The sequence below is a fragment of the Juglans regia genome, chromosome 4 (genome assembly GCF_001411555.2).
Source record: "Juglans regia cultivar Chandler chromosome 4, Walnut 2.0, whole genome shotgun sequence".
NCBI classification, from domain to species: Eukaryota; Viridiplantae; Streptophyta; class Magnoliopsida; order Fagales; family Juglandaceae; genus Juglans; species Juglans regia.
In genome coordinates this window covers 29032380-29150863 of record NC_049904.1, presented here as the reverse complement: position 1 = coordinate 29150863, position 118484 = coordinate 29032380, and the positions used below count along the sequence as shown (strand labels likewise).

At 35.5% G+C, this 118484-nt stretch overlaps 9 protein-coding genes and 1 pseudogene across 13 annotated transcripts; 7 read left to right on the top strand and 3 right to left on the bottom strand.

Moving 5' to 3' along the window:
• The first annotated feature begins 579 nt into the window (after nt 1-579).
• Nucleotides 580-2591, top strand: LOC108980641 (CBL-interacting serine/threonine-protein kinase 20). The gene is made up of 2 exons (XM_018951637.2): nt 580-825; nt 933-2591. Exon 2 carries the CDS (start codon nt 946-948, stop codon nt 2302-2304), a length of 1359 nt encoding a protein of 452 aa, XP_018807182.1. The 5' UTR covers nt 580-825; nt 933-945; the 3' UTR covers nt 2305-2591.
• Nucleotides 2592-15064: 12473 nt separating this feature from the next.
• LOC108980644 (CBL-interacting serine/threonine-protein kinase 12-like) lies at nt 15065-18123 on the bottom strand. 3 transcript variants are annotated; one of them, XM_018951643.2, is made up of 2 exons: nt 16490-18107; nt 15065-15253 (listed from the first exon to the last, which is right to left on the bottom strand). In XM_018951643.2, exon 1 carries the CDS (start codon nt 17942-17944, stop codon nt 16517-16519), a length of 1428 nt encoding a protein of 475 aa, XP_018807188.1. In that variant the 5' UTR covers nt 17945-18107; the 3' UTR covers nt 15065-15253; nt 16490-16516. The 3 variants fall into 3 exon arrangements, with proteins under 3 accessions (XP_018807188.1, XP_018807186.1, XP_018807185.1); XM_018951641.2 differs by having other exon boundaries at nt 15223-15813; nt 16490-18123; XM_018951640.2 differs by having other exon boundaries at nt 15223-15817.
• A 15974-nt stretch (nt 18124-34097) lies between these two features.
• Nucleotides 34098-37015, top strand: LOC109013190 (calmodulin-binding receptor kinase CaMRLK-like). The gene is made up of 2 exons (XM_018995185.2): nt 34098-35626; nt 35908-37015. Exons 1-2 carry the CDS (start codon nt 34243-34245, stop codon nt 36546-36548), a joined length of 2025 nt encoding a protein of 674 aa, XP_018850730.1. The 5' UTR covers nt 34098-34242; the 3' UTR covers nt 36549-37015.
• A 13853-nt stretch (nt 37016-50868) lies between these two features.
• On the top strand, nt 50869-54954 carry LOC109013189 (nucleobase-ascorbate transporter 2-like). Of its 2 annotated transcripts, XM_018995184.2 has the most exons (14): nt 50875-50991; nt 51239-51349; nt 51467-51564; nt 51756-51932; nt 52372-52472; nt 52572-52647; nt 52752-52811; nt 53023-53207; nt 53352-53448; nt 53518-53663; nt 53744-53835; nt 53933-54010; nt 54104-54264; nt 54496-54954. In XM_018995184.2, exons 2-14 carry the CDS (start codon nt 51259-51261, stop codon nt 54706-54708), a joined length of 1575 nt encoding a protein of 524 aa, XP_018850729.1. In that variant the 5' UTR covers nt 50875-50991; nt 51239-51258; the 3' UTR covers nt 54709-54954. The 2 variants fall into 2 exon arrangements, with proteins under 2 accessions (XP_018850728.1, XP_018850729.1); XM_018995183.2 differs by having other exon boundaries at nt 50869-51349.
• Nucleotides 54955-57057: 2103 nt separating this feature from the next.
• Nucleotides 57058-63046, bottom strand: LOC109013192 (annotated as a pseudogene).
• Nucleotides 63047-71375: 8329 nt separating this feature from the next.
• On the top strand, nt 71376-77068 carry LOC109013188 (shaggy-related protein kinase eta). Its single transcript, XM_018995182.2, has 12 exons — nt 71376-71530; nt 72402-72491; nt 72689-72748; nt 72833-73105; nt 73176-73250; nt 73804-73860; nt 74831-74971; nt 75106-75156; nt 75234-75329; nt 75594-75677; nt 75926-76027; nt 76424-77068. The coding sequence occupies exons 1-12, from the start codon at nt 71516-71518 to the stop codon at nt 76517-76519; spliced, it is 1140 nt and encodes a 379-aa protein (XP_018850727.1). The 5' UTR covers nt 71376-71515; the 3' UTR covers nt 76520-77068.
• Nucleotides 77069-78011: 943 nt separating this feature from the next.
• Nucleotides 78012-83767, top strand: LOC109013187 (probable LRR receptor-like serine/threonine-protein kinase At5g45780). The gene is made up of 11 exons (XM_018995179.2): nt 78012-78319; nt 78458-78590; nt 79057-79128; nt 79884-80027; nt 80130-80201; nt 80285-80344; nt 81113-81186; nt 81272-81418; nt 81518-81856; nt 82381-82772; nt 83150-83767. Exons 1-11 carry the CDS (start codon nt 78205-78207, stop codon nt 83468-83470), a joined length of 1869 nt encoding a protein of 622 aa, XP_018850724.1. The 5' UTR covers nt 78012-78204; the 3' UTR covers nt 83471-83767.
• A 989-nt stretch (nt 83768-84756) lies between these two features.
• LOC109013186 lies at nt 84757-87937 on the top strand. The gene is made up of 2 exons (XM_018995178.2): nt 84757-86133; nt 87688-87937. Exons 1-2 carry the CDS (start codon nt 85421-85423, stop codon nt 87905-87907), a joined length of 933 nt encoding a protein of 310 aa, XP_018850723.1. The 5' UTR covers nt 84757-85420; the 3' UTR covers nt 87908-87937.
• A 2298-nt stretch (nt 87938-90235) lies between these two features.
• Nucleotides 90236-90928, bottom strand: LOC109013194. Its single transcript, XM_018995187.2, has one exon. The coding sequence runs from the start codon at nt 90926-90928 to the stop codon at nt 90236-90238; it is 693 nt and encodes a 230-aa protein (XP_018850732.2).
• A 24884-nt stretch (nt 90929-115812) lies between these two features.
• On the top strand, nt 115813-117362 carry LOC109013195 (probable WRKY transcription factor 65). Of its 2 annotated transcripts, none has more exons than XM_018995190.2 (3): nt 115813-116205; nt 116424-116570; nt 116740-117362. In XM_018995190.2, the coding sequence occupies exons 1-3, from the start codon at nt 116045-116047 to the stop codon at nt 117200-117202; spliced, it is 771 nt and encodes a 256-aa protein (XP_018850735.1). In that variant the 5' UTR covers nt 115813-116044; the 3' UTR covers nt 117203-117362. The 2 variants fall into 2 exon arrangements, with proteins under 2 accessions (XP_018850735.1, XP_018850734.1); XM_018995189.2 differs by having other exon boundaries at nt 116421-116570.
• The last annotated feature ends 1122 nt before the right edge of the window (nt 117363-118484 follow it).

Genomic DNA, 118484 nt, shown 5'->3' with positions numbered 1-118484 from the left:
CTTTGCATTTATGGTTAGCAAATATTCTGTGAGATCGACTTCCTTGTGCGCAAAAACTCCCAATTTCTAAACCATGGAGAGAAGGGAGGTGAGGAAATTGAAGAGTATATATTTATATATTTTTATGAGAAAATATTTAAGGTTCTGTTTGGATGCTGAGGTGATCTTAGATAATCTGAATTGATATGTGCATAGTAATATTTTATGGGTCTAATTTATAATATGTGTTTTAATATAAATAGGTTGATATATGTGTTTGAATGTATGAAATATGTTGATCAGATGTGTTTTAACTTTTTAAGGGAAGTTAAAAAAATAGTAAGTCTAATCAATGATTAATTTTTGATGGATTGAGATAATATTGACATCCAGACATGCCTAAATTTCAAAATTCATGACAAAATTAAAAAAAAAAAAAAAAAGACTGGTTGCTTAGAAAATTATATAGTAATATAATATATGTATGTATATATAGATAATAGTTAGTAAGTACGTCTATATTTGAGGGCTTAAATTACAACCACTACTTGGCACACCTCACATTTTACTATATTAATAGTCCATTTGCACAGGCTCTATTGGGGTCACAGTTCCGTTGCCCGTTGGCTGGAATCGCCTGTTTTGCTACAATAAATTTGTACACGGTGCTGCTTCTCTCCCTCACAACGGGTTATAATTCCTTAAAGGCTCCGACTTTGCGCGAGCTCTCAATTGCCTTTGTCCCTGGCCGTCCGTTTCTAGATCATGGGCTATGATCTTCCGGCGGCCTTGAGCCGCAGCAAAAAACTAGGGAGAAACATGGAAAGGGAATCCAAATAAGTCGTGGTGCGTACGCTTGTTTTTGAACTCATATCGTTTTTTATTTTTTGGTAGGTCTTCTTCTGGGTTTTGAACTCATATAACTATTTTTGTTTTTTTTCCTGTCGTGGAAGGTGGAAGAAGGCCATGCAGGAAGGTAAGATGGAGGAGAAGGGATTTACAATATTGATGCAAAAGTATGAGGTAGGGCGCATGCTTGGAAAAGGGACATTTGCCAAGGTTTACCATGCACGAAACCTGAGTTCCGGACAGAACGTAGCCATTAAGATCATTGACAAGGAGAAGATTTCAAGGGTCGGATTGATAGATCAAATCAAACGAGAAATCTCGGTTATGCGCCTGGTTAGGCACCCTAATGTTGTCCAGCTCTATGAAGTCATGGCAAGCAAAACCAAGATCTATTTCTCCATGGAGTACGTGAAAGGTGGAGAGCTTTTCGACATGGTTGCGAAAGGAAAGCTCAAGGAAGACATGGCACGCAAATATTTTCAGCAGCTGATTGGGGCAGTGGATTTCTGCCATAGCCGAGGTGTGTATCACCGAGACCTAAAGCCTGAGAATCTCCTTCTCGATGAGAATGGTGACCTCAAAGTTTCAGATTTTGGGTTGAGCGCATTGTGGGAGTCTCGGAAGCAAGATGGCCTCCTCCACACGACGTGCGGTACTCCTGCCTATGTGGCTCCAGAAGTCATTAGCAAGAAAGGTTATGATGGAGCTAAGGCTGATATGTGGTCTTGTGGAGTGATTCTCTTCGTTTTATTGGCGGGCTATCTTCCTTTCCAAGATTCAAACCTCTTGGAAATGTATAGGAAGATTAGCAGAGGAGATTTCAGGTGCCCCCAATGGTTCCCAACAGAGGTCCGAAAGCTTCTTTCAAGAATTATTGACCCCAATCCGAGCACAAGAATAGATGTCTCCAAGCTCAAGGAGAATGCTTGGTTCAAGAAGGGATTCAAAAAGATTGAAGCTCCTCCACCCCCTCCAGACTTTGAAAACATCTCGGTTAGTGACGTTCAGGCTGCATTTGAATCGTCCGGCTCTGAGGATGATTTAAAAAGGGATGTTAATGCAGCAACAAGCCCAATGAAACCAACTTGTTTCAATGCCTTTGATATCATCTCCCTTTCACCAGGATTCAATTTGTCCGGCTTGTTCGAGAAGGATATTAGTCAGAGAGAGCAAGCACTGTTCACTTCTACAAAATCAGCCTCACTGATTATGTCAAAGTTTGAAGAAATAGCAGAGATGGAGAGATTTAGGGTGATGAAGAAAGGCGGAAAGGTGAAATTACAGGGGAGAAAAGAAGGAAGAAAAGGGCAACTTGCCATAGACGCTGAGATTTTTGAAGTTACTCCATCGCTTCATGTTGTGGAGATGAAGAAAGCAGCTGGGGACACATTGGAGTATAGACAATTCTGTAACCAGGGCTTGAAGCCTTCTCTCAAAGATATTGTATGGACTTGGCAGGGAAGTGCGCAACAATAACAAGAACAGCAACAATCTCCAAAGGGGTTTTGTTTTTTGTTTTTTTGACCTCTTACTGTCTTACATAGGCCGGAGTGTTCCATTACTATCTTTTTCTATCAAAGCGTCTCTATCCTACTCGTGTTTATAAAAACCTTGTCCAATTCCCTACTTTTGTTAGTTTATTAATTTGTTGTAACGCTTTCCTTCATCATAATTTTAAGATTTGAAGTATGGATCATCCATGCATGGAGTTTGCCCAAATTATAAGAGTTATATATGATACTATGTCGCTTTATTTTATCCCTTTATTTTGATTGTACATGCATTTAATTTATTTTTAATTTTTTTATAGACTAATTAAGGAAGTCACTATTAGTGTACAAGTATTTTTTTTTTATATTTTTTAAAAATATTAAAAAAATTTAAATAAAAAATTTAAAAAAAATTAAAAAAGTGAATTTCTCCAAAGGGCACGCCCAGCAGTACTCGACGTACCCTAGCAGCACTCACTCTTATTATAAGTCTGTAATTTGTAATTAAAAAAAAAAATCAAAAACCGATCGATACAGCTTGGTGTCATCACAGTACGTGTAACAAATTGTTGAATTTTCTTTTCAAAAACCGATCCTCGATGCAAGCTTTGATCACACTGTTGATATTCTTGATCATTATGTGCTACCTTTTGAACTTCTGCATGTTTTTCGAGAGAGATGAAATCTGGCTGATGGATTTGCTAAATTAATTAGGATCGAGCTTCATGTCACAGAGCTCTTTGATCTTCTATTACTCGATTTCAACAGCATCAAATGAATAAAGCATGTAACATTCATTACACAGTAGTTGGTATATTAATATATATATTTTTCCAATTGGAAAAATCGACCTCTAAAAAAGTCAAACAAATAGCCAAAGATTTTATAACTTGTTTAAACTAATTATAAACAAAAAGCATAAAGGGAAACTACAATTGCTTTCGAAAAGATGGCATACCTAATCTATTCAAGTTGAAAAATCCCAATAGGTGTCGTACGTGGCAGTTGAGAGATGGAGGAATAAGAAGCATTGAGATCATTTGCTCCAAGATTCACCAATCCATGCATCAGCTAGGGCTGAGCACCGACCCTTTCGGAGTTGGAGGGCCCAACTTTCGACTCTGACTCCGACTTTGTCGGAGGTCAAATCCGACCCCCGACTCCAACTCCGAGACGTACATAATCCACTACGACTCTGACTTCGACTTGTTGGAGCGGATTCGGATTTTTTTATTTTTGTCTTTTTTAACTTCATATTGGACCCACTTTAAAAAAATAAAATAAAAATGGAAGGCTTTCAAATTTCAATTTTCTCAACATTATAATCTAAACTAATTAAATTTTTTATTATAACAAAAATACAACTAAATAAAACAAATAACATACTAATATACATTCAAAAATAAAACAAGTAACACTAATGTCTAATACTAGTAGATCACTATAGTTAATAGTACCCTATAGTAATATAACTATATTAGTATTAGTATTAGTTATTTAAATTTTAGTATAACTATATTAGTATAAGTTATAGTGATTTAGTATAGTTATAATACTATAAGTTATAACTATAGTCTATATTAATATTACTATTAGTTATAGTGATGAACATAATTATATATTAGTATTTGCTATAGTGATTTTAATTTAGTATAACTATATAATAGTATTAGTATAAATATTATACTAACTATATCACTGATTGTATTAGTACACTAATGTCTAATACTAGTATATCACTATAGTTAATAGTATCATATAGTAATATAGTATGAGTAATTAATACTATAGTGATTTATATAGTAATTTATATATAGGCTTAAAGTGGTTTACTAATTTATATATAGTAATTAATACTATTAGTAATTTATATGAATAATACTTTAGTTATTATACATTAGTATTATATGTTATTATAAATTTATAGATTAGTGTTTATTCATTAGTATTACAATATTACATGTTGATGTTATTATGCATCTTAGTGTTTGTAGTAGTATATTATAGTCATATACTAAACTATTATTAGTCAATTTAATCTATATATTATAGTATAAATATATTATTTAACTAGTATATTATTGAGTTTAACTAACTATATAAGATATAGTTGTATAAAATTTAAATAATTAATATATAGAAAAACACATCTTTTTATAAAATATGTATAAAATCGGAGGCGGAGGCGGAGGCGGAGGGTCGGAGTCGGATCAGAGCGAAGCCAGAGTCGGTTCATTAATGACTCCGAATCTGACTCTGACTCCACTTCCAAGGGGAAAAAACCTCTGACTCCGACTCCGACAAGTTGGAGCCGGAGCGGAGTCGGAGCGGAGCCGATGTGGAGTCGGATTCGGAGTCGGATTGTCGGATTTTTGCTCAGCCCTAGCATCAGCTATGCTACTTCCCTCCTCTATAAAGATGAATGGAAAAAAAGATTTGAGAGCAAAGCTGTAAAATATCATCCCACAGTAGTATTGTATAATACCTCCAAGGAGGTTGAGATTTGTACTTGTATATCCAGTTAACAACCATAATCTCATATGATTCCACAAGCAGGTCCTGAATATTGAGTTGGTAGCATAAGAGCAGCCCAAACTTCTCAGCATAAAAAGTCGTGCTCTCCCCCAAAAAACAACTAGCAAAATCCCAAACAGAAATGTTCCAGAGCTAGTTGATCTAATAGCCCCTCCCCATCCAGCTTCTTTCGAGGCACCTCCTGCTTATTCTTTGTTACTCCACACATTCGTTATTCTTTGTTTAACAGCCTTCCACACATATATATGATGTCACCTAAAAAATTATACCAAACTTACAATACACTCATTCACATGGGAAACAAAAGGAGATACGTCAATCATCTATGCTTCCAGTTTCTTAACACCGCTGTACGATAGAAATTCAGAGTTCCATCACCACCAGTCCGACGCTGATGGTTTTGGGCATGAAAAAGGAAAGGAAAAAAGTACGGACATGTTCTTCAGATCTATGCCATCCAAAATAAACAAAACACATCGAACAATAAAAAAAGAGAGATATATATATACACAATCGGGATCAATGCTTTTAATTTCGTACTGTACCAGCTGGTACGGTCGAGATTTTTTGTACGGTACAGGTATCATATGTGTTTCATACCAGCCGTACCGACCTGTATTTCGACCTTTATTTTATTTTATTTTTTATTTTTTCAAACTAGAAGCTTATTTTTTGACCCCTAATTTAGATTAGACTATTTATAATTTATATATATGTATTTATATATAATTTATTCGTATATAGACTATTATTTTGAAATATAATTTATATATATAATTTATTCATATATTGACTATCCCAAAACGGTACACGAAACGGTACTGGTACCGAAATATTTTGTTCCAGTGCTTTGACCGGTACACCATTCAAAACATTGATCGGGATTGCTCAAAAACATTTTGAGCTCCAAAAAGATATAAATGTAGAGTGAAATGAATAATAATCCGTATGCATGGATTGCTCGAGTTGGTTTTAGTCCTTTAACATATCAGAATGAAAACAAAAGGTAAACATTTTTGGATCCACTGAAAGAAGTTTTCTCGGGAACTAAACATATTCATACAGAGAGAGAGAGAGAGAGAGAGAGTACTAGATCAATAGAATCATTTTTAATCTCCTCGAGACTGATGCCCTTGTCGCCACCCATGTTGGAAAGCAGGCGAGACTATAACTGAGAGGGGGAGATTTAAGTGTTGAGAGGGACCTCGCCGACGAAGGTAGTGGATAAGAGGTGGCCGTTGGGCTGGGATGGGCTGCGAGGCTGCGACACACAAGGGGGATCGAGGGGCGACTTTTTTGTCAAAAAATAGATTTGAGAGGATCAGATATGTGTGTGACTCTTGGAATTTTTTCCTGGGTGCGGTCTCATTGTACTTCTAATGGAACACCTATGTGGCATTAGGTTATTGGAGGGCTACTTTTGGGAAAGATAAACTCAACCAGTTATACGGTTCTTCCTATAATAAAATTAGAGTTACTATCTCTCTTTCCTAACAAACAAAAAACAAAACAAAACATATAAGAGTTAATCTTCTGGCAAGTCTATCTATAATTCACCAAATAGAAGTCCTCCAATGAGTGAGTGCGAAGTAAGCTTTCCAACTTAGCTCCCATGTGACCGCACATAATGATATCATGCACATCCTCTCCAACCCCTCTCGCACGGAAATAACACAGACCAAAGATTGAAAGAGCAACTAACCAGTTGTACAACACCATTTCTATTAGGATCTTCACCATCGAAGATTACATCAATAGTGGCTGCCTTTGAGATCATATATATATATAAATATATATACACACTAATTTATATGATTTCGTGAGAGAGAAATCTTGCATGATTTGCTAGTTTCATGGAAGTTTTTTTTTTCATGTAACTTCTTACCACATCCGTGAAACATTGAAGAAGTTGTGGGAGATCCACAAAACAACAACAGTCTCTCTAGAGGCTTCAATGGATCTCGAGGCTTCCATGAACAAAGCAACAGAATGACGTAGATGGTGTTCGACGGCGAAATTATTGGAGGGCGACGAAGCTGGTGATGTGCGACAATGGGTGATGGCAACAAGATTTGATTTCTGTGATGACCGAGGTTGAATTTTGCAGGAATTTCTTTAGGTTAGTGCTACAATGACGAGGTTCAATTGGGGCTTAATGCGAGGTTGAGTTTTACAGAATGAGTTTTTATTCTATCCAGTGTGATGCGCCTCTTCTATTTTGTGTGGAATCACTAACATGGCAAAATTCTATTGCTGGCTGTTAAAGCCTCAATAACAGCCAAACCGGTGCAAAGCGGTTTTGAACATATAATACACATTACACACTTGAAACCATATGTTCTATGATCAACTAGTCTTACATCTGAGCGATATTAGAGAAAATTGTTAATTTTGGATTTTGTTTACAACTAAAATTCTGAAGTTTCTTAATATTGTATTGTTTGATCACATGGCACCCATGTCTCCCACGAAGTAGCCAAGCCGAACATATGAAGTCACCATATACATGCATAAGGCTGTACATTTAAACTGCCACCCCGAACCGACCTGAATTTTTGAAATTCCCGAACCGAATTACCCGACCTAGAATGAAATAATCGGAAACGGAAATTTTCCGTTCTACTACCGAAATACTACAGTTAGGGTTGGTTAATACCCGTAACCGAAAACTGGTCCAGTCCCCGCAAGATTCAGCAGAGAGTCTCAAATGAAGTTGTTTCGTTTCTTCGGCGCCAAGGCGTATCCTATTCTGAATCTGCACTCATCAGCCATTGGGGGCAATTCCCGTATAGAGAACACGAGAAAATTAGCAAATGTGAAAACGCAAACATAAAACAAAGCAATTCGAGGAGTCTTGCTAAGTTAGCAAATCGAAGCAGAGAACTTCAACGTCCTTTTCAAGGGTTCTTTAAAGAAAGATAGCTTTGGAGAGAATGACAATGGCAGAAAGAAATAGAGAAAACTTCTTTCACTCCTATCTCTCTCAGAGAAGGGTAATAGAGATATGGTTAGGAGGGAAGGGATTTGGTAAAGTAACCCGGTTAGTAGGAGACGTGGCACATTCTTGGTCAAATATTAGCATTATTTCTTAATCTTCATGCATCTTTAAATTGGTGGATGATTTTCTTTAACCCCCTCTAACATTTTTGTATAGGGTGGTAATATTAAAAAAAAAAAAAAAAACCTTAAAAGAAAATTTAATAATAATAAAAGGGTCGGGTCATGTTGGAATACCTGTTTTCCAAAAATATTTTTCAGTTGGGTATTCGGCTAATCGGCCATTTGGCCAAACGGAATACCCCTGAGTCGGGTTGGGTCGGAAGGGCTATTTTCGAGTCGGGTGAACATGCATACATATACATGTGTTAATTACTTGTGATATTAATTACCGCTTTCACTCCTATCTCATCTTTTTTTTTTTTGAAGTCAAAAGTATATTCCATTATTGTATATATCATAAAGTATTCAACCAATACAGTATTTCTCACTAAGAATAGTGTTTGTAATTTGTTCAAAGCCTTCTTCTATCCACACCCTCTCATTTGAAAAAGAAAAAGCTAGTTTTGCAAGTTTATGAGCTACATTGTTTGCTTCTTTATACATAAACTTAATACTCCAATCCACATTTGCATTAAGGATCCTTCTGGTGTCCTATATTAGCACCCCATAGTCTGCCATCACATCTTCAACACTAATCAAAACCTTCACTACAAGTTGTAAATCTAAACCTTCACTATAAGTTGTGAATCACCCTAAACCTTCACCACAAGCTGTGAATCACCCTCTAACTCCACCTTTACAAGTCCTAGCTCAAGACACAGCATAGCTACTCTCCTTAAAGCCAATGCCTCTGCTATCCACGCCTTTCCTTGGTTTTTTGCAGAAGAGCACAGACATGCCAAGATCTCCGCCCCTGTGCATCCCTAAAAATAACACCAATCCTCACTTTCTTTGTTTGAGATTCCACCGCAGCATCCCAGTTCACCTTTACCCCTCCCACAACTGGCTTTTCCCATTTTGCTTCTTCCCTGCTTGTACTTCTATTATTCAACCCTCTCTATTGATGTTGATTAGCTTCTTTGAATTCCTTCATTGCTTGTTTTGCAGATTTCAAAACTTTTATGGGTTCATCAAATTTATTCTAAAAAATCAGCAAGTTTCTTCTCAACCATATCTTCCTCATAATGTAGGCCATAAACTCCACTTCTTATATAGTCAGCCTCTAGTTCATTCTACCCCATAGCTCAACAAAATCCATCTCTGTGTTACACCACTTTTGCACAGGGCTCTCATTTTCTACCCAGACATGTGCTGCTGCAGGACATCCCCACAACACATGGATAGTTGTTTCAATCTCCCTTTCACAAACTGGGCATAACATTAGTCAAAAATTTGCTTCTTGAAAAGGCTGGTCTTGGTAGGAAGAAGGTCATGCCCAACTTTCCAAAGAAATAGCTTCACAACACCTTGTACATTCAAGTCCCAAATCTGTCTCCACAAAGAAACTAACTTATCCTTCCTTGATGGCTCTCCATTCACCCTTTTTATTCTCTATTTTTCCAGATAATAGGCAGTTTTAACAGAAAATCAACCATTGAAAACCCAGTTTTAGCCATTAAAGAAGATATCTCTTTACAAATTCTTCTTAGCAGCTTGAACACACTCATTGAGAATGTTGGAATGGCCTGCACCACAGCTTTCAACAAGACTTCCTCTCCTGCCTGTGATAAGAACAAATTCTTCCAATTATTCAGTTTTGCCCAGACCCTCTCCTTCACAGTTCTGAAAGTGTTATATTTTGATCTACCAACCATGGCTGGTAAACCAAGGTATTTTTCATAGTTCCCACACACAGGCACTCCAGCTACTTTCTAGATCTGTTGTCTTATAGTTTCAGCAATGTTTGAGATGAAAAAAATGGTGGTTTTCTACAAGTTTAACATCTATCCCGAGGCTTTGCCATATATCTCTAGCAAACCATGAATCCTTTGTCATTCAACCATTCTTGCCTTCCCAAATATCCCCAAAGTGCAGATGATTGACCCTTGTTCCACCCTTTGCTACTGCTACCCTCCTTATCTCCTTCCTTTTCTCAACCAAATTGATCAAGGAGCTGAGTCCTTCTACACACAAGATAAATAGCTAAGGGGAGATAGGGTTCCCTTGTTTAATCCCTCTTGTTGGCTTAATCACACTTCCAGGTTGCCCATTTACCAATACTGAGTATGTTACTGAAGTTATACACTGCATTATAAGCCTTATCCATTTGTCACCAAAATCCAATCTTCTCATCATATTCTCCAAGTAATTCCACTCATTTATGTCATATGCTTTAGCCATGTCCAGCTTCAATGCCATGCTTCCCACCATTCCATTTTGTCTTGTCTTCATCGTATGCAAAGTCTCATAGGCTATCATCATGTTATCAGTTATTAGCCGTCCAAGAATGAAAGCACTTTGGTTGCTGGAAATAAGTTATGGGAGCAGTTTCTTCAGTCTATTTGCTAAAACCTTTGAGACCAGCTTATACATAACATTGCATAAGCTAATGGGTCTGAACTCACTAGCTACAGATGGATTCTTCACCTTTGGGATGAGAGCAATGTAAGTATGATTAATGTTGTTTTCCAATCCCCCATGGCCATTCAGGAAGCTTAGTAAAGCTCTATTAACCTCCTCTCCCACTATATGTCAGTAGGCTTAGTAGAAACAAGCCCTATACCCATCAGGGCCAAGGGATTTCAACGGTGCCATTTGCTTCAAAGCTTCCTCGACTTCTAATTTTGTGAACTCTTTTGTAGCTCTTCATTCATATTCTTGTAACTCTCGGCTCTATGTCTCCCAAGCACTCTTTTATCACTTCCATTGTAGGGCTTAAAGAACAAAATAAGTTTTGAAAGTAGCTGTGAAAGACCTTCTTTATCTCTTCTTGCTCAGCCACCACCCTTCCCTGGGTATCTTTAATTTCCTTCACCCAATCCTTTCTTCTTCTCTGGCTAGCACATGAGTGAAAAAACTTAATGTTTCTATCGCCCATTTGGTACCAATTCCTCTTAGCTCTTTGTTTCCACATCATATCTTCATGCTCCAATAGTAATCTTAGCTCTCTTAGTAAGGTTTTAACTATCTCAGCATTATGAGTGCCTCCATTCTCTTGTTCATCTCTTTATCTTGTTGTTTTCTCCCTTACTTGTTGCTTTGCATTTTGACCATTCTGATAGCTCCAATTCAGCAGCTCTCTTTTTCATCTCCTCAGTTTCTTTTGCACCTGTCCAAACAGGTTCTAATATGCTACCCTTCTAGCCCATACATCTTCTACAACAGCTCCACCTTCTTCGTCCATCACCCAATTTGCTTCAAACCTAAACACCCTTCTTCCTTTTCTTCTCATTAATCTATTCCTCTCCATAGTCAGTAAAAGTGCTTGTGATCCGACTGTCTCACAGTTAACACCTCTACGACTCGATCTTTGAATAGTTCTAAACAATTGCAATTGGCCACTACCCTATCCAGCCTGAAAGTATGGTCTTCATGTCTGTTGCTCCAGGTAAATCTACACCCCTTCCATCCCAAGTCAAATACACTGTTATCTTCCAATGCCTGTCTAAAGTCCCTCATCAGAGTTTCAGATTTGGGTCAACCACCAACCTTTTTCCCTCGCCATATCACATCATTAAAGTCACCTATTACACACTAGGACATCTGCTTTGATGGCTTTATCATTGATAACAATTTACATGCCTCAGGATGGCCATAAAACCCAATTAATAGACACCACTCCTCCTTACCAGCACTTATATGATGTTGAGAGTAGTTAAGAATCCCAACCTCCACTTCTCTTCTCCATGATAACACCAATCCCCCCTTTCTACCCACATGTTCTACTATAAAGCACCCTTCCCAATCCATCCTTCTTTAATTCCTTCAAACTTATTGGTAACCATCTTCGTTTCTACCAAAAAAAAAAAAACATTGTGTTTCTTATCATTCACCATTAGGTGAAGATCTTGAACTATCTAGGAGTTCCCAAGCCCCCGGTAGTTCCAGCTTAATATTTTCATAATGCTTGGCGAGGCTGACTAGCAGCCTCTGCCATTTTCAGAAAACTTGTCACTTCCATCTCATCTTCATTTTTCTTTCCTTTTTTACCCATCCCCTTAACCATATCATCAAAATCACTAGTGGCTAAATTACGTTTGCTACTAGAATTTGTTTTGACAATGCTACTATTACTTGCAGCTTTAGCTCTTCTCTTCCATCTTCTCTTGTTATCATCTTTTTCGCATTTTTTCAAACACTTCAGCAGCACCCTTAACAATTTCAACTCCCGTATCCTCATCCTCCATCTGACCACCCTTAGATCTTGTTGTTTCACAGACTACCCATCCCTCCTCCTTCTTCTCACCACCCACTTGGACTGAGCTATCATTTGGTGTTGAGTCATCTCCCTTCTCCATGTCCTCCTTCTCATCCCCTAAACTTCCTCTCCTATATTTGCCTTACTAATGTCACTATGTTTTTCTACATTTCTCCTTTGTGGAGTATGAGTGGCACGAAGCCATGACCCAAACTGTGGCCATCCATTCCCACGTACAACATTTCCTTCTATTCCCTTACACCCCTCCTCTCCATGATTAGTCAATCTACACTTGAAACACAGTTTAAGTAATTTTTCATATTTCAATGGAATCCATATTCTGTTTCCAATTAAGTTTGTCGGTCTTCCTCTAGCCACCATCGTCTTCAAATCTATCTCAATTTTCACTATAAAAAATTTACCCCATCCAATCTCATTCTCACTCACGTCCACTTCTCTAACCACCCCAATAGATGCTCTATCCAAAATCCAGTATCATGTGTCATATATGCTAGAGGAAGGTTATACAGCTGCACCCATAACTCCTCTCTGTCGAATTTCATCAACTGAGGGGATGTGAAGCCATCGAAAGGTTAGAGAACTAGAATGTGGTTGTAAAACAACCATGGCTTACCTTCCAATACTCTATCCTTATCCCTCTGGTTCTCGAACGTGATTACGAATAGATTCAAACTGATCTCATGGAATACAAGGGACCCACCCATATGCTAGATCTTCGTCATTGTTGCTTGAATTACTTCCCTACTAATTTTCCTTTCAGTTATCAACTTCCCTACCATACTTCGTTCCCCCTCTTCCAGAACCTTCCCCATTTGCTCTGTATTCAAATCGATGGCAGCATTCTCTTCCTTTGAAAGCCTTAGTTGATCTCATCTCTCCCTTAACTCCTCGTCACTACCACCCTAGGTCTACTACCAAACTGAGGAGAATTTATGATCTTCCTTACTCGCCGAGCAATCTGAGACTCTCACTCCACCTTTGCTTCTCCTTCAGATAAGACTAGAGGAGAATTTTCGCCTAAATCATGGTTATTATTAAAATGAAGTAATATGTCCGAAACGAGAAGGTACTGTACTCCTTTCTCATCTTGTGTTGTCCTTCTCTATTTCTTCGGTCTCGTACCCGAAAGTAGCCTGAAGAGTGTAGAAGGAAAACAATTTTTGGGGTACAGAAAGTCGAAAGATTGACGTTTTAGTTGAAAAAATGCGCATTGATTGATGGCCCACCAAAACATTCAAAAAACACGAGACAACGCCAATGACTCGAGATGAGTTGAATGGTTTGGATTCAGAGATGAGTTGAGATGGTTTATGAATAGTAGAATAAAAGTTGAATTATTTATTATATTTTGTGTGGAAATTTAGGAAAGTTATTTTTAAATTTGAAAATTTTAAATTGTTTATTATATTTTATGTAGAAATTTGATAAAGTTGTAATGATGAGATGAGATGAGATGAGTTGAGGTGGATTAAGATGAGTTACTAATACAAACAAGACCTCCGTGATTTGGATTCAGAGATGAGTTGAGATGGGTTGAAATAGTTTGTGAATAATAGAATAAAAGTTGAATTAATTATTATATTTTGTGTGAAAATTTAAAAAACTTGTTTTGATATTTGAAAAAGTTAAATTATTTATTATAATTTGTGTAAAAATTTAAAAAAATTATAATGATGAAATGAAATAAATTGAGGTGAATTAAGATAGTTACGAATACAAACAAAACTATTATTGTTGTTTGGGCAAAAGGCCAAAAGGTAGCAATAGAATAACATCGGTAAAGCCAACTAAACACGACTTTTAAGTTTTGACACCTGCTATATATATCATGAATACCCCCCACCTTTTCTTTCTAGATTGTTCTTGTTTTTTCTTAGCTGATTCTGGATTTTATGTACGTTTGGCATCTGGGATTTTAAAGTTAATATTTTGTCACGGAAATGGAAACTTCTCCAATCATCTGCACGTATAGGCTACGCACGATTGCAAAGAACCATTGTTTACATCACCATTTTTGTTCTGCAATCGGCTTCCAGGATGTGTGATTCCTCTTTTGATGGAATCCTACATTTGAATTAGGCTGTCGTCCCCTGTACAATGTGAAAGCAGAGTCTCAAGTAAATTTTGTCAAAACAATGACTCAAATCTTGGCCAGACTGCAACACCACCCACGTAATAAGTCCATCCGCTAGGCCTGATCAACTTTCAGATGAAAATTATTTGTGCAGCTCAGAGGGAATGGTAAATATCTAGTCTTGTCGCGAATCCATATTGTTTGGCAAGTGATGAGATGAGATACCTGATAATAATAAAATAATTTATGAATAATAATAAAATAATTTAATTTAAGGTATTCTATTAAGTTTTGGAAATGAGAGAAAAATTTGAAAAAAATATATTATAAAGTTAAAATATTTTTATAATATAATTTTTATTTTAAAATTTAAAAAAATTGTATTATGTTTGGGTTTTAAAAGTTTAAAAAAATATATAATAATTAAATAATGATAGTTTAAAAAATTAAAGATTTAAAATTAAAAAATATTTAGGTTTAAGTAATATTAAAAAAAAAATTACTAAAAAATTTTGAGACAAAATAACTCAATTCCAAACAAACCGGCCAAAGACTCAAAATTTTGGAAAAGTCAGAAAGTTGACAACAGGCATCACCTGTAAAAAGACAAGCGCGTTTGTGACATGCTCCAGTAGGCCAGAAGGTGAAGGTTTTCTCTATCAGCTAAATTATGTCATTCACTTCCTTCTAGCTCTAGCAGACTAACGAGACTTCTACACCAAGAACAGGGGAACATTTTATTTGACGGACAAAACCATAAAAAGCTTTTCTTTGGGGAGAGATTAATTTCTTAGAGTCTTGTCTTATATAATGCTAGATTTTTCAAGGACTTTTGCAAATTTTTTAGGCATGGGGGTCTACCCCTGTCAACGATCCTTGATATTTCCACGCCCCTGTTTCTTGATCCAACATCTCAATGACTCAAAATCGAAAATACATCCCTTCAATCTGCATTCAAAGATCCACCATAATTGCATATAAATATCCATCATTCTCCTTTTCTACGCAGGAAAATATACATAACACAAAGTTGAAAAAAACCTAGATCTCTCATTTCCTTGACTCTAGCGACCCCATCGAAAAAAGTACAAACATAGAGGTCTGTGTCTTTATGTTACCTCATTGAACAAAAGCAATGTAACCTGAGAGAGCCAGCCAGACTCAGACCAAGACGGTAAGATATGCAAACATTTTTCCGACAACAATGTGCTATTATCAGATTCAAAGGGTTTCTGGCTCTGCATGCATTTGATTGAGCAATGTGCAATATTTAGAAATATCACCAAATTTAGGTGATATTTCCTCTTTCATTTGCTCAGAAGTGTCCATCCTGATCACCACCATATCACCATATTAAAGTGATATTCCTTCTTTCATTCCTTCAGAAGGAAACCCGAAGTAACCCCATTAGATGGCATCGCAATTAATCTTGCACAACTAAAGAAATCAGAGGAATCGATCACAACTTGGTTGCATAACTCCCCAACTATAGGAAGGTGGAAAGTAATCTTCCTACCAAGAAAATCAAGCATGAGGTAATATCAGCATTGACAACAAAAAACAAAGCTTTTTCCTATACAAAGCAGCTCTAAATCAGAATGCTTGTGTGTAAATTGCCCAACATACTCAAAGTTTCCAATCTAAATTCAGTGCTTAAAAAAATAACTTCAACAACTTCATCCAATGGATTTTATATGTAAAATCAAACCCCAGTGCTCAGAAGATCTCCATGATTCGTCAAAATTCAACTCTCAACAAGCCCTTCTCCAAGTTAACCCGATACAGTTTCCTAATCAATCGAGAAAAACCTCACATAATGACTTTGTGACCTTCCTCTTGATTAAATATGAATAAATGCAATTTTCATTAAAGTTGTTCTTCAATTTTGGAAAATTGATTAAATGCATCAAGTCCAGGAAATTACTGCTGAAATCCATAGTTCCTGTAGTTTCTACATTGAAAAAAAAGGGAAGGATGAACAATGAAGTAGAAAATCTGGACTCCATTCTTTATAATCTAACGTGGGAATCTTGATACAAGTAGAGGACTTAAATTATAGGAGATTCTAAAGCTCCACCTAAGTAAGACAACAGAATAACAAAAGAGAATAACAAGAGAAAACAATATATAGATATATGTAAATATCATACATGAACAAAAGGAAAAAGGAGAGAAAAAGCATACCCTTCTCCCTCACTTCTCTCTATTCCTCTATTCAGTATCCGAAGGGAAATATGAAGGTAGTGGAAGTGAAGTCGATGAAAGGGAAGAGGCAGCTTCCTCTAGCATCAAATTCTGCAAACCGGGTTTCAATTCCCTATTATAGAACTCCTCGTATTCTCCTTTATCTCCTCCTTTCTTCCTCACCTCCACTACAACCAACGACGGCGTCAACTCGAAAATCTCAGCGGCAATGGTTAATGGTCCCTTCACGCCCCCGGTCGACCCCTCCAAGCTCACCCCGCAATCCTTCTTCCTTACCGTGAAGCTCACCAGCGTCGCGATCTCTTCCAGTTTCGATATAATCTTCGATACCGGTGCGCCCGATACGAACCTGGCCTCCTCCCCTCCCTCCTCGAACAACCCAGACAGATCGAACCCGCGCGAGAACGATATGATATCGAACGCGTTCAAGCTCGCCGGTCTCGGCAATGTACCCACCCTCCTCCTCGTCTGGAACCCGGATTCCGAGTCCGATTCTGATTGGTCCGAGGCCGGCTTTTCGTCGTCCTCCTTTCCCTGCTTCTCCTCCTCATCCACGACATTACAAAGCTTGTCATCCTCGATATAGAATTTGATGTGTTTAAACCCTTTTTTGAACCACTTGTTCTCCATGATCTCCGGGATTGTAATCCGAGTCTCTGGGTTCGTATCCAGAAGACGGGTTAGGAGCCGAGTCAGCGACGGAGAGAACCATCTCGGGCATCGAAACTCGCCCTTGTAAATCTTCTTGTACATGGCCATAATGTTTTGGTCGTGAAAGGGCAAATAGCCGGCCATCAAAACGAAGAGCACAACCCCACAGGACCAGATATCCACCTTGGAGGCTTCGTAACCCTTTCCGCCCAAAACCTCGGGAGCAACATAGGCAGGCGTGCCACAAAACGTGTGGAACAGACCGTCCTGGCGAATCTGATCGGACACTGTGCTGAGACCGAAATCGGAGACCTTGAGATCGCCGTTATCGTCGAGCAAGAGGTTCTCGGGCTTGAGGTCGCGATGGAAGACGCCACGGGAGTGGCAGAAGGAGACGGCGGAGATCAATTGCTGGAAGTACTTGCGGGCGACGTCCTCCTTGAGACGACCCTTGGATACCTTGTTGAAGAGCTCGCCGCCGCGGACAAATTCCATGACGAAGAAGATCTTGGACTTGGTGGCCATGACCTCGAAGAGACGGACGATGTTGGGGTGGCGCACGCGGCGGAGGATTGAAATCTCTCGCTTGATGTGGGCGGTAAGGCCGACCTTGAGGATCTTCTCCTTATCGATGACCTTGATGGCGACGCTCTCTTGGGTGTTGACGTTGCGGGCATGGTAGACCTTGGCGAAGGTGCCGTGGCCGAGGAGCTTGCCCACCTCAAAGCGACCGAGAAGTAGCGCCTGAGCTTCCTTCTTGGTGGTGGTGGTGGAGGAGGCCATTGGAGTAGGAAGTGGCGCCCGCTACAGATCAATTGAAGTGGCCCAGGTTATTTGGAAAGGAAAGACGAAAATAATAAGGAAAGAAAGGGTGCCCTGAACTTGGCCTTATTAGTTATTTCCCCGTGGGTTTTGTGAGAGTGCGGAGTGATGTCACCACAACAAGTAAAAGCCACACGATTCTGGTTTGGGAGAAGCCATTCCTTCTATTTATGCTGAAAATTATTCTAGATACAGTCCTCCGTCGGGCCTTCGTGCGCACGAAACGAAACGGTTCGTTTCATTTAAGAGCATTTCATTCATCTCATAAACAAGGCTCTCTCTCTCACGTGCTAAGTGTCAACTACAAAAAGTGCCAACGCACCCACGCATACGCACACTCTATGGAGACGTTTGGATTTGAAGATAATTTGAGATGAGCTGAGATGGATTGTGAATAGTAATGAGATGAGCTGTGAATAGTAGTGAGATTTGTGAGTTAAAGTTGCTGAATAGTAATGAATAGTAGTGAGATGAGTTGAGATGAGTTGAGTTGCTGAATAATCTCTACCTCCATTCTCTATGCAGATGATTTCCAAAGCCTCCACTGCCATAGTCGTCTTTCCTTGCTCTGGTGTCTCTCTTTCTTTCTTTTATCTCTTTTATTTGTTTTGTATATTATTTTTTCACTTTTCGTTTAAATATGTGCAAAGTTATAACACGCCTGTTGCAAATTTTCTTTTTCCTTTTTTTTTGGGTTTTGATTGATTGTGATTTTGTGATCTTTTAATTGTGATTTTGTGGTCTTTCTTCTTATCATTATGGTGGAAAGTTAAGATATGCTTTGAGGTTTTCCTTTTTTATTGAGGTAATTATTTGTAAATTTTTGAAAAAATAACGATCGAAATTCTTGAGAACAGTTCAATTATTACCTGGTTGGCGGCCAGTGGAGTAGAAGATGACGTCGACTGTGACCGACGGCATTGGAGTTTTACTTTGGGCTGTCTTCTGGTCTGAGATAAGAATGAAAGAGGAAGTAAGATGATATGAAGTGAGGGATATTTTTGACATTTGAACAAAATTATAGTAAAATTACTTAAGCACTCTCTTCGTGCGCACGCAGGCCCCCAATGGAGACTGTACCTAGCACGACTCATTTATGCTAGTATTTCATTACTTAATTTGTATACACACTTATATTCTAGTGAACTGATTTGTACGAGTGTGGTAGAAAAGTCTGTTTTTTTATCAAATATAAAAAAAAATCAAAATATATAATAAATAAAAAATAGTGAGGTGTATATTTTTACAAAGAGTGATATTAGATACAAACTCTAAATATACAAGTTTTATACAAGTCATTTATAAAAAGTATGTCTCATTAATAAAAAATAATTTTTTTACATTATTTTAAGATTAGGTCTACCTTTTTATAAGGGCTTGCATAAAATTTGTCTATTTGAAATTTATAAAAATCATTTTTTAAGACTTGTACAGAACTTATCTATTTAAAACATGTACCTAGCAATATTCTATATTCTCTATCTTATATATATTCTCTTTTTATCTCATTCTCTTGCTACGAGAGTAAGGCCTCGTTTGAACGCTTCGACTGTTCCAGAATTTCAAATATAAGAAATTTCTTGAATTAATATTTTTTATTAAATTTTAAAAAATGTGATAAAAAAAGTTGAATAAAAATATTTTAAAGTTAAAAAAGTATTTGAATATTATTTTTGTTTTGAAATTAAAAAAGTTATATTGATTTTTGTGTTTTGTTTTAAAATCTATAAAAGCTGTAATGATTATATAATAATTAGATAAAAATAAATAAAACTTGAAATTGAAAAATATTTTATGTCTTAGTAATGTTTTGGAACGAAATTATGAAAAATCTTGATAAATTTCATCTTATTACCCAAACATAACTGGTGAGAACTTGGAAGTTGGATGTTCACAATTTCATTTTGAGAAAAGAACTTCATGTAGTTTTTATATCATGTATTATTACCTTTTAATAATTATATTTATAAGCTATTACCTTTATGTCATAATCTTATGACATAATTTTAAAATATGTCAGAGTCTATCACTTTCGTCATTGATTTACAAGTTGAAAGGGTAAATAAATTGTTTTGGTAGTTAGGAGATAAATAAGAAACAATATTATATTGACAAATATAATTATTGAACCGCCTAATATACTAATAATGTAAAAGCCTTCTGCATTAGCTAACATCATAAGGTTTTTCAAATAAATAAAAAAAGCTAACATCATAATGTATTGGCATTGTGATTTTTTTTCTTTTTTATAGCAATAATGACTTCCACAGTATGTTTACGGCTCTACTTATAAATGGTATAACTCAATTCTTACAACATCCTTTTATTTATTATTCTCTCATCATTTAATAATGTGGTATTAAATTATTGAAAAATTATTTATTATGTTTTATTTGTGTGTTAATCCTTTTAATTTTAAAAAATTATGATAATTAAAAGGATTGTAAATAAAAAGATGATAAATAGTATTTCTTAGCTAGATAAATATATATTGTTAGGAACGATAGGAGAAAAAAAAGTCAAACAAATCATACACAATACAAGATTTACGTGACTCAACAATATGCATACGTCTATGGAGCTATAGAGGATTTTATTTCAGATGATAACTAAAAATACAATACCGCAATCGTACAAGAGTATAATATAATATGTAAGTAAACCCTAATCAACGGATTAGGTCGGGCCAAGAGCCAAAAAATGAGCAAAAAAATTTCCTTGGGGCAAAGCCCACGAACCCCATGAGATATCGGCCCAAGCTGAAATGCTTATGGACAAGTCTCATTAAAAATCTATTAAAAACCGGAATGGACCCTTATTGAGTCAGGTCATCAACTAACAATCATAAACAAAATTAGACTCCACACAAAAAGGCCAACACACACATGTATAGTGTGATGACCCGGACTTAGCCAAATCTTCTCCTATTACTTTCATTACCTTTAGCCTTAACCCCAATGGAAATTTGGCCAAAGGATAAATGAGGTGAGTAATTAGAGAGGGACATGGGCCCCATCTCATCCTTAGTACCTTAGGCGCCCAAGCCCACTAAGAGGAACAAAGGACTTAATGGCATACGACCAATATGAGGTTTAGGGTTTAGAAACCCTAATTAGGGTTTGGACTATGAGGGGAGGCGCCCATTTGGAAGAAATACTTTTAGTTTTCCTTAGAATTCTCGTCATTAGGAACCTAGGAAAGAAGCATATTGGTTAGTACATTGTTGCCACTTGGTAAGCATGCTTAAAGGCTTATAAGAGAAACCAAATTGATGAGAAAAGAAGTTAGGGTTTGACACACATAGGGCACACGCCCAACGCATCACCCACATGCCACATGGCTTACATGCAAGGCTTACCTCTATACCACATGAACCTGGATGTGAAAATAGAAGAAGGGAGAGAGAGAAAATAGGGTTTCGGAAACCCTAAAGGGGCCAACGCACCACACCATGTAGTGATGAGTGTGCAAGCTCCTAGAAAACCAATGCAATGATGATGGGCGCCTAGGGAAAGTGCCAAATCAGAAGCACAAGATTCAAAGAGGCTCTAGGGTTTGGCCAAAGGGATACGCGTCCACCTAAGGGGCCTCAACCACCATGTTTGCCACTTGTCACGCATGCACGAAGTATGAGAGTCTCTAGAATGGTGTAATCGTGAGGAAGAGGAAGTTAGGGCTTTGAGAAATGGCACACACAGCTTTTGAGGATTCTAAAAGAATCTAAGTCAGAGATGAAGAGAAGAGAAAGAGAGAGAGGGGGGGTCGGCTAGGGCAAGACCCATGCACACATGCCATTGCCAAATGGCAACCATGCACATGCCAAGACCCAAACCCCTAAGCCACTCATTTAGGGTTTTGGCCAAAAAAACCTACACACCCTTGAAGATTCATTGAACCTAGACCACCTGAGGGACACGCCAAGGGCATTTAGGGTTTTGGATTAAGATAAGGGCTACGCCACTTGTCATTCATGCATTAGGATTTCTATAAGGATCTTATGATGACAAAGTCTTAGGGTTTCGACCTTAATGGGGAACGCCACATGTCCTTCATGCAACAAAGTCTTTTTAAGTTTTTAAGAGAGCAAATGATGAAGAGCAAGGGAGAGACATTCGGCCATCACACTTGGCAAGCATGCATCAGCCATGCGCCATTTGTCTCACATGCATCAGCTAGGTGCCACCTATCCAACACAGTTAAAAACCACTTGTCTAACATGCATTAGCTAAAATCATGCTATGCGCTGTTTGTCCAATATGCAACCTCACTCTCAGGATTCATTATATCTAGACTTAAAAATGGAAGAAGGGAATAGATAAGTGAATTTCGGACATCCAAGGGACGCATGCCACCAACCCTCCAGCATTCATGCATGGAAATCTCTAGGAGATATAATCATGAAGGAGTGTAAAAGATACATGGGGAACCATGAGATTAGGACACAAGCTTTTAGAAAATCTCTAGGGTTTCGGTTAGGGGATAGGAGCACGCCACCCACAAGGAATTTTCTAGAAGAATCTTTGATGAAGCGACAATGAGGATTTCGAAGATGGCATGCCATTTGGCAACCATGCCTTGCTCAAGCCTAGGTTCATTGCATCTAGACATGAAAGAGATAGGAATGGGGCTTTAGGGTTTCGACTAGGGAAAGGAGATAATCACTTCTCATCCATGCTAGAGGTTCCCTTTGGCATTTTCGGGAGAGAGAGAGCATTGATGAAGAGAAAGAATGAGGACTTCGGCCAAGGCAGGAAGCAACACGCCACATGGCGTGCATGCACAAAGGCCATTTGGTTTCCACAATCAGAAGTGATGATGGGAGAGAGAGAATGTGTGGAGGAATTGAGGAGCATATTTAAAGAAAGCATTAAAGGGGCCGATGCCCTACACCCCACCAAAGACACCCTAAGGTCATTTGTCCCATTTTTCAAATTTCACATATCCTCTCCTCTCTCTATCTCGTCTACCCTAGGGAGAGCAAGCCAAACACCATCGTTTTCCTACCTTCCAAACGCCACTTACCCACAAACATAGGAAGAAAATTCAGACATCACATTGGGTGGATTCGCATGGTGAGAAATCCTAAAACCTCTATTTCACTCACTTCTCTTGAGCACACATACACCTACACGAAGGTCCTTTAGTTGAGAAGGGCTCGGCTTGGGTGAGTGAAGGTTGTACAAGGTTTGTAGGGATAATGGGAATATTTGGTTCAATCATGATTGATCTTGTCGAGTATGAGTGTCTAGGATTTTTTCTTCTCAAAGATGCCTAAACCACCAATGGCCAAAAATGGAAGTAAAAGAATGTTTGAGAGAGTTAGGTGACACTCGACCATCACTCGGGCTTCAAAGAAGGGTCTTCCTTCTAGATAGAGATCATTGCACTTTCGGCCATAAGAGTTCATGGACACACAAAGTGTACTCCTTACACACACCACGCACACTAATAGCAATTAGGGTTACAATGACAAAATCATTGTAGGTTTTATCGAGAAATGAGAGTATAAACACTATTCAACCTAGGGTTTTCCCCAAGGCACGAGCTTATGAGGCTCAAGGAAGATGAAGGGTCAAGAAATCCTAAAACCGAATAAGGTTAAACCCTAGAACACGACACGCACATGTTTGGTTTGCATTATTGTTGATTTTATTAAGTCTAACTATAGAAACATATACTTTTCAGCTTGCTTGATCTTCGAAAAATAATACTTTGAAACTTTGTAAATTAGCCTCTAACTTACTATTGGATAATATATTTTTCTTTTTATAAAATTTGCATTTTGATTGCTCAAATTGGATTATGGAATTGCTACTTATTACATGCTATGATTCGTATCTTATATGTTCATGCTATACTTAAATGTTGTTTGATAAAATTGTTAATTCAGATGACATGTTGGGAGTTTGAGAAATGGTATATGCTTTGTTGAGCTTTCATATGTTGTATGCAAGTATCTGTTTCGGCATTTTCTAATTCCTTCAAGCTATGCATGTGATGTATATGGCATAAGTACCTAACATTGTTGCATGAGAGTTACATGGTCATGTGTCACATGTTTTTAGGTTGTGCATTGAAGGAAAAATAGTGGTTTTGTCACAAATATGTGTCACAAGCATTTCGGGTTGTGCATTTAAGAGAAATGAAAGAAAAATTATTTTTGTCACGACCTCAAATGCTAGGATTGGAAAATATCCTAGTACAACTCCTCTATCCACTCTGAAGTGCTTAAATTGGAGTAGTAACCCCTCGGTTGATGAAGTACAGTCAACGAATTTTGAATGGATTCTTTTTAAAGGATTCTGGAGCGAAGTAGCACTTAAAGCTAATGGCTGCAACACATGGAGAATATGGTGAAGGTGTTACGATCTGCCATATCATATTGTAAAAGCGATGAAGGTGAATTGCAAACTGTCACGTTATATGAACGCTAACGTACTCACACCTAGTCAAGAGGGTAATGTGATGCAGTCACTAGCCGAGAGCCGATGGTGCTTACAAGAGATTGTTATATTGAAAAGATTACTAGAGATTAATAAGAAATGGTACTATGTTCTTTGGTTATATTGAAACATGGATTACATGTGCACAAGTCCAATGTCTCTTTGAAAAAAGAAAGAATACTGATGGGACAAAAATTTGTTTTGGGTCAAAGTACATGTTCATGCATTCATACTCATGGTTTACCTTATATATGCTTATGTTATCTATGTATATGTTTTTGGTTAACTTGCTGAAATTTTTTGAAATCTCACTGCGGTAATTTTCACTACCATTCCTCTCGGAGTGATAGAACTTTTAGCAGGATCGGGAGTAGCTAATCAGGAAGATGATCAAGGCCGAGTATGAGCTAGATCCCAGAGGAAAAATGGATTTAGTCATTACCTACTTGGAGATAGCAGAGATTAAAAAGATACTTTAATGATTTCTTTGTTAGCAAAAGGCCTTGAAGACAATACTTATTATGTTAAAGTGTAACAGGGAGTTTGATACTCCATTACTATGAAGTATGATTTAAAGTTATGAATGAAGTTGGGATATTAGTTTTATTCTAGTACAACCTTTTATGAAATAACTTATTCCTCTGCAACTATTGCATACTGCTAGTATTATGTTAGTTGCATTGCATGTTAATTGTCATGGACGAGGGATATGTAGCCTTGTATTGCATGTTCTAATGCTTCAGTCATTGCCAAATCTCAAGCAGGGTCTGGGAGAGTCAAGTATAGATGGATAATATGTGATCCCTAAAATGTTTAATGCCTAAACCCAAATTATGTATGAAATTTATTAAGTAGTCATTAGACTCGATCATATGACAAGAGGAATTAGAGTTTTGAATGTGGAGGCCGGCCTACCCAAGTAAAGACATAGACACATCGATGCATATTGTAAGGGGTTCCCCACGCCTGTGCGTGATTTGAGGCAACTAAGAGAATAAGAAATGAAGGATCAGCCCAGAAAGAATAGATTCTTCGACCCGGTCCACGAGTAAGCCCCCTGGACGCAACCTCCATAAGGGAACGTACTGCAGGTGGATGAGTACTTGTCCAGCCCTTGAGTACATGTTCGCGTAACGGGCGGGAAGTAAGGGGGACCCCTCGATTCTCTGATAAGGAGACATTAACGGACCATCAAGGACACTAGCAGGGTAAGACAAATCAGGGAATCACGCGGCATTACTGGCACCATTATCCAAGTTACACGCCATATCAATGATGTCGTCGTAGAGGCACGCCGCATTAAAAGGACTTTGACAGAAGAAACAGTAAAAGAACACAGACTCTATGGGGGCAAACATAATCTGTCCCCTCCAGACTCCCCTAGTATAAATAGCAACTTTCAAATACAAGAAAGTCTCTCTGATTCTTAGACTCTTTCATTATTTACAAACTTCCTAGATACTTTATTAACTTTAGCATCGAAGACTCCCCGGCCCCAAAGCCACCCTATTCCAATGCCTTTATTCTCTATTTACGCAGGCCTAATTCTGAAGATCTGAGTTACTGAAACTTGGTCCAAAGACATACAAAACACTACGTTAACACATATAGTCTACCTTTATATTGTATGTACCAGCATTTATACAAAATGGAAGCAACCACGTGTTGAATTTAATTTCATAATAAGTTGTAAGCTATATCTTTTTCGTAAAATGGCTATGTAATATCATCTCAAACTCAAACTTGTATTTTCGAACACACAATTTCTCAATTTACTAGTGACATGGAAAAAAAGACTAACATATCGTTTTTTAACCACAAAATACAAGTTTTGATATTGCATCAATATTTGGTGGTTTTTTCGGTTGTAATTATAAATACATCAACAATTATATATATATTCTCTTTCCTAACAAATAATAAATGACATAAGTAGTCGTGAATAATTACCATGAAGTTGCTGACAAAGAAAAAAAAGAGTAATATCATGAGAGTCACATAACGAGACCCATATGAAATAATTAATTTTTTTATACAAGTAATTGTAATCATAAATATAAGATCAGATCATACTTATAATAATTCATAGTACTCCAAGATAGTATAATAATTAGTCCTGTGATCTACGAATAAAATCAAATATTATGAGTATTACATAATAATTATATATATAAACTCTCATTTTGAAAGTCACCGCTCTCCCACTAAGTGGTATGGAGAATAATATTATTATACCAAAAATATAATACCGTATTTAAAGGGTCACATGTATTTGATGGAGTATATATTTCTCTTAATTAGACATAATGTGATATACAGATCTACCGAATTTTATCATCAGATGATTAAAAGGAGAAAATAATTATGTTTTAAAAATTAGGAGCGAGAAATCTGTACACATGACTATTTATTTAATAAAATATCAGACGGTGTTAATATATATATATATATATATATATATATATATATATATATAATCAAAATCAGCATACTTGGGTTGTTCCTCACTTGGGTGTGAACTGTGAAGTCAATTAAAGAATACGAATTTCAGAAAATAATACGTATATTAATATAGCCTCTTGGCATTGTAATTTAAAATAAATATAAAGATCGACTATTGCCCACGTTTGATTGTCTGACGTTTGATTTGCTTTCAATGAATAAAATTATATTCTAAAATCCTTATATTAATGTAATCATCAAATCATGATTATTTTTTTCTTTGATTTTGGCATCAAGAAATCATTTATACTTTTTTAAAAAATATATTTAAATTTTTGCAAAATGCATGCCTTAATTTATTTGACAAGTACTTGCTCCAAACCCATGGAAAAAATATGAAGTTGGGAGCATGCGCTAGCCATGATCATTGGTTACGAGATGGTATTTCTAATTTGTCATAAAATATTATATTTTTTATATAAGCATTGATTTTTATGATATGATATTGTCATAAAAAGATGCTATTTGTATTTATAATTTTTATTTATATAATAATACGTACTGATGTGTTATAATAAGTCAGAAAAATGCTATTTATAAATTCTTTATAATATCCTTAGTTAATTATCTTCGAAATTTTTAAGAACATGTATATATAAAATCCTCTATTATTGGCAACTATTATTGATGTGATACTTTTCTTATAATATCCTCTAATGAGAATCTTATTATCCAATATCACGTCAATAACAATAAAAATATGGCTATTATAAAGTTAGAAAAAATTTATTTGAAAGACTCATTTTTGTACACCTAACACATTGTTAATGTGGAAGTATTTCATATCATATAATATATTATCAATAGTTTTAAAAATGATTAATGTTTTAATTTTTTTTTTTCAAAAATTAAATAACGTCGTCTAAATTTTTAAATTAAATACATCGTTAATATGTTCTAAAAAAATACATCGCTAATATAGAAGCATTTTATATCAGCAGTTTTAAAAATATTAATTTTTTTATTTTCTTTAAATAACACGGTCTTGTATATTACAACCCAAAAGTATCCACAATTGAGAGTGGAGAAGCCCAATATTCCAAAATTAGAATTAATACCAAGTGGGTGGGGATGATCGGGCCGTGGGCTTGGTTAACGGTTGGATTTGGGTTCGATGCTTCTTCAATGTGGGTTATCATAGAATTAAAAAAAAAAAAAAAAGCGTGATAATTTGTTGTACAAAGCCCAACCATACAGATTTACAGGCCCATCAAGTCCAGTACCCCTCACATATAACCCCTTAAATGCTGGTGCTGAGGCAGAAAATGGGGACGCTCATTTCACCAATGAATGTATGAGCTCGTAAATACTTCAACCGTATGTATGGTCCTTTTAAACTTCTATTTGCAAATCTGTGTTTCTTTCATACCTTCTATTCTTCTGACACATAAATTTAGAGCTACAAATGAACAGAGTAGCTTGTGAAGAGTTCGAGCTTGGCTTGTGTATATTTGATTCGAACACGGTTTATTTAATAAATGAGATGTTCGTAAATATTAATATAGATTCGAATATTAAACGAATAAAACTCATATAAGCTCGACTTAATTTGTTTGAGCTCGTTTTGAAGCTCGTAATATGTTTTTTATATATATTATATGTTAGTTATATTTTATATACTTAATTATATATTATTAATTTATATATAGTTTACGTTATTTAATATATATATATATATGTTATGTTCCCAAAATGTGTATAGGATAATTTGAATAATAATATATCATACAACTACAACTATTGATTTATTATATTGTCTATATGTAATAAAAAGTTTAGTTTATTACATTTATCTTGTGTATTATTCTTTTAATTTATAACTAAAAGTTATTTTTATGAAAAAAGTTATACCATAAGAATTTGGTTTGAGTTTTTTTAGTAAATATTTTTTAAAAAAATTATTAATCAAAAGATAAAATTCAAAAATTTTAAAATAAAAATCCGAGTTCGGTAGTTCGAGCTCGAGTCATTTGTTTATTTTTAGTCTAGCTCGAGTCGAATTCAAACAACATTAATGATTAACGAATCAAGTTCGAACAAAGATATTCAAATTTATTCAAGTTCGAATCCAGTTCAAACGAACAAACATGTTAATCAAACTTGAATACCCTTACTCAATCCAACTCGATTCGTTTGTAGCCCTCCATAAGTTATCTCCCTAAGTTATCTCCTACTGTGTTAACCATGTGAATAATCGGTCATTCACACCAATTTATAATAAATTTAATGACTAGACATGGAATCGGAGACACGTAGACATATATCTGAAAACGAGGGTGTTACAATGTGTCTAGCCTTTTGCTATGAAAAAGTGGTACGGATATGAGCCGTGTCTGCAATAATTAATGTTAGGTTCATTTGGATAGAAGTGAGGGTTAGGTCATAGATGATGATATTTAAACAATTCCAACATACAAAAAGAATATAATACAAAAGAATTAAGCCAAAACTCACGTACGGTAGCTCGAGTTTTCTACATAATATAAATCATGCTAAGTACAGGGTATATATGGATGATCTTGAACCTTCGTTCAGAGTGGACAAGCTTACACAGGGTATTAGAAATTAATATACGGGATTTATACACTCTAAGATTGTTAATATCATTTATATGATTCACTTTACTGTCTTACCTATCCATTTCCTTCAAATTAAAAGGAATTTAAAGCCTTACTAAACTACTAAGGACTAATCGGGACTTGAGTTTATTTAGGTCAAGGTTGTTGCATCTGCAATAGACATTATTACGTGAAGCACGCATCATCATATCTTCTCCTAGCAATGAAATCTGCTGTGTATTTGTATTTGTTCGCATCTCAGCTTATCAACCGACATCATCCACAACAAATTCACTTTGCTTTAACCAACCAACCAAAAAAAAAAGCTTTAGAGGAAGTTAATATAAATGGAGCAGGTTCAATTAATTAGTTCGACCATCCTAGGACTAACCTATTTACTAATCACTGTAATCATGAGTCGTACTCTCATGGTTCGGTTTTGGTTTCAGACCAAATTACTTCCAAGAATTTTGCGGGTGAGGCCGGCTTTAAGCTAGAGGTACTATATGTACAAACTGTACGTGTTTTCATTTTAATTTATTTTCAAAATGCCAAATGTTATTTATATATGGTGGTGTAATCGTTTTGTTACTTGCATGTGATATGCATACATGCAACATTTGGATCATTTATGTGATAAGAAGTTTTGCACTCTCGATCGGGATTGCTTTTGAAATTGTATGGTGAAAATTTGGTTGCTCATCGATCTTCTGATCAGAGTTTATACTAATGGATAATGATATACTTACAATTATTTTATATAAAATTGTGTCTATGATGGGAGTAAATCCCTTGGGTCGGGGCTAAAGGCAAGGCCCAAGTTAGAGCCCAAATACGAGATCTGGACAGGGCTAAATAGATTAGAAAGTCTTGGGTCGGAACCTGGATATGAGATCCGGGTTAGACCATGCTCATGTCAGGAACCAAGTCAGAGGATACAAGAGAGGCTTAAGGAAAAATGAATGTCGCATTCAATGCAAGCCATGAAAATATAAGGCAGTTCACACCGAGCATTAATGGGATAGGAGGAACTCAGAGCAGAAAGTACACCGCATTCAACACAAACCAGGGCAGAAAGCACGTCGCATTGAATGTAGACCAGAGCAGAAAGTGTGCCGCATTCAATGCGGCCCAGAGCTCGAACTACGCACAGCGAATCTAAACACTTCATAGCTCGGCGAGCAGACGGCATGAATATAGCTCAGTGTGTAGACGACATTAATATATAATCTCCTGCAATGCAACATCCCACTATCATGGAGACCAGGTCAGCAAGTATAAATAGACACTACTTGCAACAAACAAGAAGGTTAATTTTTACACCCATTTTCATTATTATTTTCTCTTCATCTCCTACATTAAAACTAATTTAAGCATTGGAGGTACAACGGATCCCGAGGTCCCCCTTTTTCCACTATGCAGGTGACGACCTGAGCATTGTCTGCATAGAGTTGCCCAGGCCCCCTAAAACACAACATCATCAGTGTCATTTGATCAATTATAGTTTAAGCTTTGTATGAGTTGAAATTCATTTTAGAAGGTTATCTTTCATTTTAGTATGTAAGTTAGTTTATCAAATTTTATCTAAAATCTAGATATTTTTGTTTCACATTAAGCATATAATGTTATAATTGAGACCTTAAATAATATATTTTTTTTTACTCAATGAAGTATAGAGAATAAAACATATCAACTATTTTTCATGTAAATTATCAACTTTAAATGATTTTTCTTGTTTTTTCACTTTGGATTCCATATTAAGAAGTCTAATATTGTATAACAAAAAAACTTTGAGATTCATATCAATGAGTTTATTATTTTTCCTAAACTTAGTTTTAATTTAATTTTGGTGAGGCCACATCCTTGAAAATAAATAATATATAAAAATTATACAAAATTTTGAGACTATAGGAAAAAAATTGGAGAAATACATTTCTAGATATATTGAAATTTTAGAAAATTTTAGAGAACATATAAGGATTGTAATTTTTTTTTTGGAGGGGGGGGGGGTATATTTATAGAATTATAAAAGAAATATAGGATATATTTTGAATGTTTTTAAAATTTTGGGGAGGCCATGACCCTCCTAAGTGGACATACTGTAGGTCTGTCGCTTATTATAGTAATTAAAAAGACTAATGCTAGATACAATTTTAGGTTATGTAAATCTTGCACATTTCATTTAAAAAAAAATGTGGAGTCCACCATTAAAAAAATAATTTTTTTATGTAAGTTTCAAATTTATCTACTTCTTTCAAAGGAAGTTCAAGGGTTTGTAGACTCTAAAATTACAAGATGACTGCTATAGTCACAAAGAGATTACACAAAAGTTATCACACAAACTGATGTGGTTTCATGTGATCTGTTGGATCTACTTTACAATAAAAATGCTTTACAATCTGACGAACTACGTGAAGCCACATTAGTTTGTGGAATTATTTTTGTATAATTTATTTGTGGCTAAAGTATTTCTCAAATTACAAATATCATTTATGTAGTTCACTTTGACCTTCTACCTATCCATTTCCTTAATTCAACTTAAAAGGAATTTAAGGCCTTAACTACTAAGGACTAATCGGGACTCGAGTTTATTTAGGTAAAGGTTGTTGCATCTGAAATGTACATTACGTGAAACATGCATCATCGTATCAATTTATATGCTTGACTTCTCCTATCAATGAAATTTTCTGTGTATTTGTTCGCATCTCAGCTTATGATCAACCGACATCATCCACAACAAGTTCACTTTGCTATAACCAACCAATAACGAAAAAAAAAAAAAGAGCTTTACAGGAAGTTAAATGGAGCTGGTTCAATTAGTTTGATCATCATAGAACTAACCTATTTACTAATCAGTACTCTCATGGTTTGGTTTTAGTTTCAGACCAAATTACTTACAAACTTTTTTTTTTTTAATTTTATGAAACCATCGGTCGGTCATCGATCTCTTGATTAGAGTTTATTCTAATATCTAGTTCAATTTTTTTTCGAGTAGTGTTATATATATTTAAAATTTAACGTATACGATTCATTTTATCAATTTATTTTAAAATTAAAATTTAAAATTAAAATTAAAAGTTTCATAATCTTTAACAAGTAATTAATACGTAATGTTAATATCCAAAAACGACACAGTCTGAAAGGGAATAAAGATCTATTCTTGAGATACGTTGAGATAGACTGGACCTCGATTGGTGAGGTTTGGAGCCCCCGATAGTGATTCAGTGCGGCTGTATTGTGTCGGTGTATATATCCATGGTGGTGAGCAATATTTAAATATAGAGAAAATAAGAAGAGATGAACATACAGATTTACGTGGTTTGATACTGGACTTACGTCTACAGGAGTTTGGGGAGGAGAGATTCTACTATAATATGCTTATTTACATTCGCTCATAGCCTTACATTTCTCACTATACAATAGGAGTTGGAGATCTACTTGTTGAAAAAAATGTTCTCTCTGGAGCTCTCTGTCTAGAGGTTGAAGAAGAAGTTGAAGCCAAAAGAAAAACTCGGAAGTCCCCAATCCATAGGCACCCTTTTCCTTTTATTTGACCCTCTTCATGCCTACATCTCGGTAATTGTGAGGGATGTCTATTTTACGTGTCTGACCATCTCTCATTTTCTACTTTCTCATGATACCTTACTGCCTCCTGATTCCTGACTCCCTCGCCCTCTTGTCCTTTTTTAGCCTTTTTTTCTCTCTCTTTATTTATCTTCTAGTGATGACCTTTTGATGGATTGGATCTTGAGAACCATTTTAGACATGGTATATTTTATGCCCTCACATTTAAAAAATTAAATATTTTGTAAACTTTTTTTAGATACAGTTAACATTTCTCAGTCTTTTATTATATGTTTTGCTAAAGCTAACGAGCACGGCCTCACCATGTTTGCAAATGAGCTTTTGGTGGTTGTTTGAACGTTGATAGTTCTCTCAACAAAAGTTGGGGATTGATGTTCTTTTACAGTGCATGGAAAGGACAGAAAGCTACGAGAGATATGGTCTTTTAGGACTAAGATCATATAACTTTCTTTAAAATAAAAATAAAATAGAGGTTAATAAAAGAATGAAAATTTTTGTATGGAAAATATATATAATTTATAGAAAAATGATGATTATAAAATGAGTAGTATGGTTATAAAGAAATTTTATAAAAATAAATTTATAAGTTATAGACGTAATTTTATACGATACGGTATTATTTTATAATAAAAATAATATTATAATTTGATATAATTCATCAAATTATAAAAATTTATAAATTTATTTTTACCTAAACTAACAAAATTAAGCTGTGTTTAAAGTTGTATTTGGATATTGAAGTGAGTTAAGTTGAGTTGAGTTGAGATAATAAAATATTATTAGAATATTATTTTTTAATATTATTATTATTTTAAAATTTGAAAAATTTGAATTGTTTATTATATTTTATGTTAAAATTTAAAAAAATTATAATAATAATTTTTTAAAATTATTATTATAATTTTTTTAAATTTTAACATAAAATATAATAAACAATTCAACACTCCCTTCTGAAAGTCTTCCGTCAAAGTTAACGTCGTTTGCTAAGCCAGCCTCCCACTTCACTAACCCACTGCCGTGTGGCGCCCCTCGGTCATAACCAAACCATTCTAGTCCCATACTAGGCCCTTCTTCCATTCATTTCATCATTTCATGCTCATCTCTCTCTCTCGCTCTGCTTGTCTTACTAAACAAGGTACGCAGGAGAATCTCAAAAACTGTGAACCAAGAAATGAAGATCTTTTCCAGATTTTTTGTTTTCTTTTTGCTGGTTGCGATTGTGGAATCTGCATGCAACAGTACAGACCGAGAGTTGGTCTTGAAGGCTTTCGAATCAGTCCATGGATTCAATCATTCTTGGCTTGACCCGTCTTCAGATTGGAACTGTTCAAGGGAGATAAGGCTTCCGTCCAGAAATCTAAGCGGGATCATATCTTGGAAGTTTCTCGGAAACATGTCTCAGCTGCAGGTTCTTGACCTCTCTGGAAACTCGCTGCAGGGGTCTGTGCCAGGTTGGTTTTGGTCCATTTCAAACTTGATACATGTTAATTTGTCCAAGAACCAGTTTGGAGGGAGCATTGGATTCGAATCCACCACGGGAGACCGTTCGTTCTCATCGGTTCAGGTGCTCAATATGTCAGCCAATAGATTCACCAATTTGGTTCGGCTCTATGGTTTTTCGAAGCTCAGAGTTCTTGACCTTTCGCACAACAGTCTCAGAACTCTGCCCTCTGGGTTCAGTAACCTCACCAAGCTAGAGCACCTCGACATTTCAAGCTGCAACATTTCAGGCCATGTGAAACCCATGTCGGTTCTTCGCTTGTTGAAATATCTAGACGTGTCTAGCAATTCCATGAATGGTACTTTTCCTTATGATTTCCCCCCACTCAGTGGGCTCAAATTCTTAAACGTTTCGTTCAACAACTTCACAGGACTAGTTGGTCCAGACAAGTACTTGAAATTTGGGAAATACGCGTTCATACAATCTGGAATTAATAATTCAAGAACGACTAGTATTCACAATATCCCACCTCATTCCCAAACCCCACCTCGCAGACCCCTCCGAAAGCACATCCCCACAAACAAAAGCTCTAGCACGAAGAAACCCGTGTCAAAATCCAAACCTCTGATTCTCGGTCTATCATGTGCATCTGCATTTGTCTTTGTTTTCATGGCCTTCTGTATAGGATTGTTGTGGCGCAGAAGGAAAAAATTGGCAAGACAGAACAAATGGGCAATCTCTAAACCGGTCCAGTTGCCCTTCAAGTTCGAGAAATCAGGGCCGTTCTCGTTCGAGACGGAGTCAGGCACATCATGGGTGGCGGACATCAAAGAACCAACCTCTGCCCCTGTAGTGATGTTCGAGAAACCCCTGATGAACCTGTCCTTCAAGGACCTGATCGCCGCCACGTCGAACTTCGGCAAGGACTCCCAGCTCGCGGAAGGTAGGAGTGGGCCCGTGTACAGAGCCATCCTCCCTGGAGGCATCCACGTGGCAATCAAAGTCCTCGAAAACGCCAGGGACGTCGACCACGACGACGCCGTATCCCTGTTCGAGGACCTTTCCCGGCTGAAACACCACAACCTATTGCCTCTCTCTGGCTACTGCATCGCAGGTACTGTACTTGTACTGTATCCAGTTGTCTTATCTATATTCTATTTATTTTCAAAATTTCACAACTCCTCCGGTTTTTTAATCTTTGATCGATCGGCCTCACGGGTTTTGAATTTGAATGGCTTTAGTGTCGTACTCTGTTGACTGTTTTGTGATGCATGACTATTGTCGCGGAAATCTAGCGCAGGTCATGATTAGGTTGTGCAGAGATTCATAGAGATTCGTCACATTTGGACGGTCTTAGATTGATGCTTCATCTTTTTCCGCGGTTTTTTTCCCCAGGGAAAGAGAAGCTGATTGTCTACGAGTACATGTCGAACGGTGACTTGCACCGGTTGCTTCACGAGCTACCGACTGGGGAGCCCAACGTGGAGGACTGGAGCGGCGATACTTGGGAGCTGCATGACGCCACCGGTTCCCACCTATCTTCTCCGGAGAAATTGGTCTGGCTCACGCGCCACCGCATTGCAGTGGGCATAGCTCGTGGGCTTGCGTATCTCCACCACGCCGGGTCCAGACCCGTCATTCACGGCCACCTCGTGGCCTCCAACGTCCTACTCTCCGAGAACTTCGAGCCCCGGATTGCGGATTTCGGGTTCCGGAACATCGGGACTGGAGACGTGGGGCAGTGCAGCACTGAGACGGACGTATATTGTTTCGGGGTGGTTCTAATGGAGCTGCTGACGGGAAAAGTTGGGTCCGCGGAGACGGTGGTGTGGGTGAGGAGGTTGGTCAGAGAAGGTCTGGGAGTTAAAGCGCTGGACCCGAGGCTGAGACTCGGAGGGGATGAGTCGGTCATGGGGATGGTGGAGAGTCTCCGAGTGGGGTACTTGTGTACGGCGGAATCACCTGGTAAGAGACCCACCATGCAACAGGTCCTGGGTCTACTCAAGGACATAAACATCACACCCACGGCGGACTGAAGCTGAGTTGACTCGCTACGACGTCGACGCTTCAAGTTCCGAGATAAACGAATTGCCATCTTCCACCACGCGTGCGAAACAGGGGACCTCGTGAAGAGCGAATTAAGTGAACGATTACCTCGATACTTATTTTTTTGCCGCTTTCATTGAGGCGATGGGCATTGCAGATGATTTTTAGATAATGTTTTCGTGTCTCTATTTAGATTTTAATTCTTATTATGCCATGCATGTACGGACAAAACTTAAAAAATAGTGACCAGAGGCCTCCAAAAAAAAAAAAAACAGTGAGACAGAGGGGAGTGTAAGGTAAGGAATTTAATGGATGGTGGTGGGGATGTTCTTATGTTGGTGAGCAAAGATGGCAGATTTGCAGAGTATCCCACTTGAGCTTGTTGCTTGCCTCTTACGACACGAGGGTTCCCCATCATTTTCTCTTTTTCCATCTATAATAGATATTTTCTTTCCTTTTGGGCATAGCTATTCTTTTTCTTTCTTTGCATTTTTTTTTTTTCTGTACTTATTTCCTTTACCTTTATTCTTTTGATTTTTCTTGTTCTTTTTTTCTTTTGTTTGAGACATTTCACAAGAGAAAAATATCCTAGAGTGCTAGATATATATCCTATTCGTGCATGTCGAGTTTATCATAGTTACGTATGTATTTGGACCAACCGGACCCTCAGCCGGTGGATGCATGTTTGCTTGGCTTATGATCATCTGTGGCGTATTGTGGTCTAAAATAACAGCCTGACACCCCTGTTAATTTGGTCCATGCCGTCAATTTTGTACGCCCATCTGTCCCCGCCACTACGGTCAACGTTCAAATAGCCAATCATGCTCGACTCCTTTACAACCGTTCAAATGAGATGAAAATGGGCAGTGGTATAGATATATAGCATTATTAGTCTTGTCATGTATATGAGGAGTATCTTACCGAACGTGGGCGGTCGGAAAGGGAGAGTTTCTTTCTAGTTTCTACATCACCCAACGCCGTGTTCACTCCCACTTCGTTTGGAGTTTTCTTACAACTTGCAAACGTGGAGTCGGTCCCCGGATGGATGGATTTTCTGCATCATCCAAATGTTTGATGGTATAAAATTACCGTTTGTATAAGAAAAGTTAAATTTTATTATTTATTTTATATCTTAATATTTTTTTATGTATGGGTTAAATTCTTCTTTAATAGATAGTCTAATACGTGAAATATTTAATTAAATAAAATATAGTATAGAATCAAAATTTGAATTCAAAATTTTTATTTTGATATCACGTGAAATCATAACTTATTTTAAATTTTTAAATTTATAAAAAAAAAAAAAATTTATTATTTATTTTATATTATAACGTATTAATGTAGTTTTCATTGATATCATCCCTTGAAGCTGATATTTCAAATCCTAGACAAGACTACACGCAACTGGAAAGAAAAATAAAAAGCAAGAGATTCTTTAGCTTTAGTGAACGTAAAGCAAGAGATTCTTTAGTGCTGGTATGATTCGCGTCCAAAGAGGGTGGAACAAAATGCACGCCCTGCTCTGACGTTAAGGCTCTTAACTACAAAACTAGTTACTCATTTGCCATTGCTGATACTAAAATAGCCTTTTTAAGTTGAGAGATTATCTATAAGCCCAAGTGTTAAAAGGACAAAAATCATCCAACTGACTAGAACGGGAAAAAGAGTCACTCCCGGCCCACAATAGTGACTAGGGCCTCAATGGTCGGTTTGAAATGATGACAGTTTGGGACGTTGGTATGTGACCATATATACATCCATAGCAATAAATAGTAAAAGAATACTGGAAATATAAATGGAAAATAGGATACAGATTTACATGATTCGGCACGAAGCCTACATACAAGAATCGTTTGGAGGGTAAATCCTCTATACTGAAAGTATATTACAGTCTCATAATCTCTCATATCTTATAGTACAGTGAGGGTCGGTGACCCATTTTGTCTAGAGAAAATAAATAAAATAGCGTCCTGTCACATGAGGCTAAAGAATATCTCCCCGTCTTCCGGTAGGAGTTGCCCAGAAGTCGCTCTCCCATTTTTTTCTGGTCTCATATTCCATTATTGGGATTTTTTTGAGTGGTTGGTGAGGGAGACAATTTTATGTCATCTCACCTTATGCGAGTCTGACTTGTTTTCCTTCTTCAACTTTTGCTTGTTGTCCTCTCCTCTCTCTTCCCTCCTACATTTGATGAGAGACTGGGAGTAAAGACGGTGGTTGGAATACTATTTTGAGCTTGGTTTATTTTCCCAACATGAAGAGAAACAAAAACAAAAACAAAAAAGCAGAGGTTGTTCTAATTAGCTACATACGTACCTTTCTTTATGGAAAGAAAGAAACTAAAATGGCTTCTAGTAATCTGCTTTACCCAGTGTCTTTTGAGCCATGGAAGGTGCCGGTTCTCTAGAGTTTTTCCGGTCTTCTTCATTTTGGCTTTCATGTCTTTAGTACTTTTCCTTTTGATGGTTTTTCTTTTCCTTGAGGATTTATACATGCATTGCATAAAAGGATGCATGGTCTTCTTCAAGGATGTTCACTTTTTGCACACTATAACAGAACTGAGTTTTTTTTTTAATTATTATTATGCCCAAGAGTGTTTCAGGTTTGTCGTCTCCAAAGTTGAATTAACTGTCGGAGTGATCACCTGTTGTGCACATCCAGAAAGATTTGCACACTTAAAATGAACTATTGAGCAAGTTAAATTACGAACACGTGACCTATGTGATACGGATGCATGGTTGTCAAGTCTCTACTTCGCCTTTTAAACTCTTGTCATGAATTCTAATAATAAAGCTATTGCATGAGCATAATTCACGAAATTGTAATGCGAGACTCAACAAAAGGGCTTGAGCTCAAAACAAGAGGTAATGTGTTCCCTTTGGACCATGTATGATCATTCAGGCCCGTTTAGACAGTGATATAAGATGAATTAGTTTTAAGTCAAAATTAAATAAAATATTATTAAAATATTATTTTTTAATTTTATTATTATTTTAAAATTTAAAAAAATTAAATTATTTATTATATTCTATATAAAAATTTATAAAAATTATAATAATGAGATAAAATAAAATATATTTTTATATCCAAACTGGACTCAATATTGTTTTCCTCAATTTTTATTTAAGGTGTCTATTTCTCTATTTTAGACCTTAAAATCTGGATAAAAACTATACATAGTGGGTCTTGATCCATTCACAAAAGACTCGACCTTAGCTTAACCATGACCCAAGAGTGAAATCAACACCGTCGGCCCAGCCCACTTTCCTCATCTGTTTGAAGCTTCTGGAAGGCAAAAATCCCCGGTTCCTCCTACCTTTCGAAGTTCAATTCGTACTAAATTTGCTTCCTAATTCAACTTTCAAACCCCATGCCACCAATCCCCAGGTTCGACGCTTTCAAACAATGGTTCTAAGGAAAAGCAATTTGAAGGCATTGCTATGTTATCTATGTACAACGACGAACAAGAAGAATAGGAGGAACGACGACCAGAAGATGAGAACGCAGAGCGATAAGATTCAGTTCGAGAGCAACAAGATGACGCTTTAGGGACTTGATAATGGCAGAGCAAGATGATTTCATGGGCACCGATGACAGAGTAATAGGCGGTGATTCTGCCCACGATGCCACGCCACCGATTCCTTGTGAGAATACGACGCAACAGCCTCGGGTTTCAGTCGTGTCGTCGAAGCAAGAGGCATTGCCGGCGTTGGATAGTTCCACGACGAGTAGGAGAGGGCAGGTCACGATTGTGGACTATGGTGACGATGAAGTTGCTATGTCTCCCGAGCCCGATGTACCGCGTTTATTTTTTCAACATACATTGTTTAGTTGCTGAAAAATTAGGAGAAATCCTTATTACGTCGGCCTACTCATATTCTCTACTTCACAACTCGCACTTTGGAGCCGCAAGGCCCGCAACCTTTCAATGTCAACCAGGAAAGGTTTAAACACAAAAAAACGTTCTTGAGAATAGATTTAGTTAAGAACCTTGTTCTTTAACGAGTTATCAAGGCATGATTAGAATTTGAACTTTTGAAATATTTATGGCAAATAGGCAATAGAGTAATGTTAGATATAGTCGTAGAATGTATAAATATTGTATAATATTTTTTAAAAAGAGTGATATTTACTATTAAAAATATAATTTTCTTATATAAATATCGTATTTACTCAATTTTTTAAAAAGAATTGCGCGACGTTTGGGCACACCATGATTGTGGCAGGTCATGCCTTGGCTGCACCACGACGCATGCCACGAGTAGGCCATGGCCCAACCTCGGTTACCCCATGGCTCATGCCACAAGCAAGACATGACCCAACCTTGGTCGTGTCATGGCCTTTGCCTCGCGGCCAGCCGGACACGCCCATGACCATGCCATAATAGGCCATGGGCGAGCCACATACAGGCCATGGCCCATACCTTAACAGCACCAAGGACCAGCCAAGGACAGGCCACGTGTTAGACCCCCACGTCGAGTTGTCTCTAGAGATGCCGCACATGCCCTAGTCATGGTGGGGACATGCACTTTGGCTAGCCCACAACCATGCCTTGGCTCGTTGAGTGACACGCACGGGGCGCCCAGCCTGCATGCATGCCTTGGCTTGCACGATGGCACTCACGGGGCGCCCAGCATGCGGGCTAGCATGCGCGCAGCACAGCACCGCGCACCCATGCGCGCGGCATCATGCGCATTAGCAGGCCGCCCGCCCATGCGCTTCCCAATGCATAGGCTAGTGCGCACGCCAATGGGCCGCGTGGCCCTGCGCGCACCCTTGTGCCGCAAGGTCATGCGTGCGCCCATGCGCCGCACAGCCAGTCCAGCCCGTGCGCGCGCGCGCATGCCCAGACTCACTTTGCCGCACGCCCATGCCCAATCTGCCGTACACCAGCGAGGTTAGTGACACGCCCCATGGCATGCCATCCAGCGCATGGCTCTAGCCCGTGCCTTGCGGAGCAGGTCAGTGGCATGTCCACCATGCATGCCATCTAGCGCACGGCTCCAGCCCGTGCCATGCAGCCAGCGCCTAAGCCACCAGCTTGGGCCATGCTGAACCACTTAGTCATAGACCAACCCGAAGACCAACATGCAACCACTTAACCCACCATGGGCCCATGCATGTCATACTATGGTTTAGTCCATGACTTTATCTTATTGTTTTTATTTTAATTAATTATTATTTATTTACTTTCAATGGACCTATTGGCGGTTTCCAAGTTGTAACTTATAAATAGGACCCTTAGTCATTTCATTCACATCTTTTGACAAATTCCTAAGAGGAGAAACTTTTATTTGAGAGATCACAAATCGGTGCCATAGCACTTGGGCATTTTGGGTGATATACGTTGATCCCAAAGAGAGGATTACACTTTGCAATTCTTTGAATAAGTGTAGTTCATTTATCTTATTCTTGTAACTTGGTTCAATTCATGAATCCAAGTTGTGTTTATCAATATATGAGGTTTATTCAATTCTTGTGCAACTCGTGAATCAAGTGTTGAATTATCTTATTTGTTCTTTTGATTATTCAAGGCATAAGTGTTCTTACTTGTGTTCTTGAGTAATATTCATATTGTTCTTGGTGTTCTTCATTATTTTCAGCTCTTCAATCCATTTCACTCACAAAAGTCGGCTAACCTAGTGTTAGTCTACTTTTCATAAATTGTTGGACTCTTCCAACCCTAGTGGCCGAAACACTCTTTCCATTTGTGAGCAAACCCCACTCGGCCAACACTTCCCTAATTGGAAAGAACCCTAGCCGCCCACTCCACTTACCAAACTAGGATTCCTATAATTTAGGAATCCCTAGTTGACCCAAACACTTACCCTATTCGGCCAAGTCAATCCAATTGAGTTCCTTGAATTTAGGAACATCCCACCAATCACTCCCAAGCTTGTTCGGCCAACCCTAGCCGACCAAGTATTGCCCTAGCTCCTAAACCCTAAACACAAACCCTAGCCGCCCATCTCCATACTTCCAAACTCTAAACCTAATCCAAAGTGGCGCCAACCCTCATTCTACCGCATTGCCGTGCACCACTTTTCACCCTTGCTACCATACACTTTACCAACATTTCCCACCATTCCATTCATCCAATTTAGCCTAAACACTTGACCATATCCCACCAAAGTGATCACCTTGACCACCATTGTTCAAGAATCAAGCAAGAGATGAACGAAGGATCGGTCATCACAACAAACATATTGGCGTGGAGAACATAGTGTTTAAGGACTTGACCGAGGTCCCTAACACCACGACCACACATAGCCTGCCCATCAGCAGCCCACGAGGGCCAACCAAAGCTAGCCACGAGCTAGCCTACAGCATGCCATGGCAAGCCACGCCAAGGCCATGGCCCAAGCAAGGCCACGGCCAACTCATGGCCAGCCATGACCACCAAAGAGACATGAAGGAGGGGATTCAAGGCTTCTAGAAGATAAGGTTGTTGGAGAAGACAAAGAGAAGATCAAACAGGACTCTCAAGTGATTACACAAGATAAGGTAGAGTCCAAAATTGACTTTAAGAGAGACAAAGAGAGAGGAAGAGTCGAAGATGAAGCCAAGACGAACCAAGACACCATGAGGGCACTATGTGGCCGGTCACCAAGAGGGGATAAACCTATCCCTACATTTTAGGCTTTATCCCATAGCTTTTAGACTTTATCTCTTATGTTTTAGACTTTGCTTTCCTAGCTTTTAGCATTTCACTTGTGTTGAAACTTTGCTAGAAAGTCCTATAAATAAAGGCCTTGTGGCCTACTTTTTATTCATTCTTTGGCTTTTAGAAATTTCGGCTAGGCTTGTTTAGTTCTTTAGATTTTCGGTGCTAGAGTGATTTACTCTACACTTGAGCTACTAGGGTGCAATTTGTGAATTCCTTGTAGAGAATGGCTCTTTGCAATCTGTGACTAAGACTGTCTCAATTCTATGTTATTTTCTTGCTTGCATTTCAAACACATACCCGAACCCTCATTCAACTCAAACACCAACCTTTAACCTCATATTGTCGAATCTAGGTTTATGGGAGGAGATCTTGTGTTTCTCTTGATCGGTCTAGGAGACTTCATCATTTGGATCTAAGGAAATGAAAACTTATGTTTAAGGGTTAGACCGAGGCTCTTAACAGACTACAAATATCATTTCTCTAGATGATATGAATCCATGATGGCTAAAGTTATTACAATTTACAACATTAGCATCCTATATATTCACTAGGAATCGGAAATGATGGACCTGGACGGCGGGAAGTCACATGCTCCCTCAAGTCGTGTTTGAGCCATTTTAGAGTTTACAATAGTTTTTTTAAGAAAAAGGACAGTATTCCAATTTTTAGAGTTTAGACTAGTCTCACTATGAAATATAATGAATCATTTAGCAGATAATATTAATAATTTAATGTGAATCTATATTTGAATTGAACCAAAAGAAAAGAAAATAGTATCTGACATATATTATTAAATTAATTTGTTTGGTTTCAGGTGGATCATGAGGATCAAAGAAACCAGGGAAAGAGGCGGGAATCTGTTTTATGCAGCTGGGGCTCATAATGTACTTTTATGATCTGTTGCTAATGCTGGCGCTGGATACGTAGCTTTAGCGTGAGCTTTGTTATCATCTTTGAAGAATATATATATATATATATATATATATATATATATATATATTATCATTTTCTTCTCCTAGTATTCAAATGGTGACGTCACCTACATGTAATATATGTATAAATCACATACATGTAAATTGACGAAAGTTTTTGTTGCTACATGAACTTGAGTTGATCATTCAAAGGTGAGCTTCCCTGGATTATTTTGCGTCATTGGCCATTTCATTCTCATTTAGTCGCTGTAGTAAAGAGTATTTTCACTAAAACACTGGATGGTCCATCATCATGTGGCAGGCAGCAAAGACAGTGAGAGGCTGAAGAAAAAAGATGTAGTGAAGGGAAGGTGGAGATCAGAAGATCATCCTGAGCCATTCAGTTTACTACTTACCGGTGAATTACCATACAACATTTCGGAGTGGATAGATCCATTTTCTTTTTCCTCAGTTAAAGGCAATGTACGAGCTGCTTTGTATTTATTTTTAATCGTGCCTCATGTATATGGCAAAAATGAAAATGCATATATTTTCTTGTCGCGTCATTGCCTTAGTCCTCATGATAGCTATAACATGAGCTTAGGACCAATTTCATCTGTTTTGGTAGGAATCCTGACGGGGTTAATTGTTCTATTTTGTTTTCTTCCCCAATATAGTACAACAAGAACAGGTACTTAAGATTATGGGTAGTAATATGTGACATAATCCATTAATCTAATACGAACACGATAGGATAAAGCGGGTTAGGGTTTAGCAACGGGTTCAGGTCAAAACGGATTGACTGATCCTTTAAAATAAAATTGTTAGAATTTTAATTTTGATATTTTTATTATTTGGATTGTAATTTTAGACTTGTAGTTAATTTTATATCTTTTTATAGATATTGTAATTTTAACATTTATTTAAAATTATGTTAAACTTAACTAGGTCAAACAGGTTAATTTTAAGTCTGTTCAACTCATTTATATAAACGGGTCAAAGCAGATTGACACTATACGATCCGTTATGTTAATAAATCATGTTAAGATTTAAAATTTTAACACGATAAACTTAACAGATTGAATTAAGATTGACTTATATAATATAATACACATATCTTGACATGAGACAAACTTCTATCAACACGATTTGACACCCTGCAGTTAAGACTTCTTGATTGAATATTTGCAGCCAGCGTAGGTAAGTTAAAGACAGCTTGTAGATGGAGCAATTATAGGCAGCATAAGTGTGTTGAAAAAGTGGCAAGGTTTTTGCTCTCCAGCTCTAGCCCTAGGCTCTAGCTCACTCGTTTCTCTTTTCTCTGACTTCGGTCCTTCATAAAATAAGTGATCTGTATATGCATGTTCCAAATTCAAGCCGAAAGCGATATCAGGAGCCCACCATGTCAGCTGATTCTCTCTCACACACACAACACAGACAGTACTGTGTAGCCACATGCATCTCTCATTCTTGATTAATGGCATGGCATCTTAGAAATCATATTCTTGTTTTCTAGGAAACGAGGACTCGGATCTCAAGATCAGTTGGACCCAAGGATATAAGTGGCCATCCTAATGCAAATCATTTGCTCGAGTTGAGTGGTCATTTTTCCTGGCTCTCATTCTTTTTCGGTCAACATCGGAGCTGGTATCTGTAAATCATGATTTGCCCCCACTAGTTGTATGCTTTGTTTTGGTCCTTCAAAAGCAAGCAATATATGCTCCCGAGTTACATGCAATGCTTGTTTTCCTTGTTTGTTTTAACTTTTGTTATAATCTATTCTTTTTGTGATCATGTATCATCGATCGTGATTTAATTTTGCTGCGCGCTTTCCACCCCTTAAATATTTTCAAATGCTGTTCTCTGTGCTCAAATAGAAAAGGCTTCTTCCAACATTCTTTTGAATATTTTCCTTCTTCTTCTTGATTATGCATGTTTGGACATAGACTCCTGTTAGTTGACTCAAAACAAAAGAGTTTCTAACTGCTAATTTGTCTGACATGAACGATTTCATTATATTATCAATTTTCTCAGCCGAGTAATGATATTTTTATGCCTAATAATTTATAGGCCAGTCATTTTCAATTGTCCTTATCATACTACTGGAGTTGAATAATACGTACTTCTACATGATCACCCTCCAGAATTTTCTCGGCTGTTAAGTTTAAGGTTTCTAGTATTTGTAGATATAAAATAGGTCAGACGATTCATTCGGCAGTACTTAACTATGCAATGAAGTCTTTTCTCTTCTGATGGGTTAGATCTCTATGCAATGATTGATTGGGGACATCCTTCTGAGCAGAACAGTACAAGTTTTGATCGTTGTTTCTCAAGAAACAAACGGCATTACAACGATGTACCTTTAAGCAATTGGATTTCCTGACCTTCCGAGGAGAAGAAATGCTTATATATGTATGAGAGATAATAAGATATATAGCTTTTTGTTACTCGTGAGGCTTTTTGCATTATTATGTAAAAGAAATGCTTTTTGCAAAGATATTTTTTTTTCCCCTCGCAAAAGAGGACGTTACTTTCGTACATTTTGTCGGATAAGTCTCACTTATGACAAAGGAAGAGTTCTCAATAACTGCACGATCAGTATTTGATACTTTCAAGTTAATAAAAAATAATTTTATTTAAATGCTTTTACACTACATACTAATATAATTTGATTTAAAAAATAAATTTTAAATTTTAAATTTTACAAATTAAATTATACTATATAGATGGCGTATTATCCTTTAAATAGCATTACTCATCTCTAAAATCTAATCTCTGAGTGAATTATATTTAGGGTACGTTTGGGTGTTGAGAAGTGTTGAGAAGTGTTGAGAATGTTTGTGAATAGTTATGAGTAGAGATTAGAGTGAGTTTGTGGGTCCCATTGAGAATATTTTGAGTTGTTTGGATGTGTGAAGTATGTTGAGTTGTTGACTTTTGAGTAGGTAGTTGAAAAATGTGTAGGTCCCATAAATATTATAGTGATTTTATTTTTAGTAATAAATATTATAATGATTTTATTATAATGATTTTTTAATATTAATAAATATTGTAGTGATTTTATTTTACTTTTATATATAATAATGATAAATATTATAATGATTTTATTTATATATATATAATAGTAATAAATATTATAGTAATGTTATTATTTATTTATATATTATAGTGATTTTATTTTTAATTTATATATAAAAGTGATAAATATTATAGTATTTTATTTTTTATTTATATATAACAGTGATTTTATTTTTATTTATATATTTTAGTGATTTTATTTTTTATTTATATATAATAGAGATAAATATTATAATGATTTTATTTTTTATTTATATATTATAGTGATTTAATTTTTTATTTATATATTATAATGATTTAATTTTTTATTTATATTTAATAGTGATAAATATTATAGTGATTTTATTTTTTATTTATATATTATAGTGATTTTATTTTTTATTTATATATTATAGCGATTTTATTTTTTATTTATATATAATAGTGATAAATATTTTTTATTTATATATTATAGTTATTTTATTTTTTATTTATATATTATAGATTTTATTTTTTATTTATATATTATAGTGATTTTATTTTTTATTTATATATTATAGTGATTTTATTTTTTATTTATATATTATAGTGATTTTATTTTTTATTTATATATTATAGTGATTTTATTTTTTATTTATATATTATAATGATTTTATTTTTTATTTATATTTAATAGTGATAAATATTATAGTGATTTTATTTTTTATTTATATATTATAGTGATTTTATTTTTTATTTTTTATTTATATATATATAGTGATTTTATTTTTTATTTATATATTATAGTGATTTTATTTTTTATTTATATATTATAGTGATTTTATTTTTTATTCATATATTATAATGATTTTATTTTTTATTTATATTTAATAGTGATTTTATTTTTTATTTATATATTATAATGATTTTATTTTTTATTTATATTTAATAGTGATAAATATTATAGTGATTTTATTTTTTATTTATATATTATAGAAATTTTATTTTTTATTTATATATAATAGTGATAAATATTTTTTTATTTATATATTATAGTGATTTTATTTTATTTATATTTAATAGTGATAAATATTATAATGATTTTATTTTTTATTTATATATAATAGTGATAAGTATTATAGAATGTTTGTGAATAGTTATGAGTAGAGATTGAAGTGGATTTGTGGGTCCCATTGAGAGTATTTTAAGTTGTTTGGGATGTGAAGTATTTTCAAAAGTACAAAAATATTTGGAAAGTGTTGAGAGTAGTTTGGCACCCAAACATACCCTTAGTCTATCGATATTTAAAATATCGATATTTAAAAGTTTTATTGTATTTCATTGTGGCTCATAATTTCAAGATTTCAATTTGTTTTGGGTTTTGTAATTAAATAAAGTATGTGGACTCTTTTGTATTAAATATTAACCAAAATATATGCAGAAACTATTAAGTTTTTATTATAGCAAATCCTTACCAAAAAAAAAAAATTGCTCAAACTTGCTAAAACAATACCAAATAAATCTCACAGCTAAATGTCCTCCATTTCATAATTATTATTGAGCTACCAAATCACATAAGTTATTAATTGAACCTATTTACTCTCCTTTCCTGTTACATTCACACAAAAATTTTATAAAAAAATTTTTGTAATTAAATAAATCACATCAAATCACATTAATTTATAAAATTATTTTATTATAATCTGTTAATTGCGATTAAAATAATTTTTTTTATTAATCTAGGATGTGCAGACTCAATCTTGAAGCACTCCATATTTGTTTACATCTTCAAGCAAACAACTTTTTCCCATTAATTATTCAACTTTTTCTTTTTTTTTTTCAATCATTTTTTGGTATGAAAATCCAAAAAGATATCTTGAAATCTGGCAACATCAACCCTGTATGAGTAATTATACTTCTTTCTTATACTAGAAGCATTACAGCCATAAAGTTATTTATAAAAATAAATTTATAAATTAATATAATTTTATATACTATATTATATATATTTTATAATAAAATTAATTTTATAACTTATCGTATCACATTAAAGTATATCAATTTATATATTTATTTTTTTAAAATTTTTAGATGACTAAACTATTTTTACTGCTATTCTTTTCTTCTTCGGTTTTTTTTTTTTTTATTTTACAAAAGCTGGTTAGCAGTTGGCGTCTTGGGAAGAATCAGATGAACAGAGCAGTAAAACTGTAAAATATAAGGAAATAAGTAAAAAAAATTTGAGGTTTTTATGTACGTAAGTAGAGGAGCTCTGATTTCGATGATGTTTGTCTTTGGCAGGCATCCGAAAAAAGAGACGTTAGAGATTCGCACTGTTCCTTCACACGTTGGGGGTCTGGTCACTGGTCAGTGGTCACTAGACTCACTACCCCCTCTTTCTTTATACTCATTACTGTGACATAACTGCTTTGAGGTACGGAAATTCCAGAATTTTTATGTAAACTAAAATAAAGAAAGAATCCATTATCTTTTACTCTAATTATCAATTTTTTTTTCTTTTTTTTTTTAAATAATATCTGCATGTCAGAGCTATCGATATGTGAAATTTTATATTTATAAATTTATTATATAAAATAACACGTCTTTAACACCTTGTATTTTAAAATCATGTTTCTCCTCTCGGATTAAATGATAAAAATATCTATGCCATAAACATGTTCTTTAAATGAGAAAATACCAATGTTATAAAAATTTGATTTATAAAAGATTTTAATTTTAAATTTTTTTAACAAATCAAATATTATCATGTCAATTAAATAGAGGATGTGTTTTGCATATCAAATTTTTTAATTTTTTTTTTAAATTTAAATCTTTTTAAGAAGAAAAATAATTAGAACCCAAACAAAAATACGGAATAATTCTTTTGAGAAAAATAGAAGAAAAAAAGGGTGTAATGATTTTATTTTAATAATATAATAGATTTCCTTTATTACCTCTCGCAAGTCTATCACCTATCAAAATTAAATGGAGGATGGAGCATGTTAAGCACTAGATTGAGTTTAGCATATCTTTTAATGATCTCCCCTAATGATTCTTTATAATTGCCTCTCCAAATTAAAGAGAATTTGGGCAAAGAGTTGAAAAGAAAAAAGAAAAATAAAAAAAAAATAGGGTGAAAAAGTAGAGGTTGACTGAAATTATGATACCTAGCCCACCTGAAACTAGGTGGAAAATGATTCAATCATTTTCCTTTCTATTCTTTTGAGGTGAAAATACAATAATTTAGAGGAAAAAAGAGGATATTTTAAAAAGAGTAATTTTATTGATTAGTTATTATTTATTTTTATAATTTTATTTTTACAATTTGTTTTTTTTTATAGAATATGTAAGTATTTTTTACAAGATGTAAAGCTGTTTTTCATAAAGTATAAATATAAAGTAGTGAATAATAACTGTTCAGGAGAAGTTTTCTTCTAAATATTCAAAATTGGAGTTTTTATTAATTGATAAGGTGCTTGCTTGTTTCTTTCTTCTTCCAGGATTGGTAAATATTGGGAGCAGAAAGAAAGAAAGAAAGAAAGAAAGAAAGTATTATATTACAGAAGTGGAGTTGTGAAATTTAATGGGAAACAGAGAGGCAACGGTAACATTCAGTTTGGAGGTTCCTTAAGGGGCAGTTTGCGGATATGAAAATGTTAACGGAGCTTTTGTATAAATAAACAGCAAAGCAAAGGGAGATAGAGATGTAACTACACTCTCTCTCTCTCTCTCTCACCCACACGCAGAAAGTGTGACGACGATTGCAATTTTTTCTTTGCGCATCCTCTTTCTCACTCCATTTGCAGTCTATCTTCATCTGTGATCTCTCTCTCTCTAAACTTCTCTTTCAATCTCTTGCTTTTGCTTCTATCTTCCATTAGCTTTCTTCTTTCTGCTTTTCACCTTCATTGACGATTTGACTCTCTCTCTTTTTTTCTTTTTTTTTTTTGCATTGGTTTTGTCTTAGTTCCATTGCACTCGCTAAGCAAAAAACCCCCCGAGAGGATCTCTCTCTCTTTTCTTTTCTCTCTAACACATTTGTTTTACACCCATTTGGATTTGGTAGCTAAAGAAGAGTTTTTAGCCATGGAAGCTCCGAAACCAGAAGAGATAAGCCATCCACCAATGGACCAACTTCAAGGTCTAGAGTACTGTATTGACTCAAATCCATCATGGGGTATGACAAGTTTTTCAATCTCCTTTTCTCCCTTCATTGGGTTATTCATATACTGAGTTCTGGCCCATTTTTATGTTCTCTGTTTCTGGCCCTTCTCATTTTTGCTTGTGAAAACAGGGGAGGCAATAGCTCTGGGTTTCCAGCACTACATTTTGGCCTTAGGAACCGCGGTTATGATTCCATCATTCCTTGTTCCATTGATGGGTGGCAATGATGTGAGCGGATTCTCAAAGTCATCGGTTTATATTTTAGATTGTTTTATCATTTTCGTTGAATATATATCTCACTTATTTTCGTAGTTGGAAATTACACAATTAAGTAAATCATGTTATCTATTATTTTTAATTTATGATCAGCTAAAATGTGCTCATAATTGGTATGGCTTTTTGTTCTTTTGATCCTTCAGGATGATAAAGTGAGGGTGGTTCAGACTCTACTTTTTGTTGAAGGTATTAATACACTTCTGCAGACATTATTTGGAACCCGGCTGCCAACCGTGATCGGAGGGTCTTATGCATTCATGGTCCCCATCATTTCCATAATCCACGATAAGTCCTTGATGAGCATTGACGATCCTCATCAGGTTTGTCCAAATCTGTATACCACTTTTCAGAGCTCAGTTTTGTATTATTTTCCTTCAAGCTGGACTCAACATCTGTGAAAAAGACGTGTTCTTTCGGCGGATACTTCCCGCTTACCCAATTGGCTTTATCATAGCGGACAAAAATCAAGATAGGCACATATGGTTGAGGAGTTCAAACAAATCAAAGGAGTGTCAAATCAACATAGAAAGGTCCAAGATTAATAAAGGTGTGCGTGTGTGCTGGTGTGAAGGGTAGAAGTTGGCAGGTCTAAGTGTATTTATGAACATGATCCTATATTTGAGCAATTAATGTTTCAATTAGCCTTAACTCTTATCAACAAATTGCAAGGACAAGCTCTGCCGATTTATTTAGCTGCATTCGTTTTAGAAGTGTTTTGAATTGTTTCCAAAAACTAATCCTCTTGGCATTTATTTCTAGAGATTTCTTAACACCATGAGAGCAGTCCAAGGTGCTCTAATAGTAGCATCAAGCATACAAATTATTTTGGGATTTAGTCAGATGTGGGCCATCTGCTCCAGGTACTTTCCTCCAAATAAAATGAGTTTTCACCCTCTTTAGTCAAAAGGTATCAATTTTTCAACCTCATTAATTTATTTTTTATTTTTTTAACATTTCAGGTTTTTTAGCCCTCTTGGAATGGCTCCGGTGATTGCGCTGGTTGGTTTTGGCATGTTTGATAGAGGCTTCCCTGTGGTATAGTACATAGAATATTACAGCCACTTTTTTAATCCTCAATATTTCCTAATCATAATGAAAATGTCGCTCATACTTTTTTTTTCATCATTAATTTTTATCAGGTTGGTCGGTGTGTTGAGATCGGCGTTCCCATGCTTATTCTATTTATAATCTTCTCCCAGGTACTACTGTTTAAAACAAAATTTCAGATGACTTATAAACTTGTTCGAATACTGTAATAGCATCCTGGTGAAAAACATAGTAAATAATAATAATAAGAGATGCCAAAGTGAATAGCTTGCATACTTCCATGTTAATTGTGTCAAGTCTGGTTTTGCTATAGAATGCTCAATAACGGTGTCTGTTTTTTTTTTTTTTTTTTTTGTTATACAGTACTTGAAAAATTTTCAAGTAAGGCAACTGCCAATTATAGAGCGGTTTGCTCTCCTGATATCAATCACTGTGATATGGGCATACGCACACCTCTTGACAGCCAGTGGCGCATACAGACATCGACCAGAATTAACCAAAGTTAACTGCAGAACTGACCAGGCCAATCTCATTTCTTCTGCTCCATGGTTGGTAGCTAAACATTCTCGTAGCTAAATTACATCCCATATCAAATACATATTCATATAATGTAACAAACCAAAACCTGACACTATTAGGACAACCATTTATGCTTTTTTTTTTTTTTTAACCTTGAAATTGATTGCTGTCAGGATAAAGATCCCATACCCTCTTCAATGGGGTGCTCCTACCTTTGACGCTGGTCATTCTTTTGGAATGATGGCTGCCGCTCTAGTTTCATTGATTGAGGTATTTACTTGCATCAGCCATAGTTAATCAAAGTGCAACACATGAAAGTAATGTTGTTTGCATTTGCAGTCAACTGGTGCTTACAAGGCTGCATCGCGTCTAGCAAGCGCTACACCACCACCAGCTCATATTCTTAGCCGTGGTATTGGATGGCAGGGACTTGGGATTCTGCTGAGTGGACTCTTTGGAACATTGACTGGCTCAACAGTCTCTGTGTAAGTATTATTTGCTTTGTGGTTTTTAACTTCCTCACTTATATTCGACAACTAAACTTATTCTTTATGTGAAACAACAGAGAAAATGTAGGGCTTCTGGGAAGCACTCGAGTTGGAAGCCGCAGGGTTATCCAAATCTCGGCTGGTTTTATGATATTCTTCTCTATGTTAGGTGAGTCACAGATTATGTTATATATTTACCTATATATAATGGCGTTTTTTGAGACTAATATAATCGCTTTTTAACTCCGATTCCTTGATTCCTGCAGGAAAATTTGGAGCTTTGTTTGCATCAATACCCTTCACCATATTTGGAGCAGTATATTGTGTTTTGTTTGGTCTTGTTGGTGGGTATCATGATTTTACTTTCTTAATACCAATTTATAGTCTCCTCCTCTCGTCTCTGCACTGTGAGTGTTGATCTATTTTTGCTTTTTCAGCTTCGGTGGGGCTGTCATTTTTGCAGTTCACAAACATGAATTCGATGAGGAACCTCTTTATCACGGGTGTTTCCTTCTTCTTAGGTTTGTCCATACCTGAGTATTTTAGGGAATATACAGGCAAGGCTCTTCATGGTCCTGCACATACCAGTGCTGGATGGGTGAGTTCGACTCTTCATCTCTACTTGAGCTTATTTCCCACATAGAAAGAGAAATAACAGTCTAAAAGTACAATCAGTTCATAAAAAATTCTAAAAGTATTTTCAAATTATTATTGGATTGAAACTTTTTGCAACAACTAGAACAAAAATGCTTTGAGCTTGGACTGGTGTGTATTATTTAACTTCAAAAACCTCTCCCTTTTAACTTCTTGTGTTTTTATTGATGTGCAGTTCGATGATTTCCTTAATACAATCTTCTTCTCATCCTCGACTGTTGCATTGATAGTCGCAATTTTCTTGGACAACACTCTCGACTACAAGAACAGTGCCAGAGACAGGGGAATGCCATGGTGGGTTAAATTTAGGAACTTTAAGGGGGACAGCCGTAATGAGGAGTTCTACACCCTCCCTTTCAATCTCGACCGTTTCTTCCCTCCGTCTTGAAGAAGTGGTTGTAGTGCTCATTATTAAGAAAGAAGGATGTTAAGAGGAAAAGCATCATTTCCTGATAAGAATTACATGATGATCACGATTTCAGTGAAAGAAGGGAGGGGGGTGGGGGGGGGTGGTGTGCAACAAAAAGATCCATGTGTTCTGAATGTTTGCTTTCCCTTCCCTCTTTTTCATTGCTTCAAAGTGTAGTTCTGACTCGGATTATTTCGATATGAAAGTCACCTAATTTTTGGTGTACTTAGGTTTTGAGCTCAATATCCGAAAATGGCATGTATGGGGTCTTGTGTCCCAAAACATCAGCAAACGTCCCAAATGATATACATATATATACGAAGAAGAAGATAAAACTCGACTGGTTATTTGGAATATAAAATGATTCATTGCATAGGGGGGAAAATAAAGGACAAGTCGCAGCAACCGTTACAGACCCCCAAATAAATGACCAGAAAAAAGAAAAGGGCCAATGAGAGAACATTATAGAGAACATCCAATGAATATTGGGATTTGAAATATTGGGTTTTTTCGATGCCTTATGGGTTAAAGTTCAAGTCATTGAAGAAATTAGTCTACATTGAACTATTTATTGTAAAGTCTAAATAATAATAAATTTTTTTAATAAATTTTTTTTATATATTTGTAAATACACATTCCATATATTAATTAAAATTTGTCCATTGTCAATAATTATTGTCAATAATTACTTGTGAATAAGAAGGGGGAAAACCGAAAAAGACATTGTTGAGACTCTAACTTTGAAAATTCCTCTAGAATTATTATAACTCAAAGTCAATTTAACTAGTCCAATGAAGGTTATTTATACAAAATTTAGCTATATTTTAGATTTCATTAGCATTTGGCCAGTGCTCTTATATCCAATATTATTGGCAATTAGGGGCCCCATGCGGGCGGGGGGCGCACCCCCTCCCACACCCTGCTACCTACTGTGGAAAATAATTGAAAAAAAAAACAAATCGAAAAAGAAAATCAAAACAATGTATATATATCATATGAGAGAGAGAGAGAGAGAGAGAATAGTGACGGGGGAGAAAGAGAGATATTTTCGAGGGAGGAAGAGACTTGACCTTTGCGTGCCGCTGTGCTCTGTGATCGACACCACCACCATGCTCTGAGAGAGACTGGGAGCAGTGAGAGGCAGGAACGGCTAAGAGAAAGGGAGGGGAAAGAAAGAGACGGGAGTATAGGGAAGGATTAGGTTTAATTGAAACCTAGCCATAAACGACATGTATTATTTTAAAAAATAAAATCTAAATTAAAACGACGTTATTTTATTAACGATTTTTTTAAAAATATATGTATGTATATATTTATATATATAATTATAAATGATAGTTAATTGGGGCAGGGGCGGGGGATTGTGCGGCCGAGCCTAGGCTCAACATGCCCCCCACATGGTGTAGCAAGGGTAGCTCGTGCTGCCCAAGCGAAGAAGCTGGGGTGGGCGGATGGGAAAATAACAAAATATAATTTGTTTTAATAAAAAATATAAATTTTAAATTGTCATTATTTGATATGTTATATCATATTATAGAACTCCTTTTATTATAAAATAAATCTAATATAATATATCAAGTCATGTCAATTTGTAAATCACATTTATCAAAATATATTAGAAAAAATAGAAAAAAAAAGGACTACTATTTGATGTGCTACATCTAAACATGTCATAATGTAAAATAATTTTTTTTCTAATACTCATTACATTTTTTTTTTTTCGCGGAGGAAAATCCTTCAAAACAAAATAAACTCCCTTTACAATCCAAACTTTCTACCCAACAACATACTAAAAAATCATAAACAACGCCGTACATATGTGGTACCCATTTTGTCTAATCTGTACAAACCTCTCAACTCACATGGCAACTGAGCAGCATCTAAAAACAAAGAATCCTCTCCCAATGCACCAACCCTTACCAATTCATCGGCAACTTTATTCTCTTCTCTAAATAAATGCTTGATAGAGAAATCAAAACTATATAACAAGCTCATCAATTGATCTAAAAAATACTACATTGTACACGCTCTCTCTAACCAAGAAACCACAATCAAAGAATCACATTCTATATTAATGAAAAAATAACTCAACTGCCAGCAGAATTTTAATCCCTCTACAACTGCCCGAAGCTCAACTTCATTATTAGTGCAAGAGCCAAAAAAGTTTGAAAATTGTAATACTCATTACATGCTTAGAATTCTCAAAGGGGGAAGGAGAAGAGAATTTACAAAATGTGACTATTGCTACACTGTCGGTTGAAAATCTCAATGTTGCAGATAAATGAGGGGGGGAAAATGTTAACATGAGTCGTCGAGATAAATGACATGCTAGTGGGTCTTGCACGTGCACTCCTGGCACCTTGGCTGTCGATAAATGCTTCTACCAAAGCCCCTCACACGGACCCTTTGACCTTCCTCGATCATCTTTCTCACTCTGTCTTCAAAACTGTTCCATCCAATGGTGCCATTCTCCAACAAAATTGCAGCCAACCTCTTCTTGTTAGGCCGCAAGGTAGGGGCATGATCACCGCCGTAGAAGGTTTTGAATCCAGACACAAGGGATGAAAGTTGGCTTCCAGAGTCAATCATGGCAAAGACATCGGCAGTTGCACATGCAATAAAGTCCAACGCAGCTAGCTGCATCCACAGCAACTCTTTAGTTGTAGTAGTAACACCATGGCTAAATTGAGTGGATGATTACAGATCATATCATTTTTCCATTAGGCTTAAGATAATTAGCTAATCAGATTAAGCAATAAGGAACATAATCTAGATTGAGGAAAATTATTGAAACCGTTTCCATTCTATGTTACCATATGGACTAGGGAGCCATCTTATAAATAGCATTTGGAACATAAAAATACTGTTCCTGTGAACTACAATGCATGCATCCTGATGAAATGTTAGCATTTTAAGGCCTCAACATAGGCATATTGAGATTTTAGAACTCTGAAATTCAGTTTACACTTTTCTAGTGGACTTTAAAATGAGTGAACAATGGAAAATACAATAAAATTCTAAAGAGACCCTCCTTCAATTTTGCAGTTTCTGTTTACTAATTCTCTAATTGCTACAAGGGAGCAAGAGGAGGCTAGATAAACTATGAAATTGGTTTAAATACCCTTATTATGACTTCCTTATCAAACAAAATCCACATCATGTCGGATAATATTAGCAAGAGAAGAAAACAATTTGATACCAGTGAAATTTTGAACAAGTTTGATACATTTGTAAGATAATGTGATTGTTACAATAGAAAGAATAAAAAGCTACAAACTTACCTGAGAAGAAAAATTTCTAAACGGTGCCAGTTCTTGGGGAGTGAGACGGTTTTCCTTTGTGACCAAGTTGGGATACAGTCTGGTGAAGGGATCCATCCCAGATTTTCCTTCATATATATGAGAACCAGCCAAATAAATGTAACTTCCACGCTTAAAACCAAGTCCAGTTAGAACAAGCGCTGCTTCTTCCGGTGTCAATGGACATCTTCTCAACTTTCATAACTCTATTGGAGAAATAGGGCTGTAAATAGGAAGTAGTGTGGGAGATAGATCATTCAACTCAAAGATATTCATAAAAACAAATTAGAGAAAAGCATAACTTGAAAAATTTAAGAAACCATACCTTGAGTTCTTTAAGCGCTCAATAAACAGAGGAAAATGGATTTCTCTATAGGCTTGAAGTTCATTTTTCTCACTTTCTTCCCCTCCAAATTCACAGAGGGAATAGGCCACCATATCCACTTCAAATCTCCAATGTAAAGCAAGGTACTTGGATGGGCCACTAACAGCATCCAGCTCATTCGAGGGATTTTCAGGAATGAAGTTTCCTAGTAATTCTTTGTCCAACATACTTCGTGCAGCATCATATTTTCTTATCTTTTCTGACCAATAATGAACCAACTCGTTGGATTTTTGGCACAAACTTCAAAGCATGGAAATTACATTTGCATCTTAATCTCTGTCAAAAGTTCCAAGTATATTTAAAAGATTTTTAAAGACATCATGATCATGCATATTGGATAACTATGCAGGACAAGTTTAGGATGTTAAATATAATCTGAATAAATAGAGTGGTGAAGAACACTGGCCATAATTACTTTACACTAACCACTCAGTAATCTTCTTTTGATGAATTATAGTCAGAAGTTGAACTAGACACAATGAGGCGGATTAAAGGGAGAGCTGCTTATGAGCTATAGTGCGATTAATGTATAGATAGACAAAATTTGTAACATAAGCATATTGCAAATTCGGTAAATAAGTCTACCTAAGGAGCCTAAAAGAGCTGGCCTGGGATAAGCAATAGGACAAGAAAAGACCTACAGATGAGAGCATTTAGAGTAAGTCTAGTTATTTGTATGTATAACATGTATGTACTCATGTATATGTGCACTCATGTTTTATGATATATACTACATAGCCTAAGGGCCCCCCCGTTTGGATGGTAAAAATGTTTCATCTCATCTCATCTCATCATTACAACTTTCTCAAATTTTTACATAAAATATAATAAACAATTCAACCTTTTCAAATCTCAAAATAATAATAATATTAAAAATTAATATTCTAACAATATTTTATTCAATTTACATCTCAACTCATTATCCAAACGGTAGTTAATGCTTAACAGAATTTTCAGATGTCTCAAATCAACTCCAAAACGATGAGCATAACTTGTCATAATTGCAAAAACTATGTAATAAATTAACCCCACACAATAGGTCAAGAGAATATTATTATTTTGGAGAATTCATATAACCTGGAGTTTAGAAGGCAATGGATCAAAGCCTAGTCGATTTCCAAACCCAAGGAAGTGAACAATTCCATTTTGTAATAGGAGAGGAAGTATATTTTTGATGTAATCAGCAGGCTTTGCCTCCTTCGCAAGGTCTGCATCAGTAATCTCAAGAAGCAATATAAAAGCTTTAGGGCATTCTCAAAATGGGTGCAATTTATTCATGTTGTACAATTTTAGAAGGCAGCATACCAGGCTACCTAGTGCTTCAATGTCAAGTGATCTCAGATGAGGAGGGAGTTCCTTCACAATATTGATTTCATCCTTCAAAATATTTATAAAATATTCCTCCTGGTAAATATCACCAAATTGGCTACACTCTTGTCAAATGAAATGGGTGAATCAATATCAAAGCGTGAGACCCAAAATTAAATATTTTGGATAACGTTTCTGCCATTCACCCCAAAATTAAATATTTTTGAATAAACACTAATTGAATTTAAGAGTTTTAGTTAAACCATCAGTGTCATGGAAAACCTCTCAAGTGATCAACCAGGAAATTTAGGAACGAGTGTATAATCCAGCATAGTTTAAAATATGTTGTTCATTGGTTCAGGTCATTCAGATGCTCAGAAACGATTCATCAGTGAATATAAATGATGATGATATGATACGCATTAGCCGTAAACAATGAAAAGATAAAAATATATTGATTTATCTTCATGTCATCTGTGATGATTACCAACCTCCATCCTCGGTTCACAGAATAATCAGTATTGCATTGATGTAGCTTTGTAGGTCCATATTACCACATAAATAATCTTCACATATTTGCATTCGTTTTTTAATGAACCGATGGTGTTAGTGACTTACACAATCAGTATTGCATTGTTGTAGCTTTGTAGGTCAATATTACCACATAAATAATCTTCACAGATTTGCATTCATTTTTTATAGGAAATACATGAGTTATGATCTCAAACCTGGGATCATTCCAAAAATTGCTATATAGAAATCTTGGAAGAACCAAAGTTGCATTGGGAAGAGATGCCAAAGCAACAACATTACAAATTTGTGAGCATTACCAAAAGCTCAGTCACTACTACTAGTTTAGGAAAGCATTACCAAAAGATTGCATTAAGAGTACAACATAAGCTCACCCAAAACGTAGCTGCATAGAAACTAACATTAACTGGTTTCTTCTTTAAAGAAAAGAAAAGAAAAAAATGAACTGTATATAAATGCAAATCTCACATTGTTTACTCATTTGCAAGAAACAATTTATATAGAAATTCATATTTTGTTTAGTAAATAAACTTAAACACTTGGCCTTGAGTTTATAACACAGGTTGTTCTTACATAAGCATCCTGAATTTTAACTCAGCATCTGGGGATATTCTCCCTTCCCCTGGATTAAACCTAGTTTTCATGTGTCAACATCATGAATCCATTACCTGAGAGACTTCAGAGAGAACCCATAATAGTTGTAGAAAAAATTAACATACTTGATACTAGTTAACATAGCATAATCTGATAATAAAACTTTTCAAAATAACTACTCCTTGCTTCATGAATGACCCTATCTTTCGACTATACACACATCTCTCCTTTAACAAGTGTCAGATATGGGTGAGTGGGTGAATCATGTACATTGCTTTTCCACCAGGTCAAAACCCACATTTTTCATAAAAATGCAGGATTTATGACCATTTACAGAGTAAGAGTCTCAAACAAAGAGCTATTGGGTTTTAAAAGGTTGAAGCTGTCCTGTGTATTTATTTTTCTCACTATGTGGAATTACAAGGTTGTACAAAAAACTTAAAAACAACTCATTAGCATTCAGAATATTGACGTAGAAGGATAATTATAAAAACTCAAGGCAGCCTAAGGTACTTACAGTAACTCGTTGTTGGTTAAGACCACCATTTACACTGATTACTATGTAGCAATTATTTTTGTTAAATTTCCCTGTCCAGCAAAGCAACTAATTTAAGATTAATTTACACAGTACATAATTTCATTATTGAAGCGGATATCATTTGACATATAAAAGTTAAGAAACTAGCTATTATTGAAATTTTCATGGACAATAATATTAAAACTTGTATAGCACCGCATATTTCTCATGCATCAATCAAGGTGGAATAAAAATTAAATACCAAGATTGGTCGGAAGCTTTTTATTCGCACACGGTTTCCATGCAGATGCCTTCCAATATGGTTCCTCCCAGAGCCTTGACGTTTGTTGCTTAAACTCTTTCTAAAACATGGCTATGATCTTAGATATTGGGATAAAAGAAATTCAACTAATTTGACAAGCTAATAATATATGTACCAAAAATAGAGTTTATGCAGCTAACCTGTGTAAGAGCAATGGTTGCCAAGTTTAAAAGTCGGTCATACATCTGTATCAATATTTTTTCTTCATAGGTGTAGGCACCCGTATCTTCCTCCTTTGAAAAATAGATGTAGTAAATATCAGAACATCATTCCAATTACAAAATTGATAATTAATTAGGATTTGCACATTATAAGAGAAATTCTTGCAAATGACTAAGGATACAAATTCACATAAAGCACACCCAAATGCATAATGCCTATGACCGGTAGCAGCTAAAATCGATAAACATGCATCCACAGCCCATGTAAACATCAATTCCAAGTGGTGCAAAGAGAGAGAAAAACATATACATCAATGACTTTCATCCACAGCCTACTCGACAAACTAAAGGGTAAATGTTACACTCGGGGACTTATTACAGAAGCAATAAATATCCATCAATAATGTGCATATATCACCTACTATGGAATTTCAGTAGGAAAACGAGTTATAAAATTATGCTAAATAGCATATGACTGGAGCACTTAGCAACAAGAAGAAATATAAATAAAAGCAAAAGAATAAGACACTCAACTCAATCACCAGCAATGGCTGCAGACTAACAATGAAACCAAGAATAAAAAAGTGAATTATATATATATATATATATATAAGAATGAAATAATAAACTTCTCCAATAAGAAGCAATGGAGTAAAACCTGATTTTCACCAAAATTCAAATAGCTACATTTTTGGTCTATTCCAATTCCATTTCTTGAGTTTCAACTTAGTTGTAGAGTCTAGACCAGAAATAACATCACTACCTAGTTCAAGGGTAGGGCATCTAGTATTGCAACATGATATATTTACCTTGAGCCCACTAGAGTTTCTTTGGGCTGTGTGATTCTGAAGGTTTCCCAATTAGAAAATGGACATCATGAGGGAATGAAGCAGGAGAATGAAACTCATCACCCAACCATAAAAGCAATTGACTTCACGTGCTTTCACAGCCATGAATACCTTCTCCGCACATAGACTCCCTTACAAACAGTATACTTTGCAGAATCATGCTTCAATCCATGAAGTAATACAGTTTTGGAATTACAATGGCTATCTCCCCATGAGATTCTCCTTCCAATAGAAGGATCACTTCCTGGTAAAGTTTCTGGACCTCTTAAGCTATATTCCTCCATTCCTAAAAATAAGTCAGCATTTTGAAATTCAGGACACTGACTCTTCTTGGGGAACCTTGCTTCCCCATTAGACCATTTCCTCTGGCTAAAACTTCAAATACCCAGAATAGTAACCTGGCACCACAACCGCCACTCTCATTTGAAAAAAATCAACAAAAATAGCCATTAATCAAGCCTATAAAAGATAATGACCTTTAAAATAAGGATTAGAAGCAAATTTTTAAACCAGCACCAACCTCAACTTCTAGGAGCGCTTTCTCTCTTTTTCTTTCTAAAACCGACCCACCAACCCATTAGGTTATATGAGGCAGATTCAATTTCAGGATATGGTGGCATGTATTGAAATCAAGAAAAAAAAAAGATACTTGATAGATCAAGCACACCCAAGAATGCATTCAAACCGAAGCTAAGAAGTGGGTGATAGTAATATACATAAATAGATGAGTGAAAAGCAAGCGATTAACGAAAAACCAAACAAAACTTTTGGAACTAACCTTTTAAAACAAGAATCATATTTGAAACAGCTACTGGTCACCAACCAGAACAAACGTCGGTTTTGCGCCCTCTGGGTCTCCATTTCCAAATTAAAATTGTACGAGGAGAGAGCAAAGAGGAAGAAAATTCAAGAAATTTCCAAGCAGAGAATTTGATATGGTCCTCCCGACTTTGATTTGGAATGTCGAGCGTTCTTTTTCTTTTCCCTTGGCAATGCATCGTGTCTATATATTGGCACTAACAGGACAGACAAAACTCTGGCCGGACATTGTCGGGAGAATCATTGTCATTTTGATTTATCACTCATTACAATATCATACAAGACAAAACTATTTGGTATTACTATATATTAATTCGAGAATCAGTCGGATGTGCCTGATAAAGGTCTTAGTGCTCTTATCTCTTATAAAGAACATATTTGCATGACTTCAACAACAATTTGGAGTCATTCGAAGATGATCTTATCCAATCCTACTCTGTGATAGTGAGGCTGGCCGCATGCAAGTTTGGCTTCACCGACGGTCAGGTCGAGATGGCCAGCTATGGACAACGAGAGGCACCTGCCAGCTTAAACAAACTGCAGTAACAACCCAGTATATGGATAGAACAGCCACAACAAAATTCAGTTTTTAGAAGCTGGGGTGTAGACTGTCATGGACAACTAGTTCTTCATGCCCAAGACTGTTCCTTATATGCCTTGCAAATCTTCTGAGTTCGTACCGTGTATGAAGTACGAACACATCCTCTTGAGTTTGCTCTTATAAACTACCTTATTATTCAAAAAAAAAAAGAAGAAGAAGAAGAAGAAGATATAAACTACCTTATTTTCTTTCAACTTCACTGGGAAAAGGAAAGAAATGAACATTTGAGGAAGGAAAATAATTTGTGCAGATTTAAGATAACGCAAGCCCTTAAGGATCTAGATGTCAAGATTTTAAGTGAATAGATTAACAAAATATTAGTAAAATAATTTTATTTACTTGATATATGACAAAGTAGGACTACTAGTGATCAGCCTCCTCGAAGTGGTGGCTTGCCTGCCAACCATGCTTTCCCTTCGGGGCCCCTGGCTCCCTCAAAACTATACTCCTCACGGGTCACCCTGTGGAGCAAATGATCAAGATCAGAATCTCATGGGAATAGCTACCTTCATTCCTATTTGTTGGGTATGTGGAACCTAGCTCAGTTCACTCGAGCCTCGCTTGACAGATAGCTCGAGCGAAAGTCAGGTAGAGAATTCGCTCGTTACTCACTCGATAGATGGCTCGAACAAAGGTTAGGCAAAGAGTTCGCTCAATGCGCGCTCGACACGATACTCAAGTGAATATCGCAGGAAATTAAAAATTAAGGTTTCCTCCGTGTAACCCTATAAATATGATTTTTGAACATTATAGTCGTACGATGTGCATAGTAAAAATGCCCCATATAGTGTATATTGTAATTCCTCATTATAATAAAATCATCTGCAGGTCCATGGACGTAGGTATGTTTTCGAACCACGTAAATTCGTGTTGCGTATTGATTGCTTGATTATTTCTCACTTATATTTGCTTTATTATCATTGTTTTTCACAACAATTGGTATAAAGAGCCAAGGTTCAGATGTAAGGGAAAGCAATGGCTGGGAAAAAAGTGAAGATATTTGAGATTGAGAAGTTTGATGGCATATAATTTGGATACTGGAGGATGCAGATAGATGACTATCTCTATGGGAAGAAACTTCATCTTCCATTATTGGGAAAAAGTCGAACAACATGGAAGATGCTAATTGGAGTCTGTTAGATCGACAGATTCTAGGCATTATTCGGCTAACCCTGTCGAGATTTGTTGCATACAATAGATCTTATGACGGCTTTTCAAGTATATATGAAAAACGGTCTGCTAATAACAATGCACACTTAATGAAGAAGTTATTCAATCTGAATATGGTAGAAAGTACGTCTGTTGCCCACATCTAAATGAGTTCAATACTATCACCAACCAATTATCTTCTGTTGAAATTGAGTTTGACAATGACATTCGTGCATTGATACTTCTGGCATCACTGCCAAACAGTTGGAAATTCATGAGAATGACTATTAGTAATTATGCCGGAAAAATGAAACTAAAATATGATGATATTTGTGATTTGATTTTGGCTGAGGAGGTGCGGATGAGGGATTCCGGCGAGACCTTAGGGTCGAGTTCCACACTAAATGTTGATGCTCGGGGGAGACCACATGACAGGAACTTAAATAGAGATAGATCAAAATCAAAGAATGTGGGCAAAAGCAAGTAAAGGATTGGACAACATGCAACTTACTGAAACTGTGGCAAGACTGGTCACATAAAAGGAACTATAAAAATCTGAAAACGATGGAAAATGATAGTGCAAACATAGTAACTAAATAAGTACATGATGCACTGCTACTTGCAGTTTATAGTTCGGTCAATGACTGGATATTGGATTCAGGGGCTCACACGTATTCGCATCAAGAGATCATATAGAACTATGTTACTGATGACTTCGAGAATGTATACTTGGCTAATAGAGAGGCACTGAACGTGGTGGAAATAAGAGACGTTGACATTGTACTCTAACAAAAATGCATGAACCTTGAAAAATGTTAGACACATTCCCGAGTTGAAGAAAAATCTCATCTCAACGATTGTGGCTATTCAATAGTGCTCTCAGATAGCACCTGGAAGGTTACTAAAGGAGCAGAGGAGAAATGGTGCTGGCTCAGGGTAAGAAGACTGATACTCTGTACATGACAACCAATTTAAGTGACACTATTGCTACCATCGCTGTAGAGAGCATCGCAGAGTTGTGGCGCTGCAAGGTTGGCCATATGAGTCAGAAATGCATGAAAGAACTATTGTCAAAAAGCAAGCTACCAAAACTAAAGTCTGTTGATCTGAGCATGTGTGAGAGCTGTATACTGGAAAAATAGAAAAATGTTAGTTTCTTGAAAAATGGTAGAGCACTGAGATCAAGAAAGCTGGAACTTGTACATACAGACTTGTGAGGGCCTTCTCTAGTGTCGTCTCTTGGAGGCTTTCGGTACTACGTCACATTCATTGACAACCACAACAGAAAGATATGGGTTTATTTTTTGATGTGTTCAAAAAGTGGAAAACTCTAGTTGAGATAGAGACAGACCTAAAGTTAAAATGTTTGAAGACTGAAAATAATGAAGAATACATTGATGGAGGGTTTAAAGAGTACTGCGCAGTTCACTGTATCAGCATGGAGAAGGCTATTCCCGGGACCCCACAACATAATGGTGTCGTTGAATGCATGAACAAAACCATCAATGAGCGTACTAGAAGCATGAGACTGCATGTTGGGCAGACGCAGTTAGCACTACTGTTTACCTGATAAATCGAGGGCCATCAGTCTCATTAGAGTGTGGATTGCCTAAGGAGGCTTGGAGCGGAAAAAATGTTAAACTTTATCATCTAAAAACCTTTGGTTGTGTTTCTTATGTTCATGTTGACTCTGATGCTCGTAGCAAGCTTGAGGCAAAATAAAAAAAAAATGTTATTTTATTGGCTATGGAAATGAGGCATTTGGCTATCGTTTCTGGGATGAGCAGAGTCGGAAAATCAGTAGGAGTAGGAACGTGATATTTAATGAGAAAGTTATGTACAATAACAAATCCAATACAGTAACTGATATAACTCTTCAGGAATCTGAGTTCCTGAGTCTGGATGACCTATCAGAGGTTACAGTGCAATGCAGGGACGTGAGTGACGAAGAAAATGACCTATCAGAGGTTACAGTGCAGTGCAGTGACGTGAATGACGGAGAGAGTGGGCTCAGTGCACCCAGTCCTATTATTCCTTAATCAGATCTAGAGCCATCCACACCTGCAGTTACAGTTCATAGGTCTACCAGGACTATCTGACCCTCATAGTGATTTTCACTCATCTTGAATTATATTCTATTGACAAGTGGTGAGAAACCACAGAGCTATGAGAAACCATTGTAAGATGAAAATTCAAGCAATTGGGAGTTTGCTATGAATGATGAGATGAATTCTTTGTTAAGGAATCAGACATGAGAGTTAACATAACTTCCATCAGGGAAGAAGGTGTTGCACAACAAATGGGTGTACCGGGTAAAGACCAAGCATGATGACAATAATACAAGGCAAGACTTGTTGTGAAAGGCTTTTAGTAGAAAATGGGTATTGACTACCCTGAGATCTTCTCTCCTATAGTGAAGATCATGACAATCAGGTTAGTACTGACAATGGTGGCTACTGAAGATTTGCATCTTGAGCAGTTAGATGTGAAAACAGTTTTTCTTCATGGAGTCTAGAAGAAGACATATATATGCATTAGCCTGAGGAGTTCATAGTACAAGGGAATGAGAGTTCAGTTTGCAAATTGAAGAAGAGCTTGTATGGCTTGAAACAAGCTCCTAGACAGTGGTACAAGAAGTTTGACAGTTTCATGTGCAGTTCAGAGTATTTTAGATGTCAGACAGACCATTGTTGCTATGTCAGACACTTTAACAGTTTCTATATTATTCTACTATTGTATGTGGATGATATGTTCATTGCAAGGTCCAGCATTAAGGAGATTAATAATTTGAAGAAGCAGATGTCAAAGCAGTTTGCAATAAAGGATTTGAAAGTCGCAAAACAAATATTTGACATGAGAATTATCAAAGACAGAGTCAAGGGCACGTTGAGACTTTCAAAGGCAGAATATGTAAAAAATGTACTCAACAAATTCAATGTTGACAAGGCCAAACCAGTTGGCACACCCTTGGGCAGTCATTTTGGACTTAGCAAGAATCAATCATCCAAGTCAGAAAAGGAACATGACTACATGAGTACGGTTCTTTATGCCTCAACTATTGATTCACTTATATATGTTATGATTTGCACAAGACCAAACATTGCCCATGCAGTAGGAGTTGCAAGTAGATTCATAATCAACCTAGGAAAAAAACATTGAGAGGCTATGAAATGGATTCTGAGGTACCTAAAAGGCTCCTCAGAAGCGTGCTTGTATTTCACTGGAGAGAGTCTGGAGGTACAGGGTTATGTTGATGCTGATTTGGCTAGAGACACTGATAGTAGAAAGAGTACCACATGTTTTGTATATACTCTAGGTGGTACTGGCATGTCTTGGAGTTCTAACTTACTAAAGATAGTCTTTTTGTCTACTACAAAAATTGAGTATATTGTCATGTAAAAAGCTTCAAAGGTGATGATTTGGCTACAAGATTTCTTAGAAGAATTGGGTAAAAAGAATCAGAATGACACTCTTTACAACAATAGTCAAAGTGCCATATTTCTTACCAAGAATCCTGCATTTCATTCAAGGACTAAGCATATTCAGATTATGTATTATTTCATTCGATCCCTACCTAATGATGACCAGTTGACACATGAGAAGATTTGTGGAAGCAAGAACTCTACTGATATGTTGACAAAGGGTGTTACACTTGAAAAATTGAAGTTGTGCGCAAATTCAGTTGGTTTTCTCACTTGAAGACAGGGGGTATGAATTGCAGAGGTGGAAGATATCCGTTTTTGAGACAAATGGTGATGTATTGGCTGTACCAATCTCCAAGTGGGAGAATTGTTGGGTTTGTGGAGCCTGGCTCAATTTGCTCGAGCCTCGCTTGACAAATGACTCGAGCGAAGGCCAAACAGAGAGTTTGCTCGTTACTCGCTCGACAGATGGCTCAAGTGAAGGCCAGATAGAGAGTTCGTTCAATGCGCGCTCAACATGCCGCTCGAGCAAATATTACATAAAATTAAAAATTATAGTTTCCGCCGTATAACCCTATAAATATGGTTTTTGAACATTATGGTTATATGATGTGCACAGTAAAAACGCCCTAAACAATGTTCCTTGTGATTCCTCAATGTAATAAAATCATATGCAGCTCCATGAACGTAGACACGTCGAATTACGTAAATTCGTGTTGTGTGATTGATTGATTGATTATTTCTTACTTATATTTGCTTTATTGTCATCGTTTTTCACAACACTATTTATATAATTGATAATTTAACATGATATTAAAATCGTCAGCCTACAATTGACTCTATCCAGCTATAAAAATATTACGAATGCTAAAATGGCTTTTCGAGATTTAGATATGGGAAATGAAGTCAGGAGGACTGGAGGAGCATGTTGAATTGTTCAGTTCCAAATATATATGGCCAAAAGAGCCTCCAAATAGTTGTCCCATGAACACTGGGAACATAGCAAAACACATATGAGAAGAGGCAAACCATGCGGTAGGATGTCTACACTATAACTTGATCATGAAATTCTCGTGCCATTGATGACTAATGGAGCTTTTTGTCATGTTAAAGGTAGGGGATCATGAGAACAAGAAAATACAAAAATCTTGCATATTTTCAACGTCCTCTTTTTGATCGAGAAAGGGCAATGTTACTTACAAAAAAAAAAAAAAAAAACTCCACCTTTGTGACTATTTTTTTTCGTATTTATTTTACTATTCTATTTTTTGTTTTGTCCTTTCTTCTTCTTTTGTTAAGTGGGTTAATATGATATAGTTCTTGCTTATTTTTTTAGGAAAAAAAATTATATTTATAAGTCAGTATGGATAACTTCTAGTAAAGTGCTTATATGAGATAATTTGATTTAGAATATAAAATATAAAATTAATTTTACAAATCAAATCTTATTATTTAAGTAACGTGAATGATATATTCTACATACTAACTTGAGAATAAAATAACCTAACGAGAAAAATAACTACAAAACTAAGTTGAATATTGAAATGAGTTGAGTTGAGTTGAGTTGAGATGATAAAATATTGTTAGAATATTATTTTTTAATATTATTATTATTTTGGGATTTGAAAAAGTTGAATTATTTATTATATTTTATATTGAGATTTGAAAAAGTTGTAATGATGATTTGAGATGAGTTGAGATGAATTTGATAACCAAACTCACCCTCAAATCAATTCGTTGAGAATTTTATCTCCCGAACTTTTTGACTGTTGGCAAGCTCTAAGGACCTCCTCATCTCTTCTTCATTTCCCTTATTCTAGGCTCCTTTCATTTGCCTCTTTGCTCTTCTAGTCTTCCTCTCTTCTTGCTATTTTTTTTTCCCATCAAAATTTGTATTGTTTGATCTACCTTCCTCCATTAATTATTGTGTTGTTCTCACCAGTCCCTCGGCAAGGATATCAACATTTTGCTTTATCAAATGGGGTCTTTTGGCATGCCTCATTATTGGTGCATGAGACCCACGTACCATCATTGACATGAATAGTATCTACACATGATAATAAATAGAATTATTAAAGTATCTTATATTTTATATTAAATGAATATCATGTTATGAATAGAACAAATAATCCATTCCCGCTACAACTGAAATTCATTTTATTTAGAAAGAGGTACTCATAATTCATCTCAAATTCAATATAAAATAATAAAGATAAAAAAAAAATATTTATAATTGTGGATTACACAAACATTATATAATTTTTTTAAAAAAATAAATATGAGAATTATATAAAAAAATTAATATTTTAATAATATATATTTTTTAAAATAATTACGTAATATTTAACACACTTTACTGACATTACTTTAAAGAATAATCGTATAAATATTTTAAATATTTATTTATTTATTTAAATTTCTGTTTCATTAGTCAATTCAATTACCTCATTAGGACTTCTATCAAAAAATAAAAAATTACCTTATTAGGACTGTAGTCGTACATGACATGTTTTGTTTTTGTATTTCTTTGCGGAGGAAAGAAGAAAAGTAGAAATGGAAAGATATGGTTGGCCAGTCATCTTGACGTCGGCGATGAGTCCAATATTCAAAGTCCAATCTCGTAATTTCGTCAAACAGTAGGGCCCTTTGCTTTGTTCTGCCCCCAACAGCAAAGAAGAAAAGAGTTACGAGGAAAAAAAGAAGGTGGGAATCACATGGGCTTGTTGGTGTCTCTCGCCGGGGCCTCCTCCTCCTCCACACAATGATCTTCTTCCATATCATCTTCATCGACTGAGAGCTTACAAGAATATTCCGTCTTCTACGTCCGGACATGGCCGACGATAAGGTACTCGTCGTTTCGAATTCCCCGGTACAAAGAAAAATTCTTTTATTTTGATCGTTTGGGTTTGAGAAAAACCGGAGGATAAGCTGGTTTGTTGTTGGTAGGAGAGTTTTGAGTGAGAAATGCGGGATCTGGGTTTCTGGAAATCTTTTTTTTTCTTTGTTTTCCCAACAACTGAACGGCGTGGTAGGGTTTGCGGTGATCTCGGTCGCTGATCTGTAGGGAGACTCAGAGAGGGATCTTGTTGGTTTGATCTGACATCGAAGCGAGTGCTTCGCATGGCCAGATCTTTTTTCTTTCTGCTTCTGATTTCTGAGAAGGACCCATTTTTTGGATTTTGTACGCCTCTCCGATCTGTCTCTAGCATCTAGAATATTTTTTGGTTTTACTTTATTATCATTTTTCTGAGCTTGATTTTGTCGATTTAGCTGAATTCCCCTTTAGATCAACGTAATCAGCTCTTCTATTGGTTTAGATGGGTTAAACTTTGGGTTCCTCGAACAGTTGAGGTTTAATTTGTATTTTTGAACACGGTTTTCCATTGGATCAAGCTTAATTGGTAGCTGCCTCGGTTTTTAGTAGAGTTTCGAGTGCTTTTGCTTATTGTTTTGGGAAGGTAGTCATTTTGTTTTGGCAAGATTGTTTAATGAGCTCAGTGGTTTGATCCGCTTCTTTATCTGTTTTATGTAATTTTTTCCTACCTGTATTTTTGCAGACTCCATTTCTAGTAGTCTAAGCTGATAATATGCTCATGAAGTATTGAGTTACTTCGTTTCTTTTCTTTCCCAGCCTTCGGTGCTCGTGTTGCCGATGACACCTGCTAATTTGAAATTTTCCTTAAAATACTTAAGCCTCATCGTGATGTATTTCGCAGGAAATATCTGGTGCTGTTGTTGACGGAAATGATCCGACGGGGCACATCATTTCCACTACGATTGGAGGAAAAAATGGAGAACCTAAGCAAGTAAGCATTTTCGCAAATACCTATTTTGTTGCTCTCCTTTTTCATATACATTACTAAATCTACTGTTACTGCTTTAATTATTACAAATATGGATGTTATTTATAAAAAATAAATTATTACAACAGTATTGAACAATTTTGGAGATTTAGACTGTTAAAACTCATGAAGTTAATGCCTTTGGTGAATTCTCATTGCAGACAATTAGTTACATGGCAGAGCGTGTTGTGGGGACTGGCTCATTTGGAATTGTTTTCCAGGTATACTAATGTAGCCTTTGCAGCTCTCTCTCTATCTCTCTCCCTCCCTAACATGTTATTTTCCTGATATTTCTGTCTTCTTAGGCAAAATGCTTGGAAACTGGTGAGACTGTGGCTATAAAGAAGGTTTTGCAGGACAGAAGATATAAGAATCGTGAACTGCAGTTAATGCGTGTGATGGATCATCCAAATGTGATTTCTCTGAAGCATTGTTTTTTTTCCACAACTAGTAAGAATGAACTTTTTCTGAACCTTGTTATGGAATATGTCCCGGAGACCATGTATCGGGTATTGAAGCATTACAGCAGCGCAAATCAGAGAATGCCACTCATCTTTGTGAAACTTTACTTGTACCAGGTATATATAATGGTTTTTTATGATGTTGTCTTAATCACATTCTTCCTGGTATTAACTGGGTTGCTTCCAGATTTTTAGGGGGCTGGCTTATATACACACGGTTCCTGGAGTTTGCCATAGGGATTTGAAGCCTCAAAATCTTTTGGTATGCTCTTCTCTTATTTTAAATGGCAACAAAAGTTAGGGACGTTTCAACACAGAGATGAGATGTGAAATTCTCAAAATTCTCAGAACTTCTCATAATTTCATTCCTAACTATCATTCAAACAAAAAATATTTTTCAATTTCAAATCTTCAACTTTTTTCATCTAATCATTACTTAATCATTATCTAAACACAAAAACCAATATAACTTTTACAAACTTCAAAACAAAACACAAAAATCAATTCAACTTTTTCAAATTTCAAAACAAAGTAATATTAAAAAATTATATTCAAACAATTTTTTACTTTATAATATTTATATTCATCTTTTTCTCGCTCATTTTCCAAAACCCAATAAAACATCTTAATTCAAACTATTTCATTACTATTCACAAAATTTTGAGATACTCCAAGTGTCTAAACGAACTATAATTAGACTGTTGCTAGAAAAAAAAAATGAACAACAAAATTTCTTAACTGTTGCCTTTTTAAAATAGAATAATAAAAATAGAATGATGTGACTGGTTTAATTAACTATTCATGACTGGCTACAGGTTGATCCTCTCACTCACCAGGTTAAGCTTTGCGATTTTGGAAGTGCAAAAATGCTAGTATGTTGACCTCTCATTCGCAAAGTTTCACATGTTTCCTCTGGTTCCCATGCATTTTAATTTTCCTGCTGACCAATGATTTATGCTCTAGGAATCCAGGTGTCTAGGATTTCAACTGGATGCTAACTTATTATTCTCATAAAAAGCTACAACATTCATGTCATTTGTCTGTTTTTTGATTGATTTTTAAAATTGTGGCCTATTATGCTATAATGTGTTTGTCCGTTTCAACTTTATTTGCAGTGACTGCAGTTTAGGTTATGGCTTAGATATTGTTGAGAATAGTGTAACTACTAAGCGATATATTTTGTTGTCTCTAATTCAGTTTATGTCAGATTGCATGGTTTATTTGTGGAAAATTTTCTACTAATATATATATATATATATATTTATTTTGTACTACAATGTACCATTTACATGGCAGCCAGAGTAGGTTGACAGTGCTTTATATTAACAATGTTATCTTTTAATTTATTTTTGGTTGATCTTTGGAAGGGGAGGTTTATCAGCCATGACATTTATCAACAATTAGAAAAAGATTCATTTTTGTTTCCCCTCAGGTTGTCTCTTTTCTTGGTCGAGAGAAGGGAGGGGGGTGCCTATGTTTAAGGGTGCAAGTGGAGTTTTGTCTTTAAGCTTCATGCTTAGCTTACTTTTGGTTGTTTGTTCTCGGAAGACATTGATTTGTGATTGCTTATAATGTTATGATAGAGAATAGAGTCATGCGACTTGCAAGCCTGGTGTGTTAACACGCCACTTGTTGTAGTACCTCAACTAGTTATAAAAAAGTCAAAACTCTATTTATTAATTGACGTAGCATGTTTCTATATCCTCCACATCACTGGTGTGTTTTACTGTGTCAAAATATGAGCTTGCGAATAGAGTTTTTCTAGAGAATATGCCGTTTTTTATTTGGTCTATTCTCGAATGTAATGTTTCTGCCATTCACCCCAAATTTACCTGTGATTAGGTGAAAGGCGAAGCTAACATATCATACATATGTTCACGATTCTACCGAGCTCCCGAACTTATATTTGGTGCCACAGAATATACGACCTCAATTGATATTTGGTCAGCTGGTTGTGTCCTTGCAGAGCTTCTTCTGGGGCAGGTTAGCTTCTTCTTCTTCTTCCCCTTTTCTTCCTAAAAAATTTAATTGAACTTTCCAGCAGTCTTTGCAAGGTTGGTTTTTTCCCCTTTCAATTGAGGGTAGGTCTTCCCTGACCTACTTTGTTATTTTTGTAGCCACTTTTCCCTGGAGAAAATGCAGTTGACCAGCTAGTAGAAATTATCAAGGTTCGGTTTTATTATCTATGCTTTTATGCATGCGATTCTTGAGATCATGTGTCAACTTCTTATGTTTTATCATACAGGTTCTTGGTACACCAACTCGTGAAGAAATTCGTTGCATGAATCCAAATTATACTGATTTTAGGTTTCCACAGATAAAAGCACATCCTTGGCACAAGGTTTGCACTTTATTTCCATCCAATTAATAAATTTTCATCAGATTAAGTTGATATATAGAGGCATCATCTGCCATTTTCATTTGAGTTTTTTGGTGATTATATGCCGTTCTTGTTTGAATTAGGTATACTTATGAGGTTTGTTTACCTAAAGCTCTTAGATGATGCAAAAATTAACTTAATTACTCTACTACCAGTTATGTTTTTCCTTCTTCAATATAACACATTGTAGTAAATTACAGCTAACTTTTAAACTTCTGGATTTAGGTTTTCCATAAAAGGATGCCTCCAGAAGCAATTGATCTGGCTTCACGACTGCTGCAATACTCGCCCAGTCTTCGCTGCACAGCAGTGAGTTCATTTCTGCCATTACTTTTATGTGGAAATATGACTACATTTAATTTTGGTGTAGCCAATGTGATAAGAAGTTAGTCATGGTAAATTCCAATAGATTATTTGGGGTCTGAGTTCTGTTATTTTATTGTATTGTGGAAATGTGTGTTATGTTCAAGTGTATGGACTTGGCTTTAGATGTGTGTTTGTGTGGGGGTGTGTGTGATCAATCTCCTTTTTGACTTAGAGCTTCTTTGTTATCACAGCTAGAAGCATGTGCACACCCTTTCTTCGATGAACTCCGAGAACCCAATGCTCGCCTACCAAATGGTCGCCCATTACCACCGCTTTTCAACTTTAAACAGGAAGTATGAGTATTCTTTTTTGCCTATTTTCGTGGAATATGCTTGTCCATTAGTGGTAGTGGTTGGATTCAAATTGATACCTAATTATGGAATTTTTAATGGCCAAATACTGAGGTATAAAGCATTAATGTATGTTTATTCTTGCATGTCACATCTAAGAGAGAGTTAATTGTTTTATGTGCCTGTTAGTATGTATGTATGGATGTGGCTTTAAGTTATGTTGCAAAATGCCCACATTCTTTATGACATTTTTCCTAAATGTTGTAGACATTATTTATAGGTGGTAGGAACATGCGATAACGTTGACTTATTGGATGATTGGGATGTTCAGCAACTATTCAGTTTGAATGTTTAATTTGCAACAAATGGTTTTCCTGATTTCTCTATTGGTGATTACAGTTGTCAGGAGCTTCTCCAGAGCTTGTGAATAGGTTGATACCAGAGCATGTGAAACGCCAAATGGGTCTAGATTTTTTGCATCCAGCCGGCACATAAGTGAGGAAAGTTATATGGGAATGTTTTATCTTCCACTTAATGTGTGATGCAAGGAGGTACTATCTTTGTGTTGGTATCACCATGCATTGAGGCCTGAACCAGTATATCATATCTTGCTCTTGCCCTACCAAGACACGTAGATACACAAGTGTCTGGATAACTGCACTTGATGAGTTCGTTTCTACGATTTTGTCGCTATCCCTCCCACGACCTACTCCTTCCAAACCTCCTTTCCATTTTGTTTCTGTACATGTTTGATAGTTCAGATAGCTGGAGATGGTGATCAGAAAGCTTCTAGCAGAGGAAATGCCAGGGGAAAGTGTATCTATATAGCTAGGAAGAAAGCCCCTAATAGAGTGGCTGAACAAAAGGTGGGGGCGGTCTTGCAGTTGGTTGTTGGATATTGGTTTTATTTGCATGTTGCTTCCCTTAGTTCTTTGGTGGATGTTTTTTTGGTTGAATTATATTTGCAGGCTAAAGATGCTACCTACTGTTTGTACGAATTAAAATGCTATTGTTCTGTGTGCAGTATTATTTTTGCTTGTTCTATGCATTGATTCCTTTCCTGGGTTCTATATCGCTGAAGGACTATCGTGTTGAAGTGAATTACAACATAAATTTTTTCATATTGTTCTCAGTTGAAAATTGGCATCCATCAAGGATCCTAAGAGACATCATCATCATGTTTCAAAGTGAATGTATAAAATTAGAAAGATTTATGGATAAATTAATTTATTTTTTCAGTTCAAGCAATTTTGTCTCTTCATTTTTTAAATAAAATGTCTCCTTCCAAATTTTAACAAATGTAAATCAAACTCAGACAACGTATTCGTGGTAGAGTACGTGTTATAATTTAATTTAGAAGATAAATTTAAATTTTAAATTTTAACATTAATAGTGTATAAATTGACTTAAAAATATAATAATTTATTTTATATATTTTTTATAATTTTAAAACGTAAAATAATATAAAATCTCGAGAGAAACCAAACTTAAATTACTTTTAAAAAAACAAAATTAAATAGGTTAAAAGCAGATTGACTTTTTTAAACTTCGAGGAATAGGATATCATATGAAATCGATTACCTTACATTATTTAAGAACTGCAGTGGAGGAAAAGACATGAAAAGATAAAATAGCAAAGAACAAACGAAAACGACGTCGTGGTTGCAGAACTGTGCCTCACCCTAAAAGTCCAAAACAACGGCAACGTATACCAAACTTGGCGCCATGACGAACGTTGAACAATCCCAGACTCGAGCCACGTTACAGCTGGGCCCATTCCTAGTCAAAGTCAAAGAATCAAACGGCTTAAACATGCCCACGCACATCTAGACCAGAAACCAACCGTTCAACCCAACAACACAAAATCAACCGCATTTTAAACTGAAAAAACCAGCCGACAACCCCCGTCCACTTCCCAAATCTCGAGCTCCTCACAATTAGACAACTACTATCCCTTCGATTGAAAACAATAAAAAAATTGTTAGCTTCCCCAGGCAAGCGAGATTCCAGAAAGGGTTCCCCCATTCGAAGTTCAATGAATGGAGGATGAACTTTTGGATCATAGTATTATACTGTCAGTCTGAACTCTAAAGACTCTGGAAACGCCAGTACTAAGATACCAGGAAAGTTTTTCGGAACTGAAAGTTTGTGCGTTTCTTTAACTTTTGCAGTTTTTTTCCATGGAATGTGTAATGCTGGGTTTTGGGTATTTCTTCCTTCTTAACTTCTTTTGGATGCCAATGATTGCCGCTGATACCGACAGTCTTCTTTCACCCAAGGGTGTTAGCTATGAGGGTATGTCCCACGCGGGTCTTCAAGAAACAAATACATGCGGGATGCCTTGCTTTTTTCTTCTCTTGATATTCGTGCATTGATATCTTTTCTTTTTATCTGTGTCGTTTGTGCTGAATCTGTCATTTTTGGATGAAGCAGTGGCTGCTCTGATGGCGGTGAAGAGTAAGATCAAGGACGAGTTGCATGTGATGGCTGGGTGGGATATTAACTCTGTTGATCCTTGCACGTGGAACATGATCGCTTGCTCTGCCGAAGGTTTCGTTGTTTCCCTGTGAGTGTTCCCCATTCTGCCATCACATTATTGCTCCTGTTTAGTCACCGAGAAAATTTCAAATAAGAAAATGTGGTGTGTTTATACGTCATGCCTTTCCTTCTTTTCTCTACCATAATTTGAACCTTTGACCTTGGCTACATAAAGGCGGATACTTACCACCATAGTTAAAAAGAAGGCTTGTTATATAAAGTATACCCTGATTTTGACATTTGGGAACTGAACTGAAGAATTGAAAACGGCTATATGTCTTCTTGTTTTTACCCCCTTTGGCTTTCTTGGCAGCTTAAGAGTGGGTATGGAAGTAAAAAATTGCTCATTGCTTTTTTTTCGGTCTGTATGTCTTCTTCTGTTTTGGGGAGGGAGTTCCGTTACTTTTCAGTGTGAAGGGTTTTATTGGTTAGGATGTCTGTTTAAAATCTTAAATGCGTTTCTAATGTTACTTGTTTTCTATTGATGATGGTAGTGAGATGGCCAATATGGGCTTATCGGGAACGTTTTCGCCAAGTGTTGGGAACTTGAGTCATCTTCGGGCAATGTAAGAGTTCTTGGCATTCTGCTGATTCATGGCACCAACAGATTGTCTATTTCTATTGCCTACTTGGTTATAGTTCAATAAGCTATTAATTTTCACTTATATATTTTAACTTAATATTTTTCAATATGGCTGATTCAGTGATTTGGGACCTTCAATTATTGGTTTCAGTAACCAAGGCAAGAATGAATTCTCACAATGTAATATTCCCGACCATGTTGGATCATCTTTTAGATTGTAAATGTTGATGCAATGCTCGCGGTAAATGCGCTATGAGGTGTTTAATGTAGGCTAGGAGACCTGGTTTTTCTAGAAATAATGGTAGTAGGTCTTATGTACAGATGATCATGTTCACAGTTCATTGGAGGCTTTGTTAAGATATAAAATAAATAATAAAATCTACATCTTCCCATCAATTTTTATGTTTAGGGCAAACGGTGATTTCACATGGTATTAGAGTAGAGGTCTTAAGTTCGAACGTTAACTTTACACTTTACTCCATTTAATTAAATATTTCACATGTTGGATTTACTCATTGAGGGGGTGTTAAGATGTAAAACAAAATCTATCTCTTCCGGCCATCAACGTAAGCTTTTGAGACAATTGGTGATTTCACAAGCTTATGATATAAAAGGTGTTCTTTTCTATTAGTTGCTTGATGAACTGAAATTATTGTGCAAATCTTTTGTTGTGTAGCTGCGAAAAGGATGGAATAAATGTTGCATTCACCAATTGATTTTTTCTATTTCTTGCTGCAGGTTATTGCGGAACAATCAGTTATCTGGTCCCATCCCACCCGACATAGGAAAGCTTTCAGAGCTTCAGACTCTTGACCTCTCGGGTAACCAGTTTGATGGAGAAATTCCAGACTCTTTGGGGTCTCTAACGCATCTAAGTTACTTGTGAGTATTCTCATAATGTAGGCACCTGTATTCCTATTCATTTTAATATTTTGTTCTCTCTAAACATATGTTCTCTAAACCTCTCCCATGCAAAAATTCCAGGCAGCTCAGTAGAAATAAGTTATCGGGCCAGATTCCCAAAACTGTTTCTAATCTCACAGGTCTTTCATACTTGTATGTGTTCCATCAGATTTCAATTACGCTTTCTCTCATAACTTTCTTAAAAGGATTTTAATCATTTTTCACTGTATTCATAGGGATTTATCATTTAATAATCTCAGCGGTCCCACTCCAAAAATACTAGCGAAAGGCTACAGGTGAGGTGTTTCGTGAAAAGAGGAATTTTTTTTTAACAATAAAGACTATTATATTTCCAGTCCATAGTTACTGCTTTTATGCCAAGTTATTTTATCAAGTGACACTGTCCTACATCAATGGCTGATCAATTTGTCAAGAACAAACACCTAACAATGGACTTATTTTAGGTGCGGGCTTACATACTAGTTGAGCTATTTCACCTGCTCCAACACAATATTTTAAGATCATGCCATTCTATTGCCTTTATATAAGGTCCTCTTTTGGCTTCATAATTTGTTTTTACTGATTTTACTTAGTTTCTGATATGCAAGTGATCCTATGCATTGAACCATCATTTGGGGAGTTTGTTTTGAACGCATCTGTGTTATTTTATCAGAAATAATTAAACAAGAAAAATGATGTTAGTGCTAAACCAATATAGTAGCAATATATATATATATGTATTTATGTATGTATATTTATGCAATCTCCTTACTAGAAAATCTATGTATATATCCCAGAATGTTGAGCTCATCCATCAAAGCCCTTCTCTTTGCGCTCCCCAGTAGGAAGGCTTATTAATGGCAGAAAGGGCCAATCCTCCTCCAAGAGGGAAAAAAAATCTAGCGTAGCATGTTGTGCTAAGCAGTTGATAATTTTTATTTTTTTTACACTGGCAAGAATGCTTTCTTCATTTTTTGTTGACGGTTCAAAAAAATAATTTTTTTTGAAATTCTTCCTGATATGATATTTTGGCTGTTTGACGGTTTTCATGTTTTTCATTGCAGTATTGCAGGGAATAACTTTCTTTGCACTTCTTCATCAACACAAGTTTGCATGGGTGTTTCACAACCGATAAATGGTCTGTTGATGCAAACTGTCAAACACATTTTGCCAGTGATTTCTTGAATCGATATGGATGCATATGCATGATAATTTAATTTCAGATACAGGTTTATTTAAGAAAGTCGGTAGTCATCATCAGTGGGTGCTTTCTGTTGCTGTTAGCATCAGTTGTGCATTTGTGGTTTCTGTGATGCTGCTTGTCTGTTGGGTGCATTGGAACAGATCTCGGCTTCTCTTTACATCTTATGGTACTTCCTAAACTAAGGCATTTTCCATCAAGCAAGTAGATGACTGGGATTGTAAGAAGCTATGAGGATTCAAATTTGCTCATAAATTGATATTTTCAGTGCAGCAAGATTATGAATTTGATATTAGTCAACTCAAGAGGTTTACGTTTCGTGAACTGCAAAATGCCACCGGAAATTTTAGTCCCAAAAACATCATAGGGCAAGGTGGATTTGGAGTGGTTTATATTGGATATCTTCCGAATAGGTCAGTGGTTGCTGTCAAGAGGCTGAAAGATCCAAATTACACGGGAGAAGTGCAGTTTCAAACTGAAGTTGAAATGATTGGCTTGGCTCTGCATCGAAATCTCTTACGCTTGTATGGATTTTGTATGTCCTCTGATGAAAGGTTGCTAGTTTATCCTTATATGCCAAATGGGAGTGTTGCTGACCGCTTGAGAGGTGTGTTCCATATTGGCTTGCTGTGCTTATCTCACTCTCTCTCTCTCTCTCTGTGAAAGAACTTGTTCAAAATGGTGCTTCTCAACTGTAATTTGTAATATTTGAGGAAAGCTCAACCTTTTAGTTACTGATCTTTTCAGTGAGTGAGAATCTTTTTTCCCCTTGAAAATTATTTCAGAAAATGATCATCCCTAAGATAACGATTTGAATTATTCTAGAGGAAACACGTAATAGATATCTCATGCGGTTTCATTTAAAGCCTTTTTGAATATCAGTTTTATGGTACGAAAAAGTCGTTATCAATGTAGAAACCTTTAAGTTTTGTTGTTGCATCACATTTTCAAAATGCATGCGGTTTAACAATTGGTCAGTTAACAATATCTCATTCATGGTTTCAATCTTGAATTCCCTGGACTTGGAATCTATATCATCTATGCGCTCTTGTTTCAATCAAAGCTATACCAAACTGCAGCTTTTCTCTTATTCCTCTTGCTGATTCCTAAATGCTTGCCTCTTATTGGTAGACACTCGTCGAGAAAAGCCCACTTTGGATTGGAACAGACGAATGAGGATAGCGGTTGGAGCTGCCCGCGGGCTTCTATACTTGCATGAACAGTGTAATCCAAGAATAATTCACAGGGATGTCAAAGCTGCAAACATTTTGCTTGACGAAAGTTTTGAAGCTGTAGTTGGGGATTTTGGTCTTGCTAAGCTGTTAGACCAGAGGGATTCACACGTCACTACTGCAGTTCGTGGCACAGTAGGACACATTGCCCCAGAGTATCTTTCGACTGGACAATCTTCTGAAAAAACAGACGTTTTTGGATTTGGCATACTACTGTTGGAACTCATAACAGGGCAAAAGACATTAGATGGTGGAAATGGTCAAGTTCAGAAAGGGATGATTCTTGACTGGGTGAGTAGATTTTTTATTTTCAGTATATTTGTTATAGTCATGGCAGAATCATGTGAAATGTCTTTGGTCTTACTGCATAGTTTACTGATTAATGAGGTGCATGAGTTACACTTTTCTTTGCCCGTATTTTGGATTTTTTTCCAAGTGGTCCGGTACATAAGTTTCTTCCAATTTTCAATTTGTATAAGATTTTATTCTTTCTTCACGTAGTTTAGTATATATTTTTTTGTCTTTATGAGATAGATTCCTCCAAAGCAACTCCATAAAAATTAAATTGTCTCTCATCCCTTCTGTAAGTGTCGAAGCTGCATAAGATAATGTTTTATCTTGCATTTGGGCATCAGTTTTTGCATCTAAATATTAGTTGAACAATTCAGGTTAGAACATTGCATGAGGAGAAGAGGCTGGAAATGCTAGTAGATAGGGATCTAAGGGAATGCTTCAATGCACTACAGCTGGAGAAAGTAGTAGAGGTGGCTCTGCAGTGTACTCAGTCGCATCCCAACCTCCGGCCAAAGATGTCGGAAGTTTTGAAGGTCTTGGAAGGTCTTGTTGAGCAGTCAGGATATACAGAGGATTCACAAAGTGGAACCAACCTTTGTGAGGCAAGGGCTTCTAGTTTTTCCAGAATTAACAGTGATGCTCATCAAGAATCTTCATTTATAATCGAAGCAATGGAGCTTTCTGGACCTCGGTGACAACAAGTTCAATTTTTCCTTCCAAGTTCAACTGTAAATGAGTTTTGTACTTCATTAGAATAGATGCTATACACAAACACCGACTCGACTATTCCATACTCTTCAACTGGCCGAAATGGTCAAATGGATTCATCCTTCTTGTTCTAAGCTTGCAAAATGAGCCAAGACTGCCATCTAGTTTCAAGATGGGCCGCCATCAACACAAAGAACATTTTTGAGGCTACGTATAGATGTTGAGATGAAATGAGTTGAATTGTGAATAGTAATATTTTGTGGATTACATTGAGTTGGGTTTAACTTTTTGAAGTTGAGATGAGTTTAATTTTTAAATCAAAATGTTATGAAGTAGGTTGAGATAAATTTAATTTTTTTTATAGAAAGTTTAAAAAGTAATGGATCTCATCAATAATTAATTTGAGATGAGTTGAATTTGGTTGGAATGAAGCTGAACAACCAAACACAACCTAACTCCATAATACAATGACAGTGATTATGGGTTTTCCAACCCATTTTTACTTTTATTTGATATCGAGCTTTCTTTCTGATCCACGGCAATAATTGGGAAGAACCCCTTTCTTGCATAATTAGAGTGCAACTGCATGCAACGAGAAAGACTTCTCTCATATTTTTCAAATATACATCACGAAGTTGAATTGCTTGGCTATTAGTATTGTTATGCGATTACATGTAATAAAATAAAATAAAAAGTAATGCTAGATATTTTGCAAGATTTGTGAGACGACTACACAACTGCAAATGAAAGAAAATGAGTTTCGAACTTTGTTAAATAAATAGATATATTTTATATCCTCAAATTAAATCTTTTTCCTCTAAATTATTAAAATCAACATATATTAAAAAGTTGTAACTCACTTATCATTACAATACAACTTTATTGTAAATATTATATCAGCTCATTTATTTTCATTTATACTTGCAATCAGGGTCGAAAGAGATGTCATTATTTGATTTAGGTCTTATTTGGTTATACAAACGAGATGAGATGAGATGAGATGAAGTTGAATAAAATATTATTAAAATATAATTTTTTAATATAATTTTTATTTTAAAATTTAAAAAAGTTGAATTATTTATTATATTTTATGTGAAAATTTAAAAAAATTATAATGATTAGTTGAGATGAAATAGTTTGTAAAAACTAACGTTAATAATTTGGGACATAAAATACAAATCAGATTCAAAAAATAATTTTTTTTGGGTTAGAAAAGAAGGCAAGAATAAATAACTAATTAATTATAAAATGAATCTGAAAAATGCACTCACACAGGTTTTCTGGTACTTTGTCCATTCAAGAATCAAAACGTCGCCCGAAAACCCCAAAAGAGCAGAAATTTGTTAGGACTCAAAAGGCAATGGAAGCGAAAAAACGCGTTGCACGGTTGCAGTAACAGTAATCCCCTGCTTCTCTCTCGAGAACGAAACGGAAGTAACGCATCCATTCCAATTCAAGCCCTTTCTTCACCTTACCTCACACTACCCTCTTCTTTTTTATTCTTTTTCAATGACAATAATTGAAATCTCTTTTTAACAAACACGCAGAGAGCATTTAGTACGGTTGTTGCAGTTGGTAGTGGAGAGAAATCTCGATCTCCCACTTTTAATGTTATTTTATTTTTCAGATTTTCATATCTTAGCTGTTGATTGGAGCTCTTTTTCGGGGTGTTTGGTTTCTTGGATTCCGATCTGTATGTACTTTACCTTTTTGGAGCTTACAATGTGCTAACTGTTAATGAGCTTGAATTGACTGTGTTGTGATTACCAAGAGTAGGTTTAGACACGTTATGTTTGGTTACATTGTCCATGCTCTTATTCATAGAGATCAATGTTGCTTATTCAATTTTGATGCATATAGAGACAATAATACTGCTGGTGGTTTTTGTGAGAAAGTTTGGAAATTCGACGTAGTGGTGGAGAAATTTTTGTTTGGTGATGGATCAGGAGGAGGACACGGTACTAGCGGGTCAGTTTGATCGAGGGAGGAGTGAGAATTCTAGCAGTTCGGTTAATGGGGTGGCGTCTGAGTCTATGATTTCCTTGAATTCAGAGGAGAGGGATTCTGCATGTGTTACTGGAGGAAATGGAGCTTTGGAGGCATTGGGTACTGAGTTGGGGTCAAGTGAGGTGATAATGAACGGACACGAACAAGTAGTCAATCAGGAGGACATTGATCAGTGTGGTGGCAGTGATGTACCGCATGAAGTTGGTAGAGGGGCAAATGAAGATTCGAGCACTTTGGGTGGTGGGATTGTGCCTGAAATTGTAATTGTCATTAATTCAAATGAGGCTCTGGGTGTTGGTGGAGATGATAGGGGATTGGAAGCAAGAATTAGCGAACCGGTGTTGAGCAAGGTATCTACCAAAGAGGTGAATAAAACGGTGTCTGAACCAGAGAAGACTTCGTGTGTGATTGATATGAAGTGCAGCAGCGGTAAAGGGTTTGTTGAGAATCTGGATGTGGAATGGGTTTGTAGGATTTGCCATTTGGGATCTGAGCAATCATCTCATGTGACTGTAAGGATTACTGGTGATGTTAATATGATGACAATGATGGATTTAATTCAGCTCGGTTGCGGGTGTAAAGAGGAACTTGGCATTGCGCATGGTTACTGTGCCGAAGCATGGTTTAAGATAAGAGGGAACAGGTATTCGTTTCTCCCCTTTTGTTTTGCTCAAATTTGGTGGGGAAAATATAATATGTTAGTGTTTGAATTTGACCTCAAATTAGCAACCTTGACCGTCTTCTTATGTGTTCTTTATTTTGATAATACTTCCTTTGACGGTTAATGCTTGATTTGTCCGTTGATTTTTTTTTTTTTTTCCATTTTTTTGCTTTCTTAAGTTTGGACTTCGAGAACAAGGTCCAGAAGCTGCCACTTGATTAAGACGTTGACCTTAAAAGATCCTGTGGCATGTAATTACAATACAAGATATTCTCCCCACTTATCTTGCCCTAATTCATTAGGCTTAAGAATTAGTGTTTTGTTTTTCATTAAAAATGTCAGATTTAAAGGTGAAAATTTGTTGATTAAGCTGTGAATAATTTAAGAAAGGCATTTGAGGGTGTTGAGATTGCATATTTGCATGTCATAAGGCTGAGTTTTTGCGATCTATTCACTGGTGCTCCCTTTCATCCAAGATTCAGAATCTTACTGTCTTTCTTGTGTTTACTAATTTCTAATCTTAGACATTGATCTTTAATTTCTGCCTTTTTTTTTCTCTAAATTTCCGCCTTTCTTTGAGTGGGGCCTTTCTCGCTCATCACCTGTTTAGTTGGGGTTTTGCTGTAATTGGGAATAAGATCTGTTGCAGTGTCGTCATCCAAAATACTTAGCTTGTAACATCAAAACAACTCATACTTTACTGTAATTAGGATGAACTTCTAAATTGTATAGTATGATTTAGTTTCTTGGAATAATTATGAAGCATTGAGTTATAAAGATGCAAGCATGACAGCATAGACTATGCTGATCTTAGTGTAATGCTTCTTTGCTACTTTATCATTGGTAAAAGGGGCATATGCTTTCTCACAGTATCAATTATAGAAGAGGCCTATTTCTACTTGAGGGGCTTCAACTCTCAATGACTCGTGTAAGAGGTCTTGGGAAGGAGCCTCTAAATATCATAGATTCGCCTCTTCTATTAATATTTAAATTATTGGTACTGTTTACTTTTGGATTTTTATTGCCATTGTCTCTTCTAAGCAGAGTTCCATGTTGCATGATGTTGTATAAAATGTATGCATGAAACCCTTCAACCACCTTTTGGTAATTTATAGTCAGTTAAAATGGATTTGTACATAAAGACAATTTGTTCTCGTTCCATTCTTGTAAATCATGCAATGCTCTTTCTACAAGTGTTGTCCTCTCTTGCATTTAATATACTTGTATACCTACAAATCAAGATACTCTTCTATGTAATGCATTGGTCATGTAGTACAATAATGATCTGTTAATCAGATTGACACACTGGTGCACCCAAATGTGTATGAAGGGAGCAGTTAAAAATTTTCTGAAATGACTGGAAAACTAATTTTTGATCGTGACTCAAGTTCCTGAGTTTTAATCTAGTTTTATGATTAACTGATGTATCCTGAAATTATCTCACTTATGATGGACTCATGGCAAAGTGCTTTGAACAAGAAGCTAGTGTTAGAATTCACTACTTACACCGATTCATTCTTTCATTTGTGCATGCAGATTGTGTGAAATATGTGGTAAGACTGCAAAAAATATTACTGGTGTTGGGGATAACGGATTTATGGAGGAATGGAATGGAAGGAGATCCATAGGTGGAAGTAGTAACCCCTCAAACAGGGGTCGAGGATGTTGGCGTGGACAGCCATTCTGTAACTTTCTGATGGCATGCCTGGTAATAGGTTTTGTGCTCCCATGGTTTTTTCGTGTGAATATGTTCTGATATGGGTGTAAAAAAAAAAAAAAAAAAAAACGTAAATGTTCTTCTTGAGCATCGTCATTTTTCACGCTTGCATGGTGTAGCTGGTGCATCATGTGGTTTCCGGCATTATATTGATGTACACATAGAAACACTGCCTAGATAGGTCTTCACACATTTAGGCCCTGAAGATTTGAGGTTTCAGATTATAGACGTTGCCACTCTGACAACTTAGCACCTGATCGGGCTATTCTTTACTGCTTTGTTGTTAATGTGGCTGGTAATGCAACGAGAAATTCTTCCTCCTTTTTATACCTTATGTAAGTATTAGGTTATGTCTATAAATTTCATTTTCAAGGCTGCAACATTGTTTGAGCCACGATACGTAGAGTTTCTCTTTCCTTTCCGTCTTTTTGATTTTATATTTCCTTGTTGTTGAGAGTTTTCACTGTCCACCCATTGGAACTTCAGTTGTACTAGTTATATTTGCTGGGGATACTCCATTAAAGACATGAAATACTATTTATAGATCATGAGTACATTGAAAAATAATTGTCTGTTTCCTTGTAGTTGTAGAGATTCTCTATACTTCCCTGGACTCAAAATACTGTTATCGTTACAAGTATAGCAATCGTTTGTAGGAGAGGTATTAGCACATCCAAATTGTGTGGGGGCCTAATAAGCGTGTGATGTTCCCTATACTTGAATTGGGAAACTCCTCTGTAGGTATATTTTGGTACCGTCCCAACTTGTTTTCCTCAACAAGCACTTGTTGGATGACCCTCAATCTAAAGTTATTGATCTTGTACATAAAGTACTTGGGACTATTACTCAAATAACAGGGTATATGTGTTGAAAGTTAGAAACTCTCCAGGGATTGAAGTTGCCTTGATACTCTTCAAATACTGTTTTGCTTTTCTCAATTGAAGTCAAACAAGCGGCAAAGCAAAACCCAAATATGCATATATTACTTGTGTCTTCTGTCTTAAGGCGGAGGGAAGAGTTATGGCTCCAGCCATGCATCCCTATGCCATCTCTCCCACCCCTCGCGTCACCAAATCTCCCCATTACTTAGCACCATTATCCGACATAGGTCTCGTGTGCTGTTATCGGACATACCACTTCATTTTATTTTATTTTTTTGCTCTGTGTTTTGCCTGAGCTTCATGGTACTCCAACAATGTAGGATGGGGAGTTCATGATGAACTACTCTTCACTTCAGCCCTCTACTCTACACTACTGTGGGCTCGTTTCAACGTTCTATTTCTTAAAATATATTTTTTTTAGATTTATTATTAAAAAATTAATTTTTTTTTAAATATAAATTTCATATCTATCATTTTTTTTAATAAGAGCAAAACTATACTTATTAAAAATATGTCCTGACTCCTGAATGTGTGTCTCGAAAAGCACACTTCACTTTTTTATTTTTCTTTTCAATTTTTTTATGTAATTTTTTAATTACCATAAATATTTTAAAAAAAATCACTATATTATTAAAGAATATTTTTTATCACTAAAAAAAAATCACGAATTCGGAACCAAGACAATTTCTTACACCCTATTGCGCTTGCGCAGATATCATTTCTCCTACTAAAAACACAACCACCTGTCAATGAGAGGCGAAAGATGAAGCCTTGAGCCTGCCTCAAAAGTCAAAACACAAAAGCTTTTTGCTGCACCACTACAGTATTTCGCCGCACTGGGGTGTGCACAGTGGGCGGAAGTGGTTTCCTACTTTCCACGGGCCTGAATCGAAATGAGAATAGCATCCATCCTCTTTACTTCGAATTTTCCTACAGTTTGACTATTCGTGACTCCTTTGAATTGGAGGCAGCGCACCAACTAACGGTCAAAACCGACTGTGGAAGACTGGAAGGAGGAGGAAATTATTAATTTATTTATAATTTCCATTTTTATTTTTTTCCTTTGCTTTCTTCTGTTATGTGCACAAGAACCATTTCAAAGTTCAAACTCTACCGGAAATTACATGGGTGGCGCATCTTCAATTTATAGTATTTCAGAATCTATGTACATAACAATGATGTACAAAGTTTTACAGAAAAAAAACATTTTATACGTTATAAAATCTATTTTATGTATTTATATGATCTCTTGTATTTTAGGTTTAAAGTTCGGATATAGGATGACAAGTGATTGATAATTTGATGGGGTCCGTTTGAAACCCCAATACAACAAAATCTGATACAATGAGGGAAGAAAAGTCTGATATAGTTGTTTCTAGCTTTTATTTACATTTACAGCAATGTATAAAGTATAAACCAAAATTGGAAAAAAAAATGAAAAACAAAAAAAAACAAAAAGAGACCAAAACTTGGAACCATATTTTCATCATCTAATGGAAGCAACGGTGTGAGCCCACCATTTCAGATTATTTTTCATGTCAATGTCATCGCTCAAGGTAGGGATTTTCCAATTCATCAATGAGTTTTGTGACTTTCTTCTATCCAAAACCTCCCAAGCTTCAGAAAGATAGGGCCTTGAAGTTGCAGATTCATCAACAGCATCTTCTTCCTCATCTTTCTTCCCAAATCTTTGCAACCCAGGAACGACTGAAGCCAAGCTTGAATTCCTATCTTCTTCTGAGAAAACAAAACCCAGATCCATAAACCCTTTTAGCTCTTCAAATTCAAGGGCAGACAGGCTCTTTGTTTCGCCTCTCTTCTTTCTAATACCTGTGACCTTCTTCTTGGACGATACTTGAAGACCTGTAGATTTAATTTTCTCCGGTTCCGTGATTTCTTTTCCAGAATGGATGGTACGGAGCTTTGGTGAGAGAAGGGCTGTATCTAGTGACATAGAACCGCAATTGAAGCTTGCTTTGGAGCTCAATTGGTCACTCAGGGCCCTTCTATGGAGGGTTGGGACGCGAGAAATCTGTGATTTTCGCGGGTTTTCTTGAATTTGATGATCTGTGTTTGCTTCGAAGTCGGATGAATTCTGTAGATTTGGTAGTTGTTTCTTGAAGATTTTGAGGCCGAACCAGTAAAAATCAAAGAGATCTATGAACTCCTCTGGGTCCATCGATGGCGGCTATGAAGGAAAAAAGACGAGGACTTTTGTAGTTTCCGTACAATTTAAGAACCCTTGTAAGACTTGGATGTTTTGCAAGACTTCCATCGGTTATATTTCTACTACTTTTACAGAGGGCGTTGCATTTTCCCAGAAAGAAGTGATGGATTTGATGGGAACGTGTCTTGGCTTCTAAGAAGAGATAGAAATTGCGTGTGATAATGACATGGTCCGGAGATTACTAGATGAAACCTGATGAAATAGGAATAGGAAAATATATGACGCCAAAGTTTCTAATAGTAATAGCAACTCCAAACACGTTTGTACTGTAATTTTCTTTTAAAGGCTGCACCATATTACACGACTCTGTGCCTGTCACTCGCTGACTATGCCAGTAAATTACTTTGTGACAGAGAGGTCTTTTTTAAGAAAATCTATTTTGCCTCTCTCATTTGACCGTTTAAATTGATGACAAGTTAAATTTTTTTTTTAATTTTTTTTATTTTATGATTAAAAAAATAATTTTAAATATATTAATATTTTTTTTTTATTTTTTAAAAATATTTAAATGTATTAAAAAATTATAAAAAACAAATACTTGATAATACGCTTAACCAAAAAAATGAGATGACATAATAACCTCACTCATTTTATAATAATATTAAAATAATAATTATAAAATATTAAAAAATAATAAGACATTCTCCAACACCCAAACTAGGCAACATTATCATCGTTGGTTTGCTTCAATTTTCTTGGAAATTCATCGCTTATATTTCTAATAATTTGATGACAAAATAAAAATAATAATTAAAAGATAATAAATAACATTCTTTTGTATCTTTAATTTCTTGGATTAAGGATAAAGATAAACAATCAAAATTAGTTACTCTTAGGGATTTTTTTATAACACAAATTATTTTATTTTAAGATTTTTCATAATTTTCTTTCAAATATTATTCAAATATAAATAGTTTTCAATTTCAAATTTTTAATTTTTTTATCTAATCATTACAACTTTTCAAATTCTTAAACAAAATACAAAAAATAATACAATTTTTTCAAATTACAAAATAAAATGATATTAAAAATTTACATTCTAAAAATATTTTAATTTTATAATATTTAAATTTAAATTTTTTTCTTTACTTTTCTAAAATCCAATGAAATATCTTAACTCAAATCATTTCATTACTATTTAGAGAATTATCATCTCATCTCATTCCCCAAACATCTTTTTAAAATTTATAAGTCTCGCGTACTATTTTTTTAAAAAAATGATAAATCTAAGACATATATAAAAAAAAATGATGATATATACAAGCTCCAAATACACAAGTTTTAACAAAGTCTTTATAATAAAAAAATAGATTCCACTATTAAAAAAAATGTAAAAAACCCAAATTTTCTTATGCATTTGTGGCTTGTAGCATTTACTCATGAAAAAAACACTAATGGTGGCTCTACTATTTTTAAAAGTGCAAAAAATATTATTTTTTATATAAATATATTAAAGTCAATTTATATAATTGGAGAAGAGGAATTCTATATATTAGCTACTTTCTCATTCTATACTTATATTTTTTTTTTAAGGATATTATAAAAGATGTAATAATAAATAATGAATGATAAAAAGAATTTTTAAATATGAAGAATGAGACAGTGCTGACTAAAAGGTTGCTATCGTACTCTATCTATGCAAATGGAACAAACTGTTGTTGCTTTGCTTGGGAAGGAAGAGTCAAGTACTAGTACTACTCCGGCCTCCCACGTGTGCCGTGAGGCCCACGGGGGACGCGTAAGGGAATACTTTCCATGCCCAACACCTACAAAAATATCACGTGTAGAATATTCTCTTTTGCCAATCTTGAGAACGGAATTGTCTGATCTCTGACTTGTCTTTATACGTCGTATTTCACACAAACATGCCTTTCAATTCTTTATATCTTGTTTAGCCGACAGAAATTAAATACCGGAAAGTCAAATTTATAGCTAGCACATGGTATTCATACATGAATAGTCGTATTTTGCACATCTTTAGTCGGATTCCACAACTCGGATATTAATGCCTTCACCTACACACTTAAATAAATACAAAAAGTGGGGAGTCTTAGTAGTGGCAGGAGAGTCTCTGATGTTAAAGTCAGTATATCTTCTTAATAATTTGTGTATAAATTTAAAGAGATCAGAGAGAGTTTTTCATATCTCATGATTGACTTTTATACTAGGTTTTGGGTGAGGACAGTACGTCCATAACTTTGAGAGACTTATGTCATTTTCAATGTTCAGTTGTTAGAATCATTTAATACTGCGTGGCTTTTGGGGTGGTGTCATTAATGCGGTGTGGAGTCCAAGTAGTAGTGCCATTAATGAGGCGTGGCTTCTTGACTCACTTTACCCTGCGGGCGTTCCCTGTTAAGCCTTTTCATGCCTATTGTCAAGATTGTTAAGAGGTCACGGGTTCTTTGTATTTCTTGTCCACCTGCCTGGGCAGGTTCTCGAGGATAGTTTGTCATCGGGGTGGTATTAGAGCGGTGAATCTCATCCGCCCATACCATTTACTTTTCCTACACTGGGGTTGCTTCGTGATCAGTGGGTTTTGCTCGTGGGCCAAGTATTCTATGAAGGCTCACTGACTTCTTTTAAGAGGGATCGTTGGGCATGACTGGACTTGGCCGGACTCTCTAACTTACTTACCCAGTAGCCCATTGTGGGCTTACTTTAAGGGCTGATAAGGGGGAAACCCCTTTACACTTGTATAATTAGCTGCTCATGAGAACATGCCATTGGATCTTCAATCCTTCTCCAGTAGTACTAGTCCTTTCTCTCGAATTGGTAACTTAGCATCTTAATTTAGTACCGTTATAAAGAGCAAAGTGAGAATATTTGGTGCTTACCTTTCCAGAAAATCTTAACTACTGGTATTTTATTGGACCCCTTGACAAATATTTGGTGCTTACCTTGTCCATACAAATATTTGGTGCTTATTGGTCCGGTTTTGGATTGATCCGGCCAAAAACGGTTTCCATAATGGCCAAATTGGTCGGAACCGGTCTGGTTCCAGTTTTAAGTTTTTTTGGATCGGATCGATAAATCACATCAATAAAACTTTGAAATTGATAAATCACATCAATTTTTTTTTTATCACTTAAAATCAGTTTAAAATTGAAAAATAAAATCCTAAATATCAAAAGATTTGAATTTATATACCAAAGTTGTAAATAAGATCACTAAAATATTATTTACCAAGAAAGAAAGAAAATCACTCAAATATTATTACCAAATTTTTATGGCCTAATAAATTCTCAATATATAATTTTTGATAAGTACATAATGTATTGTGGAAAGTCCTAATTTGAATATTAAAGATTGCCGAGTTGGAAATGAATAGGATGTGGGTTTGATTACTCAGTTAATTGGTGAGGAGAAAGCTACTGAGGTTTTGGAAGTTTTGAGCAAAAACAGAGATGGCCGGGGAAGATCTGTTAGTATGGATGGATAACATGAATAGGAAATTCTCTTCCAAGAGTGCATGAAACTGTGTTAGAGTATGTGCTTCCAATGTTCGATGGGCAGATTGGTTGTGGCATGCTTGTCTCCCAAAGAATATATATGTTACTATGTGAAAAGCTCTTAATAATTCACTGAGTGTGGATGTTAAATTGCGGTCAGTAAGGATTCCAATTGTGTCAAAATGTGATTGTTGCTTGACAGGTGGGTACGAGGACCTAGATCATGTTCTTGCATCTGGTAAGGTTGCAAAGGAAGTGTGGCAGCGAGTTGTTGCCCAGGTGGGGCTAGGCCGTGTATCGGCCTCAACATGGAGGCATTTAATTGATATGTGGTTCATGAAGGCTACAAAGAGTTCGCAAATGGGGCAGATACTTGGGCTTTTATCTGCAGTTATTACTTGGCTTCTCTGGTTGAGGAGGTGCCGAGCTCGAATGGAAGGGAGGAAGAATTCGAGTCATCAGGTCTGGTTGCAACTGACGCATTGGATTGCAAAGATTGGAGAAAAGTTAAAGTCAACTAAGATGCAATCGGTGAGAGATATAGCCATTTTACAGGAATTTCAGGTTCCTGTTAAGGTCCCGAAGTGGAGGTTACCTCGGTTGGTTCAATGGCAACGTCCAATTGCAAGAAGGATAAAATTGAATGTAGATGGTGCTTCTAGAGGGAATTCGAGATTAGCAGGAGCAGGGGGCGTAGTGCAGGACTCAGACGGAAACATCATAATGGCTTCCTCGGTAGCTCTGGGCATCGGCACTAACAACTATGCGGAGTTGATGGGGTTATTGCATGGTTTTCGGTTGGTTAAAAGAGATGAGAATAATTGATATTGATGTTGAGCTTGATTCCTTGCTGGTAGTCCAATGGCTGAAGGGGAAAAAAAATGTGCAACGTGATATCTTGAGGATTTTTTAGAAGAGGTAATGATAATTTTACAGGGCCTTAACACTCACTTCTCTCATATATTCTGGGAAGGGAATAAATCTGCGGATTATTTGGCAAGGTTGGGGGTGGAAGGTACTAGTAAGCAATGGTAGTCTGTTTGGGAGCCTCTCCTCAAATGCATTCTGTGTCTTGAAAAAATTGGTCTTCCCACTATACGGCTGGTATAGTCTGCGTTGGTTCTGTAATGTTTTTTGAGTTTTCTGTTTTGTTTTGTTTTGGGTTGGTGTTGATGGCTTAAAGGGGGTTTTGTAATGGTTTTCTTCTAACATAAAGGGGGGGTTTAGCAATAAATTACGGAGGTCCTTACTCCGGTTTTTTTTTTTATAAAAAAAGTACATAATACATTCATAAATTAGTAATATTAATATACATTAGTATATAATGTATATTAATTATAATTTACATTTTATGGCCTAATACTAATAATATTAGTAATTTAGTATTAGTATACTAATACTAATATACTATCACTATAGTCTATCAATAATATAGTTATAATAAATTAAACTCACTATAACTAATACTAATATATATACTAATATAAATAGTCTCATATAGACTATAGTTATACTCATACCAATAGTCTAATATAGGTATACTAAACACTATAATTAATACTAATATATAGCTATACTAATAGCCTAATATTAATACTATTATATAGTCTAATATATTATATAACTATAACTAATACTAATATATATACTAATACTAATAGTCTAATATAGACTATAGTTATACTAAATCACTATAACTAATGCTAATATATATCAATAATAATAGTCTAATATTAATATTATTATATAGTGTAATATATTATATAGTTATAACTAATACTAATATATACTAACACTAATAGTCTAATATAGACTATAGTTATGCTTATACTAATATAGTTATACTAAACCACTGTAACTAATATTATACTATAGTATTAGTATTAGTATATAGTATTATTATGATAGTATCACTATAATAGAATAATATATAGTTGGTATATATAATATATACAATACTATATATATTATATATATTATGCATATAGACTAACATTTCCAAAGGCCAAACGACGTCGTTTAATTGGAGCCTGGGTTGCTTTTAATAATGATATACAAAATATCGCGCGGAAGAGTATCATTAGCAATTACCTGCAAAAAAAAGGATGCGCATATGTATGGTAGCAATTGAAACAAGAGAAATTTTATATGGAAGTCTTACAGCACACACTTATATTATACCTAACTAACATGTAATTTTTCATTGTTATCTTTCAATTTAAACACATTTTTTTATAGAAAAAATACAAATATTTAAATATTAAGATGGAATGAAAAAAAAATGACAAATGACATTAATTATTTTAATCATCTTTGAAATAAAATCCTTACTAGAAAGACAAATATAATTTGTTGGCTTACCAACAATGATGCTCATGAAGCCGGTGGCATGAAATTACAATATACATGCGCGGGTGAATGGCAGGGCAATTATTCTTTGGCAAAGCAGAAAGTACGAATGCAATATGCGCATGTTCTCTCTGTCATGCGGCTCTGCCAAAGGAGGACTGCACTGTTATTCATCAACCCAACAGATCCATCTGCATGCTTCACTTCCGGTCATCATGTGAACTCTCATGCTCGAGTGGCAACAGTAATCCAATAATATGGCCTTTAATTTTATCCTACATGCATGGTTCGCACCAGCATTTTGGATATGCCGGGCGCCGGGAAAGAAAAATATAGGATATTCCAGCACAATTCCTTTAAAGAGGTTCCATTCTCTTTGCTCCATGTTCTCGTGGTCCCAGTTCGATCTTCCCTCTCGCCATCACTGTCCTCTCTAATGAAGACGATCGATCGAAGTGCTTGACACACATCTTTTATTCTTTGATCTTTATATTGACTGGAAACGGATTTTTGTTTGGAACACTTGGCCGCCTCCTTTAATTTGTCTTATTTAATTTGATTTTCATATTCCTTCTCCATACTATCAGTATCAAACAACTGGCCACCTTTGCCTGAAGATAATTAACGCGGGCAGCAGCCAGTATTGATTCAGGAATCGTTTTTTTTGTGTACGTTTTTTATGCGCTTTTCTGTACGTTTTTTTTATCTCTGCGTTTTTTTCCGGTGCGTTTTTTACATACGTTTTGTACCTTTTCTGTACGTTTTTTACCTGTTCGTTTTTTCTGTACGTTTTTTACCTGTGCGTTTTTCTGTACTTTTTTTTATCTCTGAGTTTTTCCGTGCGTTTTTTATGCGTTTTTTCTATACGTTTTTTTACCTTTTCTGTACGTTTTTTACCTTGCGTTTTTTCTGTACGTTTTTTACTGCACGTTTTCCTGTGCGTTTTTTATAAGCGTTTTTTTATTGTGCGTTTTTTACGTACGTTTTTTTGTGCGTTTTTATGCGTTTTTCTGTACGTTTTTTACCTGTGCGTTTTTCTGTACGTTTTTTATCTCTGAGTTTTTCCGGTGCGTTTTTTATGCGTTTTTTCTATACGTTTTTTTACCTTTTCTGTACGTTTTTTACCTGTGCGTTTTTTCTGTACGTTTTTTACCTGTGCATTTTTCTGTACGTTTTTTATGCGTTTTTTACTGCACGTTTTTCCTGTGCGTTTTTAAAAGCGTTTTTTTATTGTATGTTTTTTACGTACGTTTTTTGTGCGTTTTTATGCGTTTTTCGGTACGTTTTTTACCAGTGCGTTTTTTTGTGCGTTTTTTCAGTACGTTTTTGTATGTGCGTTTTGTTATGTGTTTTTTTCTGTATTTTTTTAAGTGCGTTTTTTTATGTACGTTTTTGTCTGTACATATTTTCTGTGCGTTTTTTTCGTGCGTTTTTTATGCGTTTTTCTGTACGTTTTTTAGCTGTGCGTTTTTCCTGTACGTTTTTTAGCTGTGCGTTTTTTTCAGTACGTTTTTGTATATGCCTTTTTTTATGTGTTTTTTTCTGTATTTTTTTAAGTGCGTTTTTTTATGTACGTTTTTGTCTGTACATATTTTCTGTGCGTTTTTTTTATGCGTTTTGTCCTATACATTTTTTCTTGTGCATTTTTTTACATACGTTTTTTATGTTCGTTTTTCTTCTCCGCATTTTTTTCTGTGCTTTTTTATGCTTTTTTTTTACTGTACATTTTTCCTCTGCATTTCTTTTACTGTTCGTTTTTTCCTGTGCCTTTTTTTTTCTGTGTTTTTTATGCGTCTTTTGCTCGCATTTTTTTTACTGTCTCATCTGTGCATCCGCACTCAGAGGAATGATTTTATAATTCAGACAAGTTGTAGAATGTAATTATGTTTGGTTGAATGAGAACTTAACGATTATGCACTCGAAATAAGGTTTTTATTTGGTACTAGTTCCATCCACAAGTTCTCTTCACAGCTTTCTTTCCATCTTTCCTATTCCTCATGCTCTATCCATTAGTAACTCATGCACGCTCTTGCCTTCGTGTACGTACCTTATCTGCTACATGTGTGTGCGTGTATTAATGTAACTTTGCCAACCCCAGCATGCACACATTTCTTCAAAATAACAGCTTAAGTAGAATGTGTTGAGAATAATTGTAAACATATAACAAAATATGATTGAAGGAAAAACAAGAACGATTTTGCATGTGAACATCTCTGTCCTGGAAAACCCACAACTATATTCCTTTGCTCTATATAAACTGGTCTTAAAGTATGCATTGCAGAGAGAGAGAGAAAAAGATAATTGAAAGATCAAAGCTATATTAATGGAAGGGGGACCATATATGATGGCTACAGAAGAAGTGAAGAGAAGATATAAAGGGAATGATCCTGGGCATATGCCACAATTCGTTTAATTTCATGGAATATGCACTTGTAATGTGCGGATCGTGCATGCAGAATAAAAAGAGGCCAGGGATGTTTTACAAAGACAAGCAGATTTGAATGGTGGGAAAGGAAAACCTGATGGTAGAAAAGAATAACAGTGCGATTCTCCCTTGGCCGAAAAGTTGGGCATGCATTTGCATGAGTGCTGATTTCTGCCAAAGGAGAATTGCCCTGCAATTCAACTACTACCTTTCTTCTTTGTGATCATCGCTTAATTATTAAGCACACATGCACTACGTTCTCGACTCAAGGTACGTGATGTAGGGGGCAGAAAACAAGAACATATTTATCAGCTCTACATGCAACAGTACCCTATATATGCCAAGCCTTATATACCAGCCCGACTAATTTATAAAAGAAACACCACAGCACCAACAAATTAAGCGTAGCTAGCCCAGCCTAAATAGCTAGAGAGCCAACCAAGCAACAGCTAGAACAGTTAAATGCAACTACATGCGGGTACGTACCTGCAAAGCAAAGCAGCCAGCACGTACACATTTGCAAACCAAAGCAACCAAACTCCAGTATCAAGCCAAATATCCATGCATGCGAGCAAAATAATCATCGTTTGTACCAGAAAACGACTGTCGACAAACCCCCAATAAATTCTGTTTTCTATAGAATCTGGGATACCTTTGGAACAACTTAACCTTTGTTCTAATGGTTCCTATGGTTTTCATCAATACAACCACCAGTTTCCTTGCTTTACCTGATCCATAGAGCGTACGGCTAGTTCCTCTCCCTCCAATAATAGACTGGCAGCAAACCTTGAGTCCCTTATTCTGGAAGGGTGACGATGACTCTACTAGTGATCCCCGAGGAGCTCAAGTAACTTGGGAAAAAGTATGCTGGCCTAAGAAGGAGGGCGGCCTTGGGTTGACAATTAAGACTGGAGAACTGGTCCAAGGCTGCCATGCTCAAGCATGTGTGGGACATCTTTACTCGTATTTTCTAATCCCATTAATAATATAATTATCTTATCTGGTTTTTTTTCAAAGAATTAGAGAATATGAACTTGGAGGTCGACCCTGCATGGGCGATTCTTTCACGCTTGAAAGCTATTATCATTCATTTCGGGGGTGCTGTTGTCTTAGGTTTGTCATATGCACACGTCCAGCTCAAGAACCCAACAGTAAATATAACTTAATTACCAATAAGTACTTAGGCATGCATGATTTGTTTTGACATGAGTAAGATTTTTGGATAGCAGATCTCCGCACACTCCTAGCTACTTAATTAGATCACCCAAACTAATTATGAAGATGCCTCCTGATTAAATGGGTGGCAAAGCCTGAGGAGCACGATAGCGGTGATAGATTTAGAGACCTGTCGAATTGGCTGGCCGGCGGCGAAGTGCATATATCTGCTCCGAAAGACGTTAGCATATAGAAAAACATAAACAAGCAACGAGAGAATAATTATACAGGAAGACGGTTCTAACCTCATAAATGCTGAATTCAAAAATGTATACACTCTTAAAGAGATCGTGCGTAATGGGTTGAATATCAATTAAGCAAGAATTATAAGTGAGCATTGCGTCTCTTAATTGTGTGTGCAGTGACTTTGAGAACTAATTACTTGACTCTCTAATTAGTCTTCATGCATGAATGCATCAAATAATATAGAAAAGCACAGAGTACATCTGCATATATTAGAAAACCCAACTAATTAACGCTGTATGTGGTTAGCATGTGAATTCGCAGTACCCAAACATGCATTAATTGAAAAAAACGATCTTTTGCATGGATGCCAATTGCACAGGAGTTCGTTGATCATTTAATTATAAGATGGGAAGAAGTGCATTAGAATTGCTGAGCAAATCTCCTTTGGCAACCAGCACTCCTCTTCATCGGGGAAAACCTAAATTTTCTCTGTAAATGATGTAGTGTGAGTACAGCTTGCCAACAGGAGATGCTCGGTAATTCACCTACACTGCATGCGTTAATGCTATGGAGTAATGATCGATCATCACAAACCATGTATATTTATTCTACAAGATAGGACTCATTTTGCTCTGTAGTCGATGTATATATACGGCCTAGCTAGTCGAACAATATTGAAAGGGTCACTCACTTTATTCAGCTTATTTTTAACGCATCCTCGTACAAAACCTAATTTCATCAGTACTGAAGCTCGGCTGATCTGTAGGATCCAGATCAATAGTATTAAGGCTCTGTTTGGATCTTTAAAGTAATATTAGATTATTTGAATTGATTTATGAATAGTAGTATTTGGTAAATTCTATATATTGAGATATGTTTGAATATTGCAAATAGATTGAAATATATATTTGAAAGTATAAAATAGGTTGAGACGTGTTTTAGCTTTTTATGAGAAGTTGAAAAGATAATAGATCTCATTAATAATCAATTTCAAATGAATTGAGGTGATTTCATCTTTCAAACAGCACAACATTAACGCATCAAATGCAATTTTAGTTTTATGGCTTGTGGTTCAATCGAGAGAGCGAGAGAGACAAAAATTTGTTTAGATCTATAATTCTAAAGCAGCTTTGAAACAGTGGTCCGTCCTTCATTTTTTTGGTATATATATATATATATATATATATATATATATAGGTAAGGTGATAATATAGTTATAAAATTCACTTCTCTCAAAAGTTTAAGTTAATGAAAAAATATAAATTTTATTATTTATTTTATATCTTAACACATCTTCCACATGTAGGCCAAACTCTCATTTAATGAGTGGGTGCAATACGTGAAACATTTAATCAAATGGAGTAGAATGTAAAGTCAGGATTCGAACTCAGGATCTCAACTCTGATACTTAAGCTGTAGATGAAAAGAAATAAATTTTATTATTTATTTTATATCTTAACAACAGTAAACAAAAAACAAAAACAATCTAGAACAATTTAGACACGGAAGATCCTTGAGCATGTTCTATTGGCCATCGGTCTATATTTCAAGGAGTTGTTTATATATGCTTCTTTTCTATCTGAAACGTGCGCTTCTGATGGATGATATGTGTTAACGTCATGTTTCGTACTTTTTTGGGTTAGGTTACAGCAACTCAGGTCTTCAAAATTGGGCATGCGAAAACAAAGAAGAAATAAGTTGGGAGAGGGCTCCCTCGGAGCCGGAGAGTCTTCGATACCAAAATCAGTAAAGTATTTTGAAAGTTTGTAAATAATGAGAGAGTCTAGAGGCCAGAGAGCTTTTTTGTACCTGAAATTTGCTATTTATACCGAGAGTCTAGGGGGACAGATCTTGCCCTGTGGAATTCATGTCTTTTTTACTGTTCATTTTGTCAGAGTCATTTAAATGTGGCTTGTCTCTATGACGGCGCCATTAATGTGGCGTGTTGCTCGGATAGTAGTGTCATTAATGTGACATGGTTTTCCTATTTGCCTGACTTTGCTAGTGTCTTTAGTGGACCGTCGATACCATCTTGTCAGAAGATCAAAGGTTCTCCATTTTTGCCATTCTACCAGGTACGAGTTCCCATAAGCAAAGTGTGGCCGAGTTGTGTTAGGCCTGTTTATCCCATCAGTTATCATTGCTTACTTTCCCTTGCAGACGAGTTGCTTCGTGGGCAAGTTTGGGCCCTGACCGAATATCATGGCAAAGCCCATTACTCTCTGCCGAGCGCCCAGTAGGCTTATTAGTGAGGGAAAAATCCCCTTACAATATGAGTGCGAATTTCTCTTGTATAAAGAAAAAAAATCATTCTCATATATATATATATATATATATATATTATATTATATATTATAATTGTAGTACTTGTCGTTGCTTGGATACTCCATCGCTTATGGCGCAAAAGAACAACAAAGAAAACTTGTGCAAAAGAGGTCCTAAAAACAAAGAATGTTGTTGCACTTAGCGACAGGCCGTGAGTTAATGTTTGCAAGATCTATGCATTTAGAATTTCTACTGAGTTTTTTTTCTCTGCTCGAGTCTTGAGAGCACATATTTAACTTTTAAGTTTTGCTATTCATCATCTCTACACATCATACATCATATTTATTTTTATTTTTTAAAATTTTTTATTGTATTTTATTATTCTTAAACTAATTGAGATATTTTGTTTATCATCTATTCATTTATACATTTGGTAAGAGGAAAAAAAAAAAAAAGTTATGTAATACTGTATACGTAGTCATGTGTGGTGTGAAAATGATGAAGATAACTTTTCTTTACTTCCTTACTTGACTGCGTGCAAACCTGTCATACAAGATCTATGCATCAAAGAAGCATATCCGGACATGGAACGATGCATTTGTTTTATAAATAGTGACAGATGCTTTCTATGCAAGTTTGTCCAGTTTTTTTTTTTTTTTTTTTAAAAAAAATTGCAATATTCTTAACAAATTAAATTGATTTTTTTAGATGAATTGTATTTTTTTCAGAGGATTTACACGAGACTTACATGCTTTAAATTATCTATACATAAATCATTTTCTTTTTCTATATATATTGAGCTTGTATCACTTCATTATATTTGATTGTGAGTTTAGCTTATAATATTCAGCGAAGACAAATATTTTAACCACAAATTAGAGATTCTATAAAAGTAAATTCATAAATTAACATGATTTAGATTGTACAACTATTTTGAGTGTAAAGTAGATCTAATATTATATTAAAATCATATCATTTTATAGGTTTCCTTGTGAAACTTTGTTATGATTGTAGTACTTGATCTCTTGAGTGAAAATGAATGTAAACCAACCCAACTGATTGACTGTATCGGGGTACTTAGTCGTGGTTCGAATTTACGATGGTTTGTGATGTGGGCTGTCTTGTCAATATGCTAGCTAGAATAGCAGCATCATATATACTACATCAATATGGACATCTTTTCGAACAAAATCCTGACAGATAAGTATTCTAAGCATATCGACTTTCTTTAGTCAATCCATGATTAGAAAACTCTCGGTTCCTTGTATATAACTATTGTGTCCCAACCTCAGCTTCAAAGGTCATACAAAAGTACTGTAATTTTCAGAAGCAGCATCGAGTTGAAATATGGTTTCACATTATAAACATGTCTCACGATCAACAGGACGCGATGGCCTGGTGCTTAATTCCATGGAAGATCCAAGCGCATGTTCTTGATTTCTTTATCTTATGCATGTGAATTTCCTTTCTTGATTGCTGTCAAGCACCATTAAATGGGCCCAAAATATATTTTGTACGCAGATCGAAACTCGAGACGACAGCATTTATGTACAGGGTTCTATGCTTGTTTTTTATTCTTGTGGTGTATATTTATATATATATATATAAATATATATATATATATATATATATATATAAGTTTAAGGCTTGCAAATCTTTTGTAGTTCTTTTAGGGAAAAAAATAGAATCTACTATAAAAATATAGAATTTTCAAATGAATCTTGCCTTCCTTTCTTAAAAAAAGGAAGAAGATATATATATATATATATATATATATATATATCACGTAAATTTCTATCATTGCTCTCGTCCATTGCTTAATGGTCACGGCCTTTGTCCAAATTATAATATCGAATTCCACTTAGAATAATCAAAAAAAAAAAAAAATCTGATCTATTCTTCATCAGTTTGTTGGGTGTATAATTTGTTTCCTAAGCTAATCTTGCCAGTGCATTAAGCACTAGCTCAAAGGCATATATGAGTCTAGCTGAACGTGATTCGAGCAAGTGGAACTCTTCGAGGGGCAAGTTCCTAGTTTTAATAATAGCTCAATATGTCCAATTTTTTTTCTCAAAAAGGAAAAAATGTCCAATTTGAGTGGCTGCATGGTGTGTGTATATTATATATATATATATATATATATATATATAAAGATATGAATATTACTTTTGAGACACAAAAAAAAAAAACCAAAGGAAAGACATGATGAAAGTGTTGTAATTAAGCAGATTGATTTTTTTTAATTAGTAATCTAATTTCATTTTGTAAATTTTAAAGATTGCTCTTCGAACTCGAGAATGTCTGTCTTTTTTATTTTTTTATTTTTTTATTTTTATTTCTAAACATGCAAGCTGTCAAAGAATAACTTGCATTTTGTAAAAAAAATATGTAGACGCAATAGTTCTCTATTCAAAGAGGCCGGTCCTCTCTTCAAAGAAGGTCCTTTCAGTAGTATTGGCTATTTGTCCCACATTTTTTTTTTCAATGAAACCAAGAGGCAGGACCTCCTATTTTTATTACACGATCGAAACGTTGTTAACAAAGGACTCCGTGGAAAGAACAAACAACATCAAGAAAACAAAAATCGACTCCACACTACAAGGGAATCACCTTTTCGGGTGGTCTAAATTTAATTCGCCGCTAACAACATTTAATTTATTAGATATGCTCTTGCGGTGAAAATACGGAGAATATTTTCGCCCCAAATAGTATCTGTTGCTTAAGTTTCTCTACTCCATGAAAATGTTTGCCGCTTACTCAAATCGACAAAATGTTTTGCGATGATATCAAAATCGCTGCAAAAAGTAAAATGTAATTTCTTCTCCATCAGTTCAAAAATTTGAGATGGAAAGCAAACGAGGACCTAGAAATCGTTGAATATAATGTCTATTAGTGATATTTTTTGTTGCGACGATATTAGAATCGTTGGGAAAGGCCTAAATTTTCTAAAAGACTTTTTATTTGCCGCAAAACTAGCTATTATGGCAATTTTCCCATTCGCTCAATTAAAATGCCGCTACAAAACTAATATTATTTGCGGCGATACAAAAGCGCCATAAAAGGTCAAATAGTCGCCGCAAATGGATGAACAGTAATTTCAACATCAGATTTTCGGATACATTGCTTTGATTTCCACGGCGATAAGAAATCGCCGCAAAATAATTGTTAATTGCAGCGATTTTTTTTTTGCAGCGATAATAAAATAAACAATAAACAACAAACTAATGATCATTCCTTATATAAGGTAGTTCCAACTTATCAGTCCGAATCAAACCCCGAAGAATGAGAGGGACAGAAGCCACTGAATACCACAAAGCATCGATCACACTCCTCTGATCCCAATCTCGCAAGATAATCTGCAGGAGAGTTTCCTTGTCTATACACATGCCGAATATATGGTAAAAGTCATATCCCTTAGCATATGTATAAGTTCATCCCAGTGGTCTTCAAGATACCATATAGGACATGAGGACCTTTTAATCCAATTAACAACGGTGCTTGAATCCATGCCATTTCCATTTCCACTTTTGAGTATCCCAAATTACATAGATGTCTCACACCATGAACAAGTGCCATGAACTCAGCAGAGTTGCTTGAGCCGTGGCCAATGGAACTAGCTGAAAACGCAACACGTCACAATCTGTGTCGGCCTGCACCTTCTAACCTTGCTGTGGTCACATTTAAAGCAGCCAAAATTTGTTCGTCATGCCAGGCCAATGTCTTCTTGGCAGTGATTTTCTCACTTAGCTTAATAATCCAGAATTTGACACTCCGCCAGTACACCTCCTATGTCGTCTCATACCTGTCCTCCATCCGAGCTTTGCACCACCGGATCCAAAGCCTCCAAGTTACATCCGAGAATGTCTGCTCTGCCTCGACTGATCTCCCATCCTTCTTTCCGAGGAAGTTGCTACTTTTGTACACTAACTTAAATTAATTAGAATTATTGTTCTAATTATCAGATAGATTGTTTAGGAGTATCGTATATTCAGTATTCGCGGTACCCATGCACCCAGCTTCTTTCTTCTGCACCTATGAGATTAAGATTTTTTTTAATTTTTAATTTAAATATTTTTTAAAATTCGAAGAGAGAAATAGAGAACATAAATCTTACTTTATTTAATATGGATCTACGTTATTCACAAACAGAATTTAATATATTGGTGTCAAACAATTAATTTGTACGATATATAGCCTCTATAAAATGGGTCGGGCACATGAGTAGCATTTTCTGGTTAATTTGATGATCAAGCTGTAATGAGTGTCCATTTTTTATTCGCAACTGCAGCAAATTAAGCAAAATATTCAATTCCTCGTGAAGATTGAATATCATGCATGGTATTAATCATGACATGCAACATATGCTTTTTCAATTTTTGGTGCTTTAAATGGAACTATAATCGAAAGCCATGCATGCATGCACAATCTTAAAACATACAGAAAACACATTAATCTTTCTTCGTGAATATATAATTAAAAATAGCAGATGCATACCTTACGATGAGATCACAGGAAATTGCTTGAAAGTGCTTACCCTAATATTGCATGAGGAACTCATCACTCTTTAACTTACAGTACTTCCAATAATCTGAAACAAAAAATGCATGAAATTTCAACTTTTTGAATGTGTGTGCCTTGACATGAATTGCCATATATATATGCATACATCTCGGGGCCAGAGACAACAATGGAGCTGAAAAAAGGCAATAGAATTGCTGGGCAATTCTCCTTTGGCAGAGAGCGCACAACAAGAATGCAAAAGGGCTAGCTAGCTGAGCCACATGATGTCTTGGTAGCTATCTGCCAATGGTGAATCTGCCCTGTAATGCAATTGCACTGGTACTAGCATGTTATGCTTGGAGACTTATAATGTCCTAGAGACCCATTATTTATAACAATCTTGAAGAAGCATATCCTGTGGCACAATGCCTGAGTTGTGCAAAGGAAGACCGACCATCACTTTATTCTATGGAGCATATGTCCACTTTAAGGTGCACAATCAGATGTGAAGAGTCAAAAAAAGGATAATATATATATATATGTATATATATATATAGATATTCAATTGTGAAGAGCTACTGTTAGGGTATTAATTTGATTCTTGTAAGCACCATTAATGATCTAAAATCAAAACTTTTCTGCAAGGGGAATTATATGCTACCTATAATTAGTATAATTATAAAAGAAGGGATGGAGAATCCAACAATTACCCATAAAAATCCATACAATATTTTAGAAGAAGATTACTGGGGTTTATATGAATTAGCAAATCAATATTTTCTGTTTTTTGTTAGAAATGTTCTAATGGAAATTACCACTTCATCATCAATATAATGAGGATATATACATGATTTTTTTAAATGCTGTGCTAGTTTCACTATAAGATCAAATTAAGAAAATCATATTCGTCCATAAAAGAAAAAAAGATAAAGAAAATAATGTAAAAATAAAATGTGTAGATATATATATATATATATATATATATATGATCAGATCATAAAAAAAATAAAATAAATAATATAGCTTCATTGAAGATAGAAGATCCAAAAGCATGTTCTTGCTGCAGTTATATATATATATAGTAAGCTTTGTTTCTGTGACAGTCAGGACCAGCCAAATGGGCCTAAGAGGTTTTGAACGCAAAAACTCGAGGCTGCAATGTCTTTTCTAGTGGTCCAATATGCTTCTTTCATCCAGTTGAGGCATATTATATCATGATTTAATTCCATTTTTTCAATTTCACTTGGAGGAAAGTACAGATCAGTTGAGAAAGCCTTAAGGGAGAATAAAGGAAATGAATAAAAAAAAATGATATTATTGGATGGGACCGGTGGGTTAAAGATGCATGGAATATCCATGAGCATGTTCCCAAAATGTCTTCCTCTTTTTTTCACTTTCATGGCAGTCGGCACCAGCTAGCTCAAAAGTTTATAATGCATGCCAGAACTCGAGGCTGCATTTTCGTAATGGTCCAATATACGTCCATCCGATGTATAATATATATTCCTTATTCTATGTTTTTGCTTCGAACACGACACCTCTAAATTTGACACCCTCAAATTCATCAATTATATATTTATACACACACACACACACACCACAATATATATTGTTGTATGTCAACATAGCATGCATCATCAGATCATACGTACCAATTAACATTGACGAATTAGCAACTAGCTGAGGTACTGCATGATGATCTGCTAACATGGAAACTGCACTAACTAAACAACCATGCATGCATGAATTGTTCATCTGACAAAAAATATAGTACTTGTACTAATGGTTTGAAATCCACTTTATATATATATATATATATATATATATATGTCTATTCCTCTTCCACATAATTAGATCTTAGGGCTACGTTTGGATAGCAAAGTCTTCTCAACACTTTTCAAGTATTCTTGTACTTATGAAGATACTTCACATGCCAAATACAATGAATTATCTTCGTACCAAAGTCTCTCCACTATAATATTTATCACTATTATATATAAATAAAATCATCATTAAAAAAATCAATCATTGATGAGACTCACACATTTTTTAATTATCTATCTAAAAGTCAATAACTTAACATACTTCATACATCCAAACAACTCAAAATACTCTCAATAGGACCCACAAACTCACTTCAATCTCTACTCATAACTATTCACAAACATTCTATAATATTTATCACTATTATATATAAATAAAAAATAAAATCACTATAATATTTATCACTATTATATATAAATAAAAAATAAAATTACTATAATATTTATCACTATTATATATAAATAAAAAATAAAATCACTATAATATTTATCATTATTATATATAAATAAAATCATCATTAAAAAAATCAATCATTGATGGGACCCACACATTTTTCAATTATCTATCCAAAAGTCAACAATTCAACATATTTCATACATCCAAACAACTCAAAATACTTTCAATGGGACCCACAAATCTACTTCAATCTCTACTCATAACTATTCAAAAACATTCTAAAAACTTTTTAGATATTCTCACTATACCCATGCATGAATTGTTCATCTGACAAAAAATATAGTACTTGTACTAATGGTTTGAAATCCACTTTATATATATATATATATATATGTCTATTTCTCTTCCACATTAGATTTAGACTAGTTCATTTGAATTATTAGAATTGTTTAATTGAATATCCTTTTCAACATCAAGTCATGACAATTCATAATTACATATTTCTGTCTATTCCACACCATTATTCTTTGTTGCATTAACTAGTACGTACAATTCAGTCATTGGGCTTGGCCTAAGACATTGACATCAAACACGTACAAAATATGGGTCTAGGGAAGACAATTTGGCAAGGCCGGGGTTTTAATATGCATGCCGCCATGCATGACTGAAGTACTTGCTCATAATTTGATTCTTCATTCTTCGATCTAAATATGCAGGCCTTTAATTCTTTTGCACTCCAAAATATTAAAGAAAAAAAAATATCAAACATGAAGTACTGTGCAAAGATTATGTGCCAGCGGATAACCGGCCGGAGCACATGTGAATCACACTTCATTGGTTACCGGTGGATCGAGGTTGAGATCAGACGAGATCAACTCTTTAATGCTAGTCAGTACTATGTCTATATATATACACACACATACCAAACATGATATAATAAAGCTGATATGTTTTGTACATATAATGGATTATTTCTTATTTTGCGAGAAAAGAAACTGGAATAATATTGAAGGGACCAAACTCCTTCCTCACCTACAGGCCTACCAACATGCTAGAAAGGCCTGTGGGCCCAATGGAGGAAGCTTATGACACTCGGCCTCTGGTAGCCAACCCTAGACGTTCACTGTAGGCCTCAGATCTTTTAGCACTACTAGTATATAAGGAGACCCCCCTGCCACTCTCCAAATAGTATGGGAATCCAAATGCTCTCCCAGACAACAACTTGGGGCCAGATAAAGGGAGAATTTAAATAATAACAAACCCAGACCCAATTCGAATAAAAGAATTAGGCTGTTGTGCAAACCAGAACAAGTCATCTTCCTCTCTCTCTCTCTCTCTCTCTATATATATATATATATATTAGAGGAAATTCAATCAAGATAAGTTTATTCGAGTATTGGATTCGTAAAGGCGTTATATAAGCCATCTAACCTAAGTATCAGAGGTGTTTCATACCTTTCAAGCCTTTTCTAAGTTCATTGGTGCAGGTTTACTTAAGATGTTTGCAGTAGTGCGAAACACGTCCACAACAAATATCATACATTTACGACAGTTTAGTGAACGATCGAGATTGCATGATGTTGAATATAAGGAGGAATTTTTTTAGTTTTTTATGGATTAAAAAAAAAAACTATAATTATAATATTAAGTATTACTTTTCTTTTTTCTTGTAAGTGACATGATTCACAACTTCTTTAGTTGGTCATATTTTGTAAGAGATAAATATTCACGATCTCTTGCTACCAGCTTGGTATTGAGGATCTTATTGTGGAGATATATTCTTTCTTATTGTGAATTGGTTTAATAATAATTCTCAATCCCTTGGATTTATACTGATATTTGGGATGATATCCTTCATTTTAAAAATGTCTTCCCTTCTAGTATTAATCATATATAGAAAGAAGTAAGTGCTTTTAAGTCTTGCTACCTATGGAGCTCAAGGCCGCACGGTAAGTTTTTCCTCCAGTTTTGAGCTCCCCAAAGATATGGTTGGCCTTTTTGTTTTGGATTGTGCAAGTATTCCTAACTTTGATCATTAATTTATAATGTTTTTTTAACTTTATGCAGTACTACGTCGTATTTTTTAGCTGGAGTTTTCCAATAATATTTTTCATAAGAGCTTGGTTTTGGGATTTCTTTTGTAACTCATTTGCTCTATTTGTATAAGGTATTCTTCTGTCAAAATTAGCAGAGGAGGGACAAGTGCCTGCAGCTAACGATCCACAAAGAAACCCTGCACTAGCATCAAAGAGCTTTAGGAATGGAGTTAGCTCCAGCGGTGATACGTCATCCAGTGCTTCATCTGAAGTAACTTCATCTGAATACTCCAGCAACTCAAAAGAAGACTAAGGGAACTAATCCTTTTGATTAAGGAGCAATTTTCTTCCTGCAACCAATGATTTGGTACTGTGACCTTTGGATGATTGTGATGCTTATTTATTATTAAGGATAAAAGCTCAGTTTGTATATGAGAATACATTAATACACCACCCCATTGTAATACATATGAGTTTGGATTTTGTTGATGGGCTTGGATGCAATTGAATGATTTTATTTTGCATGTTATATCGATCAGCAACTTGAATGAATGAGTTTGGATTATGAATGGTGCATTTAGGAACAACTAAAAATCAGGCCTAGAAAGAAAATTCGGCTCAGGAAATTTAAACATGAATTCAATTTTAGCGGCGAAATATGTCCTTTACCGGCGATTTTTTACTCGCCGCTAAAAAACTAAAACTTAAATTCTCCTAAACCAGCGATGTACAAATCGCTACTACAACATCAATACCGGCGATTAAAAATTCGCCGCAAATAAATTTAAATAGCAGAACGTGAATTACGGCGATACTAAAACTCGCTGTCTATAAGTATATAGCGGCGATATTTAAATCGCCGCTATATACGTATCGAGTTGAAAACTCAATTAGCAGCGAGTAAAACCTGCCGCATTATATTATTTAGCAGCGATCTATTATTCGCTGGGAAATACTGGCAGGTGTATTGCGGCGATAATTAATCGCTGCCATATGCAATTATACGGCGATTTTGATATTACGGCGATTTTGTGGAGTCGCTGGTATATATATTTGGCAGCGATATTTTGATATTTAGCGGCAAAAATTAATCGCTGCAAATAATCTATCCCAGCGTTTATCAATAGAATCTTATATTGTATTTGCAGCGATTAATTTGTAATCAGCAGCGAAGAAAAATTCGCCGGGATATTAAATATATGGCGGCGATTTTTGGCTTCCGTTGCACTAGATCTAAAGTGGGGCGTTAATACCGGCGAATTTCCAGCGACTTAAAAATCGCTGGGGAATATGTATGCCAGCGAATTTTGGTGTATAGCCAACGATATTGAATCGCTGGCAAAAGTATTGAACCTTGTAGTGGATAGGAGTACTGTATGTGAAATAATATATATTAATAGAAATGTGAAGAGGAAGCCATGAGGAAGTTTCTGTTCCTTGGAAAAGTTAACAGAGTTTGAAGGAGATTTGAGAAAAGAGTAAACAAAAAAGAAAAACAATTACAGACAGGCCGACACAAAAACGTACATTATTAACAAAACCGAAAAAGAGGAAGACAAATGGAGCGTTAATTAGGTACTTACTCGGAGACGTTTGGATTCGAAGATGACTTGAGATGAGCTGAGATGAGTTGAGATGGATTGTGAATAGTAATGAGATGAATTGTAAATAGTAATAAGATTTGTGAGTTAAAGTTGCTGAATAGTAATGAATAGTAGTGAAATGAGTTGAGATGAATTGAGATGAGTTGAGATGAGCTGAGATGACTTGTGAATCCAAACGTCCTAAAAGATGCTGCGGGTTAAGGAAGTCAGAGATGGTTAACAATAAATAATCTAACAGTAACAGCAAATCAAGCTATTCATAAAAAGATAACTCCGAATTATAGAAAATTAAAAAGTATTTAATTCAATTTCGAGGACTATATAATCATCTAATTTCCAATTAAAACAAATTATTGAGACACCAATGCAAGCATGCAGCTAGCTGCATATATATAGCTGATAAGCATGCATGGCATATTTAAGTTAATATAAAATATTATTTATATTTTTATAAATATAATGAATCCCACGTAAAAAATAGTATATATGTTTACGTACTGACTATTATAAATAAATTAAAAATAATATAATCATGTCAATGTACTGGATGGAACACCACATCATGACCAAGCCGGCGCCCATGCATTCTGATCAAGATTAACGTCTAGATCATTTCACCATTATTATGTGTATAGTCATTAGCTAGAGTACTAGACACTCGATCTTTAAAAATATTATAAAAATAGTCATTAGATAAATTGAACAGATAATCGTAAATCTTTAAAAATATTATAAATATATTTCGTCTCTCATTCAACTTAGGTTATACATTAGACAACAATATTTTTCAAACATCTTCAATTCGTGAAATAATAATAATAACTTACACGATAAGTACTAATTAGAGAAGATTCGTTTGACTTTTCTTAATAATAAAGAAAAGATAGCTAGGGTAAGTTGGGAGGCTAAGTGCAATTGGACGAAGTAAACAACAGAGACGTACGAAGTTGATGACAATATCATCAGGTAATATAAAAATGCCATTAAAAAATAGCGCCATTATGTGAACCCGCGATCAAAGTGGCTGTTCATGCACCCAGCAGCTTATTGAAGTGAGAGAGAATAGCTTCAATTTATTATTATTATTAGTTTATTCATTTATTTTATTAGATAATTATTAAGGGGTTTTGAATTTGGTTTTGGTTTGGGAACAGATTATTTGGGTCGCTTCCAATTATCATCAAACATGCAGACTTGGATCGGATATATATATATATATATATATATATATATATATATATATATATAAGAGGTGGAAGCATATTTTAATTTGCTATTCAATCCATTTTATCTAAGGCATGATATGGCCCTATAGGCTGAAAAACTAAATAAATAAAGAAAAGTACTACTAGCTAGCTACTCGTTGTTTAACCAAATTTTATGCAGTAATCTCATGAATTAATTCATAATCTGTTTATTTAACAAGAAAAAGTTTCTTTTTTTTTCTTTTTATTTATTTTTTTATTTTTTTATTAGGGGCGCTAGCGAGCGTACGTACGTATTTTCCCTTTGTTTCCTACATACATCTAATAATTTGTTCTATATATATATATATATATATATATATCGGAGGCTAGCTAGGGCTTTATATTTTAGGTTTAGTTTTGGAAGGATATATACTAATTAACTTCTATTTGTCTGAGTGTATATATAGATAGTGTAATTCGATTTATTAGAGACGACATATTATATATATATATATATATATAATTACTTTTGGTAAAAATCTGGCTTATGTTTTTTAAAAAATGTGTCGGTGATACAAGCTAGCTAGTAGCTAGAGATGAGGAGATCAAGTGGATATATATGTGTGTTTGTGTGTACGTGTATTTTGCAGTTTAAAAATTTTATATATAATTTAGCATAACCCAAAAAAAAGATTAATGCATGTAGATAAAAGATGTATTACGTACTTGGATCTGAATCCTTTCCTCCATCCCAATTACAACCATTTAATTAATTTGTTGCTAATAATTGCTTGCATGAAACTGCGAGGATAAAAAATACGCACGCGTTTTCCATGCCTATTAATATTATTCTTCTGCCATTAACACATGCATGGATATATAATACATGCAGACTACAGTACTCTCAAATGGTGTAGTACTGTGTCATGTGTATATAGACGACGTCGTACGTGAAAGTTAAAATTAATGCGTTAGTGTTTTGAGATCATAATTCTATTGAATATATATTTCATTCTTTACTTCCTTGAACAGATCATGATCAAAGTTGATACAGTTTTTGGAAGACTAAAAACTGATCAGGTTTATCCAAAAACCATTAAATTAAGCTGGTTGCTTTCAAATCGCGATAAGAATATCATATGTGTTGATTTAGGGCTTATTTGAATAGAGAAACGATATCATCTCATCTTATTATTATAAATTTTTTAAATTTTCACGTATAATATAAAAAATAATTTAATTTTTTAAATTATAAAACAATAATAATATTAAAAATATTATTTTATTCAATCCATCTAAAAATATCATCTCATCTAATCTCGTCTACTTCTCATAATCCCTACCAGCCTTAAATATATGAGATCACATTTGTTTGCACGTCGAGACCTGCAATAAACTAATACCATGCAAAGCCAACATGCCGGCCCAATTTTAAGATGCACCCTTTCTTTCACAGCCTTCCCTAGCCTATTCTCTTCCTTGCCATCTCTCGCTCTCTCTCTCCGTCAGCAACTTTGTGTATGTCCTGAAACTATCACCAGCAATACTCAAACGGTAAAATTAACATAGAGCTGCCAGAGCTATTAATCCAGTTTATTTATATATCTTAAAACTCGGATATATATATATATGGACGGCCGGTTCGTCAACATTAACCAGTTTATGATCAGTACTTCCACCGAGGAGCTAGAAGAGAATACTGACACCATCCCAGAAAATGGTGATGCGTCCCCTCCTTCCACCATCTTTAACGACATGAAGAACACTTCCGCCTCGTCCCCAAGAAAAAGGTCAGCCTTATTCGACATTCCCAATCATCTGTTTCGTGATTCACGTGATCTGAATCATCACATGCACCAGATGAAATCTTCGTTTCTTCCTGATCACACTGCATAATTCGCAAGCATACAAAACAAATGGCGGAAAAAAAGGGTCTAATATTTTGTTTGGGGAGGTTTATATTTTTTAGCCTAACAGAGAACGTAATGGCCGGATTTTGTTGCAGCAGGCGAGACATACATAAACGAGTGGTGTCGGTGCCGATCAAGGAGGTAGAAGGGTCCCGGCTCAAGGGCGAGAGTAGTACTCCGCCCTATGATTCTTGGGCTTGGAGGAAGTATGGTCAGAAACCCATCAAAGGATCTCCCTATCCCAGGTAACCGCAGTACTGAATCTGATGTTTTCTTCTTCGTTCGTGCGTGTGTGTACGTGTGTGTGTATAAATATATATATATATACATACACATATATATGTATGGACACAATTATGGTTTGCTGCGGAAGAACCAGAGATTAATCGAACATGGTATGGTTCGGTTTGGCAGAGGTTACTACAGGTGCAGCAGCTCAAAGGGCTGCCCGGCGAGAAAACAAGTAGAGAGGAGCCGGTTGGACCCGACGATGCTAGTTGTCACCTACTCCTGTGAGCACAACCATCCCTGGCCGGCTTCGAGGAACCACCACTCAGCTTCGTCCAAACCCGAGAAGCCCGAAACCGTCAAGTTGAAGCCCGAACAGGAAGCCGCGCCGGAGGAGAAGTTCGCGGATCTAGGCGACGAGTCACTGATGGCGAGCGACGAGTTCAGGTGGTTTGGTGACATGGAGACAACGACGTCGACGGTGCTGGAGAGCCCCATTTTTGCGGAGAGGAGTAGTGGTGGAGACTCCGACGTGGCGATGCTATTCACGATGAGGGAGGAGGACGAGTCTCTCTACGCCGACCTGGGGGAGTTGCCAGAATGCTCCGTCGTGTTCCGGGGAGTGGGACCAGGAGTGGAGATCTTCTGACACGTGTGTGGCCCAGCTCTCTCTCTCCCTCCCTCCCTCCCTACCCAGGCCAGTTTGTCAACTGCGTGCGCATCGTGCGGCATAAGACACCAATTATTATTTAGTTTTCGTTTTGCATTATTGATTTCAGTATCGTAAAAGAACGAATAATAAAATAAGTGAAATTGATAGAGACACACTTTTATGTAATTAATTAAGGAATTAGTCAAATGATCCTGTCATATAATTTTAAAATAATAGTTTTAGATCTGTACCTCATTTATTTTATCATTATATGACAGGCTCATATAGATTAATTATATAAAAGTTTCTATTTATATCATTATTCCCTATATTAAAAATTCGTTTTCAAATACCTGGTTGAACATAATTTTGTCATATTCAGTTTTTTTAATTTCCAATCTAAATTGCAGAGAGTTCGAATCGCCTGCAATTTAGATCAAAATATTTGCATTCATTTTGTCATTAAAAATTATATTCTCAAATCAATATATATAATAAACTAATAAAATATTTACATATCAACATTGGTATGCGATATAATGAGCAAACTCGCTTATCTCTTTTTGTTAGTTGTGAATACAATGCAAAAAAATGGAAATCTCAAAAGCTCATTGTCTGGAATGATTATGATGCAGTGACTGTTGAATGCCAAGAAAGTGGCTTGATATTTGGCATCCATGCCCAACATGTGTACAGAACCAACAAACTGGGCAAGTCAGAGAACCTCACACACACACATGTCTATCTTAAGTTACTTACTCGAAAACAATATAAAAAACATGTGGTAGCCGCCCATATAATACATAAACATGTTTTGTTCAAAAAACAAAAATTAAAATAGCTTAATTAGCTTATCTGGAAGTTAAATTATATGTATAGGAGGAGGGGAGTGGTTGAGAGCATAAGGGATTCATCACCTGGTGGGTATATTATATTTCAATACCCCCAAAATTATATGAACTTATTTGTTTTGTTTCGTAAATGACAAGTAGTAAGACAAAGCATGCTTTAATTAATTCATAAGCCCTACTAATTTTATGCAATAATTTGAGTTTGAGAGTATTTAATGACTTTTGCTTGACTTGCATCCTCATATTTTACGCAAACTGACACATGAAGTAATGGTCAAGACAACGTCACCCTAGATTTGTTTGGGGTTGGTTTGGATTCCCGAGATAGTTGTAGATTAAAAATTAAAGTTGAAAAAAATATTATTTTTTTAATATTATTATTATTTTAAAATTTAAAAAAAATTGAATTAAAATTTTAAAAAATTAAA

Excerpts from the sequence above, each read along its gene's own strand:
- LOC108980641 (XM_018951637.2), top strand. The coding sequence starts at position 946 with ATGCAGGAAGGTAAGATGGAGGAGAAGGGATTTACAATATTGATGCAA.
- LOC108980644 (XM_018951641.2), bottom strand. The coding sequence starts at position 17,944 with ATGGCCTCCTCCACCACCACCACCAAGAAGGAAGCTCAGGCGCTACTT.
- LOC109013190 (XM_018995185.2), top strand. The coding sequence starts at position 34,243 with ATGAAGATCTTTTCCAGATTTTTTGTTTTCTTTTTGCTGGTTGCGATT. Across the intron at positions 35,627-35,907 it reads CTCTGGCTACTGCATCGCAG|GGAAAGAGAAGCTGATTGTC; the intron begins GTACTGTACTTG and ends TTTTTTCCCCAG.
- LOC109013189 (XM_018995183.2), top strand. The coding sequence starts at position 51,259 with ATGGAAGCTCCGAAACCAGAAGAGATAAGCCATCCACCAATGGACCAA. Across the intron at positions 51,350-51,466 it reads TGACTCAAATCCATCATGGG|GGGAGGCAATAGCTCTGGGT; the intron begins GTATGACAAGTT and ends TTGTGAAAACAG. Across the intron at positions 53,836-53,932 it reads GATATTCTTCTCTATGTTAG|GAAAATTTGGAGCTTTGTTT; the intron begins GTGAGTCACAGA and ends TGATTCCTGCAG.
- LOC109013188 (XM_018995182.2), top strand. Across the intron at positions 73,106-73,175 it reads TGAAACTTTACTTGTACCAG|ATTTTTAGGGGGCTGGCTTA; the intron begins GTATATATAATG and ends GGTTGCTTCCAG. Across the intron at positions 73,861-74,830 it reads TTGGAAGTGCAAAAATGCTA|GTGAAAGGCGAAGCTAACAT; the intron begins GTATGTTGACCT and ends ACCTGTGATTAG.
- LOC109013187 (XM_018995179.2), top strand. The coding sequence starts at position 78,205 with ATGGAATGTGTAATGCTGGGTTTTGGGTATTTCTTCCTTCTTAACTTC. Across the intron at positions 78,320-78,457 it reads CAAGGGTGTTAGCTATGAGG|TGGCTGCTCTGATGGCGGTG; the intron begins GTATGTCCCACG and ends TGGATGAAGCAG. Across the intron at positions 80,345-81,112 it reads ATACTAGCGAAAGGCTACAG|TATTGCAGGGAATAACTTTC; the intron begins GTGAGGTGTTTC and ends TTTTCATTGCAG.
- LOC109013186 (XM_018995178.2), top strand. The coding sequence starts at position 85,421 with ATGGATCAGGAGGAGGACACGGTACTAGCGGGTCAGTTTGATCGAGGG. Across the intron at positions 86,134-87,687 it reads TTTAAGATAAGAGGGAACAG|ATTGTGTGAAATATGTGGTA; the intron begins GTATTCGTTTCT and ends TTGTGCATGCAG.
- LOC109013194 (XM_018995187.2), bottom strand. The coding sequence starts at position 90,928 with ATGGACCCAGAGGAGTTCATAGATCTCTTTGATTTTTACTGGTTCGGC.
- LOC109013195 (XM_018995189.2), top strand. The coding sequence starts at position 116,045 with ATGGACGGCCGGTTCGTCAACATTAACCAGTTTATGATCAGTACTTCC. Across the intron at positions 116,206-116,420 it reads GCCTCGTCCCCAAGAAAAAG|CAGGCGAGACATACATAAAC; the intron begins GTCAGCCTTATT and ends ATTTTGTTGCAG. Across the intron at positions 116,571-116,739 it reads AAAGGATCTCCCTATCCCAG|AGGTTACTACAGGTGCAGCA; the intron begins GTAACCGCAGTA and ends TCGGTTTGGCAG.